We start from the raw sequence: 109,912 nt of genomic DNA, 5'->3' as shown, positions 1-109,912 counted from the left end.
CCACGACCCCTGAGCTTAAGGCCCCCATACACCGGCATATATAAACTGCCAACAGATGAAGTCGGCAGCTTTTTGCCCAGTGTATGGAGCCCTCCGACAGGCTTCCCTGATCGATATCTGGCCAAAAGTCAGGCAGATGTTGATCAGGTAAGGTTAAAAACCAGTCGGATCGAGGGCCGCATCAGTTTGCTCAACCGCGTATGCTCAACGGTGTGATCCGATATTTGGGTCATAGGGCTCACAATCGGATCAGCCCGATATCACCCACCTCAAGGTGGGCATATCGAGTCTGGATCATCTTTTTTGACAAGGTTGCCAATGAGCGGATCTCTGCATGTATGTCCACCTTTAGCTTTTCAACAGCAGCTCAGAGCTCACTGAGCATGTGCAGTGCCACTTGCTTGCAAGAGCTGGCCTAACAAGATCCAAGATGGCGGGCTGCTGGTTACAACTTTGAAGCCCTAAATCTTTAGTTATAGGACTGCTGAACTTATGGGCTGGTTCACTAAGGGGCAAGGTCGAATAGGAAATTCAAATTTTGTTGTATTTTTGATCAAAACACAAATTCAAATTGGGAATAATCCGAACTCGATTAGAATTCGAAAATCGAGATTTATCAAACCTTTACCCTGGGAATAATTCGAATTTGACTATTCGCCACCTAAAACCTGCTGAGTTCATGTACAAGTCAATGGCAGAGGTCCAATGACCCATTTGAAGATGTTACTAGCCTTCTTGACATTCAAGTTGTTTTTTTTGGAGAAAAAACTTGATTCGAGTTTAGTCTAATTTGAATCTCATTCGATTAAATTTTTCGAGTCGGTAAAATTCGTTCGAGTTTTAGACTTCACATTTTTTCTTAAATAACCTCCCAATCGAATTTTCGACTACACTGACGTATTCGGCGCAATCCGATGCGTTGTGAGAACACTCCTGCGACAAGTCGCATGCAACAAAAATAATGTAAGTTAATGCATCGTTGCATGGTGTTGCAGCGTTGATCCGACGCAACACGACTGTCGGATGCAGACGGTGCATGCTGCGTCTGCATCCAACAGTCGTGTTGCATTGGATCTACGCTGCGACAATGCATTCACTTATCTTTTTTTTGTGGCATGCGACTTGTCGCAGGTGTTATGTAGCAGCATGTCGGATCACGCCGAAAACGTCCATTCGAAAATTAGACCTTTGATAAATGGGCCTCCCCTTAGTATATAAAATACAGCATTTCTAGCCACATTCTGTGTTAGGCTTTAGCCCTCCTCTAAATCGGCAACATCTTCACAAATAACTCGATTCCATCATATCGTTTTTTGTTTTTTTTAACTGGAAAACAGGGAAATTATTGCACTTTTTCTTTTTCAGTTTTAGGAAGGAACCCGATTTCACAAAACCTTCTTCGTTTTTCATTGGCTAGCATTTCCCCACGTAGCGTGTGTCTGTTACAGTCCAGTTTTGTGCGCTTTACTACACAGTTTGGTTACAGGACGTCTGTGCATTGTAAACAAACAGCATGGAAAACTTTTTAAAAAACAAAAACAAAAAAGGTTTATATACCTGTGTTCAGATTGTAAGATCTAGTCCGGACTTGCTGTGTATATTGTAACGTTACATGAAAACAAAACAAAAAAAAGCCGAAGTCCTTTGTATTATAGTCATGCAGTCTTATGTATGATAAACAGTTGAAGAATTTCTGCTCAGACTATACTTTGCTTTTTTTTTTTTTTTTTTTTATCAAAATAGAAAGCTTGAAATTTTAAATTTTTCTGCAAAAAAAAAAAAAAATTCTATTTATTTTTGTTTTGTTTTTTCCTCTGAGATTTGTATGTGTAGTGAAATTCTCTATGGTGACTTTGGGGGAAGCATGAATCTGGAATGAAGTCTGGTTTCTACTGAGTTTACTTTGCTTTGTAAAGTTAGTCATAGTCGGAACTGATGTGATTTCACTACATTTGTTTTGTTTTTTAATTGATGATTAATGTGTTTCAGCTTAGAACAGAGATGGGCAGACCGTAACCCACCGGATATACAGGCCCCTGGGTGAGTATTCGGGACGTTGTAGTAAAGCAATATCCGGTTGGTTACAGGCTGAGCATCCCTGTCCTAGACTGCTGAGATCCTATAGTCATTTGTTATGATGCTGGCTACATCATAGGAAATTTGCCTTACAGAAAGTGAAAGGGATACTATTATCTTTTATTGCCCTACTTTACAACCTATCGCCGCAGTTTCTTAAATGAATGAGTCCTTGGCTATATTGGTGCCATAAAGCCTATCTAACAAGCTCTCAGGCGCCCTTTCTCTTCCTGTGACATCACAGGGGGCGGGTATCTGGAGGTAGTTCTCTCAAGCTGCTCCAATAGTTACAAAGGGGCCTATTTTAAAAGCTGCAGTATATAAAAACGACATCCATGAATATAATATGAATAAAGTACCCCCTCTTGTAAAATATAAGGATATTGTAAGTTACCGAGGCTTTCCATGACCATATAAAAATGTTTTTATGCGAGTCATGGAACTCCGAGGTGACTTCTAATATCCTCATATTTTGGCAACAGGGGGTACTTCATTTATTATAATACACAAGTTTCAGTGAGTCATGAAATTACATATCTAAGCCCCGATTCTAACCGATGACATCACTAAGCACCATTTATAAGGATATCGTTTACAGGATATTCATGACTGTATTATATATATTTATATATATATAGATATAGATATATATATAATACACAAAAGCCATGAATATCTTGTAAATTATATCCCTATAAACAGTGAGTTCTGATGTCACTCGTGGTTTTATATGGTCATGAAACTCCTCGGCAACTTAGAATATCCCTATATTTTACGAAAGGGGGTACTTTATTCACTATATAATACACAATCCTTATAAATGGTCAGTGCTGATGTCATCCGTTATAAACAGTGAGTAGTGATGTCATTTTTGTCACATAACTCACTAAAGCTTGTGTATTATAATAAATAAAGTAGCCAATGTTGCAAAATATGAGGATATTAGAAGTTACCTTTGAGTTCCATGACCTCTGCCTTCGTGTTTTTATATGGTCATGAAACTCCTCGGTAACTTATAATATCCTTATATTTTACAAGAGGGGGTACTTTATTCACTATATATATATATATATATTTTTTTTTTTAGGGATGCACTGAATACCCTTTTTTGGATTTGTCCGAACCCCCGAATCCTTCGTGAAAGATTTGGCCAAATACCAAATCAAATTGCATATGGAAATTAGAGGTTGGAAGTGGAAAACAAAATACTTCCTTGTTTTGTGACAAAAAGTTACAGGATTTCCCCCCGCCCCTAATTTGCATATGCAAATTTGGATTCGATTCAGCCAAATCCTGCTGAAAAAGGCCGAATCCTGAACCGAATGCTGGATTTGGTGCATCCCTAATATATGTATATATGTGTGTGTGTGTGTCAAAAATGTGTATTTTGAAGTGCATATACACACACATATATATATATATATGTTATTTAGACTCACTTTGCAGCTTTCTCTATATGGCTAAGGCAGGCCTCTGAATTATTCAAATTTTAATTATAGGCAGCCAATGGCTGAAATATTACGGCTAAGAAGTTAGAAAGGCGGGTAATAAATGAGCATAGTATCCCTCCAAAAGGGAGCATTTGTTCTGGTGGAACATGGGACGCTTGCAGAACAGAATGTGCCCTTATGTTTGTCACGCAAATCTAAAATATATTTATATGAAAATAATCGTAGATGTATATCTATTTTGCTCCTCTGAAAGGAAAAAAAAAAAGACTATATTTCTTAGTTCTTCATAGATGTTAAAAAATGAAAGCCAGCTTGACTTATACCATTATCGACTGGTGTTCTGAAATGATACTCCTCTGTCCTGGAAATAAACTCCTCCTATTGATTTCCCCTTGGCCGCAGCCCTCCGGGGTAGCCTGAAAAAATGACCCCCACGGCATTGGCCAGTTTTGACACCATGTTTTTTTAGCTGTCCGGAAGATTTAAAGGAGAACTAAAACTTAACAAAGAATTAGGCTAGAAATGCTGTACATTATGTTTTAGGTTTCTCTACCAGCCCAAGGCAACCACAGCCCTTTAGCAGTATAGATCTGTGTCTCCAAAGATGCCCCAGTAGCTCCCCATCTTCTTTTCAGATGATTCTGAGCAAATGCTCTGAGCTACTGTCACTTACTGAGCTTAGGGACCGACGCACAATATATAGACTATTGAATAATCAGCCCTGTAGCATCAGCTTCTATGATGGGTAATCCTCATTTTCTGGTGGATGATTTCCTAAGTTTCTTAACAGCAGCCCACTGAGCATGTGCACTGACACTCAAGAGAAGGCTTTACAAGATCCAAGATGAGGAGCTGCTGGAGACAACGTTGAAGGCCTGAATCATTCCTCTTATAGGACTGCTGAGCCTCTGGGATGGTACAGTAAGTTCAGGATATAAAATAGAGCATTTCTACCCAGACTTAAATTTAAATTAAATTTTTTTAAAGCTCCTGTGTGTTGTTACCCTTAGGAGGCAATAGTATGTATCTTCATTTGATACAATACAAATAAGCATGGGGGGTTCTGCCTGGTTATTAAAGTTTCTTAGGGCGAGACCCGGGCAAATCACTAGTTCTGACACTTATGGTCAAATAAACGAACCACTGTCTCTTTCTATTGATCGTCCCATTTGTTTAAACCCATCGCAGTACCGGTTCTGACCTCAACCAACCCTTTCCTTCCTTCCTTTCTTTCTTCTTCTCGCTCCCTCTCCAACTTAAAATGCCAGGAGTTCTGGACTCGCTGGTCTGGCGCCTCCGACCTACGTGTTATCGCCGATGTCCATACGAAGAAGTCGATTGTTTTTGGTGTCTATGAAAGTATCACAGCATAATTAACATTTGTAATCCCTTGAATGGAGCCAAATGGCAGTTATTTTGCCATTTGAAAAATGGCATATTTTTGTATTTTTATCTGTAGATTTAAAGGATTACGTTCACCACAAAATGTATTTTGTCATATTCCCTTTTAATCTGTATATAAATGCAGCTTAATAAATAAGTGTACAGTTCTTTTTCCTGAGCTGTGTTTTCTTCACTACTCCCTGACCTCTCCATAGAGCACATTGCGTGGATCGTACATCGATGTCATTTACAGAGGAAAGTGCCATCCTGAGAGATTTTGGGGGATAGTAATTGAGTTCAGTTTGGGGCAAATGAGATCCAGCTGCTTTTCATGGTTAAATTCAGCCTGAGGAAGAAATGAGCAAAACACATCAGTGTTGCGCTACTCTTCCGTATCCATCATGCTCTTTAAAGGGATCCTGTCATGGGAAAACAAGTTTTTTTTTCAAAATGCATCAGTTAATAGTACTACTCCAGCAGAATTGTGCACTGAAATCCATTTCTCATAATAGCAAACAGATTTTTTTTTATATTCAATTTTGAAATCTGACATGGGGCTAGACATTTTGTCAATTTCCCAACAGCCCTTGGTCATGTGACTTGTGCCTGCACTTTAGGAGAGAAATGCTTTCTGGCAGGCTGCTGTTTTTCCTTCTCAATGTAAATGAATGTGTCTCAGTGGGACATGGGTTTTTACTATTGAGTGCTGTTCTTAGATCTACCAGGCAGCTGTTATCTTGTGTTAGGGAGCTGCTATCTGGTTACCTTCCCATTGTTCTTTTGTTTGGCTGCTGGGGGGGAAAAGGGAGGGGGGTGATATCACTCCAACTTGCAGTACGGCAGTAAAGAGTGATTGAAGTTTTATCAGAGCACAAGTCACATGACTTGGGGCAGCTGGGAAATTGACAATATGTCTAGCCCCATATCAGATTTCAAAATTGAATATAAAAAAATCTGTTTGCTCTTTTGAGAAATGGATTTCAGTGCAGAATTATGCTGGAGCAGCACTATTAACTGATTCATTTTGAAAACAAAAATTTTTCCTATGACAGTATCCCTTTAAAGGTGAAGTTTCCCGTATATACCAACTACGTTATGTTTCTTTAATTTTATGTATTCATATGACTGGGAGCTGCTGTTCTGATTCCACCCACCAAGTGTATACAGAAACATAGAATCTATTTTTGTTTCAGGGCCTTGGATTCTAAGATCTACAGCACTTAAAGGGGCTGTTCACCTTTAATTTAACTTTAGTATGATGTAGAGGGGGATATTCTGAGACTATTTGCAATTGGTTTTTATTATTTGTGGTTTTTGAGTTATTTAGCTTTTTATTCAGCAACTATCCAGTTTGCAGTGTCAACAATCTGGTTACTAGGGTCCAGATTCCGCTAGCAACCATGCGTTGACTTGCAAAAGAGACTCGAATATGAATAGAAAGAAAGAGGAGTAATAAAAAGTAGCAAAAACAATACATTTGTAGCCTTAGGGCCTGGCCACACGGGCAGATTCGGGGAGATTAGTTGCCAGGCGCCAAATCTCCTCTTCTTCGTGGCGACTAATCTCCCCGATGTGCCTTCCGCTGACTACAATGTAAATCGCCTGGGGGCAGGCACACATAGAGATTCGTTTTCCGAAGTCGCCCGTAATTGCCTCACGAGGAAACTCTGGAAAACGAATCGCTCTGTTTGCCTGCCCCCAGCCGATTTACATTTTAGCCAGCGGAAGGCACATCGGGGAGATTAGTCGCCGCAAAGAAGAGGAGATTTATCGACTAATCTCCCCGAATATTTCTGTTTGGCCAGACCCTTACAGAGAATTTGTTTATTTTTAGATGGGGTCGCTGACCCCCATTTGAGAACTGGAAAGAGTTGGAAGAAGAAGGCAAATAATTAAAAAACAATAAAAAAAAGAAACATGAAGGCTTAGAATTGGTCATTCTATAACATATTAAAAGTTCACTTAAAGATGAACCACCCCCTTTAAAGGGTTAAAAGGAAACCATCCGTTGAGCAGAAAACGGCACCAAACTGTAGTTCATGTTTAAAAAATGTTCACTGCCAATTTTCTTCCTTCTCTTTTTCTTCTAGTTTCGGAGATAATCCTTGAGAGGTAAACTGGTAAGAGGGAGCCATTGGCTGTACATTTGGCACAAGCCAGTGATTGGCTCAGCTGATAAACATCACGCCTGCAAATGTTTTGTAGCAAGAAGTAAAAGTTTGGTTGAGAGCAAAACAATAACTATTTTAGTATTTCATATAGGGGGAACTGAACACCAAGAAATGAATGAAATGTTGCTCAGAATATATTTCTGACAATTTATATTCATTCTTTTTGTCCAGATTTGGGCAGTTTTTACACTGCTAACGTATTGAATTCCAATAAGCAGTGCCCATTGCTGTTCTGTTTGCTGACGAAAAAAAAGACATTACCAGACAGAGAAGCTCCCCCCGATGCTCAGTAATTGCATTTACCGATAGCTGGGTCAATGTCTAAACACAACAGCAGGGGGCGCTGTTGATTCAACCAGTAGTATCACTTTCATTCCCGCAGTTTCCTGAGATTTCTATAGAAGTGGATGAGTGAAAACAAACACGGGCCGGGCGTACCCTAAAAATAATGGGGGTGTGCAGCAGCGTCAAACGAATCTGGTGCGTGCGCCACTCTCGCTCCAAACTCCAGAAATGACGCCAGCCGGACTTGGAAAACTTCCAGTGGAATTTAATCGGTTTTACGGCAAAGTGCGAGCGCAATTGTGTCAAATTTAACACATTGGACACATTCGCGTCAGGTTCTATGCCAACTTACAACGACGGCAGAATTCTGGGGAAAAAAAAAAGCAATGCCAATTGAGATGAAAGCGTGGATGTAATTGGGCCCATTATGAGATTTTAGAAAGAATAAACCTACAAGATGAGCCTATGTGTATTATATAGTGAATAAAGTACCCCCTGTTGCAAAATATAAGGATATTATAAGTTACTGAGGAGTTTCATGACAAAGCCGAGTGCTTTTATACAGGTCATGGAACTCCGAGGTTACTTCTAATATTGTCCAACAAGGGCTACTTTATTTATTATAACACACAAGTTTTAGGGAGTCATGTGACCAAAATGACATCCCCACATACCGTTTATAACTGATGACATCACTGGACACTGTTTATAACTGATGACATCATTAGTCACTGTTTATAACTGATGACATCACTAGTCACTGTTTATAAGGATATAATTTACAAGATATTCATGGCTCTTGTGTATTATACTATATATTGCATCTTTCTAAAATGACTTAGCTAGGAAAAAAATGTACTAAATAGAGTAAAGGCAACCTGGGTTATGGTTCTGTGCTCTGGTCAAGGATACATACCTCCCAACCGTCCCGTTTTAGGCGGGACAGTCCCGATTTTGTCCCGCTGTCCCGGATAGTGGACTCAATGTCCCGCTCCCGCATCCGTGTCTCCTCCGATCTTTCTACTTGCTCCACCTCCATCACCCGAAGCCTTGCGGTATCCCCGCCCCGGCCAGCAGCCCTGTCCCCGAGCGGAACCGAAGCTTTCCGGAGGTTGCCGAGAGTCCGTCCTGCCGTGGAGCGCCATGTTGGATGCTCCGCTTTCTGAGTGAGGGAAAATCGCGCGATTGTGAGCAGCCCCCGAAGCGACAACGGCACCCGCCCCCCCTCCCCATGAGGATCGGGTGTTGAGGCTTGAGCCCCTGCCGCCTCCCCAGTGCCCCGGTGGGCCCCGCTCTGTCATGAGTCTCCCCCAGAAAGCGGCCCTCAGGCCGACCGGCACCAGAGCCCTAGTGCTTGGCCCTCCCCCCACAGACAGTGGCACCTCAGTGGGATGGAGGTTGGGGGCTGTAATTGGGTGAAAAATAAAAATGAACATGGTAAGTAAAATGAACATGGTAATTAGGGGGTGTGACCACAAAAATGGGCGTGGCCAAAAAAAATTTGCCGTGCTACGCACAGCACACCTTTTTTGATTTCCAAAATGTTGGGATGTATGAGGATATACAAGAGCTGCAAATCCATAATGAGCCTCCAGCACACTGAATGGGTATGGTTGCCACCTGGCTGGTAAAAATGATGGCTGATCCCAATGTTGTTCGTAGGGAAAAAAGATAAATATATAGGAAAGCCAGTATTCTTTTCGGGAAAAGGTGGCAACCCTATGTATGGCATAGAATCCATAAGCCTGGGTGTCTCTGTGATCATTATGCACAATCAGCATGAAACAAGACTCCTGACACACGGATTAATCCTCACGTGGAACAGAACTTTATCGTCTGTAACTGAAAGTTCTGGTACCAGAAAAGCTCAGCCTGTTTGGGGATGGAAAGAGGAGTTATAAAGCCAATTCTACAGGCCATTCCGCTATTATATATGACATTATATTTTGTTTTCAGCTGCCAGATTGCACTTTAAAATGCTGTGTTCCAGCAGTATGTTATAGAATTGCTTATCCAAGCAACTTTTCAATTGGTCTTCATTATTTCTTTTTTTTTTTTTTTTATAGTTTTTTTTCCCCAGACTTTTCTAGACTTTTTCCAGCTTTCAAATTGGGGGCCACTGACCCCATTTATAGACAAAAGCTCTGTTAGGGTAGGACTACATGGATATTTTCGGCGCAATCCGACGCGCTACATCAAAACGCAGGTGGCATTTCGATTTGCGACGGAAATAAGGTGAAATTATAAAAAAAATAAAAGTGAATGCATTGTTGGATGGTGTCGCGGTGCTGATCCGACGTGACACGACTGCCGGATGCAGATGCATCGTGCAGGGTCTGCATCTGACAGTTGTGCCATGTCGGATTAATGCTGCGACTTCATCCGACATTTCCATTACCTTATTTCTGTCACATGCGACTTGCCGCCGGCGTTTTTTTGCAGCGTGTCAGACACGTAGTCCTACCCTGAGGCTACATATTTATTGTTACTTTTTATCACTCCTCTTTCTATTCAAGCCCTTTTATATTCCAGTCTCTTATGTAAATAAAGGCATGGTCGCTAGGGTAATTTGGACCCTAGCAACCAGATGGCTGAAACTGCAAACTGGAGAGCTGCTGAATAAAAAGCTGAATAACTGAAAAACCACAAATAATAAAAAATGAAAACCAATTACAAATTGTCTCAGAATATCACTCTCTACATCATACTGACAGTTAACTCAAAGGTGAACAACCACTTTAAGTTTTGTTAAAGGGATACTGTCATGGAAAAAAAAAACATTTTCAAAATGAATCAGTTAATAGTGCTGCTCCAGCAGAATTCGCACTGAAATCCATTTCTCAAAAGAGCAAACAGATTTTTTTATATTCATTTTTGAAATCTGACATGGGGCTAGACATATTGTCAGTTTCCCAGCTGCCCCAAGTCATGTGACTTGTGCCTGTACCTAGAAAGGGAAACAGAAGGTGAAACTTGGAAACTGAGTATCGAGGACTAAAGGAAGAATTCATTTGTGTACCAATTTTACAAGAAGGTTGTTGGCTGACCAAACCATTCAGTGCAGCTACTGAGTGACCTCAAGCATTTACATGGAATTAATAAACATATGAGCAATGGTGTGTGGCTCTGTCTTTTAAACCAAAAAAAATCGTTAGATCTTAAATAAAGAGAAAAAGGAAATTATAAATGTTATGTCTCTCAGCAGGACAACCTCCGTCCAAGGGCTGCCAATTGATTTTTTTCAATAAAGAAGTGAGCCCCAATACTAGTATTATTATTTAAATAGCGCCAGCATATTTCGCAGCGCTGTAAAGTAAATGTGTTTATACAACTAAATCACATTAATTACACATTAAGAACATATGGAGTTATATACATCACAACCAATACCGGTACAAAAGGCGAGGAAGGCCCTGTGCAAAGGAGCTTACAATCTAAAGGGAAGGTAATAAGACACAAGGTAAAGCTAGCAAAGCAGTAGCCCAAGTATTATTAAGTTAAAAAACGTTATTAAGACATACATAAACCTATGGGCATTTAATCATAGGCCCATAGTGCCCATTTAGGCACGCAATGTGTTAGGCTTATGTATGTCCTAATAGTTTTTTTAACTTAATACTTGGGCTACTGCTTCACTAGTAGTGGGTCTCACCCCATTTTGAGTCCTGCATTTACATGACGTCCCTATAAAATGTGAATCCGCTGTCATACCTAAAGAGGGGAGGGACCTACCTGCAGCAGAGTGTTTCTTTTGGGTCCTAAGTGAGCAGCTGCACTGTGATGTCATACCTCCCAACTGTCTCGTTTTTTTGCAGGACAGTCCTGATTTTGACAGCTCAGCCCGCAGTCCCGGATGGTTAGTGAAATGTTCCGAGTTTCTCTTTGATCTCCTGCACTGAACAGCCAGGAAAAGATTCTAAAACTTTGTTTAAATGAGGCATTTTGGCAGAGAGACAAGATTATTCAGCACCTGCACTTGATACATTTGTAACAAATATGATAAGCAAAGAAACAATTGTATCTATTTAAGTTAAAAAGGTCTCTTGGGAGAACTGACACTTGCATCTTAAAGGGCAATTCACCTTCATTAGCAAAACTGCAATAACACATAAAACCTGACCCTAAAACCTCCAGAAATGTGTTTAAAAGTGCCATAACCTGCCAAATTTTGTACAATGGCCGTAGTATTTAGGGGGGGGGGTGTCCAGAAATTGGGCGTGGCCAAAGAAACATTTTGCTTGCCAGATGTTTTTGTGCCTATTTCCATTTTTGAAATGTTGGGCGGTATTATGATGTAGACTCTGCAGAACAATGTTTGGCACAACACCATCTTACACGGGACTGGGCCGCCCCCCCGTGCCAATATTTAGGGAAGTGGTGGGTTCCAGAGAGAGAAAGATGACAAGACAGAACTGATTTCTGGCAGTGCAGGACTGGGCTCTGTAGGACCCACTGAAGGTGGTCATTTCTCGCAACATTACCCTGAAATAGAACTATGGGGGATACATGGCATTATGAGACAAACTGACAGTTTTGAATGACAGGGTTGTTAGCCTCAGCTTTCACTGATTATACCTATGTCAGCACTAGAATTCCCCTGTACTGAGCACATATCTATCACTTTTCTCAAAGCCTACACAGCAGGGATTGTTTCCCAATAGGTTTAGGATGGGTCTACCAGATCCCTTTAAAAGGGGTGGTTCTCTTTTTAAGTTATAGAATGCCCTATTCCTAGCAACTTTGCAGTTGGTTGTCATTTTGTATCCTTTATAGTTTCTGAATTATTTGCTTTCCTCTCCTACCTCTTTTCAGCCTTCAAATGGGGGTCACTGACCCCCCCAGCAGCCAAAAACGATCGCTCTCCGAAGCTACAATTTTAATTTTATTGTTATATGTGTTACTTTTCTTTCTAAGCCGGCCCTCTCCTATTCGTATTCCTGTTTCTTATTCAAGCCACTGCCTGGTTGCTAGGGTAAATAAAACCTTAGCAACCTGATAGCTGCGGAAACACCAAACTGGAGAGCTGCTGAACAGAAGGCTATAGCTGAAAATGAAGACCAAATTGTCTCAGAATATCAATGTCACTATCATACTAAAAGTTCTTTTAAAGGGGAACAAAACCTTTAATTCCTTCTACAGCGGATTCCAGCCTTAATTTGACAGGATAAGAATGAAGGCTATACCAGGACAGCTATTCCTTTGTATTTAGCCTATTCTGTGTGAATACAGCAGTTCTTTATTAGGGGAAAAAATAAACATGATCCATTTTCTCTTTAAACCACCTCCATTGTCATCTCTATGCACAAACCACTTTCCCATATGTCAAAGCTCATTATTATAATGACAATGGTGTAATTCCATGAATCCTTTTGTGATGAAATAATTGAGCTCAGCCCGGCACTCGTGTGGCACAGGAACAAACAATGCTCCGGGTTATTCTTCTTGTTCCGACTCCTACACAAGTCATTGAGGTTCCCTGTAACATTATTTTAATCATTCCCGGTGTAAATCCTTAATCCACACAATGAATTACCATTTATTCCCTAATCCACTCACATTAATATTCTCAGTGTTATGAGCTCTGACTCCCCAGCGACCTGCTCTTTCTCTGCCTTTAACTCCCATTCCTTCTCAGCTCCATTTGTATTTTATTAATAGGACACTTACCTGATTTCTATTGTTCTACTTCCCAGCAACACGCGTCTTCGCTAAACTGGGTGAATAAGCAGCTCAGCAGTGCATCTAAATATAAAGCCTTCCCCACTGAGGCCTACACATCTCTGCTGTGTGACCTTTCCAGGCTATTCATAGACTCCATTCACTCTCCTTATATCATCTTAAAGCGAGGGAACTCTGTATATGGGGAATTGTCTACCTCCTGTTATACAGGGAGCTCTGAGTACCACTCATGTATTATAAGGGATAATGTACCCCCTACTGTAAATGATAAGGATATTAGAAGTCACTGAGGGGTTGTTCTGTGACCATATAAAGACACAAGGCTGCAGGCTGAGTTATACAGGGAACTCTGAGTATCACTCATGTATTATAAGGGATAATGTACCCCCTACTGTAAATGATAAGGATATTAGAAGTCACTGAGGGGTTCTGTGACCATATAAAGGCACAAGGCTGCAGGCGGAGTTATACAGGGAACTCTGAGTATCACTCATGTATCATAAGAGATAATGTACCCCCTACTGTAAATGATAAGGATAATAGAAGTCACTGATGGGTTCTGTGACCATATAAAGGTATAAGGCTGCAGGCTGAGTTATACAGGGAACTCTGAGTATCACTCATGTATTATAAGGGATAATGTACCCCCTACTGTAAATGATAAGGATATTAGAAGTCACTGAGGGGTTGTTCTGTGACCATATAAAGGCACAAGGCTGCAGGCTGAGTTATACAGGGAACTCTGAGTATCACTCATGTATTATAAGCTGGAGGAGTGGTTAGTAAATTGCAGTTAAGTAGGTACCTGGCGGCTCATGGGCTCAACAAGTCACACACTTACACACCATTCAGTTGTGTGTGCATATAAGGGCACAACGTTGGAACTATAGGTGCAGATCACACACAGTCAGGACTGGGCTCACGTTGCACCTCATGCACCAAAGTACATGCACTTGGCAAATCAGCCTGCTGGGCACAAGCACATTGTGTATGACATTCCCTTTTTGTGTGTGAAGTTCCATTATAATATTCCTCATGTTCCTTGCTCTGCTCATCTCATCCTGCTCATTAGCTGCTGTATCTAAACACCGGCTCTTCCCTTGATGTTTCGCTCCTCTCCCCGAGCTAAGTACATAAATACCAATCCCATCCTACAATTCATTTCCAGAAGGAGAGTGCGTTTTTTTTTTGTTCATCGCCTCCCAACAACAAATTAACTTTTATGTCCCCCTTTGGAAGATTAATCTCATGTAATTGTTGCATAAGAGCTGAGAGGTTTCAGGCTGTGGTACGGAGGAGAAGTGCTGTCACTTTGTGGTTGCTAAGCAACAGGAGGCATTCAGTTTGATGTTAACTGCCTGCACTCTATGTGCAGAGAGAGAGAGAGAGACGCTTGATATGGAAGCAGAAAGAAATAGGAATGAAGGAAGGGGCTATTTATGAAGACAACTATTTATAATGTGAGAATCTAAATTTGGATGTAGAACTGAACTAATTTAGCTGGAATTGTATCCACCTGTAGGACAGCACTGAGACTGGTGCCACAGATAATGCTGTCTTCTAGCTCTTCCCTTTCATTAGTGGCACTCATATAATACAGGTCGGGGGTTTTACAGAAACCTTTATTTTATTTGCACGCTTTTAGTTCTTGGCAGTTAAAAGGATGGGGTGGCAAGTGTGTTAAAGGGGTTGTTCCCCTTGAAATTAACTTAGTATGATATAGAGAGTAGTGATGGGTGAATTTCTCCCCGTTGAAAAAAATTCGCGAAAAATTGTGAAATTGAAAAGTGAACGAAAAAATCGTGGAATTCGAACGTATTCACTAAAAGATTTTCACTAAAAGATTGTGAAAGATTGTGAACTTCGAACTAGTTCACAAAAAAATCGTGAAATTCGAACATTTTCACTAAAAACCGTGACATGCGAACATTTTCACCAAAAAAAATCGTGACGTTCGAACATTTTCACTGAAAAATCATGAAAATCGGAAACTGATGCTGGCGAATTTTCAGTGCCGAATTTTCGCTGGAGATTCGCAAATGTATTCGCCAACGCCAGGCAAATTTATTTGCCCATCACTAATAGAGAGTGATACTTTGGGACAATTTGCAATTGGTTTTCATTTTTTATTATTTGTAGTTTTTCAGTTATTTAGCTTTTTATTCAACAGCTCTCCAGTTCTCAGTTCTGGTTGCTAGGGTTTCGTTTTGTAATTATCTGCCTTCTTCTTCTGACTCTTTCCAGCTTTCAAATGGGGGTCACTGACTCCATCTAAAAATGGTCTGTAAAGTTAGACATGTATTGTTATTGCTACTTTTTATGACTCATCTTTATATTCAGGCCTCTCTTATTCATATTCCAGTCTCTTATTCAAATCAGTGCATGGTTGCTAGGGGAATTTGGACCCTAGCAACCAGATTGCTGAAATTGGAAAAGCTGCTGAATAAAAAGCTACCGTAAATAAAACCACAAATAAAAACCAATTACAAATTGTCTCGGAATATCACTCTCTACATCATACTAAAAGTTAACTCAAAGGTGAACAACCCCTCTAGGCACGTTGTCTATAGAGGTTGGTAATTTTGGGGATAACTATGTCTCTGATTCTTATTTTGCTCACTTTTAGGTTCAACGTAGGAACCAAGGTGCCAGTCATTCCACAGCACATGCTTTCATTTTCATATCCTTCATTTTTCTGGAATCACTCATATAAATATATAAATAATACACATACAACAAATGATTCATTTTGATTTTTTTTTTTTTGTAATTGTATAACAACTTGCATAAACATTTTACATCTTTCATCAGTCCCGTTTTTTTTTTAAAATGTATTATTTAATGGTTGAGCTTTATGATGAGTTCCCATTTTATGTAACAAAAGAACACGAGAAACGACAGGCTTTAACCTAAAATATTCAGAAAACATGAATGTTGTACATTGAGCATTGTATCCAAATGTGAGGGGAGACATCGCGCCACAATGAGACGCAAAACCTTTGGCGAAATTGACGCAAATTCGCTTGATATTTCTCAAGCAGTTTGTTGTGGATCAAAGAAATGTGACACAAGACAGTTTTTATCTCATTTATAGAAAAATATAGATATTTTGGAAGGAAAAGGGGGTCAGTTCAAGTTTCAAGATCTTCTCTCGAGTGTTTTTGAAAATAACTACGGAAATGAAAACAGATACAGATCTGAGTCAATCCCTTCTATATAACATTGGAACAGAACTAATTGAAATTAAATAAACCTATTCCATCGAAGAAATGATTCCCTGTACAAAATCATTTGTACAGTGAACAATTCTAAAGGTTATTTCGGAGAGGAGTTCATATTATAGGGGTGTAAGGAGCCCTGACTCCTATATTAAACCCAGGGAATCTGTTATCTGCTACTGTACTTTTGGAGATTGAATGGAAGCCCCATGCCCCACGGCTGCCTAAATGCTTATTTATTGTGTATTAGGGTGATGGCAGGCAGCACTGTTTCTTTGACACTCTTAAAGGGCAAAAAAATAAAGGGCAAAAAAATACTTTCTTTAATGAAAAAGAACCCTATCTCCAATATACTTTAATTAAAAAATGTGTACTGTTTTTATAAGAAACCTGACGGTATGCAGTGAAATTCTCCCTTCATTTACTGCTGTGGATAGGAATTGTCAGACGGTCCCTAACTGCTCTGCAGGGAAACAATCATACTTATGAACAGCAGGGGGAGCCCCCGCCTTACTTCCCAGCCATGCAGAACTCAAGCAGCTTTGTTTGTTTCCCTGTAGAGCAGTTGGCGACTGTGTAGAGATTTGTATTGGATTTTATTTTTGCCTTTACATCCCCTTTACTGTTTCCAACTCCAGCTGCATGGACAAAGATCATGGAGCCAGGTTTAAACAGATAAACTGGGATTCTATTTGGAGGATTATTTTGCTGCAGCCATTGGTTCTGCAGAGTTGTTTGTATTAAACAATACAAAAACTATAAAATCCACATTAGATTACATGACAACACAGGACCCAGTGCAGTCTGTATATTCTGATTATTAATCAGTCTTGTTGTATCAGCTTCTGGCAGATATTATTTGACTTGTGCTGTTTTGATAATTTATGATGATCCCTAAGCAGCCCAGACCACACTGAGCATGTGCACAGTCTTGGTCTTGCAAAGATGTATAACAAAGTTACAAGATGGTGACCAACTTTGAAAGAATAAATCATTTGTTTGATTAGGCTTGTGGTGCAGTAAGTTCATGTTATGTTTAGTATACAAAATACAGCATTTCTAGCCTTATTCTAGTTTACTTCCCCTTTAATTGTCTCCAGTGCAGGAGACAAAATGTCCAAAAACATCATTCGATATTATAAAATTTGGAATAAAAAGGAAAATGGCAAACGTGTATTCTTGTTACTGATTGACAGACAAACGGAATTCAGCCCCTGAGACTGGGGCCTGTTTATAAAGCCACAAACTTCTCCTGATCCAACGCACGTTGAAGGTTTGCAAAAAGGATCAAAAGAATCTATTTTAGGAACAGTCAGATATAGGTAAGGAAATGTCATGGAGATCTCACGAGTGCCTAATAAAATTACTGGTGGACAGGAAAGGGGATTAAATGTTAGGAAATTAGAATAAATTTGGTAATGTCCGGTTATTTTTAGAACTTGATGGAAAAGATTTTCTCAGAAACAGGATAATTGTAACAGATTTTCCACATTTGGTGATTTGCAAATACATGGGACTCACAGATTTTGGAATATAAGAAGGGGAACAGGCAGGGAAATCACCGGTGTTTGTGATCGATGATCAGAAGGCCCTCATACATTTTGTATAGGAAGGAATTCATATCAGAAGGATCACCGCTTCCTGGATGATTATAAAAAAGTCCATGCTAAATATATCTTAGTAAGTAGAGCAGCCCCTATTATATTCTCATCTCATGTGCGGCTTTAAACTCTCACAGTTCTGTTTCCTCCCTTTTTCCTTTCTTTCCCCTCTGCTTTTATATTCTCCCTCCCTTTCTCCACTCATGAAATTCACAGTCATCCATTTTCTCCCTGTTAACTAGTGAAGGGCGAATTTGGGGCGAAAAATTTGTGAAATGGCGCAGGCGTCTCGTTTTTGACGCTGGTGTCTGGTTTTGACACCGACGTCTGTATTTTGTATGCTGGTGCCCATTTTTCATACGCTGGCGCACATTCGCAGGCGAAAATGCGCCGGCGTCCATTTTTTTGACGCCGGCGGCAAATCTCGGGAATTTGCCACAAATTTGCGCCTGCTGAATAAATACGCCCATCACTACTGTTCACCAGTGATCCCCAACCAGTAGCTCGCGAGCAACATGTTCCTCACCAACCCCTTGGATGTTACTCCCAGTGGCCTCAAATCAGGTGATTATTTTTGAATTCCAGGCTTGGAGGCAAGTTTTGGTTGTATAAAAACCAGAGGTACTGCCAAACAGAGTCTCCTGTAGTCTGCCAGTCCACATAGGGGCTACCAATTAGCCAATCACAGCCCTTCTTTGACATCCCCATGGACTTTTTCATGCTTGTGTTGCTCCCCAACTCCTTTTTACACTTAAATGTGGCTCACGAGTAAAAAGGATTGGGGACCCCTGCTCTTAACCTTCAGATCTCTCCCTGCCTCTTCTCCCCCATCATTAACTCATGTCCCTACAAATTCCTCAGCTCTTCACTTCCCCTTTTTAATTAACTCCCTGACTCCACATTCCATTTTCCTTTTTAACATTTCTCCCCCATAATCTTCTTATCTCCCCTTTATTGTTCTGTTATTTGCTCCTTTATAATGTTCTCCAATTTTATACCCTATTTCTTTCTCTTCCCATCTATCACCCCTTTGGTTTCCAACTTCAGACGAACCTTCTGCTCTTCCATCCCACCCCTTCCATTTTGCTTGAGCTTCTGCCCCTATTCTGCTCTCAGATTCTGTATGCCCAATGTATTCCATGGCTCACAGACTCTCTCCCTTTCACTCAGTAGGGGTGGTTCACCTTTAAATAAACTTTTAGTATGTTATAGTATGGCTAATTCTAAGCAACTTTTCAATTGGTCTTCATTATTTATTTTTTTATAGCTTTATAATGAATTGCCTTTTTCTTCTGCCTCTTTCCTGCTTTCAAATGGGGGTCACTGACCCCATCTAAAAAACAAATGCTTTTGAAGGCTACAAATGTATTTTTATTGCAACGTTTTATTACTCATCTTTCTATTCGGGCCTCTCCTATTCCTTGTCCAGTGTCTTACTCAAATAAATGCATGGTTGCTAGGGGAATTTGGACCCTAGCAACCAGATTCCTGAAATTAGAAACTGAAGAGCTGCTAAATAACTCAAAAACCACAAGTAATAAAAAATGAAACCCAATTACAAATTGTCTCAGAAGATCACTCTCTACATCATACTAAAAGTTAAATCAAAGGTGAACAATGCCTTTAAGGCATATAAAATGCAGACAGAATAAATTGACAGTTTATTGGGCAGTGTATGGCGCTTCTGCAATCGATATATCGGATCAAGGACCTCATAGATTCGTTCATGTGGCCCTTGATCTGTCCGCCCATATTTTTCTTGTTTTTATCTGATCGTTGGGCCCTATTGCCCATCAATGGATCAGCCCAATGTCTTCCCCCCTTAAGGTGTGCATATCTTATCAATTTTGCCAAAGGGGGATCTCCCTATGTATGACAAGCTTTTCCTTCTTTTCAAAGGTCACTACACATATATATATATCAATACCTGCTATACATCAGTGTTTCCATGAGATATTTAAGAATACACTCGTAGGATCAGCCATACTGTTTGAACTCATTGGAATATTTCCCCTTTTTTACTGTCCAAATATATGAATGAACCTGCCGTTAGCTGAGATACAATTAAATACGTAACAGTCCTCTTGGTTATAGAGTTCCAGCAATTCAAAACACAAATGGATTAGAACTATTTCAATAATAATAACATGCCATTGTACTAATTGCAGTATTTCTTCTTAGTCTGCATTATTATTTGCTGTCACATCGATTTTTATTGTTTAATGTGAAAATCAAATAAAATATTTTAAACAAAGAACTTAGAACTGACCAGGGAAAACGTCAAATGATTCTCTTCTCACAATAGTAATTTAAGGACAAGATGAACAGCAGGTGACTCTGTTTTTTTTGTTTGCAAATTCATTATATTCATTTTAAAACTGCTAATATCTCTAAAGCTAGAAAAAAAAATAATGAATGTAAATTGCTCAGTAGAAAAATTCGGCCAATTCTGACAATTGTTTGTTTTGGAGAGATTACATTTTTTTTCTGCCCCACCACAATTTGGGAAGCTCTGCCCTAAAGTGACAGTTTGATGACTTGTAATGAATACATGAGGGTATAATATACATTTATGTCCCATTATATAGTTAAAATATCAGGCTGTGCCTTCTTAATGTGTTTAGACATATGAGCTTTGGCATATTTGATATGGCATTTTTTTTTGATGGCACATAGATTTGGTAAAAAAAGGCTTAAGTTTGCCCACACCTAGTAACCCATAGCAACCAATCAGATGTTGTTTGGAACAGCTGACCAGTAAATGCCACCTGTTAATTGGTTGCTATGGGTTACAAGACAAGTATCAAACTTAAAGACCATTTATTACATTCCACCTTTAAGTCTATAGAGTCAGACAATGTGCCACCTCCTGCTCATGTGTAAATTAGAGGAGGAGCTGTGATAAGGAATTCTCTTGTGGTCCATGCTCGATGTGATAGGACAGTGATGTCCAACTGTTTCCATATAGTTGGCCAGTTATTCACTGGTATGGGACCTGTTATCCAGAATGCTTGGGACCTGGGGTTTTCCAGATAAGTGATATTTCTTTAATTTGGATTTCATACCTCAAGTCTACTAGGAAATTATTTAAACATGAAATAAACCTAGTAGGATTGGTTTTACTCCAACAAGGATGGATTTTAGTTGGGATCAGGTACAAGCTACTGTTTCATTGTTTCATTATTACAGAGAAAAAGGAAATCATTTTAAAAAGAAATTGGATTAGTTGGATAAAATGGAATTTATACGAGATGGCCTTCTCATAAATCGGAGCTTTCTGTATAACGGGTTTCTGGATAACAGATCCCATACCTGTACTTCATGTTTGGGACTCATTCTAATAAACATTGTCATATTAAAAGGTCAAAAGAGCTCCTAGGGCCACATCCAGTTGGACAGCCCTTTGATAGAGAATTTATAGAGAAACCTTACATATAAATACACTATAATTATTGCCTTCACTGTAGCAAATCGAGAAAGCCGACTAGGTTCTTAATAATCAGCTTGATTGGCTGAAGACTCTATCAAAGAGAGAGACAAGTGGGACACATCTTCTCTTGAAGGTTCTTTCAGTGTTATTTGGAATAGTAATAGGTTGGAGTTGGCCGGAACCACCAGAAGCCTCCAGATGGATGGATGACCTCAGAGATGAGTGGGTTGGGCACATGTATATTAGAGATGACAGTATGGTGGATTGGACGTGTAATTTTAGCAATATGGAATAAACTTGGATTTTAACTTAACCGTTTGGCTCCAGGAGTGCGTGCTCTTTTTTTTCAGATTGGGTCAGGTCTGAGTTGCAAAAGGGTGAGTTAGGGTCATGACATGTCAACAACTTGTCGCTTATGTATCACTAGGATGAGTTAATCTGGATCTATGAAAGTCTAAGGTTGTCTTATGGAACCTTCTGAATGTTCTCTCTAAGTGATAAAGTCTGAGTTATTGATTGACCAAGGGCCATGTCCTTAAATAGTACTGGAAGTGTTTCCCGCTCCTGGGCACCTACCACCGAGCACCCCCTTTGTCTCAAATAGATTAGGAATAAACAGAATATTGTGATCTCTGGGGCTTCACCCCACCAATCAAAAGACATGTCGTGACCATGGAACACTGATGCAACACTCATGGAAGTGATTTTGTCACTGCAAGTGGACTTCACATTGGCCTTGTGTTATGGAAACAGTGTCACAGTACGGCGGGTCTGATACCCTGATCTACGCCTCTCTCGCATCACTTTGTCTATGGCTTTTAATAGGAAGTCATTCATTGGGTAAAGAATGATCAGTAGCTGCCTGTCCGGTAGGGACCCGGATATGGTTACACCTATGGATAGAGTCTTGTTGAGCTTTAGGATACAGCAGTGCTTAAATATAAATTGTGCTTATGTGGAAGAGCACAGTGCGCATATCTTCATAGGATTTCATTGAGTGCCTTGTAAGACTTGACTAGTAGCAAATAGTAGGCTAGTAGTAGGCTTTGAGTTTCTGTAGATAATGTGGTTTCCACCAACGCATGGAAGCGGACTGTAACAGATCAATGTGAGTGGCAACTCTTTCAATAAACAATAAAATCCTATGGAATATTTCGAGGAACAGGAAACACCTTAAAGGGCACTTAAAACAACGGCCTTCCATTTCTGGGAGGTGCTTAGCCTAAGAAAACTTTTGTCCAGGGTTTTATTGGAAGCTCAGATCAGATTTTGGCGCTGTTCTGTTGCAGCCTTATGGGAAAAAAGAGCTATTGCCAGAAAGTGGTGAGTGATGGTACTGCAACTAATACAATAAAAGACAAACACCTCCCAGAAATAGCTGCCCCCCTAGTAACCTACAACTGTTAAAATAGGTGCTACAGCCCCTGCAAGACATTGACTACCATATGCTCACCAAGGAAGAACTATGTTTTGACTGGTGAAATTCAGCAATAATACCTCACAAAATAGATTTTCTAAAATAGGTGCCATTTCAGTAACTCATGGCAACCAGTCAGCTGGCAAATCAGAGGTAACTGCTGATTGGTTGCCATGGGTTGGTGCATGTTATTGAGGCTTATGGTACACAGATGAGTCCCATAGCAGTCTATGGGAATTTCATGAAATCTATTGTTTTTTTTGTAAAACTCAGAAGATTTTTATATTTTGCCCCCACATTCTTCAAGGGCAAAACAACTGCCACTTCTCCGTGAGCCATAAGCCCAAGTTGTGTATGTTTTCATTCAAAGGAAACAGAACATGTAGCATGTGTGGGGTTTTTTTTTGCATTATCTTAATCCTAGAATTCTGAAATAAACCTACGTTAGTTACACATCTATCTATCTACATTATTTAGAAGTTTCATTCACAGTTTCTTTGTACATGCTGGGCTTATTCACAAATGTAAGAGAAAAAGAAATTTCCCATAAGGCATATGTACAGTGTTCTGATGAACGTTGGCTTTGAGCCATCAGACCAGACACAGTCAACCCGAGGCCTTCAAAACATTGGTGAGCAACATTTGGAGAGCCACAGATTGACCAAGCCATTTACGTGACACCTCTGTGAGGTCTGAGGGAGCTCTATGAAGCCCAATGAGTTCAAAGCGATGTCTCTGTAGGCAATGTGCTTTATGAACTTGATATAGAAACAAGATCTGACTGACTCACTGCCTGAACTGTGTCGTCTACAAGCCAAAATGGAGAATTCATGCATACATCAGTCTGCCTTGTAGGGCAGTTGCCTTTCCTTATATGTTGGTGGCATTGCAGATTGGAATAGACTCCAATCCTCTGCCTCTAACTAACCCGGTCTCCACTGAGCGGCCATTTATACCACACATTGGTCAGCTCCGTAGCATCTCAGTGTACCGCCATGTTAGAACTTAGACTCACTCTCTACATTAGCTACATCCCCATTTCTTTCTGTCTGGGTTTCATGAGTCTTTCCGCTTTCTTCATTTATAATTTCCTCGTGCTGGTTCAGTTTGCTGGACACGGACCAGCTCAAGGGCATCTCCGTCCTGCTGACAAGTTCCGCAAAGTCTTTGGCGCTGCAGGACGGCGTGTTGGTCTCGTAGGTGTCGTGGAAACTGTTGTAGTCCACTTCATAAAAGCCATCCTCCAGAGTGAGAACTGGGGTGAATCTGTGGCCCCAGAGGATTTCCGAGGTGACGTAGGAGCTCCGAGCTTGGCAAGTCATACCTATAAACAGCAACAGAAAAAATATGTTTCAAACAAGAACCTCATAAATAATATACATAACAATGTTGGACTTCTACTCGTTTATTATAAGAACAGCAGATCTAAATCTACATGCAGTGGGAACTTCTATGGGGGTCACAATGGCCTGCTTAGTGTAACAGACACAATACTTATTACCAACAATGCAGCACCCCCCCACAATTTCATTTTAATTGTATGACATTTTCCTCTATCCAGCCCTTCTATTAACCTCCCAGCCAGAACCAGAGTCCATTTGAAGAAGAACATTCCCTTTAACCAGGGTTGCCAGGTCTTATATTCAAAACCAGCCAAAGTTGGCTACAAAACCAGCTCAAAACTAGCCAAGGGGCAAATAGGACAGATTCACCCATCACCAGGGGCATAACTACAGAGGGGGCCCAGGAGGTATAGAGACCCCATAATGCCATAATACATAAATAATTTCAATAAATATTGGTAAAACAGGTCAACCTCTAGACTTTTTGGTGGCCAGCAGATTTTTTTGTCGCAAAATTGTCTGAAATTGATGAAAGTTCCAGAAAACCCTAGAATTCTTAAGAATAACGGGAGACTGAGGTACAGAGCCCAAAATCTGATAACTCCCGACTTCTACACAAGTCAGTCCCATTGCATGCTGGGTATTGTAGTCTTAAACTTGGCTGTTGGCAAGTTATTAAACAAATACTACATTACCCAACATGCACTGGGAGACGCAGGCTTGGCATATTAGGGCAAGAAAAAACTTTGGTTGTTTTCCAATGTACAAACCAGCCAAAGACCCAAAACGTAGCCCAAATCAATACCTTGGCTAGTTTGTACTTTCAAAACCCGCGTGGGCTTTCAATTAGTAGCCTAATGTGGCTGGAAAAACGCCAACTGGGCAACCCTGCCTTTAACTCATGACCCAGGCACATGAGACCAGTCTGACTTCAAACAGCCAATAATCTGCTGTCAGGTTAAACAGGAGGATCTGCCAGTCTCTCCCCAGCTTTCTCTTAATGCCACACTTGGCAACAACAGGGCCCGAGTTACAAAATGCAATTAATTTGCAGAAAAACAAGGGCATATGCTGGCAAAATAGTTGGACGAGTTGAAGAAAGAAAGCTTGTTATGCTGCTAAAGACTTGACAAAATCTTCTCGGTGGCTTGTTGGGAGGTGTGGGTTTGGGCAGTGCAAAATATCAACACACACACAGTAACACACAGTAACACACACACAGATTAACACACACAGAGTAACACACAGAGTAACACACACAATAACACAGACACATTAACACACACACACACAGAGTAACACACACACAGAGTAACACACACACAGTAATACACACACACAGTAACACACACACAGTAACACACACACAGTAACACACACACACAGTAACACACACAGTAACACACACACAGTAACACACACACACAGTAACACACACACACAGTAACACACACACAGTAAAACACACACACAGTAACACACACACACAGTAACACACACACACAGTAACACACACACAGTAAAACACACACACAGTAACACACACACACAGTAACACACACACAGTAACACACACACAGTAACACACACAGCTTCTCCCCCTCCAACACAACTCACTACTGATCTTACAGAAACAAATGTCATTATCTGTAGAGAAGAAAAAACATCTTAAACCAATTAACATGAAAATGTTTCCTTTATCTGAATCAGCAAAAAATGTGAATATGGAGGGTTCTGCTCTCATAGAAAGATACTCTGAAGTGCGACTTACAGTTTCCTCCATTATCCCCACGGACATGGAACTACTGTGCCCCCAGCACCCCAGGAACCTTTGAAGTGAATGTTTGGAAACATTAAAGTCCAATAAGACCAGAATGGACAATGGCGAGTTTTATACAGAAGGGGTAGGAGGTGGGTCACCCATGGGTTCCCCTGGAACTCACCAAACTTGTTCACCACTCACACACAACACACTACATGTTACTCCTAGTTATGGTGGACATTAAATACAGGGCCCCCTTGCACCCTAACTAGGGTCGTACCAGTTCGGTATTTCACAGGGGTAAAACACCAAAGTCTGGGCCGCAATTAAAAATGTACAGTGGCCGCAGGTAAATCTATAATAATACCGTCTCATTCTGCCCACTTTAAGGTGGTCGTACATGGGTTATAAAAGCAGCTTATTGGCCTGTGTATGGGGCCCTCCGATGGCTTCCCTGACCAATATCTGGCTGAAAATAGGGCAAGTATTGATTAAACAGACTTAAAAATTCAGCCGGATAAAGGACCACATTGGTTCGTTCATGCCGGATTTGCTCAGACCACCTGCTTTCCCGTTCTGATCAGTGGACCCAAATTTGAGGGGGATTCAAGACCACTGGGGTTGCCACATCAGGGGCCCACACAAACCTGCCCATGGCCCCCAACCCCCCCCTCTGCCAACTTTAGGGCCCACCTTGCCCCCGAGCAGCCTGTACCTGCTTTTCTTCGGTTGGTCGGGGTGGGGAGAGAACATGGAGCTCAGCATTTCAGGCAGACGGGAGCGTATCTGGGCCGGTGGGGCCCACTGGGTTTTTTCCCAGACTATTCCGACCCTGGGAATATTAGGGAAACATCTGCTCATTTACAAGTGTCCAGCTTTAGCCCTGATCCATCTAAATCCCTACTCCATTATACCCCTTCTCTGCCTGATCTCCACAGCTTGCCCAACAACCGACCCAGTGGCTAAACTAAAGAGAGAGAAGACCTATGAGCAGTGGGGGGCCCGGGCCATGGGATCTGCTTCCTCTATAGTTGTTACAAAGCCGTCTCTTACCTTTCCCGTCTCAGGTGGGAGTGACGGACATGAGCATTCAGGCGGGCGAAGAGAGGTTGGGAAAGGAACAGATGCTTAACAATTTATATTAGAATCAAGGTCAGACTTCTTGTTGTTTTTATGCGCAACAATACAGAACCCTGCAGTTACTCAACCACTGAACTCAAAATTCTTCTTGCTTTCCCTTTATTGAACAAACCTGGGGCTGGATTAATTGCTTTCAACGTACAGAAGCCTCACTGAATAACAATGTTAGAGTTCTACTCGCTTATTATAAGAACAGCAGGATTAAAACCATCCCCAATGTGCTCTACTGGCACTTCTATGGGGGTGACAATGGCCCCTTTACACCTGCCTTAGTGCAGCATTTACAATCAATGTGTTTTACCAACAATGCAGCATCCCCCCCCCCCATGTCACTATCTATGATCAAATCTGGCCCCTCTGATAAATTATTGTTCCAAACAGGAGTCATAACCTTATATGTCTCTTCTTGATTTCAATTCTGTGAATTTATAGGGTACGAAGATCTCTTTTTTGTGACATCACAGGGAATATCAGCACAACTGTTGTGACAGTAAGGGGCAGATTTATCAAGATTCGAATTGAAAACTCTAATTTCTAAATTCGAATTTCGAGCTAATTTTAGGGGCAGATTTATCAAAGGTCGAGGTGAATTTTCGAATGAAAAAAAAATCGAATTTCGAGCTATTTTTGTGTACTTCGACTAGGAAAAATGCAAAAATGTGAGTATTGAAATTTATCATATACTGTCTCTTTAAAAATTCAACTTCGACCATTCGCCATCTAAACCTGCCGAATAGTTGTTTTAGCCTATGGGGGACCTCCTAGAACCCATTTGGAGTCATTTGGTGGACTTTTTAAAATACTTAGAATCGAATTAGATCGAATATGATCCCAATTCAATTCGACCGATTGATAGGAGTTTAAAAAACTCCCATCACCTCGAAATTGACCCTTGATAAATCTGCCCCTAAGTCATGTATCCATAAAATTTAATGGTGTCATGCCCCTATGCGTATTTCATACAGACTCTTATGGGGGTGCAGCAGTTATGAACGAGCAGGCACGAGATTTATTGTAGCAACAATATCTTCAAAGAGCCATAAATAAATATAAATAAATATAAAGATAAATAAATATAAATATTACCCTCATTTCATCCAGAGCCTAAAGGGTGAATTGTGTGGCTGAACCGTTTGTGAGCAGCAGGTGGCGCTCTTCCTATCACTTCTCTTGCAGGAGGGACGTGTGTTTGAAGTGCAACACTGAATGCTTGATTGAAATAGAAGTGGTTTTATCGCTCGCTAAGCACAATTTCCCGAGGCAGGAAAAGCGGCCAACAACTGTCATGAAAATTAGGGCAAAAATATGGGGAAAAAGGTTTTCATTAATCTAGGTTATATTATATATTATTTTATGCTATGGGAGCAAACCACTCTGTCTTTTTGTGTATATTATACATTGTGCCCTGGGATAGACTGAAAATGCTCATTTTGTTCATTCGCTTTGACCAGACAGCCTTAAAGGAGAACTAAACCCTAAAAATGAATGTGGCTAAAAATTGCATGTTTTATATAGTGAACTTATTGCACGAGGCTAAAGTTTGAGCTTGTCAATAGCAGCAATGATCCAGGACTTCAAACTTGTCACAGGGGGTCACCATCTTGGAAAGTGTCTGTGACACTCACATGCTCAGTGGGCTCTGATTGGCTGTTGAGAAGCTAAGCTTAGGGCTCGTCACTAATTATCCAGCAGAAAAGGAGCTTCCCCTGTAATATAAGCTGATGCTACAGGTTTGCTGATTATTAAATTCTGATGCTAATTGCACTGGTTTCTGTGCTGCCATGTAGTAATTATGTGTATTAATTACTAATCAGCCTTATATTGTGACATTTCTATTCTATGTGTACTGTATATTGTGAGTGGGTCCCTAAGCTCAGTAAGTGACAGCAGCACAGAGCATGTGCAGTGAATCAGCAGAAAAGAAGATGGGGAGCTACTGGGGCATCTTTGGAGACACAGATCTTTACTGCTAAAGGGCTGTGGTTGCCTTGGGCTGGTACAGAAGCACAAAACATAATGTACACTAGGAATCATTGTGGTGTATTTGGTATTTGCAGTATGGGGTGTATGTGCAATTGTGAGTGGCTGGTGGGGTGCCAGGCCAAGTGCTATTTGTCTTGGGTAACAATATTACTTGGACACTGGCCTTTCCCATGGCACCATCTTTCCTTACTATACAGGTATGGGATCCATGTTCCAGAAACCCATTATCCAAATAGCTCCAAATTATGGAAAGGCCATCTTCCATAGACTCCATTTCATCCAAATTAAACAAATTTTTAAAAATGATTTCCTTTTTCTCTGTAATAATAAAACAGTAGCTCTAGTCCTTATTGGAATAAAAACCAACCTATTGGGTTTATTTAATGTGTACATGATTTTCTAATAGATTTAAGGTATGAAGATCCAAATTATGGAAGGATACGTTATCCAGGAAACCCCAGGTCCGGAGCATTCTGGATAACAGGTCCCATACCTGTACCTTGTACTTGATCCAAACTAAGATATAATTAATAACCTGAGGCTGCTACAGGTGCTGGAATCAAAAACAGCCTATTGGGTTTATTTAATGTTTACATGATTTTCTAATAGATTTAAGATATGACGATCCAAATTACGGAAAGATCTGTTATCCAGGAAACCCCAGGTCTGGAGCATTCAGGATAACAGGTCCCATAATTGTCCCACAGTAACAGCCCCTCTCTTCACATTTTTAGTAGGCCAGGAGGTATGGCCAAATTGCCCCAAATTATACCCCATCAGCTTCAATGAAAATCGCTGCATTTGCTGCTTGTGCTGCTTGTGCCTTCCACTCGGCTTCAGAGCTCACGAGAAATTGTCCCTTTATCTGAAAGGCTCATTTGTGTTTAATCCAGTGTTGCCTGAAGATGCCTCTGCTTTGCTTTAACAATGTGACTAATAGTGATAAGGAAGCTTAGACGAGGCAGAGTAAACACAAACAAGGAACATTCATAAAATATATAAATAAACCTCTAATTTGAGGGATAATAACCTGGCGCTGCTACAGGTGCTGTAAAAGATGATATTTATATTAACTGGGGGGTAATAAAATAACCGCAGTATCCCTTTAATACAAAGGGGGACTCTAACACTGTGGACTATGAATACAATGAAGGATAATTAATGAACTTCTAGATACACTATTTCTTATGGCTTCCACAGAATTCGAATTCAGGTATGGGAACTGTTATCCAGAATGCTCGGGGCCTGGGGTTTTCCGTATAATGGATCTTTCCATAATCTGGATCTTCATACCCATAGGGGCATATTTATCAAGGGTCGAATTTCGAATTTGAAAAACTTTGAAATCCAAAAAGACCAACCGAAATTAAGTTGAAGTTTTTTTTTGGCCGAATAGGTCCATTTTCGATTGAATAGGTCCGTATTCGGCCGAATCGTACGAATCGAAGTAATATTGCATTTTCTAAAAAAAAAAAAAAGATTTTTCAAAATCCACTAATTGACTCCAAATAGGTTCTAGGAGGTCCCCCATAGGCTGAAACAGCTGCTCGGCAGGTTTTAGATGGCGAATGGACGAAGTAGAATTTTTTAAGAGACAGTACATGATACATTTCGATATTCGAATTTTCCCTAGTCGAGCTACACAAAAATTAGCTCGAAATTCGAATTTTTTTCATTCTAAAATTCACCTTGACCTTTTATAAATTTGCCCCTAAGTCTACTAGAAAATCATATAAAGATTAAATAAACCCAATAGTCTGGTTTTGCCTCCAATAAGGATTAATTATATCTTAGTTGGGATCAAGTACAAGCTACTGTTTTATTATTACACAGAAAAAGGAAATCATTAGTGAAGATTTGGATAAAATAGAATCTATGAGATATGGCCTTTCCATAATTCGGAGCTTTCGGGATAATAGTTTTTTTGTATAACAGATCCCATACCTGTATTGACTTTTGTGTGCATGCCTATTCCAGCCTGGGTTGTCCCTATTTAGTGGGGCAATTGGGCCCCGATAGAGTGGGTGTGGTTTGGAAGCAACTTGTATGACATCATTTATTTCAAAATGACATCAAAATGAATGTCCATTATTTCCAGCACTTTGTGCCGCTGCTCTGTCCATACACAGAGGTAACCGGGTTTCAGCACAGACTGGATGTCAGTAATTTAGGTTGAACAATAAGGCCCTGGGGCTCATCCCTCGCCCAACTCTCTATAAAGGATCCCCGACTCTGTGCCAAGTGATTATCACACACAAACGGCACAAAAAAATCCCAGCAGGAAAATAATAGAGAAAAGTTCTAAACAAACCTTCCATCTCTGCCTGCGAGTTCAGCTCCACTGATCCGATACAAAGGCCTGAGCTGTACAAAGGCAGAGAGACTGCTGAGTGTTACATGGGAAGGTGTAGGTGATTTGGAGCTGAACTAGAACTCTCAGCGGGGAGGGAAGGAATCCGCCCTCTAACCAGTGAGACAGATATGAAGTAACACAAGAACAGAATTGTACATACAGGGCCGATTAGGGCCATTCTGCTTCCCAAGTGGAACAGTCCAGCTGCACCCGCTTACACCTCATAACTTGTCCCAATCTCTGGACTTTCTTACACTAGAACAAGAATGGCAGGGCCCCATATGCCAATGTCCAATGTCCCGACACAACCAATTCCATCTGATCAGGTAAGGGGTTAAATCAGGCTGTGTACACCCAAGTAAAGAGCAGATCCCTTGTGCAGACCAGTGGGGTTGAGTTCTGCATCGGGTCACATACCCGCAGAATACCCGCAACGTAGTCGGGTTTTGGGCAGAAAGTCATGATTCCCTGATTGTGCGGGTAGTCTGAGGGTAACCTGTCTGGGTACCTGGCAGGACTGGTCCCTCCCCTGAGGTTGTGGCAAAAATTTTCTCCCTAACCATCGGAATAAGTTCTGACGTGACATCATTTTGTGTTCATAGTGACATCACTTCGGGTTCATAGTGACATCACTTCCAGTTTCGCTGGTCCTGTGTCGGAGGGTAAGTGAACTATTTGCATTCAGGTTAGGTAGCAAGTTCATACCTCCCAAAATTTTTGAAATAGGGACAAAAAAATTTGGTGTGCGTATCGCAGCAACAATTTTTTACCATGTCAATTTTTGTGGCCACACCCCCTAATTACCATGTTCATTTTACAAAATTTGGCAGCTGATGAAAGTTTGAACTAATTTCTGTGGTTTTCATGTGTTATTACAAGGGGAATTGCCCTTTTTAAGGAGAAGGAAAGGCTTGGTGCACGTGGGAGTGCCAAATGTTAGGCACCCCCAAGTGATCGTATTTACTTACCTGAAACCCCGGGCTGGTGCTCCTATCAGCAGAAAACTGCACCGGCCCAGGGTTATACCAGTGAGCACCACGGAGTGATCCTCTTCCGGCTTCTTCTTTCTTCAAATTTCCCGGGGCCAGGGTCGGACTGCTCACTGGAATAACCCCGGGCCGGTGCAGTTTTCTGCTGATAGGAGCACTGGCCCTGAGTTTCAGGTAAGTAAATACAATCACTTGGGGGTGCCTAACATTTGGCATCCCCAAGTGCTAAATGACTCTCTTTCTCCTTTAAGCTGCAAGTCATAGTTTCCCCAAGAGACCTGCTTATCTTAAATTGTTACGGTTGTTTTTTTGCTTATCTTAAATTGTTACAAATGTATCTAAGTGCACCTGACACATTTTCTGGGCTCTCTGCCAAAAGCCAATTAAGTTATAAACTTTGTATCTTTTTCTGGCTGTTCAGTGCAGGAGATCAAAGAGAAAATCGGGACATTTCAGAAACAATTTGGGACTGCGGATTGAGCTGCCAAATCGGGACTGTCCCGTTAATAAAAAGGACAGATGGGTGGTATGCAGGTGTAGGTAGGGCAGCATACTGGGTGGAGTGCACAGATTGCATTGAAGATCCAGATCAGGGACAGGTCTAATTAACTGGACCTGCTCAGGACTTTACTTTGGGGAGCAAACCACATCCACGGCCCAGCGTGCTCCTCACCATATGGTATTTGCTCAGGGTTGACCCCCAGTACACTGTGCACTTTCTAATCATAATTAAAATTCCAACTTTTTACCCCTAGTGAGGACCACATTGAGGACCCATGACCAAGCACCCTTAGGGTATGAAACGTGTAGGGTCCATGGAGATAAATATATAATAATAATAATAATAATAATAATAAATAAATAAATAAATAAATAAATAATAATAATCAATATTTTTTCTGGCCCTGCGGATTCCTGAGTGCCAGTTAGCCCTGTTTTCTTTCTATTTGCAATGCTGACGATCTGGCGCTGGACGGTGTAGAAAAGATCCTTTGGCCTGTAACTTGTTGCTGAACTACATCTCCTTTCATCCAATGGGAGCAGCCAATGCAAAGCAACTAATAACAGTAAAAAAGTGTATAGCTCTTCTTTGTCTGTTAGCATTTATACATAGGAGTGGGAGGTGCTATATTACTTGCTTGGGCTGAAGCGTTCAACATAGACATAAAAATATTATAAAGACAGTCCTAATTTACATAGCCAAAAATGTGAATATTGCAAAGGAACATGGGTGAGATAATCAGGCCGAATATGCCCGATGTTTAAAGAGCCAGAGAACTCTCTTCTAAGCCCTTATAAGCTAATTTTACACTGCCATTCAAGGCTCATTTTACGTACAGGATAACAGATACACTCTGTAGAATCTCATTGTATTTTATTACAGAGTGTATCTGTTATGTATTAAGTATCCTGTGCATTTTCTCCCTTTTTAGCTTGAATGGCTGCCCCCATGGCTATATAAACTATAGTAGTACTTATCTGTTATCTACTGTGTATCCTGTGCTTGAATGGCTGCCCCCATAGCTACACAGCAGCTTGTTTATATAAACTATAGTAGTACTTATCTGTTATCTACTGTGTATCCTGTGCTTGAATGGCTGCCCCATGGCTACACAGCAGCTTGTTTATATAAACTATAGTAGTACTTATCTGTTATCTACTGTGTATCCTGTGCTTGAATGGCTGCCCCCATGGCTATATAAACTATAGTAGTACTTATCTGTTATCTACTGTGTATCCTGTGCTTGAATGGCTGCCCCCACGGCTACACAGCAGCTTGTTTATATAAACTATAGTAGTACTTATCTGTTATCTACTGTGTGCCCTGTGCTTGAATGGCTGCCCCCATGGCTACACAGCAGCTTGTTTATATAAACTATAGTAGTACTTATCTGTTATCTACTGTGTATTACTGTGCTTTTATTATTACTGTTCCTTTAAAGTCACAGGCCATGAAAGCTCTGCCTAGACAACAAGCCGATTACCTGTAGCTTCGACCATCCCTTCCAGAATGACCACGATCTCGAAATCCTCTTTCGGCAGCTGAGCTTTGGAAATCTCCCAGAAGGGACTGTGCTGATTGATTTCATGGCTTATAATCAGCGGCGACACGAGAAACAGACGGTCGTCTCCGGTATCGTAGCCCACATTGATATCCGTCTGATTTAACGGTATAAACTCCCCTTCCTTGGTTTGCTTGGATTTGATGAGCTTGGCGCGTATAGATGCCTCCACGATGTGCGAGTTCCTTAGGTCTCCGACTCGGAACATCATGCACAGTCTCCCGTCCCGGATGGAGATGACGGCGTTGGTGGAGAAGACGAGTGTCTCCGCCCTCTTCTTCGGCTGGGATATTTTCACAAACATGCAGCCCACCATGAAAGCGTTCACAATCGACCCTACAACAGACTGGACCAGTAAAAGTATAATCCCTTCGGGACACTTGTCCGTGATGACCCTGTACCCGTACCCGATGGTGGTCTCAGTCTCGATGGAGAATAAAAAAGCAGAAACAAACCCATTGAGATTATCCACACAGGGGTTCCACTTTTTATCTCCTATATGCTCCAGGTCTCCCCGAATGTAAGCGATGAGCCACCATATGAACCCGAAGAAGAGCCAAGTCACCGTGTAAACCATGATGAATATCAACAGGTTCAACCTCCACTTGAGATCCACCAACGTGGTAAAAATGTCGCTGAGGTAGCGGTAGGTCTCTCGGACGTTGCCTTGGTGGACGTTGCACTTTCCGTCTTTGCGGACGTACCTCTGGATCTTCCGTTTGGAGCATTTCGACCTGACCGGGTCCTCGCGAGCCTGTTTGGGCAACTTGATCGGCTGCTGTATCGTGACGGGGCTCTCCACGTCCTGCTCCATCTGGTCTTGTTACGTTGGTGACACTGGTCATGTGAAACATAAAAAGATGTTTAGTAAATAGCAGGTCGCAATAATGGAAAATAATCATGAATAGCTCATTTTTTAAATTTCCTTTCCAACGCATAACCAGTAAATGCTGCCTGTTTATTGTTTGCTATGGGTTACTAGACCTGTAGCCACGTTTGCTTTGCTTTTTTAACATGACATTTCTAATGAAATGAAAATAAATCGTTGAAAAATGCAGTATTGCACCCAGGACCCAGATGGGCTGCACCAAACCTTTCACTAACACTAATGGTTTTAATGAGCGCACTGGTGCTTTAACATTGGCAAATGTGAGTTTTTGTGCTTATCTTAGTAAATAAGGCTTCCTCACACAACATTATTCGTGGTTTTCTAGGTTGGTCTTTAGGGGACTAAAAGGAACCCTAGGAAGGCTATTAGATTGTCCTGCAACCCTCATTCTGGGACAGGTTTTGGTTTGGGCACACAGCAACAAGTTTTGTCTCTCCAAGATCTAATGTGGCCCCGAGCAGGATCCCTAGGGAGCCTCGTGCACAATCTAGCTCAGTTGGTCTGTTTGAGGCCCATTAAAAATAAACATATTATTATAATTATTAATGAACTATATTTGCAGTGATATACAAAGGATATTGGTGCATACATCTGCAGACTGATGAAGGGGGCAAAGAGAACCCTGCCCACTGGAGAACACAGTCCAAAAGGAGAAGGGGGTATAGGAGCAAAGTGTAGGGGTGGGTGAGTTGGGGAAGTGAGACATGTGATACTTACGGGCAGATTTATTAAGGGTCTAATTGACAATTAGAATTTTCTAATTGTTTTTTATGGTCAAAACTGTCAAATTCGACTAGGGTGTTATCCAAAATCGATTTTCGAGATCTATCATACTCTGGCCCTTTAAGATTTAGAATTTGCCTATTCGCCACCTAAAACCTGTAGGAATTGCTGTTTGAGTCAATGGGAGAGGTCCAGGGATCAGTTTTTTGGAGAAAAAACTCGAATCGTGTTTGATCGAATTCAATTTGGATTTGATTCTAGTTTTCGGGTTGTTTAAATTCATCAGTTGGAAAACTTTGATTTTATTAATATATTTAGACTAGTTGAATGGGAGTTTTAAAAACCTCACGTGGATTTGAAATTCGACCGTTGACAAATGTGCCTCCCCGAGTTTCGCTAGAGCAGGTGGCAGTGGTTTATAGAGGAACATGGAGGAGCAGTGAGACAACTGAGCTAAACAAGGAGACGGTCTGGAACTTGTTGGGGAATTTCAGTGCAGCTCTTGTCAAGGCTTGAGTGTGCAAATGTGGAGAGGGATGTAGGGAATGGAAGAGAAGGAGTGGTTGGTGGGGTGTGTGAGGCTGGCAGCAGCAGCATTTATCATGGATGGAGAGATGTTGAGTGTTGAGGGTAAGGCCAATCAATGGAGAGGTCCAGGAGTCAATAGGTGACGTGAGGAGAGAGTGAATTAGAATTTTGATGGGCTCTTGTGTGATGAATGGCCGTATATGAAAAACATTCTGCACATAAATAGTGACTTTATTTGGTCATCGATTGGAAATGTAGAGAGTAGAATCAAGGATAACCCAAAGGCTTGGATAGAATGGCGGGATGTTATTGATGTTAGAGGGGGAAGGGAGCAGAGCATTTCTGACTTTAACATAGTAACTTAAGGGCAGTGGCCGACGGGGAGATTTGTTGCCTGAGATTATTCATGCGTCACTGCAAACAACAAATCTCCCTAAAATGTGTCTCCATTGAAAATAACTGAATTCACCAGCGTTAAAATAACATATCTCGAAGTCGCCTGATGTTGCCTCTGGAGGAAACTTTGGGGGACTTCATGATATGTTGATATGTATGAGAGAGAGAGAGAGAGAGAGAGAGGAGAGACAATGGTCTCTACAGGTACTTCAGGAGAAGGGAGGAGGAAACACAAGAGAGGGCAGAGAGTAGAGAAACTGGAGGAGGAGAGGGTGACCAATGATGTCTCTCATGGTCTCTTACAATCTGCTGGGAGATCAGGGAGTAATGAGAAGTAATTGTTTGAACTTGGCAGGTCATTGGCCAAGATGGAGCAGTTTTGGTGGAATGCTGTGGGCTGGTCATGATCAGAGATAAGCAGGTCCGTTGGTTATATGCCGGATGCCCAAGAATAATCCCTATGATTAAACAACGTCACTAATAATCGTCTTTAGTGATTGGCTCGTTAACATTGTATCATAGTCATTATAAAGGGAAAACATTCCAGTGACACAAAGAATGTATTGGTGGTGGCAGAGAAGCACATGAACCAGAGAGAAGGAAACACCGACCATCTCCTGCCCCTTTTCTACTGTCTCATTGTTATACACAATTATTGTATAGGAGAAATTGGTCTTCAAGGAGAATTAAAGCCTAAGTAGCTAGAAATGTTTTACATTATGTTTTGTGCTTCTGTACCAGCCCAAGGCAACCACAGCCCTTTAGCAGTAAAGATCTGTGTCTCCAAAGATGCCCCAGTAGCTCCCCATCTTCTTTTCTGCTGATTCACTGCACATGCTCTGTGCTGCTGTCACTTACTGAGCTTAGGGACCCACTCACAATATACAGTACACATAGAATAGAAATATCACAATATAAGGCTGATTAGTAATTAATACAGATAATTACTACATGGCAGCACAGAAACCAGTGCAATTAGCATCAGAATTTAATAATCAACAAACCTGTATATAAAATATGACATTTTTAGCCACATTCATTTTTTATGGTTAGTGAGTGAAAGGCTCCTACATGAGGGCCAGTTTGTTAAGCCGGGGGCCCCAGTGCAAAGTCCCATGTCAGTTATTATGTCCAATGCCCCAGAATAATAAATACTATAATAATAACAAGAGAGGAAGGCAGAGCAGATTGAGCTGTTAGTGACTATAAATGGGCCGGAGCTATAAATGCTTTGTGGTCTGTGCCACTCCAGGCCCGAGCCTCACACTTGTGTATTTAGGGAAGATTAAATTAGCTCAGCAGTTATCACCTCTATTCATTCTCATTGTACCCTGCTGCTCATTTCTGTCTGTGCCGCTAACTGCATCTGGCGCCTCTGTAACAGGCAGGTGATAATGGCTGTGGTGTTAACCCTTCAGCTGCCCTGCTGCACTTATTAGACTGTGCCTAAAATAACAGATTCGGGATACATTTCCCCCGGATCATTTGCTCTGTTTGTTGCCCTTAGATCTGCGCTGCCCAACTTTTCCACTCATTGGCCAGATTATATTATAGTGATGATGTCATACAGAGGAGTCTGTGGAACCCCCATATATGGGAAATAAATATACCTTGGTATAATAAAGTTTTTACTGGGCTCATTTGCACAGCGGATCTAATTCTAGCAGAGCTGAGACAATTCACTTGATGCAAGTCGGTGGGTGCTATTTATGCAATTCACTAGTGAACCTTGAAACTACCCCACTTCCTGGGTGCCAGTACTTGCAGGGGTCCCTAGCATCCATGGGCACATTTGCCCTCTACCAAGTGCATGTAGCACCTATGGATACAAATTAATGGCTCAATTTTGCATCCATTTTAGCACTTTGCACTTGCCCTTGCAATCATAACTGAGACTTATTATGCACCGGTTGCTCTTGGTTACTAGACCTGGAGGGATTTTTGCCCCTTGTATTACTATCAGGACCGCCATCAGAAATCGCAGGGCCCCATACGACAAAATTTCCTGGGCCCCCTGGGCTGCACCCACCGCAAGCCCCACCTACAGGTCCGCCCTCCCCACCCCACAGGTCCGCCCCCCACCACACAGTAAAAAAACAAAAAAAATATCGGTGGCTAGGGTTCCCCATAAAAAAACATTTGTGGCCAGGGCCCCCCCATTAAAAAATATCAGTGGCTAGGACCCCACATGAGAAAAAAAAATTGGTGGCCAAAATTGGTGGTCAGGCCCCCCCCACATTATGAGAAAATTGGTGGCCAGGGCCCCTTAAACGTCCATGCCTTCCCAAAGTCAGCAGCTCTCATAAAGATGGGGGGCCCGGCTAATCAAGTAAGTGTGGCGTGGCCGGGCCCCCCTTACCCTCGGGGCCCCCTACAACTCTCCCCCCTGTCCCCCCCCTGATGGCTGCCCTGATTACTATACTGCCTCCTATGTTTCCTTATGATTGGCTTATGCATATGGCATGCGGTACCGGTTAATTATAGTGAATTAACCCAAGTCAGAACTGATTAGTCATCTGTAATTTAGAATAATGAAAGCAGTGATTTGATTGGTCGCTATGTGTTACTGCACAAGCATAATCTGCCCTTTTAAGGTGGCCATAGACGTAGAGATCCGCTCGTTTGGTGATGTCGCCAAAAGAGCGGATCTCTCCCCAATATGCCTACACTGAAGAGGGCCCACGATCGGATCATAATGGATCCGATACGGGCGGGACCGATCAGATCGCGGGACCTCATACACGCATAGATATGCCCGCGATCCGACTGAATTTTTTTAACCTGCCCGATCGAGATCTGGCCAACTTTTGGAAAGATATCGATTGGGGAAGCCTGTCAGGTGGCCCCAGACATGGGCCAGTAAGATGCCGACTCGGTCTGTCGGCAGCTTTTATCGGCCTGTTTATGGGGGCCTTTACTTAAAGTGCCGGCACTTGAAAAAATGGAAACGTCTCTATGCATATTGCTGAATTCTAAATATTTCTATTGTTAGATTTCAATCAATACTGGGGCCCCATGTCCTTAACTCTGGCCCCCTGGCAATGAAAACAGCGAAACACCCCTAAAGTCGGGCAATTCTTCCAATGAAGGAATATTTAATGAGCTCAGACAAAGCTACTTTGACGGCAGAGACACACAAACCTTTGTGTTACAGTCACACACCTGCGCCATATGCTTTGTATCAACAATCGAGAGAATGAGCCCACCTCCGGGCAACTGCTGAAATATTTAATCCAACAGACGCTCCAGCACAGGCTGATCAATCATTTTCAGGGACAAATCCATTGTTCTTCCATTAAATATGTATTTTGTTACTATGCCAGATATCATTCTGAGTGCACAGAATATCCCTTTTCTCTCTATATATTGCTATATATATATATATATATATATATATATATTTTTATATATATATATATATATATATATATATATATATATATATATATATATATATATATATATATATATATATTTATGGATAGGCATTACCATACTGATTTCGGACAGTTCACTATACATTGAGCTCTATGCCCCAATACTGATCAAAACACATTCATTTGCCTTGTAATGGCATTTTATACAGTAAAATATAGTTATATATCGATATTAACCAGGGGTGTAACTACAGAAGCAGCAGATCCTGAGGCTGCTGGGGGGAAGGTAGGAGGTATAGGGGGTCCCATGAGGCCCTAATTAAGGACAACCTCTGGATATGTCGGAGACCCTAAATCTAATTTGCTGTGGGGCCCAGTAACATCTAGTTACACCACTGGTATCAACTATCTCTATTAAATATATTTATGTACTGGATCTCCATCCCTTTGTGATATATAACCCTTGTGTTGGAATGGACTGGAACTCACCTGCTAGGATGGTGTTTCCATGGGGTAAAAGTTTGGGAGTGCTAAGACCACCCTACCAGTTTTAATGGGGTTGTTCACTTTTGAGTTAACTTTTAGTATGACGTAGAGAGGGATATTCCAAGAAAATTTGCAGTTGGTTTTCATTTTTTATTACTCATGGTTTTTGAGTTATTTAGCTTTTTATTCAGCAGCTCTCCAGTTTTCAACTTCAGCAATCTGGTTGCTTAGGTCCAAATTACCCTAGCAACCATGCGTGATTTGAATAAGAGACTGGACTATGAATAGGAGAGGCCTGAATATGCCTGACGACGAGTAATAAGAAGTAGCAATAACAATAAATGTGTAGCCTTGCAGAGATTTTTTTTTTTTAGATGAAAGAGGCAAATAATTCAAAAACTATAAAAAAGAAGACCAATTGAAAAGTTGCTTAGAATTAGCCATTCTATAACATGCCAGAAATAAGCTTAAAGGTAAATGTCCCCTTTTAAAGTGAATCCCCATCATGTAGAGCAGGGGTGGGAGGTCCCAGTGAAAAGGAACTGGAAGGGAGAATAAGAATAAATATCTAACCTTTCTATTTAGGAGGCTGGATTAAATATAACATGTAACACCATTATACAAAAGAACTGTCCACTAATGATTCTGTCCTTATTACAATGTTATATTTACATTTTCAGTGGAATGAGGCTGTAGATCCCAGACACTGAGCATTGAAATCATTTAATGGTAATACCCAGGGGCAGCCATGCTTCTATTAAGTGTCCCGAGCTGATTCCCAAACTGCTCACAGAGCCTTTGGGGGTAACAATGAATCCCTGTGCCGACGTCACTGGCTCACAAAGAAACTCTATGAGTTGTGACTCCCGGGGACGCTCTGAATGAAGCTGAATGAAATAAAGTAAATGAATAAATGAATAAAGTTTCCCTGTCTCTCCCACTGCTGATATACTGGGGACATACCCTCAACTGTCACGTTTTTCGCGGGACAGTCACGATTTTGACAGCTCAGCCCGCAGTCCCGGATTATTACTGAAATGTCCCCACTTTCTCTTTGATCTCCTGCACTGAACAGCCAGAAAAAGATACAACGTTTCTAACTTAATCGACAGAGAGCCCAGAATATGGGGCAGATGCACTTAGATACTTTTGTAAAAAAAAGCAAAGAAACAATTGTAACTAATTAAGATAAGCAGGTCTCTTGGGGAAACTGTGACTTGCAGCTTAAGGGCAGAGACACATGCTGCTATTTCGGGCCCAGCGACTAAACTTTAGCCGATTTCAGCTTCGGAAAATGAAGCGTTCCGAGTGCAATCCTGCGATTTTCATTCTAGCCGGCGGGACGGCAGTTCTGGGAGATTAGTCGCCCGAAGAAGAATCGTTTTGTTGCTGGGCGACTAATCTCCCAAAAAAGCAGCGTTTGTCTCTGCCCCAAAGGGCAATTCACCTTCATTAGCAAAACTGTAATAACTGTAATAATAAAAACCACAGAAATGTGTTGAAACTTTCATACCCCGCCAAATTTCATGCAGCAAATCTTTTTATCCCTCTTTCTATTTCAGTTAACTTTTAGTATGTTATAGAATGGCCAATTCTAAGCAACTTTTCCATTGGTCTTCAGTATTTATTTATTTAATAGTTTTTACTTCTGACTCTTTCCAGGTTTCAAATGGGGGGGTCACTGACCCCATCTAAAATAACAAATGGTCTGTAAGGCTACAAATGTATTGTTTATTGCTACTTTTTATTACTCGTCTTACTATTCAGGCCTCTCCTATTTATATCCCAGTTTCTTATTCAAATTAATCCATGGTTGCTAGGGGAATTTGGACCCTAGCAACCAGATTGCTGAAATTTCAAACAGGAGAGCTGAATAAAAAGCTAAATCACTCAAAAACCACAAGTAATAAAAAATGAACTCCAATTGCAAATTGACTCAGAATATCATTGTCTACCTCATACTAAAAGTTAACTCAAAGGCGAACAACCCCTTTAAAACAGGATCAAATCCTTTAAAGTGACAGCGTGGAGTGAATAAATCCTGTTTCCGGTTTATTTTCTATTCTGCCTTTCCTTCACCTGAAATAGGAACATTCTATGGGTTTTGCTGGGATACTCGGCCCCACTAATATCCACTGAGATATATAAATAAACAGAGAGAGAGAGAAGGTGCTGTTATTTACAGTGAGGCGAGTGGGTGGGTTAGTGTATTCAGTGATAACAGGGTGCTAATGGGTTGCTGTACATGTTTCTCATGCCGCAGCCCATTCAGTGTTCCTCTTGCCTGGCCCTGCTCTAATCATCACTGTAAATATTGGTCTGTTAAGCTTGGCTGCTCATCTTGCACTTGCTGACATGTGAATTTACTATGAATGTATTCCTTGCTGACTTGCCAAATAAACTGCCATTGCAAATCACTGCAGTCGCAATCAATTCGCCGCTTTCACGGGAGAGGCCGGGGAGTTACATTTGACTCGGCTAATCCCAGTTTTATTGGTGAGGCAAGCAGGACCCAGGAACCAGATGGGAATAAGTGGAAAGAGATAAAATACAATTTTATAAGGTGTTAGATCCCTATTTAAAATGATGTAGGGTGGTAGAGTAAAATCAGCACCTTCTGCCTCCTGTAGCACATTTGCACTGTATCAGGTTGGTAGAGAGGGGTCTGATATACAGATACAGGACCTGTTTACTAGAATGCTCTGGACTTGGGGTTTTATAGATATGGGGTCTTTCTGTAATTTGGATCTCCATACCAAACAGGTGCAGAAAACAGCAACCAATCAGCAGGTCGCATTCACAATGTTCCCCCAGCACCATGCACTCATGTACATGCACACTTGTTATGACACCAGAGCACACAGAATCTGTTATGGGATCTGTTATCCAGAAAGATCAGAATTATGGCAAGGCCGTCTCCCATAGACTACGTTTTAAAAAAATAATTCCCATTTTTAAAAATGATTTCCTTTTTCTGTGTAATAATAAAACAAAATTTGTACTTGATCCCAACTAAGATATAATTAATCCTTATTGGAGGCAAAACCAGCCCACTGGGTTGAATTCATGTGTTCATGCATTTTTAGTAGACACAATAGTATTTTTTTTAAAGAATATTAAAGAATATTGAGTGCTGTGGCCCCAGTGGCGTAATTACCTATACAGCAGACCCAGCAGCAGGGTTGGCCTGGGCAACAAGGAGGGTCCAGACCGTGGGGTCTACTGTATCATAGTCCCCCTTCCCAACCGTCTTGTACCTTTAAAATAGCATTGCGGTCTGGGCCCGGGAGGTGTGGTACGAGCAGTTTGGGAGAGGGGCCCCTCAGTAGATTTTTTAGTGGGGGGGCCTGATGCTCCCAAGTTACACCACTGTGCACACCTGATGTAGGTGGCCATGCTGGGGCACAAGTATACAATACACATAATGAGTGAGTGCCCCATACACCATAAGAGAGCTCCCAGTGTGGGTGGTCATGTTGGGGCACACGCATGTACTGGGGTAATTGCTCATTATGAGAATACATTCCCTAAATCAGCAGAGCTCTCTGCACTCTGGAGATGCACTCTAGGTATCAGTAGGGTGCTGGAAGCTTTTGTGAGTTAGGGTCGGGTGCGGGTTGAGTTTTTCCTGACCCGAACATTACAGTAGAACCCCACTTTTATGTTTCTCAAGGGCCCGAACATAAAATTTGGGAAAACATAAAATCCGTGAAAGAAAATTAATGGAGCGTACAAGAATGGGACCACGAATAATCCGTGAATAATCCAGGAAAATGTACAATTGGGGTTTTACTGCAGTCAGTTACAAAAGTTGCTCTGGACACTAGTGATGTGCAGGTCATCCCGAACCCAACCGACCCCGGGTAAATCCAAGGGTCCCACGGGTATCGGGCGGGCCCACACTTCACTACTGCACACCACATCATTAGTACAGACACTTAAAGGAGAACTAAAGCCTAACTAAAGAAGTAGCTAGAAATTTTGTAACAACAATGTAACTAACATGAAAACAGAAAACACAATATAAGGCTGATTAGTAATTAAAACAGATAATTACTACATGGCAGCACAGAAACCAGTGCAATTAGCATCAGAATTTAATAATCAGCAAACCTGTAGCATCAGCTTATATTACAGCCAGGGAAGCTCATTTTCTGCTGGATAATTAGTGACGAGCCCTAAGCTTAGCTTCTCAACAGCCAATCAGAGCCCACTGAGCATGTGAGTGTCACAGACACTTTCCAAGATGGTGACCCCCTGTGACAAGTTTGAAGTCCTGGATCATTGCTGCTATTGACAAGCTCAAACTTTATCCTCGTGCAATAAGTTCACTATATAAAATATGCCATTTTTAGCCACATTCATTTTTTAGGGTTTAGTTCTCCTTTAAAGGGGTGATGCACCTTTGCGATAACTTTTAGTATGACGTAGAGAGCGATGTTCTGAGACAATGTGCAATTGTTTTTTGTTTTTTATTATTTAAGGTTTTTGAATTATTTAGCTTTTTATTCGACATAAAATTTGCATTTTAAGCAATCTAGTTGCTAGGGTGCAAATTCCCCTAGCAACCATGCATTGATTTGAATAAAACACTAGAATATGAATAGGAGAAAGGCTCAATAGAAAGATGGGGAATACCAAGTCACAATAACAATACATTTGTAGCCTTACAGAGCATTTGTTTTTTAGACGGGGTCAGCGACGCCCACTTGAAAGCTGCAAAGAGTCAGAAGAAAAAGGCAAATAACTATAAAATTATAAGAAAATAAATAATGAAAACCAATTGAACAGTTGTTTATAATTGGCCATTCTATAATATACTAAAAATGACCTTAAAGGTGAACCACCCCTGGTTTAATAAAGGATATACAGTAACTACAACAATGTAAGGCAGACAAGTTGGGAACCCCATTGACAAAGGACTTGGTGTCCGAAATATTGGGGTTTTCTCCCACACACCAACTTGTTTGCCTTACAAGCCTAAAGGGCTGTTGTTTTTGTTGGGACACCGTGTTTGATATGTACTAAATGATAAGTTTTAATGACTTTGTAATTATACATTGCTGTAATTATATGCTTTAATAAACCATTTATTTGCATACCTTAAACGTCTGTACTAATGATGCCGTGTGCAGAGTAACTTTTGTAGCTTGGCGTATTTTATTTTTTTTTACTCTATTTGGGTGAGCGCCTTGACTCTTGTGCCCTTTGCTAAATTTGTATAAAGGGAGAGCCCTCCATTAATTGCCGTTTTCTACTGCAGTCAGTTCTCAAAGGAGGCAGCAGGAGGTATAGGGGCAAATTCACTAAACGACGAAGCACCTAACGCTAGTGTGAATGCGCCAGCATAGCACATTTTCGTTAATTCGCCGATTCACTAACGGACACTGGCGTAAATTCCCTAGTGTTATTTCGCACCCTTACGCCTGGCGAATTTGCGCAACGGATGTAACTACGCAAATTCACTGATGCGCAAATTATTCTGAACGCTACCTTTTACGCCAGACTTCATTCACCACCTCAGACCAGGCGAAGTGCAATAGAGTAGATAGGGATTGCTTCAAAAAAAGTAACAAATTTTTCTAAGTCCCAAAAAACGCTGGCGTTTTTTTCATTTTTTATGGGTGATAGGCTGAAAAAGATCGAAATTTTTTTTGGGGCTACCCTCCTTCCCCCCTACATTTCCTAACTCATGGCAACTTAACTATACAGTGGGCACATGTGTAGGGCAAAATAAAAATTTTATTTGCTGTTTTGAAGGTTTCCCAGGCTTGTGTAGTGCTGCTACATATACCTCCATTGTAACTTCAATTTGGCGCCGTATGCAAATTAAGCATCGCTAGTGTAACTTCGCTTTGCTTGGCGAATTAACGCTAGCGCAACTTCACAACCTTACGCTTCCTCTGAGCGCAACTTCGGATTTTAGTGAATTTGCGTAGCGCTGGCGAAAATACGCCTGGCGAAGTGCGGCGAAGCAGACGCTGGTGCAACAACGAATCTTAGTGAATGTCCCACATAGTTTGCTATGCATTATGGGAATATCATTACCTGGAGAGCTGCCGGCTGGATTGTAAGTAACACATGGGAGTTGTAGTTCATGATTGCAACAGATATAGGTCATGAACTCAACATGCCAGGGATACTCAGTAGAGAGTGTACAGGCAGAATTCTAGTTATATGCAGTAGAGACACGTGGCTGATCTTTGGAGCGAAACCTATTTCCCTCGAACGGGTGCCACCTGTGCATTTCGGGCAAAGCCTGCGAATCGAGGCGTTGCCGTGGTTACCAACGTACACTAAGGAGCACAATCTGTCTCAAACTAATGTGAGCTTTGCCTAGGGAAGGGCCACAGGGCCCCATCTGCTAATTAATATGGGGGAGAGAAGCTTGTGAACTGGAACCAATAACATCCCACTGACTCCTGAGAATGAGAACAAATGTGCCACAAGAGAAGCAGCCCCCCCCCTCTCTCTCTATATATATATATACACTATATATATATACACATATGTACATCTGTCTGTATTCTGCATTATTCTAATCTGGAACAGACACAATAGGGCTCATTTATTTACACCTGGTGACTTTGCACCCATAACCCATAGCAACCAATCAAACAATCACTTTTTATAATTTTATCTACAACTGGCTGTATAAAGCTCATCACTGATTGGTTGAACGAGGTTAGAGGTGAACAATTTGGCAATAGTGTCAGTGAAGTGGTCTGTCACCTTCTCCAGTGCAGTGTTCCATGGGTGATGATCCAGCCCTGCTTCAAAGATATAAGGATATGAGATGTCTCCTTGGAGCTCAGTTACTTATATAGAATTATCAGTATTCAGCCTTATTCTTTATGAATTCTAATATCCTTATCATTTACAGTAGGGAGTACATTATCCCTTATAATACATGAGTGATACTCAGAGTTCCCTGTATAACTCAGCCTGCAGCCTTGTGCCTTTATATGGTCACAGAACCCCTCAGTGACTTCTAATATCCTTATCATTTACAGTAGGGGGTACATTAACCCTTATAATACATGAGTGATACTCAGAGTTCCCTGTATAACTCAGCCTGCAGCCTTGTGTCTTTATATGGTCACAGAACAACCCCTCAGTGACTTCTAATATCCTTATCATTTACAGTAGGGGGTACATTATCCCTTATAATACATGAGTGATACTCAGAGTTCCCTGTATAACTCAGCCTGCAGCCTTGTGCCTTTATATGGTCACAGAACAACCCCTCAGTGACTTCTAATATCCTTATCATTTACAGTAGGGGGTACATTATCATTATGTACAGCGCACACACAAGCATATATGCAATTATTTCATTCCTATGTGGCATGCCTGGGTATTGATATACTCATTATATAACATGATTTAGGAATCCATGCATTTCACCAGCATAGGCGTCCCAGTTGTTGCACACAGACAGTCTCAGGGTTATTGGCAGCTGTCAGGAGAGTGCTGGGCTGCAGCAGTTATTTTCTGATCCCGTGTGACAGTGGGTAATGACTTGATGCATTTTTGCTAACCTCACATTGCGCTGCTCAGGGTTGTGGCTTAATCTTGTTTTCGGAGAAAGCGTTTGTTGGGAAGGAGCTGACATTTGGTTAAATAGATGGTGACAATGAATGAAAGTGCATTATATGCGCCACTGGGATGAAAAAGGGAAGGGGCCGCTGGGAGTGACAGGGAACTGGAGGAGGGAAGAGTGCAGGACAAGTGGGAAAGAGACAGCCTATAATACATGGGGACAGCTGCATATCAAAAGGGCAGTTTCAAAAAAACTAACATCCTATAATATTGTGTTTCATTGTCATGTCATTTTCTGTTCCATTTCACCTGCTTTATGGCCAAAAGTACCGGGCACCTGCCTGTCCAACATCTCATTCCCAGATTTTGGGCATGGATATTGGGGATCAGGCCTGGCTTTCAGTTGGGGTTCCAGTTCATCTCACAGGGGTTCAGCTTGGTTGAGTCCAAGGCTCTGTGCAGACCAGTCATGTTCTTTCACTACAACCTCCAGTGTTGACTGGTGTGTCCTGGGCCCACCGGGAGTGCGACTGTCTGGACCCTAAATGGGAACTGACTCCCGGCACCCAACCTTGCACCGCACCCTGCCATCCTGCGCATGTAGGGGGGCAGCACCTCCTCTGTTATTGGGTTTTGTCAGGGAAGAGGAAAGGAGGTGGGCTGGACAGGAGGTGGTTTGGGTGGGGGACTGGATCTGGGTCAGTGGGGCCCGCCAACACTGCCCACCTCATCAAACCCAATCTGTATGGTCCTGGCTTTATGTATAGGGATTTGAAACAGGAAAGAAGAGGCCCAGACTCGCTCCCCATGCTGCCTAAAACTGTACGCTCCTCCATCTCCGCCCCAATTTATAACTGAAAACTAGATACTCACTGGTGGGAGGGGGGTTGCGACTGGGGTGGGGGCCCGTGGAGGTGGTGGAGGGGGGGTCAGGGACCAGGGGTGTGCTTGAAGGCCCTGATGCAGCAGCCCCGGTGGATTCGGACCCCCCAGTCAGACGCTGGTAAATAGGTAAAGTTTGAGGGATGGGGTGAGAAATGCTGTGTTATCAGATTGCCAAGTGGCTACTGTACCTACTCACATTATTACATTGCCTAGAAAAATTGTCATTTTAAGTCATTTCTTACCGCAGACAATTTAGACCAGGGGTGCCCATACTTGACTTATGTGAGGTCTACTTTTAGTGACGATGTCCCATTATGATCTACATCTATAAAATATTACTTAAAAATTGATTTATGAGAAAATGTCTTATGTAACCATAACATAATGAAACTCCGAATGAAAAAGAATAAAACAGGAGGGAGATTTAGACAAGCTGTTTATTTGCAGTGTCTTGAGATCTACTGATCACCAGTTAAAGGTCTAGTGATAGATCCCGATCTACCTTTTGGGCACCCCTGGTTTAGACCCACCCCACAAATGCCTGAAATTGCTCCGTGTGACACTGCCCCAAATGAAAGGATTATGTGATGAACTGCCTTCTCCTCCACTCACCATTGCTCTATAAAGTGCTTTCAGTTTCACTGTTCATCTCTGTTTAGCACACAGATTCTCAACCTATGAGAAGGAACCCAAATACATATCCTTAGTAACTACAAATAGGAGCAGGATTTGTTCTGAACCATTTGGTATCCATTCTGGAGCACAAAGATATTGGCCGATGTGCAGAGTACAAAAATAAATGGCTCTTTCACTCATTTATTACAGGGGGGTCATCATACATGAGCCCCTTTACCTTTTTGAAATAATTCACAATACAGAACTAAGGGGAGAGCCTCCGAGGAGGAATAATAAGCAGAAACAAGGGAGCGGAGGCAGTTGAACAGAGTAAGAAGCTGTCTCTGCTTATAAACCTCAGGCCAGTCATCGACCCAGAGACGCTACAGGGACCGTGGGAAACGCGTATTACATGCCACTCACTGTCATCCCTCCTCTCTCATATATTTTAGCTCCAAATCCCTTTTCCCCAGACACATCAGAAAATGACAGAGATAAAGAAGGAACATCTCTGCCCGTATTATTATTATACAATCTGTGAGCCTCAAGGGCTGAAGATCACAATCAGGTGTGTTACCTTAGTAAATGCCAAACGCGTTCCATCAAGTGGCAGTAATGAAATATACACATTCCCCTTTTATATACCGAGCAGTAAAGGCTACGCCATCAAGCGTTATACTCGTGTGTACGTGTATCTATGTGCAGTACTCAGGCTTGCAATCGAAACTGCTATGTGGTTGCTAAGGATAAATCATACCACCCAACTGGTCCCGTTTTTCACGGGATAATCCCGATATTGACAGCTCAACTCACAGTCCCAGATCGGTACTGTAATGTCCCGACTTTCTCTTTGATCTTCTGCACTGAACAGCCAGAAAATGATGTTTCTAAATAATAACTAAATAAATAATACTAAGAGGCAGAGAGCCCAGAATGTGTGGCAGGTGCACTGAGATACTTTTGTAACAATTTAAGATAAGCAAAGAAACAATTTTAACTATATAAGATAAGCAGGTCTCTTGGGGAAACTGTGACTTGCAGCTTAAAAAGCAATTCCCCTTCATCAGCAAAACTGTAATAACACATCAAAACCTGACCCTAAAAACCACAGAAATGTGTTCAAATTTTCCATGTAAAATGAACATGCCAATTAGGGGGTGTGGCCATAAAATGGGAGTGGCAAACATTTCTCTTCTCTTTCTATTACCAAAATATTGGTTAGTATGATAAATGACCTAAGCAACAAGGCAGGAATTCAGACTGCACTATGAGGCTGTGACTAGAAAGACAAACAAAAATAGCTGTAAGCACTCAATCTGTTTTTTTTTGGGTTGCCCTGGCAACCAGATAGCCTTCTCAGCTGCAGACCAAAAAACAGGCAGACTAGGAAGATATTTACTATAAATAGACATAGGGGTTGAAACGGGTTTATTGTGCAGTCATTGTCACCCAAGGGACCCTTACTTGCCTCAAGGAATATTCTACCCAAGGGTGTATCTACAGGTAAATGGGTTCCAGAATGTTTTCCAGTCCACAGTGGTATGTATTAAATTCTACCCACCTACATACCAATTAAGAACCAATCAGAAGCGCCCAATAATAAAATTTATTGCACCCCGGCAACCTTCATAACTGAAATATGCTCTTACATCTATGGCTGTCCAGCAATAGGGAATCCTGGCCGGGTTCCCAACAAGTTTCGTTGGATCGGCGGGAAGCTGCATACAAGAAAAGAAGGACGCCATTCCAATATATGAGATGCCATCTGTTGCCATTCAGGTCACTGGAAACCATGGAATGGATTCTTTATCTCTGACATGAAAGGACACACCTGGACTAGGAGGTGGGAGAGAAGATGAAGGGTTCACCTTACTATTTCTAGTTTGGTTTTAGCAAAATGTATTTTTTTTAATGGAAGTAAAAAGGTACATGTGAGATATTCAGGACTCTGGAGATGATCATCTGCAAGCTTGAAATTGTGGACCCAAGCTCAAACTTGTAGACCCAAGCTTGAACTTGTATACCCAAGCTTGAACTTTTAGACCCAAGCTTGAACTTGTAGACCCAAGCTTGAACTTTTAGACCCAAGCTTGAACTTGTAGACCCAAGCTTGAACTTTTAGATCCAAGCTTGAGCTTGTAGACCCCTGGAGCGTACAAAACGCGTTAGGTGGATTGTCATGGGGTCAGTAGGTAAAACTTTTTAACATGCTAATTGAATAAATATGGATTTTTATGGACTTTGAGTCATGGGATATAATTTCGGCTAGCAGTAAATGTTGGTTTGGAGGCTCAAGGGCCCACCATAGGACCTGACCTTCACCAACCACCACACTGATAACAACTTCTCCTCCCTCTGCCACCATTGTCGACCTTGCCCTCTTGCCCACCACCTGAAATCCCCTGGGGCCAGGACCCACCACAATTTCTCCCATTGGGACAGACACTGGATGTTGGGGATCAGGCCTGGCTGACATCAATGTTCCAACTCATTCATTGGATACAATTGTTCTCTATGAGCACATCTGCACTTTATCATGTTCTTTATCATGTTCTTACTACTATCATATCACAATGATACACCCATCATGTCTGACGTTTAGCATTATTTACTTAACATATTACATCTGCTGAGTGTGCACTTACTTGTCCTGTCCCTGCATTGGGCTGTCCTGTCTTGCAGGAGTTGCATATTTTTGCACTTGCACTTTTAGTCTGTTGTCCGGTACATCTATGTTGTGTAGCACCAGGGTCCTAGAGAAACGTTGTTTCGTTTCACTGTGTACTGTACAAACGTATATGGATGGAATGACAATAAACTCATTCTTGACTCTTGAATTGGGTTGAGGTCAGGGTCCCACAGGTGATAGGTTGTTTGCATTAAAAATAATGGCAGAGAGAGGAACATCCCAGCAGAGACTACACGAGCCTAGAGAAGTATGGGGGACGTTACTGTCTTGGTTTTAGGGTAGTAGGTAGCGACTGTGTTACTCTGTACTGAGATTATTTTCCCAAGGATCCATTCTGACACATTCGGTTCTTAGGATCTCGACACCTTCAGCCCTATTCCCATCATGATTCCCCCAGTCTCCAGCTAATAACCTGACATCTTCTTACCTTGTACTAGTTCTGCCGCCCGGATGTAAAAGTGCCCTTATTAGATATGACAGTCGGCTGCCAGATGTTAATGACTGATGGATCCAATTTATCTACCGCTGACACGTTTAGATAACAATTACAACATGGCTGCTTAATTAATTGCAGCACCACAGCCGTTACACCTTGGTAGCAATAATGGAGATTTCTATACAAACGGGTTGAAAGGAAAAAAAACCAAAAAGACTGGAGGTGCCACAATTTAAAGGAGAACTACGACTTGAGAAGGAGGCTAGAGAGAGGAAGAGTTTATCTTATTTTATCTTTTTTTATATCATTTTATTTCCCTTGATGAATTTTGTTATTGTCATTATTTGAGGTTTTGTTAGCAATTTATTGTTGTGTAATAATTCTTTTCTTATTATGAAGTTGACAAATGTTATGCTGAGCTATCGCTTTGCTGCTTTTTGTTCCTTTTGTTTAGTCAAAATGGCAATAAAAACAATTGGAAAAGAAAAGAGAAGGAGGCTAGACCTTGGCATCATCTACAAGAGCAAGTGCAGCTGGCATGTTTTTTTACCCACAATGCATAACTTAACCCCAAAATTCTAGCATAAGAGGTAAATCTCTTCTTGTTCGGGTCAGCGACCCAAGCAACCAGAACAACCAGATGGATTTGTACACGTGTGGATTATCCAGTTATCCAGAATCCTCGGGATCTGGGGCTTTCCAGATAACGTATTTTTCTATTATTTAGATCTTCACACCTACTAGAAAATCTTTTAAACATTAAGGGGCAGATTTACATAGGGTCGAAAATCGAGGGTAAATTAACCCTCGATATTTGACTGTCGAAGGTAAAGCCTTCGACTTCGAATATCGAAGTTGAAGGATTTACCGCAATTAGTGAGATTGAACGAAAAATTGTTCGATTGAACGATTAAATCCTTCGAATCGAACGATTCGAAGGATTTTAATCCATCGATCGAACAATTTTTCTTAGACTAAAGAAAGCTAAGAAAGCCTATGGGGACATTCCCCATAGGCTAACATTGCACCTCGGTAGGTTTTAGGTGGCGAAGTATGGGGTCGAAGTTTTTTTTAAAGAGACAGTACTTCCATTATCAAATGGTCGAATAGTTGAACGATTTTTACTTCGAATCGTTCGATTCGAAGTAGTAGCCGAAGGTCGAAGTAGCCAATTCGATGGTCGAAGTAGCCAAAAAAAAAACATTAGAAACTCAAAGTTTTTTTTATTCTATTCCTTCACTCGAGCTAAGTAAATGGGCCCCTAAATAAACCCAAATAGTCTGGTTTTGCCTCCAATAAGGATTAATTATATCTTAGTTGGGATCAAGTACAAGCTACTGTTTTATTATTACAGAGACATTTTTTAAAATTTGGATTATTTGGATAAAATGGAGTTTATGGAAGACAGCCTTTCTGTAATCCGGAGCTTTATGGATAACGGGTTTACAGATAATGGATCCCAAACCTGTATTATTATTGTTAGTGCCTGTGGTCTCAGTTAAAGCCATTGATAGACATCACTGGCAGATTTGGGGCATTTTCCTCCAGCTGAGAAGACACCCCGCTTGCCATCAGCCTTAGAAGAATTTGATATAAAAGCCTCATTAATTCCCCAGCTTTAAGTAAATCACATGACAAGGTTTAATGTCTCAGCCCTTTGTTCTTTCTATTCCAGTTGGGAAAACACATGAAGGGAAATGTTTTTTCTTCCTAAATGGCAGGGCACGGGGGGCACCGCTATTCAGATGCAAATGTGCCCGGTGACCGAAATGGAAATTCATGTAGATGATATGAAAGAGAGAGAAATACTCCTGATCCAGCAGCGACGGAGCCCTGGCTGAGAAATTGAGAACCGTGGCTTTAAATGACTCAGGTTCAGGCTGTTCCTGCTGGCGGCTGCTCTGTACATAAAGCTGACACTCCAGCAACGACATGAAATTGCTATTAAACATTCCCGTTCTCAGCCCCCGAATATTAATAGACTGGCAAAATAAATCATATATTGGAAGTGATAAGGACACGGCAAAACCTAGTACAGCGTTTAGGGGCAAATTTATCAAAAGCTGAAATTAGACTTCAACACAGCTCTCCAAAGGGGAACTCCACGGCTCACTTTTCACTTGTATAGGATTTTTAAGGGCATATTTATCAAAGGGTGAAAAAAAGTTAAAGTGTCAACCCCCCACCCCCAAGTTTCTTCACTGCTCTACAAATTACAGGCGTATTTATCAAAGGGTGATAAAATATCCTATAGCGAGTGGATGGAGGATCGTGAAATATTCCTCTGGTGAACTGTGGTGAGCTCTCTTTTCACTATTATATGAATATACCCCAAAAAGTACCTGAGTGACCCCCATTTGAAAGCTGGAAAGAGTCAGAAGAAGAAAGCAAATAATTAAAAAACTAGGTAAGATAAAAAAAGAAGGCCAATTGAAAAGTTGCTTAGAATTAGCCATTCTATAACATATCAAAAGTTACCTTGAAGGTGAACCATCCTTTAAGAATTCTTAGTGCCTCTGTTTTATAGCAGCTTAGAAGCAGAAGGAGGGCCAATAACACCAAAAAACAAATATAATTGAGCTGAAATAGGGCACCTGGTTACAAATTAGCAGAATGCAATGATTTTAATTCATAGACTAGACTAATATACACAGGCAGGGCCGCCATCAGGGGGGACAAGTGTCCCGGGCATGAAGGGGGGCCCCCTTGCCAGCGCCGAAGATCTGCGGGCAGCCGAACAGTGGAAAAGCCAAACAGGGGGTGGGGCCCAGGGGGTGGGTGGGGCCTATGGGTGGGTGGGGGTGGGTGGGGGTGGGGGTGGGTGGGGGGGGTGGGGCCCAGGGGCCCAGGGATTTCTAATGGCGGCCCTTTACACAGATATGGGACATTTTATACAGAGTGCTCGGGACCTGGGACTTTCCGGATAACAGATCTTTCCATAATTTGGATCTTCATACCTTAAGTCTACTAGAAAACCATGTAAACATTAAATAAACCCAATAGGCTGGTTTTGCTTCCAATAAGGATTAATTATATTTTAGTTGGGATCAAGTACAAGCTACTGTTTCATTATTATTTGGATTCATTTTTATAACTATGGGAGACGGCTTTTCCGTAATTCGGAGCTTCCTGGATAACGGGTTTCCGGATATACTTGTATAAAACAAATTCTGTATGTGATTGAGATTTCCTTTAGGATACAAAGGAGAGGTTTGTGTCTATTTCTCTAGGTTACACTCGGGGGATTAGTGGAATTCTCTCGACTGTCAGAGATTCCCTCTGTATTTTCCACTGTCATTAACCCCCCATGGGGCCTTTGCATCTTTACTATTTTCCCCTTCGTTTCCCATTGCTTTCTATGTATAGACTGGGAGCCTGAACGCTGGGGGGGGCAACGAGGAAACCCTTTACTTTCTGTCGGGAACACCAGAGTCTCCATGGCAACGGACCTCTCAAACAACAATCACCGGGGGCCCCTGATACATAATCCGCCCGACAGGCAGAGATGGCAGTTGTAAGACAAATGTCACTTTTACACCCATTCGCCTTCCAAAAATCTCCCAAACGCCTTCTCACCCCACATTTGTGATTGGGGGTTCCTTAGCGTTTAAATTCTGCTGTAGCCGCTGCGAATTCCCCCAGAAATATTCTTCTATATCATGTTTCTATAGTAACCGATTTAATTTTCCCCTTGTTGTAATATTTCAAAAATTCCAAAGGCAGATTTCGCTGCTTCCCGTCTGTATATTGTTTTATAGGGGTCAAGTCGATTATAAATCTACAATTCCATTTAAAAAAAACCAAAAAACTCACAAATCCCTCACATTTAAAAAGTTATAAATGTTTATGTCTGTGATCATTTGAGCAGGTGGAGGGTGTCAGGAGATATGTAACTACAGGCTTTGCTGCTGGATTTGGCAGTTGGCTTGTGAAATTTTAAATTGTGAATATTGTAATGTTCTGATTGGCTATTGCTCCAACACTGTAACCATTTGAACGTTCTGATTGGGTGCTGGCCGTTTCCATCACTGCTCGTCTAAAACTTGGTTGTGCACAGTCGAACAATTTATAGAACATCCAGCCTTTACCCTTTAGAGGGATGCTGGGAGTCACAGTTCAGCGCTGGGTGTTTATATATATATGTATAAAAAATATAATATCTGTTTACACAGTATAACATGTCCAGTTGCATCGATATGTCCCCCCATAAGGCCCCTATAATGCTGTGGGCCCAGGGCCAAATATCCTTTCCCCTAAAATCTGACCCTGTTTCTTATTAAGACATGTTGATAATTAACGTTTTTCCCTTAATTTGGCTTCTGTGCTTGTCTATCAGACTCAGCTTCAGTCTATTCGGGGGAACTGGTAGCGCTGCACAGACCATAATACCCCAGTGCATCATTCTCCCTCATCCAGTTCCATAACTTTCATTTCAAAAGGTAAAACACGCCAAGGGTCAAGGAACCCACTGGGCTTCAAAGACACCCAAGTTCCACATAGATGTCCAACTACTCCTGCAAAATATTCCCAGCATTCCTAGTAAGTCAGTTGTTGTTGGGGGGGGGGTAAAGCTGTACCTCCTTATAATAAAGGCTGAGAGACTTATTATCTGCAGGATAGTGATTATTATACTTAATTTAGATATCTGACATGGGGGCTAGACATATTGTCAGTTTCCCAGCTGCCCCCAGTCATGTGACTTATGCTCTGATAAACTTCAGCCACTCTTTACTGCTGTACTGCAAGTTGGAGTAATATCACTCCCTCCCTTTCCCCCCCAGCAATACTTTATATGTTTTTCTGCGGTAACAAGCTGCTGTGACTTGCACATTTCAATGGTGTGCCTTTGCCATCTTTACTTTGTCTGTATTTGTGCAACAAAGCTCCACCAGAGTTGATCCACTAAGACCTGTCACAGTATAAAGAACACATTTAGTGCCGTAGCTCTACAGGGGTTGGACTTGGGAAGACCTGGCCTATGACACATGTATGAGTCTGTGTGTTTTAATAAAAACCTTCATGGGTCTTTCAAACCACTCATGACAAGATCCAATCATTTGGTGCCAGATTAGTATCTGCTCAGTTTTGTCCAACTTTGACTTCAATAAACTGATCAGAGATGGGCAGAGACTTCTCCGCAGAGGACTGTGTCCTTTGTCTGGCATGGAGCTGTCCTCATGGGATATTTCATCTTTCCTAACTGCTCACTGAACGACCACCAATGAGTTATTGGTGGAGGTGGCCGTTGTTTCGGCACCACGAATGAATCCAATGGCCAAATAAAAGGAGAACTAAACCCTAAAAAAGAATATGGCTAAAAATGACATATTTTATATTGTGAACTTATTGCACGAGGCTAAAGTCTCAGCTTGTCAATAGCAGCAATGATCCAGGACTTCAAACTTGTCACAGGGGGTCACCATCTTGGAAAGTGTCTGTGACACTCACATGCTCAGTGGGCTCTGATTGGCTGTTGAGAAGCTAAGCTTAGGGCTCGTCACTAATTATCCAGCAGAAAATGAGCTTCCCCTGTAATATAAGCTGATGCTACAGGTTTGCTGATTATTAAATTCTGATGCTGATGAGGTTTCTGTGCTGCCATATAGCAATTATCTGTATTACTAGGGATGCACCAAATCCAGGATTCAGTTCAGGATTCGGCCAGGTTTCAGTCTTTTTCAGCAGGATTCGGCCGAATCCTTCTGCATGGCCAAACTGAATCGGAATACTAATTTGCATATGCAAATTAGGGGTGGGGAGGAAAATCGCATGATTTTTTATCACAAAACAAGGAAGTAAAAGATTTTTCCCCTTCCCATCCCTAATTTGCATATGCAAATTAGGATTCGGTTTGGTATGCGCTTCGATTCGGGGGTTCAGCCGTATCCAAAATAATGGCTTCGGTGCATCCCTATTAATGACTCATCAGCCTTATATTGTGACATTTCTATTCTATGTGTACTGTATATTGTGAGTGGGTCCCTAAGCTCAGTAAGTGACAGCAGCACAGAGCATGTGCAGTGAATCAGCAGAAAAGAAGATGGGGAGCTACTGGGGCATCTTTGGAGACACAGATCTTTACTGCTAAAGGGCTGTGGTTGCCTTGGGCTGGTACAGAAGCACAAAACATCATGTACAACATTTTTAGCTCAATTCTTTATTTAGGCTTTAGTTCTGCTTTAAAGGAGTTGTTCGCCTTTAGTTAACTGTTAGTATGATGTAGAGAGTAATATTCTGAGACAATTTGCAGTTGGTTTCCATTTTTTAATATCTGTGGTTTTTTCAGCTTTTTATTCAGCAGCTCTCCAGTTTGCAATTTCAGTAATCTGGTTGCTAGGGTCCAAATTAACCTAGCAGCTACACATTGATTTGAATAAGAGCCTGGAATATGAATAGGAGAGAGTCTGAATAGAAAGACTAATAAAAAGTAGCAATAACAATACATTTGCTGCCTTACAGAGCATTTGTTTTTAGATGGGGGTCAGTGACCCCCTATTTGAAAGCTGGGAAGAGTCAGAGGATGAAGGCAAATACATAAAAAAATATAATAAATAAATAATGAAGTTGCTTAGAATTAGCCATTCTATAACATATTAAAAGTTAACTTAAACGTGAAACCACCTCATTAAGGTTTGAGGAACCATCAAAGACATGGTCGGGAATCAGAACACAACCCTATACTTTTGTCTCATGGCTGCTCCGAGGCCATCTTTTCTAGAATAATCAGGACTCTAGAGGCTCAAATCGCACATTTTGCACAAGGTCTTGTAACCCATAGCAACCAATCAGAAAGTAGCATTTACTATTACTAGAACTGGTCCAAATGGTCCATTTTTTTTTTATTATAACCTGCCTCCCCCATACAGGTGAAATAGTAGATAACTGGCCCACGGCACGGAGAATCTTGGCTATCGCTGTCCATTTCCCCATGCATCGCCATCACTACAGCAACTTCTGACTTTATCTGATTCTAATTGCCCCAATCAATGAGATCCATTGATGTCTTTTTATCATCCGTTGGACACGTGTGCTCACAATCCAAGGTCGCTGATGAATGACATTCCCCATTTCAGCTCTGGGCTAGAGTTTCTGAAATCTTTGATGATTGATTTCAAGAAGTCTCTGCATTGATGGGGGGGGGGGCATAATAAAACCGGGACAGAATATTAGAGTTGCCTGTGACCTATTGCACTGCTGGGTCTACGGTTAAATCGAATCACGTTCCAACCGCAGAGCCAAGTTTGTCCCGTTGGTTGTATTCGCTGTGAATGATTGTGCAGAAGAGTTATTGTGGCGTCGACTAAAGGTTCCTATTGTTCCCCAGGTAACGAGAACACACAGATTATGGACGGGCTGCCTCTGGATCCACAGAACAAATAATCACAGCAGAGAGCTCCAGAGGGGGCAATAAAATCTGTTGCACGGGCAGGCAGGCAAGAAGTGAAAAAAATCCAAGCTCAACAGATAGTCCAAAGGCATGTTTAATATTCCTACCTCATTCCTAATTAGCAGCATCTTCTAGCGCTTAATGTATTAATCCATTACATAAGATTACTCCTATTGCTAGCGGCAGGTAATTAATTTGTTAATGCAAATTTGTGTTTATATTGTTAATGTGCGTCCACTTTCTTTGCAAAAGTGCAACAGGGGAGCCCCCTTACTGTCCAGATGTCCTACCCTGTTCCATTGTCCGCAACCACAGAAGCTTGCGCTCCATTCTAGAGCTTTCCGGGTGAATACAGCGCTGCCTGCATTTGACTACACTGTATGCACAAGGTTAAAGTGCAGGGGTGGAACTACAGAGGAAGCAGAGCTGCAGGGGGACCCAGGAGGTATAGGGGCCCCATGAGACCCTAATTCATATACAATTTCAATAAGTATTTGTAAAACAGGTTAACCTTTAGACATTTTGGGGGCCTGAAAAATAAGTTGCTGTGGGGCCCAGTAATATCTAGTTACGCCACTGTTAAAGTGTAGCCCCAAACAGTAAAATCGTAGGTTGCGGCACTCTGGCCCTTTAATTCTAAAACAATTGAAAGAGCCCCATGCATAGTAAATACAGTAATTAAATTAATTATAAACATTAAAGGGTGGTTCACCTTTAAGTTACCTTTTAGTATATTATAGAATGGCCAATTCTAAGCAACTTTCCAACTGGTGTTCATTTTTTCTTTATCATAGTTTTTGAATTATTTGCCTTCTTCTTCTGACTCTTTCCAGCTTTCAAATGGGGGGTCACTGACCCCATCTAAAAACAAATGCTCTGTAAGGCTACAAATGTATTGTTATTGCTACTTTTTATTACTCATCTTTCTATTCATATCCCAGACCCTTATTCAAATTGATGCATGGTTGCTAGGGTCATTTGGGACCCTAGCAACTGGAATTGCAAACTGGAGAGCTGCTGAATAAAAAGCTAAATAACTCAAAAACCACAAATAATAAAAAACGAAAACCAATTGCAAATTGTCTCAGAATATCTCTCTCTATATCATACTAAAAGCTTACTTACAGATGAACAACCCCTTTAATATGGGTGCTGTAGCTTCTATAGTCCCTGAGCGAACCTGATGACATGTTATAGTTCAACATACACATAGGGGCAGATTTACTAAGCTCGAGTGAATGTTCGAATTTCAAAAACGTTGAATTTCAAAAACGTTGAATTTCAAAGTAATTTTTTGGGTACTTCGACCATCAAATAGGCTATATTCGACCATTCGACTTCGATTCGATTGATTCGAAGAAAAAAACGTTCGACTATTCGACCATTCGATAATCGAAGAACTGTCTCTGTCTTGACCGATTTTTATTCAATTGCAGGATTGCTAAATTTGACGAAAAAACGTTGAATTCGAAGTTTTTTAATTCGATGGTCGATTCGATGGAGTTTTTTGTGCTTCGAAATTCGACCCTTAGTAAATCTGCCCCCAAGTGTCGGTGCAACATGTGTCTGTAAGCATTACGGAGGGAAGCTGTATCTTCACAACTCATAAAATACTTTTTCTCCAAGTCAGTAAATCCCCAGAGCCCCGGGGAGAGAGTGAGGCGGTAGGAGCTGTAGGAAGGAGAAAAACAAAACATTATTCCCTGGGCTGCCGGCTGCTTCCTGACTCACAGCCAAACTGAAAAATGTAAGTCTCTCATCATAGATTTTTAGAATTCCCCCATATGAAAGCAAATGCAGCAGAGAACAGGATGAAGGCCTTCAGCAAACGGGATGAACAGCAGTTGAAAAATCATTTTATGAAATCTCTGCAATTTCCCTTACAGGAGTGATCTGTTACAGCCATTAAAGTGGACCTGTCACCCAGACACAAAAATCTGTATAATAAAAGGTCCTTTTAAAATTAAACATGAAATCCAATTTCTATTTTTTATTTAAGCATTCATAGCTGTTGTAAGCTCATTTAAAAATCTCAGCTGTCAATCAAATATTGTCTGCCCCTCCTCTATGCCCAAGGCATAGAGGCGGGGCAGACAATTACTTTCACTTTCAATTCAGCACTTCTTAGATGTCACTGCTCCTCACACATTCCCCCAGTTCTCTTTACCATATAACTGTGTAGCCAGGGCATGGGGTTGGACATCAGGTCCCCCATTCTGGTGCACAAACAAGATTCTGAGATGATACAAGGCTTGTCTTAATAACAGTGTCCACAAAATGGCTGCTGCCTGTTTGCTATAATTTTAAAATCCCAGACTGAAGGAAACAAGATTCAAATAATTTATATGGCGAAATTAAAGTTAATTTTCCTTGACTAATGCGATAAAATAGGATTTTGAATAATTTTTTTGGGTGACGGGTCCCCTTTAAGCAAACTGAAAAAGCCTTACTTTTAGGCTGGAAGGTTTTGTAAATACCTCTTCTAGGAGGCAAGATTTAGGGTAGGGTTACTGCCTCCCATTTCCCTACAGAAATAGGGATTGGAAGCACTAGATAGGTACCTAATATATAAGGACAGAGACAAGAGGAAAGTGTTGGAAGGGTTACTGTCTGCTCTCTCTCATTTCCCTACAGAAATAGGGATTGGTAGCACTAGATAGGTACCTAATATATAGAGACAAGAGGAAAGTGTTGGAAGGGTTACTGTCTGCTCTCATTTCCCTACAGAAATAGGGATTGGTAGCACTAGATAGGTACCTAATATATAGAGATTTTTTTATTTAAAAGATCACTTTACAATAATTAATTCAATTCAATCAATTCATAAACAATTCAAAAATCATACAATAAAACAAAAATAACCAAAAATCCCACAAACCCACCCATACACCCTCCAGCCCGCAGAGTCCATCCCTCTGTCCATTGGCAACTTTTCCATCAAACACACCAAATCAAAGGCCAGTTTGAAAAGTCTTGGATTGTCCATATGGCCTTCCTTCCCCCACCACCAACCCAAATGAGCATTCCAGAAAAGTCTTTCCTGGACCAAACTTCTCACCCAACAAAAACATAATACTTTCATATTCATATTCTGAATCCAGGCTACAGAAAGCTGCACCTCCAGCCTATAGAAAAAGAGAGGAGCCCAGGGAGCCATATACATGCAATAGGTACATACCTTGAGATGAGGGCATGTTCATGAAGATGAAAGAGTAAGGTTCACCCCTCGCCATAGGTTCTGATTTGATGTTGACCTCTTTATCTCAATTCCCTTCAGAAAACTCAACTGAGCCAGAGCTGCCTTCACTATATTATCTGGGGTACCACCCAACTGGCCAAAAGATCTCCTGCACCTATGCTGCCAGATCTGGTACCGTGTGCATGCAAGTATGATGTAAATTGTCTCACGGTCCAGTGGGTGGTGTACAGCGGGAACCCCATAGGCTGAGTCTGCATAGTTCAGACTGTTCAGGAGTGGGATATTAAGAGCTGCTGCCATCTGACTATAGACATCTCTAGTCACTGGGCAACTGACAAGAAAGTGCTCTTGGGTCTCCACCTCCCCACACCCCCAGGGACAATCTTTGCTGCCAATGGTAAGATAAGTCAAGTTGCCTCGGACATAGAGTTTCCCTTGGAGTGAAAGCCAACAGTTGTCAAAAAACTTAGGGGGGAGTCTCTTGCCATTAAGAAAGTGAAGGCTTTTCTGAAGGATGTCACCCACACAGTCTCTCAGAGCAAGAGGAGCAGCAAAATAGTCCCTGATCACCCTGTGATACAACTGCCTTCGGGAAGATGTGGCCAGCTCACCCACCCTGACATCCCACCTCTTCAGAATCCTCAGAGCGAGAACTAGGTATGATGGGAGGGATCCCTGTACTATCCCGAAATCTCTTCATTCTACCGCCTTGAAACCATGTTCCTACAAAAGGTGATACCCAGTTTCTGATACAGACTTCCCACAGGGAATCATTTCCTTGGGCCAAGCCCCAAAGTTAAACTTCAGGAAAAGTGACCCAAAGAAAGCCACTGGGCACAACATGCCCAAACCACCCTCCTTCCGCTGCAGGTACGTTATCCCCCTTTTGACTGGGTTCAGCCTGTGTCCCCAGAGCAACTGGAAAAACAGACTGTGGACCCTGGCGTAGAGAGATTCTGGCAATGGATACACGTACGCTACAAACAAAAACAGAGGGACCAGATAGGCCTTGATGAGCTTCACCCTTTCTCTGTAGGCCAGCCTCCATCCCTTCCATCGCTGGACCTTTGCTGTTCCGACATCCAGTTTTGTATCCCAATTTAGCCTGCAATTGTCTTCCCTCCCAAACTTTATCCCCAGGATCTTTATGTGGGATGGGGCAGTTGAAAATTCAGGGAGCTGGAAGTCAGGCTCACCATTCAACGTCCAAAAAGCCTCCGACTTGTCACGGTTAATCATTGACCCAGAGGCCTCAGAGTAACTTTCGATGGTTTCGTTAAGCAGCCTCCTGTCCTTCGGACTGGATACCACAACTGTCACATCGTCCGCGTAGGCGAGGGATGTCAATGTCTGGCATCTGGGGACCGATATACCCCTCAAGCCACAGCTCTCCAGACCGCGCAGGAATGGGTCTATGGCAAATACGTACAAGAGTGGGCTCAAGGGGCAACCCTGTCGCACTCCAGACTCCACATTGAAATCATCTCCCCTCCAACCATTGACAAGTGGGAAGCTTACGGCCCCTTCATACAAAACTGCCAGCCATTGGATAAATTTGCCCGGGATGCCGTACTTTGACAAAGTAGACCACAGGTACTGATGATTCACCCGGTCAAAAGCCTTGGCCTGGTCCAAAGAGACAATGTAGCAGCCCTTGCTCTGAGCTTTGCATACTTCTAAGGTCTCCCTGATAGTAAGAAGAGCCCCAAAGATGCTCCGCCCTTTCACCGTGCCGAATTGAAAGCCTGACAATAACGTGCCTGAGAACTGAATAAGTCTATCAAAAGTACCCTTGCGAGAATCTTCCTATCGTTATTGAGAAGGGCAATAGGCCTCCAGTTCTCAATATGCTCTGGGTCCTTACCTTTTGAAAGCAGGATCAAAGAAGAAACCCTCATGGAGGGGGGCAAGATGCCCTCCACCAGGCTGTCTCTAAAGACCTCCACGAGGACCGGGGCCAACTCCTCTTTGAAAATCTTATAAAACTCGGCTGTTAAGCCGTCTGGGCCTGGAGCCTTCTTTTTATGAAGGCTGTCAATAGCTGCTCTTACCTCGGCCTCCGTTATTTCTGCTTCCAAAGGGGAAAAGTCCAAATTAGATGTATCAGGCCCTGGGTTCGCCTCCAAGTAGTCAGTCAGCCAGTCCCCATCCAAAGCCTTGTTCCGGAAAAGGTCGGCATAGTAAGACCTCACAACACCCAGGATGCCCTCCCTAGTAGTTTGCAACTTACCCTGGGTGTCCTTGAGGCCTGTTACTAACTTCCTGGCCACAGATTCTCGGTAATTCTGAAAAGGGTCCGGCGAGTGAAAACTCCCGTAATCCCTCTCCAGAACCAAAGATCTGTACCGGCTGTACTGATGCCGCCTGATCTCGGCCTTCAGCTGGTTCAACTTTGGCCCATCCACCCCGTCCGAAATACAGGCCTCCAACTTCTTTCGTAGGGACAGGTATCTTTTGTATTTCTCTCCCTCCCTACGTACAGATAGCTTTCTGAAGAGATTTCGGAACGACTCTTTGGCATCCTCCCACCACAATGACACAGAGTCATAAAAGTCAACCCTATCAATCTCGCTCTGAAGACGCATCCTGAAGGAACGCTGAGCTGACTGCCCTGCCAGGGAATCTGCATTAAGCCTCCAAAGGCCTCTACCTCTGGCTGGGATAGAAGAAGCCCCCCATAAGAAAGAGACTGTAAAGTGGTCAGAGTATTCAACAGCCTGCTCACGTACATCGGTAAAGGTCTCCCCTCCCCTAACAAAGGCCATGTCTAGACGACTAGATCGCCCTGCATTGTGGTAAGTATGCCGCCCGATACGGCCATCCTTGGTAGCAACATCAACCAGGCCTGCCTGCTGGATAATATTATTAAGGAAATATCCTTCTGCCCTGTTGACTCTAGCACTTGTCCTATCTTGTGGCCTTAAAACCTGGTTAAAATCGCCAGCAAGAACCACTGGGAGAGAGGTGTGGAGGTACTGCCTCATGTCAGACAGCAGCGTATTCCTTTCCTGTGCATTGTGGGGCCCATAGATATTAATGAGGCGTATCCTCCTACCCCCAGCTGTGACATCAAGGAGCAGACACCTGCCTACCTGGATCTCAATAAGACGGTGAATGACAACATTTAATGCAGCTCTGAACAGCACCCCAACACCACCGCATGGCTCAGCCGCTATTGACCAGACAGAAGGCCCATGACACCATTCAGAAGTCGCCTTCCGAATGTCAGCCCTGGTGGTCAATCGAGTCTCCTGAAGGAAAAAAATGTCTCCATCTGATGATGAGAGACTAGAGAAGGCCAGAAATCTAGCCCTGGGCGAGCGGATGCTACAGACATTAGAGGTGTAAATCCTAACTGGTACCGTAGCCATGTTGGTTTTTTAATTTGGCTTTTTTTCCTTCTCTTTCATCTTCACATACCCCCTCTCCAAACCTCTTGATCTGGACCCCTGCTGGTATAGGGTCCTCATCCCCAAGAGGGACCATCTCGTCCTCTGTGGTTGGATCTATCTCAGGCTGAGAGATAACCATATCTGGCGATGCCAGGACATGTTGAACCTCTTCTAAAGAGGCCATAGTGGGTCCAACCACTTCTGACAAGGCTTCACTACACACCACATCATCTGATATGGTCCCACCACCCATAGGTGTTGACTGACTAATGGGAGATGAATGCTGCACTGACTGTTGTAGAGAAAGTTCTTTATCTATTCTCTGAAACTCGGTCTCCATTTTAGACCCCCAAGAATCATCATCATCATTATCCAAATCATCGCCTTCGCTTTGCAGCTGGGCATATCGATTGGATGTTTGTGGGCTGAAAGACATGATTCCAGGGGACTTCTTTCCTTTACCTGAGGTCTTAACAAACTGCCAACCCCCTTCCTCAGGGCTTTGGGTGTCTCTCTGCTCACTGTCTGATTTACCCTTTTTCTTCTTCTTCTTTTTTTGGGTGAATGTTCCTGCAAGGTGGGTGCAGGGCTCAGGCTGGATTCCTGAGATTGCTGGGGTGTTACTGCCCTTGATGTAGCTGGTTGCTGTTTGGGATCAGGGGCTTTTGGGGGAATTACAGCCTTTGACGGGCCTTTTTTAGCCAATGATGGGCCTGCCTGTGGTCTCTGAACATCATGTTCCTGATCATTAGAGCTCCCTTCCTGACTTTGTGCCTTCTTGCCCTTACTGCTCTGATCTTTCCCGGGGTCTCTCTGCTGGGCCTGAATGGCCTTTGCAGCCTCCTGTCTGTGGTTTATCTCCACCCTTTCCTGCTGCTCTATCTCCTGAACTGCATCAATCAGTAGCTGATCTTCCTCCTGCTCCAACACATCTTCCCTCTGGGTGTTGTTATTGTGCCAGGCTTTAGGGCACAGGCGGTGGGCATGACCTATATTACCACAGAGGTTGCACATAATGATCTTACACACCTTTTTTGTGTGGCCTATCTTCCCACAGTAAGTGCACCTCTCCACCAGACAGGAGCTAGCGAGATGATTCAGGGAACCACATTTGAAGCACTTTCTCGGTTGGCCAAAATAGAAACAAACGCACTTCTCTTTGCCAATGAAAAAGGTTGTGGGCAGATGTTGGGGGATGTTATCAACTATCTTTAGTTTTACCTCTGTTTTCCACCCCCCTGTCCACACATCATCTTCATATATACGGGCCAGTGGGGAGAGGACAGTGCACTGGCGCTGCAGCCACAACGCCACATCATTAACTGGCACCCCTTCATTTTTGACAATGATAGTGACAGTTTTTGTCTCAGGTCTGGAGACTGGAACGGCATCAACATTTTTCCATTCTGGCTGATTTCTAAGGGTGTCAAAAAGGCGCCAAAATGCATCCAGTCCCTGTGGTATTTTAAAGCTGACATCCCATTCTGTAGAGGACTGGACAATGCAGGCCTCCATTTCACGGGCCTTAAACTTGGCAGACCTTTCCAGCAGTGTCTTAATAATGTAGGTTCTACTAGGAGCCTCCTCTTTCTTCCCTTCCCACACCAGTTTAACGCAGTTTTGCCTACGGAAAGCCTGACCCCCAAAAGAAGGACCTGCACCTGCAGGGAAAAACCGCCTGCGCTCCCAGAAATTGCCTGATGTGCCGGCATCTGCCCCAGAAGTTGAGGCCTGTTCACCAGGTTGCTGAGCCCTACCATTCTGTCCCTGCTGTCTTTGTCTCTCTGCCTGGGCCCTACCATCTCTCCCTCCATCACTTACAGATGGCTTTGGGTTTTATTGCCATCATTACCCGCCACCAGCACCGCTTGTGTACCCACCACCACTGACTCTCCGTGAGCACTCGCTCCCACAAGCACAGCATCAGCCGCACCATCATTCATGCCAACAGCATCTCCATGCACCACCCCAGACATGCCACTCGCAGCTGAATGGTTGGACGATACTTCCATTGGGGCAACTGGATCTTCCTGCGACACCTGGGCTTGGGCTTGAGGTGACTTGGTTGGTTGGGCGGCAGGTGACAAAGGAGGGAAATCTTCCTGAATGATGTTAAATTCTTCCCTTTGCTGTTTCTTCTTCTCTTGTTCTGTCACCTCCTGCACATCAAATGCCAGTTCCTGCCAGTGGATCCCGTCCTTCTTCTTGCTCTTTGTTGGTGCTTTCTTGGCTGGAGCTTGTGGCTTCTTGAAATCCCCCTCTGTATCAGAAGAGGCAGAGTAGCTGGTGGTGCTGAGCTTGCGGCTGCGGTATGGCACCTCCTCCCTGAGAGATTTCTGCAGCTTCTCAAACCGCTCCCTGTTTTCAAAAGTCTCTCTCCAGGGCCCTGCTTTGCTCAACAGTTTCTCTATGGAGACCTCGGTTTCAAAGAGTTCCCCTTTAAGTGTAATGAGGTCCAGTTCCAGTCTGCCTTTATTTCTCTTATAAGCAGCTCCGATCAGCTTCTGCTGCGCAACAATTTCTGCCTCTTTTTTTCCTTTCTGCTTATAGGCCTCAGACAGCTGCTGCAGGATAGGAGCAATATCCTTATGACTGGGTAGCTGGGGGTTTACATCAGTGGGTTCACCCATTCTCCTTTGTGAAGTTGGTTCATATGTTGCACTTAAATCACTGGAGTCCTGGGATTTCTGCTCCCCCTCTGAATCCTCAGCCTCATTGTCTGTATCAGGCATCACATTGCCAGCAGCAACAGCTGAGCTTCCCTGATTCCCTCTAGTGGCTGCAGTCAGTTGGGCAGGTAAAGGGTTAAGCTGAGAGTTGGGTTCAGGTGTCTCGTTACCTGCAGGATCCTGAGCAGTGGATTCCCCGGCCTGTGAAACCTCAGCAGCAGCAGCCCCAGATCTGACAGTTTGGGACAAAATAACAACTTCTCCCTTTCCAGCTGGACTTTTCCCTGCAGCACAGTCTTCAAGGGGTGTTTCTGGCACCACATATTCATCACCCCCAGTCTGACTTATTTGGCTGCCAGAAGAGATGTTTACAGGGGATGATGGGAGTTGTAGTTCATGCACAGACACGCCTCCACCCTGTGGTTCCCCATGACATGTGCCTTTAGCATCCAGTCTGGCTTCAGCCCTCACTGTAACACCAGAAGGTGAAGCCCCCAGAGATGCAGAGCGCTGGTGTTTTCTGCTTTTGGGAAGAGGGGATTTAGTACTCACCGCACCAGAACGTAAGGTACGAGTTTCCTCCTCAGCTGCTCCCGGGGTAAGTTCAGCCACTTTCTTTTGCCTCTGGGTGTTTCTTCCACTCCTTCTGGTTTCTGATGGCTCAGACTTTCTGCCTCCAGAAGTCTTTTTGTCTGCAGTTTGTTTGGCAGGGGCCTGGGCCTCCATCTCACCTGCCTCCACTTCCACTGCAACACAATGGCCTCCACTCAGCTGTGCAGGTCTCCCCACACCTTCTCCAACTGATCCAAACTCCAATGACTTGGAGTCAGAACCACAATCCAAACTTTCCTCCAGGCTGGGCCCAAAAGCCTGAGCCTGGAGTACTGAAGCTGGCTCCACAGAGCCTCCTGGTCTTGGGCTAGTGCTGGTCATGCAGAGAGATCAAATTACAGACCTGCTCTCTCTCATTTCCCTACAGAAATAGGGATTGGTAGCACTAGATAGGTACCTAATATATAGAGACAAGAGGAAAGTGTTGGAAGGGTTACTATCTGCTCTCTCTCATTTCCCTACAGAAATAGGGATTGGTAGCACTAGATAGGTACCTAATATATAGGGACAGGGACAAGCAGTGTCGGACTGGCCCGGCGGGATACCGGGAAAAAACCCGGTGGGCCCCGACCCTCGTGGGCCCCCGCCGGGCCAGAACCTTTTTTTGGAAATTTTTTTTTTATTTTCGGCGATGCGCAGCGCCGAGTGGCGTTGTTGCGCATGTGCGCCGAACTGAGTTGTTGCGCATGCGCGCTAAACGCCGTTGTTGCGCATGCGCGTCAAACGCCGTTGTTGCGCATGCGCGCCGAACGGCTGGCCCAACGGGTTTTAGTAGGGGGGCGGGGGGCCCCTGGACAGCAGTCCCGGTGGGCCCCGGGCCCCCCAGTCCGACCCTGGGGACAAGAGGAAAGTGTTGGAAGGTTACTGTCTGATCTGCTCTCATTTCCCTACAGAAATAGGGATTGGTAGCACTAGATAGGTACCTAATATATAGAGACAAGAGGAAAGTGTTGGAAGGTTACTGTCTGCTCTCTCTCATTTCCCTACAGAAATAGGGATTGGTAGCACTAGATAGGTACCTAATATATAGGGACAAAGTGTTGGAAGGGTTACTGTCTGCTCTCTCTCATTTCCCTACAGAAATAAGGATTGGCAGCACTAGGTAACTAATATATAATGATAGAGGCAAGGAAAAGTGTTGGAAGGTTTACACTGCTAATTATCTTTTTGTAGCAATACCATTGTATTCTTAAACGGATCTTCTAGGGAGGCCTTTGTTAAGCACCTGCTCTTCTTTTGTTGCCCCACATAATATGGCTAATCACTCGAAGGGTATTTGTTCAGAAGATGGATTTCAGCCCTATCTCCGATCGACTCCAATTTCAAATTGATTTTCTCCACTCGCCTTATTGATCTGAGCACCACAAAGGGCCTTGCTATGAACAATGTAGTAACCCCCTCCCAATCAGCAACGGCACATCTCCATACTGGGGCACAAAACAGCAGTAACATGGGCAATGCTCTCCTGTATGAATGCTGCTGAGAGTAAGGTACTGGGGGCGAGTACCAGTAAACTGGTAGATTCATACTTTTTCAAAAAAATGATAAACAGGTCTCAGCGCATGGCGGCTCTTATGGAAATGCAAATACCCCGTCATTCCGATAAAAGTGCCATAGTTACAGCCAACTTCCCCTACAATCCAACCCCAAACCTCACCAATTAGATGGAAGCTCTACCCCTGTTCAGGCTGTGCCAACTGGCACTTAGGCTGCTACGTTTCTGAAATGTTTCCCCTGGAAACACAGAACAAGAACCGGGAACATCTTGGCCCCATTTGCCTCACCCCGTCCATTCTGCCCAGGCACCCTGCAATGCTCCACTGCTTTGGATGGATATCAGAGGACCAATTGGGTGCACATTGATTATCTACGGAGCAAACCATGTGAACTTTAAAATATAAAACGCACTTCTACTTAGGGAAGCTGCGGGACCCCCTCACAGTGGCAGGATCTGCTCCCTCTATTGTTCCACCCAGTTCCGGACTGGGACTCCAGGGGCCCACTCAAAAACATTCGAACAGGGGTCCACCAAAAAGCCTTAGACCATCGGCCCACTCTCAGTACTATTATTCTTCACTCAACCTTTATTCTCCTTGTCTCTTTTCTTTATATACTACAATCTATTATTTCATTTATTTAGCCTCTTTTTTCTCATAGAAATAGGGAATGGCCATGAAATAGGCCAAATGTTTAGCAGCATGAGGGACCACTGAAACCTGGGCCCACCGGGAGTTTTCCTGTTATCCCTGTGGGCCATTCCGACACTGGTTCCACCCCTGGCTGCTGCTGCTGTGACAAGTCTGGGAGCCAGTGGGTTAACAAACACACACTATTAGAGCTCATGTATTGCGGCAAGAACATTACAGCTCCCATCGGTGGCATGCTCAAGGCACAGTCATAGTGAAAGCACTATAAATATCCTGCATGAGATATATTGTATATTCCGGCAGAAACAGGAAAATAATCAAAAAATGAAAAGTCTTTTCCCTGGTGCTTCCTTGCCGACATGCTGCTCCCCTGGAACCATTAAACAAGTGTCTATTAACACATCGCTTATTCTATTAGACAATCTGATTAGCGCTCTTCATCAGTTTCCCCAGCGCTTTTATACGATGGGTGATTAAATTAGGCTTCCATCTTGTTAGGGCATGTCTCTGCATCACTCATATATCAGACACGGCTTGGATTGTCTAGGGTGAGATTGGGCGGCAATATTATATATTACTCAGGGATGAGTTGCTGCCACTCCATTCCCTGCCATAATATTCATCAAGGTGCATTGTATTCCCTTTGTAGAGGTGACACATGGCATTGGTGCTTTTCATCTTTTTGACTCATTCGGAGAGATGTGCCATCTATTGTTCCCCGCCACCGGGGTGTGTATCATATCTGATGCATGATATTTGTGTACCTGACACATTCCTGCCTTGCAAATAATTAGCATTTCTCTGAACAAAAGGAGCGCGTCCTACTCCTTTGTACCTCACGCTGATATGATGGGTTACGGTGACAATGTTGATGCGACTTCTATATTGTCAGAATTAGACTGGAGGCTCAATTCATAAAAGCCTCAATCCCAGAAGGAAAAAGATACCCTATCATCTTTCAGTTATTTCCCTTTATACGGAACTTGCAGGCTATACCTATAGTTATACCCATTAGACTGGTCCAACTTAATTTCTGGCACAATCCAATAGTTCTGTCCTTATCTAAAACACTTGCTTGTTCCACTGCTGCCTGGGTTGGTCAGTGATGGATTTCGATATGATACATAAATCAGTCAAGGCCTCAATTCAAGACAGTGGAGGATCCATCATGCGTGCTTTGCATCAGATTCTAAAGGACCAAAGTGCCATAGCCATAGGTTTTACATTTTACAACCATACAAACATACGCGTTTCGTGCTTAGCTGAAAGGGATCCTGTCATTGGAAAACATGTTTTTTTCAAAACACAACAGTTAATAGTGCTACTCCAGCAGAATTCTGCACTGAAATCCATTTTTCAAAAGAGCAAACAGGTTTTTTTATATTCAATTTTGAAATCTGACATGGGGCTAGACATATTGTCAATTTCCCAGCTGCCCCCAGTCATGTGACTTGTGCCTGCACTTAAGGAGAGAAATGCTTTCTGGCAGGCTGCTGTTTTTCCTTCTCAATGTAACTGAATGTGTCTCAGTGGGACATGGGTTTTTAGATCTACCAGGCAGCTGTTATCTTGTGTTAGGGAGCTGCTATCTGGTTACCTTCCCATTGTTCTTTTGTTTGGCTGCTGGGGGGAAAAAGGGAGGGGATGATATTACTCTAACTTGCAGTAAAGAGTGATTGAAGTTTATCAGAGCACAAGTCACATGACTTGGGGAAGCTGGGAAATTGACAATATGTCTAGCCCCATGTCAGATTTTATAATTGAATATAAAAAAATCTGTTTGCTCTTTTGAGAAATGGATTTCAGTGCAGAATTCTGCTGGAGCAGCACAGATTCATTTTGAAAAAATTTTTTTTCCCATGACAGTATCCCTTGAACTCTCTAACTTATTTTTTGGTGACCTTCATGGTCACCAAAAAATACAGCAAGTTAAAAATAAAAAGTTTGTTTGAACAGTATCTCTTTTGCCTTATGTGTTTCGTGCTCCGAGAGCATAGTGCCATAGCCATGAATTTTACATTTTGCAACCATGAAGGTCACCAAAAAATAAGTTAGAGGGTTTGGAGGACACGGAGAGTATAAGGCAATGGAGACTTTGTTCAAATCAAGCTTTTTGCTTTTAACTTATTTTTTGGTGACATTCATGGTTTTTGAAATTCCATTTTAATCAACCCACCCCCCCAATTTCTCCAAAGCCATAGATTTTACATTTTACAACCATGAAAGTCACCAAAAAATAAGAGAGCACAAAACTCATAAGGCAATAGATACTGTCTGTTGTTTGTGGTTTTTGAGGGTCTGATTTACATTTTACAACCATAAAGATCACCAAAAAATAAGTTAGAGAGTTCAGAGAGTACTAAACGCATAAGGCAATAGAGATGTTGTAAAACTTTTTGTTTTTAACTCATTTATTGGTGACCTTTGTGGTTTTTTGAGTGTCTGAATGCCCATTTTAATTGTCCCTCCCCCAAACCATAGTGCCATAGCCATATACATTTTACAAACGTGAAGCTCACCAAAAAATAAGTTAGAGAGTTCAGAGAGCATGAAACGCGTAAGATAATAGAGATGTCATTCAAACAAAGCTTTTTTTTTTTTTAACTTATGTTTTGGTGACCTTCATGGTTTTTGAGTGCCCCCAAGCCTTCTTGGTGGAAGACCCAGCCATATTCAGCACCACTAGTTAGGGTTGCCCAGCTAGTATAGGTTGGCTGGATACACCAATGGTTGCTCCTATGATTTAACTTTCCTCATTCCCTAATGGCATGCAAATATGCCGGCATAGAGATGGTCTGGGAGACAAAATACTCAGTGGAGCCAAACTTCCAAGGTTATAGGACTTGGCCCGCATTCAGGCAACACGGAGAAATCAAACATATGGTCTGCTTCTCGCTCTGGCTCGTCGTGATTTAGCTTTAGAATGCACAAGCACACATTGTGCTTGTTTATGTTTCTCAATACATTGCATTTTTGTTGTTGTTTTTGCTAAAATGATCCATTTAATATCAAACACAGAGGTAGAAAACATCAGTGTTTTATCTTGGATTCTACTTGCAGCATAGAACATTTTTGTTCCTACATATAAAATACTTGCAAGAAAATATTGAAAGCAAACTGCAGTGCCACTTTCATACATAATGCCCCAGAACACAAGGACCATGGGTCTAGTCTCTATGTACAGTAGATCCTAGGAGCAAGGGCTGTAGGGCTCTGGTCAATACAAACATCTTCATGCAAAAGGTCAACTGAATATCTACTGCCTCTTGGCTGCAAGCAATGGCTGCTTATCATCTCCTTGGATGTTGTCCTCAAAGGCCTCAAAGCTGGTGCTCATTTTATATCCATGGCTTGAACGCAAGCATTGGATGCATATAGAAGCAGACTGGCAATGCACATGGGACAAGCAGCCATATCCCTTATTTATCATCCCCTAAGAACTTTATATATACTGGTCTTTCTACAATAGGTTGGAGACCTTTGCTCTAAAGAGCCAGTGATCTTGGCCAAGGTAAAAGCATGCAAAGCTGGATGTGCACAGAAAGAGTTACTACTTTGGGTAAGCTTATCAACTGAGTAGATCTTTGCTTAAGTTGGCTTTCAACTGGTGGGTCAAGTCAGGCAAACATCTGCTTGTTTGGTGGCCCTTGTGCCAATACTCTCTGTAGACCAGAAATTCTTGGCCAATGGAATTTTCCACCCAGTCTTGTTAATGTCTCAATTAGCCCTAATTGTTTTGGGTTCATACAGGATCCAACAGGGTTTTAATTTGGTTAGGACTTCAGAGTTGTCCTGGGCACCTTTAGAAACATGTCGGTTTCCTGCTGTTCATTTGAAAGTATCAGAGAAAAGTTAAACTGACTCTGCAGTTCTTGACTCAAGCAGTCCATTACAATTAGTCTGTCAGCCTCTCTCTGAGCCCGGACCTCGCACCGCAAGCTCTACAAAGCTGTGCTACACTTTTTTTTGATAAATAGAGCTCAGCAACTTTATTTTTTTCCCTCTTCCTCATTGATTATCCTTCTACAGAAACAAATCTGTCACTGTTCAGCTCTTCTTTGACAGCAGGTGACTTCCCTGGAGGACAAATTGATGAACACTCGCCCCTATTCTTCACTACACAAAGGCTTCAAGCAAACTAGGCATGGAAGGGTAAAACCGATTCAGTAATGGAGACTTTGGGAAAAAAAAAACAAGCTGATCTCATAGGTTAGAGTCTGAAGAAAAGTCTATTAAATCTGATTCAGATACTCCTGCTCTGCAGTGATAGGGAGTTCATGGCGGATGAAATAATGCCCAGTATTGCCCAGGGATGCTAAATATATATATATTATAGAAGAATGTATATTATAGAAGAATGGAGTAACCTTTAGCAATAGGGTAACTATATATAAAATTAAACCTTAAATTAAACGAAGACCTGTTTCTATGAGACTCACCATCTTTACAGTCTACTGAATTAATATCCTGCTGCTGCTGGGAACCTACAGGGAGAGTGATATTTTCTGTTTATTTCATCACAAAATACACATGCCTAGCCTATTCATTTAGAGAAAGATGCGGGTACAAATAAAAGTGTTCCCATCATATCATTATGCATTAACCTATACAAGATCTGAGAAGATCTTACTCATCTTACATGTTAAAGTAATATATATATATATATATATATAGTGAATAAAGTACCCCCTTTTGTAAAATATAGGGATATTATAAGTTACCGAGGAGTTTCATGACCATATAAAAACACGAGGCCGAAGGCCGAGTGTTTTTATACAGGTCATGGAACTCCGAGGTAAGTTCTAATATCCTCATATTTTACAACTGGGGCTACTTTATTTATTATAATACACAAATTTCAATGAGTCATGTGACAGAAATGACATCAGAACTCACCGTTTATAACTGATGACATCAGAACTCACCGTTTATAAGGATATAATTTACAGGATATTCATGGCTTTTGTGTATTATATATATATATACAACTTCCAGACGAGTATCCGCACTCCAAGGTCAATCCTAATAGAAGCAGGGGTGCACATTAAATCTTGTATACACCAATAGTTTCCAGACCAGCACTCCCTTTTATGTAAAACATAAATTGTTTATTGTTGCATCATTATCCAACGTTTCGGTTTCATCCTTGAAAAAGGTCCCAACAGGGACCGAAACGTTGGATAATGATGCAACAATAAAAGATTATTTGTTTTACATAAAAGGGAGTGCTGGTCTGGAAACTATTGGTATATATATATATAAAATTTGCCTTGGGGGAAGTCTTTATAGGCTATTCCTATGTATGACTTAATCAGAATACATTGTTTTGGCCAATCAAACTGGCAGTTGGTAACCTCGGCTTGGCGCGCGGTTCTGTTGGTTTACAGACGACAGTGAGTCAGAAATCTGCAGACACAAACAAAACCTTGTGGAAATTCACATAAGCAACAACACAACCCATCATGAATAATGATAAGGGAAAAAAATATATGCATAACAATGACAATAGTTATCACGTCCAAATTAAGTCCTCCGTATGTCAGAATTTTAGCAAGAATAAATAGCAGGTTGGTAGTACCGATGGTATAATCAGTTACTGAGGAACATAGCCCTGAATGTCATTGTTTATATAAAGCATGGTCAGGTCAGAGTGCCGTAGACAACAACTGTCTATACGACACTAACTGGCCTACATGAAGGAGGTATGGATAAAGCCCTTCAAAATGTGGAAAGTTGCAACCAAGGCTTTCTGCAAACAACAACCTTTTGTGAAGTTTCAGATTCGACTTGGATCTGTTAGGCTACAATTATGAGGTTGCCAGGCCAAAAACAGACCAACTTCCTCCCCCACAAATACACAAAATGGTACCACCCTGAGCCTGGAACTATCAAGCATCCTGTCAATGCATTGACACTGGGGCCAAGAAACTTAAGGAGTCAATTTGGATTTATGGGTGATGGTGGATTGAGTAGGAAGCACGCATACTCTCTCTTGCACTGGGACCTTATAACTTCTTGCTCCATCAATATAATGTACATATACAGCAGTTCAAGACCATCTTGGAGGTCACCCTTGGTCAGCCCCCTTCCTGTTATCTCAAAACAAGGATGTAGATATAGGAAAACATTCCACTATTCATCACTTTCCCAAGAATATCTAGGAAAGCAAATACATTTTTACCCCATATCTCACCCTTTTTGACCTTCAAGCTGGTCTCTGAGGTGTATCTAGGAGAACATATAATCTTACTTCCTAAATCACACCTTAAATTGCCTTCAGGCTCATCTAGCCAGGCCTAGCCAAAGCCACTCCATTTGGGAGCCTGTTTCATTTGGTCCAATAAAATTCATACTGCACAGTATTTAGCACCACTGCAGTACCATAAATTGTTCAGTAGTAAGTGACTTATGCTAAGAAGAATGTGCTGGGTACTTGACATTGCTCCCTTACATGCCAATGGACTCAACAGCAGCCATGTGGAACTTCTACACCCACATAACAAGGTCATCATGAGTTCCTGGCTGACCAAGCATTGCCTAAATGGATTCTCTTCATGCTCCTTTATTATTTCGATGAAGCAGAGTCATCAGAACGCAAATTATTTCCTGATATGGAGGGTTTTTTTTTTGGTTTTTTAACTTCCAGCCCAAAACCGGTTTTTATATAAAGCTGATATTTAATATATGGTTATAAATATTTTCCATTTCATTAGAGATGGTTAAAATGATACATTTGTGTTTTTGTGTGTATTAAACTACAGTACTACCTTTACTTCTACAGTTTTCTACTACTGCCAGGACCCAGGAGCAGTTTAATGTTTTTCATTTGGCAGCTAATGTCATGACTACTTATACTCTCAAATGCTGGCCAAGAATAGTGGTTGGCGAGGAGCAGCTCAAATGCCAGTTAAGGTCACATTTATCTGCTACCTCTCCTAGATACTACTGAAAGTCTCGCTTGAAAACCAGCTAGGTTGAGATTTGAGGTGATTGCTTATTTGATGTCCTAGATATTTTTGGAAATATGGCAGAATGGACGATGTAAAAATGTTTTCATATATTTGAACCTGGTAATGAGCTAAGGGTGCCCTGGGCAAGGCTGGACCTCAAAGTGAGTGCTTGAAGAAGAAGAGTCTAAAAACAAGGGCTCTAATGTGTGAGCATGGGACTCTCTGCTCAAAATCATTTGATTGCTACCTGAGGAAGACGAGGAGAAACATTTGAGGCTGCTGTATTCACATTTCTGCCCTTCATGTTATCTGTGTTGGACAAAAATGATTAGGAGATCCTCACTAGTTGATTCCACAGATGTAGTGTGTTTCACAGATAAATGGATAAGGAGTATAATGTTTTGCACAGACAGATGTATTAGGAGCCTAGTGCATTTTGACATTTATTCCATCCTAGATTAGGGATTCATACGAGGTCAGTTCCAATAAATGTCACCATTGTCAGAGCTGGAGAAATGTACTTTGTAGAAGAAACAATAAACTGTCTGGCACCTGCCTAGGGAGTCACAGGACAAAACAACCAATTAATGATGCTCTCCTACAACCAGCCTTTGACTAGCTGGGTTTGGGAAACACACCTTTTTATAACCCTTGGATTCCTGCATCCCTAGTATCTCTAGAGCTGATATTCTCTTCATTCTGCCATCATTATTTATGTGCTAAACCCATGGGCTCATTCTGTCCACTCCCATACCATCATTAACATTAGAAAATCTTAATTAATAATAATTTCTTATCCTTCACCATATCTTCTCCAATGTTAGTCTTGGAATAGAGAATGTGACACTGGAAAGCTTTGACCATGTTTCTTCAAATATTAATTTTATCCAAATGTTTCAGCATATTATTAATGTATGTTTGCATTTTTTTCTAGCCTGAAATGTCAAATTGTTTGGTTACTGGAGACGTCAATCCCAGTTTCCAGAAAGCATAATAATTTGACTTTGAATCACATATGTTTCAGTTCAGGCCCCTTCTGTTCATACTGCAGAATGGCATGGAAACCATTGTAGGGTTACTGAGGTAATTGGAACCTTAACAAAATTTCAAACAGGAGAGACTAGCTCAGTGGTTCCAAAACTGTGGAACTGGAGCAGTGGCAGCCTGAAGGCCAGTTAAGTTTAAAGCCGTTTAGATAAACCAGCCTGAAGGTCAGTTAGAGTGAGATTTGGGGTGAATAATCATTTGCTGCACTAAGTATTCTTGGAACTATGATCAAACAACTTGTACGCAGATATTTTCATTTAGTTAAGAGTTAAGAGGAGGTGTAGATTCGTTGGTACATTTTCTTAGCCTACATCAAGACATGACATATCACAACATTTTCCCAAGCCAATTAAACTGTGTGCTAATGAAACATGTACCAAGCCTCACTATGGAGATTTGTTTTATATTGAATTGACAGTTTTATGATAATACCTGACATGTCAGATCTTGCCCCTGAAATAAGAACTTCTGAAGCATCTCCCACCTTGCCCGATAAAGCTCAAGGGAAAATACCGTCATTTCACCAAGCAGACAAACACAAAATCAAACACATCTAATGCCATTTAAACAATAAAATAACCTTAGTAAACATGATGCAAATTAACAGAGACTCCTCTAAACAAAAACGAAGAAGGTGGAAGAATCTGTTTGGTTTGGTACCTGATAGTTGTTTATCTAAAGGGACTGATGGCCTCCAAGCTAAAATATTCTGAGAAACTGATCTCAAATCACTCCAGAAGGTTTTTTAAGATGTCATTTTCTCAGGATTCGTATTTGGGTTTGGTGGGGGTTTTAAACAGTTGATCATTATTAAGGACCAAGAAAAGCTTCCCTTATACAAAGTTTTAGTGACAATGTCTACACACAATGACTCTTGGGTGACTCTTAAGTCTATGCTCTTGGGTTCTTCGAGCCACAATTGCTCATTAGAGAGCCTCACTATCCTTTGCTCTGACATCACCAAGGTTTTACCCACCCTCTATGTATGTAAGAAAACTCTTACTTGTGTTCCTTGTCTCATGAGTTCTTGCTGTTGCACACTTGTATTGTTGCCTCGTTGATGGTTCCAGCATGTGACTTGGAGCATGTGTCCGACTGATCTTTCCATCGCACATATGCCCACGCTTTAATGTGGGGTCTGTCCTGGTGTTATTCCTATCCTACATGATTATCCCTATATCATGATCTTTAGCAAGTGGAACTGTCCTTGAAGTAGGGCAATCCTCTACAGATTGATCTTCTGTTTGTGACCTGGCTTGTACCTAACTTTCCACCCGTGCTGCCTACACAGACACTGAACTCCATCCTTCCTCTTTGGCTGTTGGGTCCAAGGCAAAGATTGTGCCTCACTTTTTAGACAATTCTTTTTTAGACGATAGGGGAGTCACTACTCTTAGTACTCCAACACTTCTACCCTTAATCTATCTATCTATCTATCTATCTATCTATCTATCTATCTATCTATCTATCTATCTATCATCTATCTATCTATCTATCTATCTATTTATCCCTATCTATCTATATATCATCAATATATCATCTATCTATCTATCTATCTATCTATCTATCTATCTATCTATCTATCTATCTTATTCAACTTTTATTTTGATTAAAATATTATATTTTTCTTGCACGAAAATAGTACTAAGCAGCAGTACATACAGCAACAGCAAGGTCTCCCTTATCTGCATTCTCCTGCCAAAGACAAGAGACATTAGGAAATCTATGGAGACAGTCTGCTCTGAGGTATTGTTGCATCGGCTGTGGTTCCAATACACGTGGGTTTATTTCTTAGGATTACAAAGTGCACGCTGTAGATGAGATTTTGTTATGCATTGTGCTTCTGCAAATCAAGTGAGCAGCTTCAAGAGGAGCTGGAACATCATCCTTTATTTATGGCTGTTTAGCAGTGAAGAGTCATTAACTTGGTATGGCTGTGTAATGTAAAACACCTGAGGACCAGACTGTCCCACTGCCAAGCTGAATTGCCTTTATTGTTAGGGAGACAGTTCTGTTGTGCAACAGGTCCCAAAAAGCCATTGTTCTAGCTAAATTGTTTATTTATGATGAGCTGATTTATCACGTTTACAGAAATGCGAAGCCACATGAATGATGATTCACAGACCCGACACAAAACATTCCCCTGCTCCCCCATCTTCCCAACAAATCCAATGCCTGAACCTCATTATCTGCTCACATGAGATCTGCTTCTTCTCCTATACATATTTGGGAAATGTAGAACAGCAAAAGGTAGTTGGCCATTGCCCTGTTCAGCAGCCTAAGTCTGGTTTCAGGCTTCCTGGTGCAGCAGATGCATAGTGAAAGCTAATCTTGTGACTTCCAGTGCCCATGCCCCTGTCATCATCACTAGAATGGAACATGGGCACCAGAAATGACATGGCCCTATAATGGCAATTTCCATCCTCTTGTATGGCTCTGTATTTCATGAAGTGGTTTTGGCAAGTGAGCAGATCTCAGGTAGGCATATGATGCAGTTTGGCAGGGGGTATGTGGTGTTCTCATTCTTCTTTTTCTAGGAATCTTAGGAATCTTAAAAGTTCTTCTTTTACCTGGTATCCCTTAAAACCTCAGAGCTTAAAAGCATAGTCAGGACTAAAGTGTGGAAGAGGTGGTGCACATATTATCCTTCTTAGCCAATTTCTAAATAAGAATTCAATAAAGCAGTCCACATAGCAGTCAGTGGCTACTAGGATTCGTGGAATTGTCTTGTACAACTGCAGAATGGAATATGACATCCATATATATATGACCTCTCTAAATGGCAACCACATAGGACACCATTTGAGTCTATGGACTAATTCATAAGAACAACGCTGAGACCCTTATATGTTGGTGCAGGTGACAAACAGACCACCAATCCTGCGTACAGGGAACTCTGTGATAATGTCTGGGCCTCGCTCATTTATCTTCCTCATCTGTGCTTTTCATCCCACTCGGAGCAGTAATGAGGTCTGGCACGGCCTTGATTGATGGGGAACGATGGGAAGTTCAGCCTCCCTGACACCGATAATTCATTTCATTAGATGGAAGTGCAGCTTGGCTCTCTGTGCTGTTCAGCTATTATTTTTTACACATGCTCTGTGTCAGCCAGTAATGGGAAGAGGTTGGTTTTCCTCATATAACTTGGAACAAGCAAAGTGAAGCCTCTGTGTGGCAGCTGCTAGGGCAGGGGTCCCCAAACTTTTTTACCCATGAGCCACATTCACATGTAAAAAGAGTTGGGGAGCAACACAAATATAGGGTGTCAAATATAGGATATAATTGGCTATATGGTAGCCCCTATGTAGACTGGCAGTCTACAGGAGGCTCTGTAAACCAGGTTTTTATAAAACAAAAACTTGCCTTTAAGGCCATTGGGAGCAACATCCAAGAGGTTGGGGAGCAGCATGTTGCTCATGAGCTACTGGTTGGGGACTACTGTGCTAGGGGTTTGCTGGGGTTGGAACGTCCCAGAAAACATGTATTATTGTATAGGACTGGAACAAGGGGGCTCTTTTGAAAACACTACAGAGGAATGAGATTAAGCAATAGGCATTGGCAAAATTCCAGTGTCACCTCAGAAGAAGGTGTTCAAATGTAATTAGTGTGTGATTCTTTGGAAACAGGTCCCTTGCTGTGGGAACCGTGGAATTATCACCATGTTCAGGGTGGCACACAGTTCAGGGTCACATGGTGCTTGATGCAATCCATGCAGGTTCCTCTAATAAATATTGCTAAAATGTGTAAATTAACAATATTCAGGCACTTGCAAGTGTGTTCATGAATGACCCTTATGGGGTGCAAAATTAATGGATCACTTGGACCTTGGATCACATGTAGCAGTCAGAGTTGTAAGCTGGGCTCTGTACCTTTATCTGAATAGATAATGTGGCACAAAGCACAGAGCGTAGAATTATCAGGTGCAAATGATTCCTGTAGCCTTCATGTAATTTAGTTGGGATGCCCATCTGCTACTCTCCTCCGCATAAAGATCTAGGAGAAACTTTTTGTGCCCCATTGTAGGAGCCTTTACTGATCAGATCTAAACTCACTGTACTGGACTCTGACATCCCCTCCTCCCCTGTTAAAAAACGTAAGAGGCAGTGGCACCTTACTGTGTCTATGGGCCCTGGAATCAGCCGATTTGGTTTAATTATATAAAATGAGTTGTATCTCTATAATGAGCTCTATCTATATAATGTGTCCCTCCCTCCCTCTCAGGGTTACCCTAGTCTCAAGTAAAACAATTGGAGAGTCAGGGCTGTTTCAGTCCAAACGACACGAAAGCCAATGGAAATGAATATTCTCCCAGGGATCAATGCTGATTGAATTCTGCTGCGGGAAACGCAAGAACAAATACAGCTAAAAGCTCAATTATAAACAATAACCCAGAGCCAATAAAAGCCTTTGGGATTATTCCAGAGAGCTGCTGGCAGATTAGTACTGAGGTAGGTACGTGTGGAATGGTCCCTCCTGGATCGCTCTGCAGTTTCCAATGAAAGTTCTATTGACTAGCGCAGCTAAGCCAGGGGTCATGGGTGACATAGAAGGGCAACTCCGGCAGCCAACTGGGACTTCCCAGGGTGTAAGGGTCAGGTCAAAGCTATAATGAAGAGAAAGCTGGAGAAATGAACAGCTTAAAGAGAGCCAGAAATAAAATGTTCATCTCCATTAACGGGGCTCTACACTGTTACATAGTTACAAATAAAATCGGGTTGAAAAAAGACCAAAATCCATCAAGTTCAACCCCTCCAAATGAATCCCAGCATCCATCCATACACACACATTTACACTGACCCCTCCATACACTCACATATACTATATATACCAATATCTATACTGATTGTAGATTTTAGTATCACAATAGCCTTTGATATTATGCTTGTCCAAGAAATCATCCAAGCCATTCTTAAAAGCATTAACAGAATTAGCATCACAACATCACCCGGCAGTGCATTCCCCAACCTCACTGTCCTGAATGTGAAGAACCACCTACTCTGCTTCAACTGAAAGTTCTTTTCCTCTAGTCTAAAGGGGTGGCCTCTGGTGTGATGATCCTCTTTAACTGAAAAAGTTCCCCTGCTCTTTGTCTATAATGTCCTTTAATGTACTTGTAAAGAGTAATCACTTCTTAAGCAGTTCAATCATCCTTCCTTTACCACCATCCTTGATGTGAGAACATCCAGAGATACAGGGAGAGGTTTCCCTGAAGGTCAGAGGGAGGAACCTTCATCTCCAACCCAACTCTGATAAACTGCCAAGATATGACACAAGTTGTTGCTGAGATTCCCAGTGTCAGTTCTGCACCAGGAGACATACAGGACTGTCATCCCACTGTTCATTGCCCAGGTGAGCAGTTATTCCTCAAGGGAAAGGTCCTTCTGTGGAGCTAGTACTAACTATATGTTGATACAATATGTTTTCATTATTATTAACTAGTGGGACACAACCAAAATGCATACCATGGCCCCATTCAGTGGTGTAACAGATTTCATAGTTCCACCCTCTACTACAGAAGAAGGTTCCTAAATTTGCCAGATTGCCATAGCTTAAGGTCCAAATGTAACTATAAGGATAATAGAAGGGGATCCAAAGTTTGATTCCCTCTAAAGTAAAGGAAGTCTTGGATCCTGTGCTCTGTGGGACAGACCAAGTGCCCTTGGGATCTTATGACTAGTTCCTCTTAGGTTATAGACAGAAATGGGAGGGAGCACTTTACTCTTCCAGTTTGGTCTCCACTTAGTATCACGGGTGGAGAGAAAGGTCCCAGTATCAAGTTTGGAGGCCAGTAACCTTATAGAAGTCTGGACACCATGAGTGGGATAAAGGAGGTGGATAGCAATTATTGTCTTTGACCACTTACAGGAGTTGTGAGTTAGACAGGCCATCTTAAGAAGGGCAGTATTAAGCTCCACTGAGTAGTTGTAGTGTGAAATTAGTACTGCAAGATGTCACCAGCCCTAAGTTTAGAGACCACACACTGGAAAGGCACTTGCAGGGGGCTAGTTTTATCCCAGAGAAGCTTTGACTTGATTATGCCTTCACAATTTCTATCTCCTAAGAGTTTTGGTGCCTAAACCTTTGTAAACTACATGACCATTGCTAAACCTCTGATGCTCCTACTACCTCACCATTTGTTGTACTAAGGACCTATCTTTGCAACTGTTCAAAAAATCACCTTATGTTTAAGAACCTTTCATCCGCAACTTTTCAAAAGCCCAGCTGAGAGAGCAGGTCACAATGTAATAGTGTTCTACTGGTTGGCGGCTATTGAACCCCCTTCTACTCTATCATTGGCATTGGCGCCCTCAAATTGCTTCCATTCTCTTTCATGTTTCCAAACTAATTTCAATAAAACCCGGTGTATTTAGGTAAAGTTCCATGTTATGTTACAAACAATGTGCGCACTTTCATAATCCCCGACAACGTAAGAGAAACATCGGTCGTCATTATTGTCTATTGAACCATTTACCCATTAATCTGTGTTAACTTCCCACCAAATCGCTCTTTATTTACTGATGGTTTGGGCTTTCAGAATAGCTCAGTGAGATGCTTCCTACACACACAGCCGCAGAGAGCTATAGGGATGTATTTATAGCAGGGCGGTGAATATAATCCTGACAGATCAGATGTAGCTCTGCTGCTGCTGCTCAAATGAATCAGAACATTCAGTACCGAGGTTTTAATTGTTTTCAAATTGGGAATTTCGAAAAGACTTTCTGGGACAAACAAACTGTACATCTGCTCCCTTTCCAACATACAGTTACAGTATATATAGTCAATGGAGTACACAAATATACACACGCGCACAGTTAGGGGTGAAAACCAGGAAAGCGGTAGGTGGGACTATTTTAGGGTCTGTGATTTGGCTTCTCTTGTGTTAACCTTAAAGGGATTCTGTCATGGAAAAAAAAAATTTCAAAATGAATCAGTTAATAGTGCTGCTCCAGCAGAATTCTGCACTGAAATCCATTTCTCAAAAGAGCAAACAGATTTTTTTATATTCAATTTTAAAATCTGACAGGGGGCTAGACATTTTGTCAATTTCCCAGCTGCCCCTGGTCATGTGACTTGTGCCTGCACTTTAGGAGAGAAATGCTTTCTGGCAGGCTGCTGTTTCTCCTTCTCAATGTAACTGAATGTGTCTCAGTGAGACATGGGATTTTACTATTGAGTGTTGTTCTTAGATCTACCAGGCAGCTGTTTTCTTGTGTTAGGGAGCTGTTATCTGGTTACCTTCCCATTGTTCTTTTGTTTGGCTGCTGGGGGGGGGGAAAGGGGAGGGGGTTGATATCACTCCAACTTGCAGTAAAAAGTGATTGAAGTTTATCAGAGCACAAGTCACATGACTTGGGGCAGCTGGGAAATTGACAAAATGTCTAGCCCCATGTCAGATTTCAAAATTGAATATAAAAAAATCTGTTTGCTCTTTTGAGAAATGGATTTCAGTGCAGAATTCTGCTGGAGCAGCACTATTAACTGATTCATTTTGAAAAAATAGTATCCCTTTAAGTCTATAGTAGGCAGCCATACTGTCCCTTTCCAGCAACTTTTGAGCATTTTCTGTTGGATTAAGCGCTGATCCTTTCATGAGTTACTGTCACAAATGAAACACGAGGGGTCATTTACAATTCAAGATGCAGTGTGGAAAGTACAAAAAAAAAGGCAGCACTGAGTCATTGTTTTACTATTCACCAACATCGGTCTGGGGGTCCGTGGCCCCTACACCCCCTGGTCTCCCACCCCAGCTGCAACTCCCCTCCACCAGCCTCCAATCTCCTGTGCACCTCGTTTTTTCTTCTTGACGTGAAACGATCAGAGACAGCAGGGGAGGTCAGGGTGTGGGTCTGGTTGGTGGGGAGCGCTTCTGGGTTCACCAGGTTTTTTTTCCTGGAGTCTGCAATGCAGTTTTGGGCTCCAGTTCTTAAGAAGGATATAATTGAGATGGAAAGATTGCAGAGACATGCAGCTAAACTGGTTGAGAATTAAACTATGAGGACAGATTATGAAGTACTATTAAAAGCCCCTTAATGCTTTTAATATGGATGTATTCTTTCATATGCAAAATATCCAGGGCTACAGTTGTATGTGTGTATACATGTATATATACCTATATTTATATATATATATATTTTTTTTTATTCCCTCAAGTGCCATAGGTTGATACTTGGGGTTGATCCTTGATGGACAGTTGCCTCTCTCCTTCCCAAATGAACTAGCAATTACCCATTCATTACAGAATTCACAAATAAAGAATTTAAATTACAGAAGATAAATAAAACATTCATGAATTAAACAGATAGACTTGGCAACAGGGGGAGGCAGTCTCTGTGATTTGGAAGATCATGTTCAGGGATAGGATTGCCACCTGTCTGTTTTTTACCTTGACAGCCTGGTTTTTGGGTTGTCTGGATCAAAACTGTCTGGTTTTTAAAATTAAGAAACCTGGGCAGGATTTCCTTAGATTGACACAACGATCTGCAACCAATAGCAAATTGCACAGGCTTAACTATAGAGGAAGCAGACTCTGTGGCTGCAGGGGGCCCGGTAGGTATATGGGACCCTAATTCATATACCATTTAAATAAAACTTTGTAAAACAGGTCAATCTCTATCCTGAAAAATAATTTGCTATGGGGCCTAATAATATCTAGTTACACCACTGGCAGATCGCCAAATCATCGCCCATCCATCCGACGTCACACACCCCCTGACATCACAAATATACCCTGGTGACATCAACGCCCTCCTCCCCCGCTCAGTTTTTCTCAAGCCGAAAAGTGGAAACCCTAGTCAGGGAGGTATGTGGTTGCTACCATGGTGCAAGAGGCAGCAATGTTCTAAAATGCTATCTTATACCAAGGCCTCTTTTATAAATATACCCCCATGTTGGAGCTTCTGACTGCTCACCAACTATCTCATGCTGCTACAGGGATTACATGTAGGATCGAACCCTCCTCTAACCAATCCTCATTTGTTGGGTTCCTTCTCCCTGACTTCATTAGCGCTTAGTCTTCACCAGAACCTTCTCATGGCAGGCCCTGGGCACAAGTCTATTATTCTCTTTAAAATGATCCATGAAAAAACTGTTGACTCACCCCCTCCCTTTAATAAACTTTAGGGGACTCATCTGACCAGTGACGTAACTATAGAGGAAGCAGATGCCATGAAGTGGGGGGCATGGGGCCAAGGTTGAGGGGTCCGCTTCCTCTGAAGTTCTAAAGTGCCTTTGGACAGGAACTCTGGGGAGGGAGGATTCAGGAAACCACCAGAACGGACTGATGGGGGGGGGGCAGAAGAGGAGGAAGTAAACTGGCAGTGGGTGGGGAGTAGGCGGCCAGGGGGTGATTAGGGATTGCCATACAGATTTCTTTGTAGGGGGTCTGGCTTCCACCAGTTACACCACTGCATCTGACGTAGCTGTATGCATGGGAGTCTACCCACCCATGGAGCATGAGATCAGCTGGTGGAACTACACTGGCTCTTCACCCTCTCATACAACTTAGCCACCCTCTTCTCTTAAGGGGCACTAACAATGTATAATATGGATGGGTACTTACTAATCCCTATACCACCAAATGACACATCCAAATTAATGTGTAAGTGGGAACAGCCTATTTTTGGGACAGACAGACATTTGTAATGGGCAATTTCTAAAAGTCAAATAAAGACAGTTAAATGAGCATATTGTATAACAGCGCACAAACGGGGGAGGGGTGTATGATACAATGGCACGAGCACAAATGGCAAACATTGATTCTATCTGCATGTTGCAGATCTGCCATATGTCAGGTGCAGCTCTTCCATCTGATTCTTCTGGCTGGGTTGTTATGGAACCCTGTGTATGCTGGAAGCCATGTCTTCCAAATTGGAGTAAGGTACAACACAGCCACAACTGCACTATACGTGGGTAGGAAAAGCAGTTTCATAGGAACCAGTTTGGAAACAATTACTGAGTATTTACTATGTAAGAGCTGCTACTTATGACTCTGTTGTTGCAGCTGCAATTTCTGTGCCCCCCCCTTATTTCTCGAAAATGATGCATTTATGGCATGCATGCCGAGTTATTACTGCCCTAGCGATTTTATGATTCCCGTGCCATGCAGCAATAATTGGTTTTGGCCTGACCGAGGAAAGTGCTAGGCGAATCCTCTCTATGTATCACAGTATTATTGTACTGCTTTACAATTGCTTCAGATGGAATACAGTTAAATTCCATTCTGTTAAAGGCACTCAACAATACACTGTATCTCTGAGATGGAAAAATCTTCAGCAATGTCGAAGGCAGCCTAAATCTCACTGGCTAATGGTCCGCAAAGAATGCCGGCTTATTGCCTAATGAGCTTCTTACATCGGATGGGAACACAAACAGGAATAAAGAGAAAAACAATGACAAAGCCTAACTCTTTGTCTAAATGTCAGGGCTGTTTTGGGAGTTCTTAGAGAGGGTCTATTGCCTGGATACCAGAACCTCATATTGTCCTAAATAACCCTTATGATAATGAATACACATATCATCTAGACTCCTCTAGCTAATCCTCATTTATTGGGTTTCTTCTCCCTGATTTCCTCTGTTGTCTCCTCTTAGTGGTGTGGTTGTGGGTCGATTATTGAGCAACCAACATCTTTCTTTCTCAAAAATTCCACTTTTTTCAAGTGAGGCACATTTCTCTACCTATAACTGGCTCAATAGAGAGGCACTCAATGAGGTTAGTTCATCAGCAGATAGGAGAACATCACATCAAGCAAAAACCCTATGGCCTCCCCAGCTGATATCTGATTTGGGCTTAGCCAGGGTTTAACTGAGATGGGTGGAGACTGAATTGGGTCCATGTTAAATATTTTCCTCTAATAAGTATGAAAATGTCCATCTCCTCCCTATGATCCAATAATTGGACTAGATTTCAATTGGGCCCATCAACAGGTTGACCCAATAAGGGATACTTCCACACTTGAGGGGATCTTCCATTGTACGGGCAGCTTTAGGGAATCAGTATAGTAGTTTTAAATATACACACGTTCTGTACACAGAGGAAAATCTTCTGAACATACAATAAGTTCAGCCCCCACACTAAATGAACTGAAGATAAACTTTATTTCCAAAGCTTTATTTCCCCTATAACAGAGCACTATGAGTTTCAGCCTTAGCATTGCAATTAAAAGAGAAAACCAACATTGCAGAGTAGATATTAGCATGCGCTCGGGCTCTCGCTGGTACCATAATGATCCCTGAATCACGGAGACAGATGAACACAGGAATCTCAACGCCAATACCATTACACAGCACAGCAATAATGGATGTTCCACTGCAGCAGAGACGGACTTGTTTCACGGAGCTTTATTATGCACCAACGAGAGAAATGTTCACCATATAAATGTGCATATATTTATATCTGCGAATATTCCCCTGCTAAGTACAAGTAGGGGGGCTGATGTACGATATGATACAAAACAGAAGGATTCTTGGGAAGGAAAACCAGTGTAACTCAGTTAGGCTAAAGCATATGCAGGATGGCTGGTGATCAGAACCCCAACTAAAGACCGATGTTGCCCTTATTGGGGTTCATCAGTGAAGTGCATGGTTTTCTAATTCACTCATGATAGATTCAGAAAGTGGATCCAAAAGTAAAGGATTCCGCCCAAGGAATCCCCCTCCTATTGTGAACCTCTAGTGCTTCATACACTTATAACACAATAAGGGGGAGATTTGGGAACCAAGTTTTTAGGCCCTTAAAAAAGCCTGAAAGTTGACCCATGGACTTGCATAACTCATGTTTCCCATGCCTCACCTCATTTCCCATTTGAAGCTCCAACCTTTGACCAAAGCCCACTTCAGCTATAGAGTATGGATGTTAGAAAATATCAGTGTATCCGTCATTCAATCATAGTTTCAAGAATATCTAGGGAAGAAAATATATTTAACCCAAATCTCGACCTAACTGACCTTCAAGGTGCATCTAACAGAGAAAATGGCCATTCTCTCCAAGGGGGAAAATTCGCTAAAGCGCAAAGCAGCTAACACTAGCACAAATTCGCTGATTTACTAACGGGTCCTGGTGTAAATTTGCTAGTGAAGTGGACCTACTTTAGCACTACACCCTTATTCCAGGCGAAACTGCGCTATGGCGAAGGGACGTAACTACATTTATTCACTAACTTGCGCATTTTACTGAACGTTACCTCTTGCCCAAGACTTACCTTCACCACCTCAGACCAGGCGAAGTGCAATAGAGTAAATAGGGCTTGCTTCAGAAAAAGTTGTCATTTTTTCTAAGTCCCAAAAAACGCTGGCGTCTTTTACTTTTTTAAGGGTGATAGGGTGAAAAAGATCGTACATTTTTTTGGGGGTACCCTCCTTCCCCCCCTACATTTCCTAACATATGGCACCTAAACTATACAGTGGGCACATGTATAGGGAAATATAACAACTCTATTTTATTTTATGAAGCTTTCGCAGGCTTGTGTAGTGTAATGTATTTGCTGCTTCATATACGTCCATTGTACTTTAACTTGGCGTCGTATGCAAATTAGTCATCGCTAGCGTAACTTCGCTTTGCTTGATGAATTAACGCTAGCGCAAATTCGCTACCTTTCACCTCCCTGAGCACAACTTCGGATTGTAGTGAATTAGCTGCGCCCTAACGAAACTTCGCCTGGCATAGTGCGGCAAAGCCAACGCTGGCGCAACTTCGAAGGTAAGTAAATTTGCCCCCAAGTCTCATCCTTCAGCCTGAGCTTCCCTGCAACCCCACCAAGATCCCCCTAAGTGCCAGTTCCACTGTTTGCGAATTACAGCTCTGTAACATATAGTTAAAGGCTGCTCATAAAGTGTAGCTAGAATCCTCAATCGCACACATATTTCACATAGGAGCCACGCAGGCGGCTAAATGCTGTCAACTCCTCATTTTCCTGATCCATTTACCTCTTTGTGTTCCTATAAAGGTTCTTATTCTCATCCGAGAGTTTGAGCACTCCTCTCTGGAGAATCTTCTCTTTTTGTCACCAGAATAATAGAGCACAGCCCCGAGGGCATTTTATTTTTTTGTTTAGCGATGTTAAAGTCGAAGGGGGTTGTAGGAGCAGGGAGTAAAGCAGGCATAGAATAGAGTTCTGTATAAATACCTCTAGCAAGAAGTGCCTGGGCTGATAAATGAGAGGAAATTTGATGGAAAGCACCATAATGTATGAGCCCAATAAATATGGCAGCTATGAGATATGTCACAATTTCACAATTTTTCTATATTTTCTTATTTTCAATTCTGAGTCTGTAAAAAAAAAACACTATTATAGGGGAACACCACATAAAAAAAACACTATAGACCTCACTTACGACTGCAACCATGGGTGCATTGGGCATTGCCCAAATGGATGCCATTCATGTTGCCCCCTGTGCTAAATTGTGCATGATAGAGCTGGAGCTACCGCCACCTACAACCTTGGGGGTAATTCTAGGGTTCACCCAGTAGCCAAAATCAATAGGTACAGCAGACTTGCACCTACAGAATCACATCCAGCCAATATGATGGCATCCTAACTTCCCATTATACATACATTACACATTTTCAGTGGTTTTTAAGGGGTGGTTTACCTTTACATTAACATTTAGTAGGTTATTGAATGACCAGTTCTATGCAACTTTGCAATTGGTCTTCATTTTTTAATTTTCATAGTTTTTGAATTATTTGCCTTCTTCAGACTCTTTCCAGCTTTCAAATGGAGGGGGGGTCACCGACCCCATCTAAAAAGCAAATGATCTGTAAGGCTACAAATGTATTGTTATTGTTACTTTTTATTACTCGTCTTTCTATTCAGGCCTCTCCTATTCATGCTCCAGTCTCTTATTCAAATCAATGCATGGTTGCTAGGGGAATTTGGACCCTTTCAGCAAACCTGAAAGCTGCTGAAAAGCTAAATAACTCAAAAAACACAAATAATAAAAAATGAAAACCAATTGCAAATTGTCTCTCGACCTCATACTGTTTAAATGTCCATCATGGAACTCTACATTACAGAAAGACTCCTGATCCAGAAAACTCCAGGTCTCAAGGATTTTGGATAATAGATCCTATACCTGTATATAGATAGATAATCTCATTGTCTGATGCATTAAGATGGCAGTGATTGTCGGGACCCTAGTAACCAGATGGCTGAAAGTGCAAACAGTAGAGCTGCTGAATAAAAGGCTAAATAACTAAAAAACCAATTGAAAATTGTCTCCGAGTATTGCCGCTGTTTTCCAAATACATAAAACAGTCACAGTAAGCTGCCAAGTAATGATTCGCTCATTATTGATCTTGTCTAGAAAAGATATGGCAGAAATATTCTCATCAGACCGTCATATTTCCAAACAAGGAGACAGGGTTTAGCACCTTCCGATCGTTTCTGCTTCAACGAGATGTAGATGAAGACTAACAGCTCGACCCAAACTGCCAATTTTCTGCTTTCTGCTTAAAATGATTGATTCTATGAACCCTCCATGGAATTGCTACTAGGAAGTTCACGTTTCAGTCTGCAAATCAGGTTTGGAATCTTTTGTGACGCGTTGGGTACTGGACTAAATCCCAAAATAATGGGTTTGCTCTATCACATAAGGTACTAACACAGGCGCTCCATTGACAGTTGCAGTTACCAATAGCAACCAATTAACAATGCCTTTTCATCAAATGCTCTAATACCTTAATTTGGGAATATTTAAATCTCCTTTTCAGCCATTGAAGTGCTCAGGTATCTGACCGGGTATCTATATAGAGATAAACGCTTGGCCTATTTATTTATACACAGAGCAAAGGAAAGAAATAGCAAAGAGTTCACACTATGTGTTAAACAGTTTGGCCTTGTTTCTGGAATGCGAGTAAATCTGCCGGAAGTAATGCCCCCGTGCTATTTCATTAGCTAATTGCCTTTTATGGCTGATGTGTTCCTTGCTGGCTACCCATAACCCACTTCCCAGCTGCGGCTGACATTCTATACAGTTGTATTGTTTGTTTGTTACACGGCCTGTACGGATTATTAAACATGTTTAGATGAAGCTATAGGAAACTGCCAAAATGATTACAGGCTAATTAATAAGAGATTAGAGGTTGGTGACTATGAGCTTCTGGGAACTAGGTGGTAAACCTTAAAAACCTTCGGGAAAACAATGCTAACCTTAAAGGGGTTGTTCACCTTTGAATTAACTTTTAGTATGATGTAGAGAGTGATATTCTGAGACAATTTGTAATTGGTTTTCATTTTTTATCATTTGGGGTTTTTGAGTTATTTAGCTTTTTATTCAGCAGCTCACTGATCGCTAGGGTCCATATTTCCTTACAACCATGCATTGATTTGAATACGAAAGTGGAATATGAATAGGAGAGGACCTGAATAGAAAGATGAAAAATATATATCACCCATGTATTATAAAGGATAATCTACCCCTACTGTAAATGATAAGGATATTAGAAGTCACTGAGGGGTTATGTAACCATATAAAGACACAAGGCTGCAGGCTGAGTTATACAGGGAACTCTGAGTATCACTTATGTATTATAAGGGATAATGTACCCCCTACTGTAAATGATAAGGATATTAGAAGTCACTGAGGGGTTGTTCTGTGACCATATAAAGGCACAAGGCTGCAGGGTGAGTTATACAGGGAACTCTGAGTATCACTCATGTATTATAAGGGATAATGTACCCCCTACTGTAAATGATAAGGATATCAGAAGTCACTGAGGGGTTCTGTGACCATATAAAGGCACAAGGCTGCAGGCTGAGTTATACAGGGAACTTTGAGTATCACTCATGTATTATAAGGGATAATGTACCCCCTACTGTAAATGATAAGGATATTAGAAGTCACTGAGGGGTTCTGTGACCATATAAAGGCACAAGGCTGCAGGCTGAGTTATACAGGGAACTCTGAGTATCACTCATGTATTATAAGGGATAATGTACCCCCTACTGTAAATGATAAGGATATTAGAAGTCACTGAGGGGTTCTGTGACCATATAAAGGCACAAGGCTGCAGGCTGAGTTATACAGGGAACTCTGAGTATCACTCATGTATTATAAGGGATAATGTACCCCCTACTGTAAATGATAAGGATATTAGAAGTCACTGAGGGGTTCTGTGACCATATAAAGGCACAAGGCTGCAGGCTGTTGGACTTGACTATGTTAGTTTTCATTGGCACTATAACCAAGGAATACCCACATTGGATGTCATTGCTGAGTAGTGAAGTGGAGTAAGTGCTGACATTCCTACTCATATTGTCCCTGCTATTTCCTGCTCATCGGTTGCAGTAATGGCTTTATCCCAGCACTGAGCTGTTTAGATGAATAATGATATCATTGCTCTTCAGTGGCATTGCTATTATCACAATCTGTTTGCTGCAGGCAAATAACGCTTAAACCTTTGTTGCTCGACGTCTAGGGAAACAGAATGTTCACAAACAACTGAAAGGAGCCCTCAACTAAATGGCCAAGCCCCCCAGCAGAGGCCAAGGACAGTTTATCTTATTGTGTAACTGAGGCCTGTGTGTAAAATGGGGTTACAATGGGGTTACAAGGCCTGAACGTCCCATCTTGGACTGTGGAACAGAGGATCCTATCTTGCACCCCAATGTCCCAGCATGCCTTCTGTCCTCTGCTACAAATGCTTTGTATAAAACAATTTTATTATATATTAGGTCTAAATTGTTAAAAGGCCACTAAACATTCTTTTCTTATCTCAATGCTGATTCCACCATTATTACCTTTCCTTTGACCCCTCAACCCCCTTAAAAGAAGCCATGGAAGATGTTTTAGTGTTACTGGGTATGGCCAGTGGGTAAACAGGAGAAAATCAAGCAAAATGTCAGGAGCAGCTGCTTCTATTTGCTGATAATAATACAGATATTTTGTTCTAAAGAACACCCTGCAAGAACATATTAAAGTCTTTCCCCCTAATCCTTTCTTTATTTGCCTGCACTTATCATCATCGCTGTATATTACCTAAACTGAGAACCTTTGTGAATGTACATAAATACAGTCATTAATTGCACAGTCGTAGGTAAATGATGTTTACTAAAACATGACAGTTACATGCTCTGCACTGGGAATGCACCCCCTCAGGATATTCCTGCTGCAAGAGTGAGCCCTTGGGAAAAGCTGTTGGAATGCACACGGCATCTACATGTTTATTGCATGACAAGTGCCCGTGTGTGTGTTTTACAGTCTGAACTTTAAACACTGTGGGGAAATGTTGCTGCATTATCCTGCACCTTCTTACGGTTCAGTAAATAATTCATTGTGTAGAGAAGGAGCGCGGGGATTGTAAGCTTCAGCTTCTCTGCAGTGCAACATTAACACTGAGCAGCCCCAGCTTTAATGATGCCATTTATCAAAGTTTCTGATTCTGCCGAGGGCCCTGATTTCCTTCAAGAGTAATTAATAAAGAACGCCTAACACTATCATTATACAGTCATTCCTGCTATGTCCTGGGAGTTGAGACCATCACTGCAAGTCTGTAGGGAATGCAGGTAAGGGTGGTGGTCCTGACCTCTATAGAACACCATAGAAAGGTATGGGGATGACAGATTGAGGCCCTTCAGTTGGTGTTAAGGTACAACTCCCAGCACCTGTTAACAGCTGCAGACTTCAAAAAGAACTTTATATCAAACGCAGGACTTTGGAAAGTTTTTTTTTATTTCCCATAGACCACTTTGTCCATCGGCTGAGATCAAGGGGATCAATTACAAATCAGGGCCACAAGATCAAGGATATGGGGGATCAGCCACCTTTTGAGGTCATAGGCCTTGTTTATATAGGTTAGGCACAAGTTCTAGGCATGGCAATGGGTGCAAAATGTAGCCCTTTAGAGCCCTATTAACAATTGCCTACCCATACTGCAGTCAAGGTGCACTCTTCCGAGTTCCTGCTGCTCCTTGCACCCACAGATGCACTTCAATATCAAGCTGGTAAGGTGAGGCATGTGGATGAACTATTCAGTATTGGAGTAACCCCCTATACGGAAAACCTCATATTCATGGGTGGGCCTAGACCGTGGGGTCTGCTGTATTGTAGTACCCCTACCAAACCCCCATGTTACCTTTTACACAGTGGTGCAGTATGAGCCAGGAGTGGGGGCAGTGGAGGAGGACCCCTCAGAAGATTTTGCGGGGGGGCCCAGTGCGCCCAAGTTATGCTACTGCTAAACACATGATCTTACTCTTCACTATTGGCTATTCAGAATCAATTGCAGGGGTCTACTGGGAAAAAGTGCACTGAACACTGTAGAGACGTAATATAAAACTACTGGTGACAAACTTTTAAAACAAATAATATTGTTTAGGTTATAAACAACCAGTAAACCCCCGATTCTCTAAAGAATCGTTAATGAAAGAATGGTAACAACAGTGAGGCAGCAAAATGCGATGGGTGCTGATTCACTCGGCATCCCCAGGCAGCAACTGGCGACGCTAATTTGTGGGGATGTAGAGTGAATCTGTGCCTATTGCTTGTTATTACCTATCTGCTATTAGAATTCTTAAATTTTGAGTTTATTGGTAGTAAAGTGTTACTGAAAAATTTCTTTATAAACAACATTTTTTGTGAAAATGTTCTCCTGTCCTTGAATGAGTTCTCCCTGGTGAGCTGTACTTAAAATCTTGACTTTAACATCAGATGAACGCTGCACTCTTGAAAATGCAACATAAAGTTGACCATGACCAAACACAGGCTCAGATAGGTAAATGCCGACTTTATCCAATGTTTGTCCTTGTGATTTGTTGATTGTCATGGCAAATGCAGCCTTAATGGGGAATTGTCGTCGTTTAAGTTTAAAAGGTAATTCCTGGTCAGAACTGGTAAGGTCAATTCTGGGAATCAAAACAGTATCACCGCTATGGGATCCTGTAAGCACTTCTGCCTTGATAACATTTTGTCTCATGCTCTTCACAACCAACCGTGTACCGTTACATAAACCTTGCTTAGTGTTAGGGTAGGGGCACACGGCGCGATTTCGCCGCGATTCTGCGCTGGGCGAGTTGTCGCTGCGTTTTTTAAGCCGAAATAGCTTTGCTAACTTTGGCGCTGGCGTCAATGCAAATCGCGGCGAAATCGCTGCGCTAATTCACACGCGGCGATTCTTTTTCTACTGTCGCCCGGAAACGCTCAGCGAGGCAACTTCGGACGACAATAGAAAACGAATCGCCGCGTGTGAATTAGCGCAGCGATTTCGCCGCGATTTGCATTGACGCCAGCGCCAAAGTTAGCAAAGCTATTTCGGCTTAAAAAACGCAGCGACAACTCGCTTAGCGCAGAATCGCGGCGAAATCGCGCCGTGTGCCCCTACCCTTAAGGTTTCTTAACAGCATGACTATTGTTCCTACTTTGAGTATAAGATTGTGTTGTGGTAATCCAGCATTGTTGATAGTGTTTAAATATTCTAATGGGAAGTTAAGTTTCTCACTTTCGTCTTCAGAATCAATACAGTCAGTACTCAGAAAGACACAGCTTTGTCCAGGAAGTAATGCAATCACTTGGTTGTTTATCATGTCAACATCAATATTTTTTGGAGATAATATAGCCCGTTTTGCTAAAAATGGCCACCCACGCAGGTACGCAACCGGTTCCCCTCCTAGAGTGACGCTAGCGCCGCCATTAGACAAACTTGCAAAGGAGTAGCAAGATGGCCGACGCTTATACAGACTTTAGTGGGCGGATGACAAACTCGCAGAGGAGTAGCAAGATGGCCGACGCTTATACAGACTTTAGTGGGCGGATTTGGCAGTGGGCGGATGACAAAGTCGCAGAGGAGTAGCAAGATGGCCGACGCTTATACAGACTTTCGTGCAGGTACGCAACCGGTTCCCCTCCTAGAGTGACGCTAGCGCCGCCATTAGACAAACTTGCAAAGGAGTAGCAAGATGGCCGATGCTTATACAGACTTTAGTGGGCGGATGACAAACTCGCAGAGGAGTAGCAAGATGGCCGACGCTTATACAGACTTTAGTGGGCGGATTTGGCAGTGGGCGGATGACAAAGTCGCAGAGGAGTAGCAAGATGGCCGACGCTTATACAGACTTTCGTGCAGGTACGCAACCGGTTCCCCTAGTGTGACGGTGAGCGCATCTGCCTCCCTAGATCCTAACCTTCCAGCGGTCGCCGCCTGAGTGAGCAGGAAAGAAGAGGCGGCGGGAGGCAGAAGGAGACGGTGAGCGCATCTGCCTCCCTAGATCCTAACCTTCCAGCGCATCTGCCTCCCCGATCCTAACCTGTTCTGATCCTAACCTTCCAGCACATCTGCTAATCGAAGGCCGCATCTATGTCTTTCGGCTGAAGTTGCGCGCGCATCTCATAGATCCTAACCGAAGTTGCGTGCGCATCTGCCTCCCCTCCACTCGGGACATAGATAGGCCTTCGGTTAGTATATAGGATACTCAGCATCCCATACCCAAAATGGCCAAGCTCAGCAACACAGAAGCCCAACACAAGGCCAAAAGCAACAAAACATGGTCTTTAGATCCATCCTGACAGCAAGATCGATCTGGAATGCTACAACACTGTTGCCTGGAGCTCTGCCAATCTGCTCAGCAAGTAGAGCACACAGCACTGGGAACCTTAGCTTTTACAAATTAGCCTGATGTTTTCTTAGGTAGAGATTTTATGTGGGCACAGCCAAAGCGAATTTGAGAAATCTGCCCTGTCTCTGTGACCAAAATATTAATACCACAAAACCCTGCAGGCTATTGTCCTCAATCTAAAACTACAGCATATACTGTATCTTCTACAACTGAATATGTACATTTCGCTCTAGCTTGTTAACCCTCTGCATGTTGCTGGTATTATCCAACTGGATTTACAGATTTTTTCTTTTTGATCACTTTCCACAGCATCATACGTATAAGCTACTGTGTATAAGTCTATAATTTAGCCCATGACAAGAGATATTCATTTTCCTGCAAGGCACCTTGTAAGTGTGGTTAACATGCAGCAATTTGTCAATGTTTAATAGCATTTTCATGGCCCTATTAGAGAGATTTTGCTTGGAGTGTAGCTTTACAATCTTAGAGCTGTATTGCAGTGCTAGAACAAGGGGTGTATAGGCTTCAGTCTGGGATCTGTCCAGGGTGCTGAACCAGTGGATAAAGAGGAGTCAAGCCGTGAATTGTACTGGTGCTGAACCGATGTGTATATAGGCTTCAAGCCATGAGCTGTCCAGAGTGCTGAACTAATGGATATACAGAATTCAAGCTGTGATCTGTAGAAGTTACTGAAAAAAGGCAAGTATAAGGGGTCATTTACGAACCCCAGGGGTTTGAAGTCGCCCCTTAGTGCTCACTTACAGTGCACAGTGTTCTTTTGTGCTGAATCAAAAATCTGGTGTTTGGTGTAGAGAGCAGTGTTAGAGTTGCAGCTCAGCCCTGTCCTTACCACTTGCAAAGGACAGGGTCCCAAATGTGGCCGGTCCCTCCCTACCTTGCACCTATGAACAATGTGGAAAGTAGAGGGCGGTAGGGGGGCAGAATGTGAACTTTAACCATGCACACTGTGCGGGGCATTGTAAAGGAGCCATGCAGGATCTAAAACATCATTTGTCCAAAGTGTTGAACTAATGGACATATAGGCCTACGATCATGGTCTGTCCAGGCTGCTGAACCAAGGGATTAACGTCATGATCTCTCCAGGGTGCTGAACCAATGGATTAAAGGCATGATCTGTCCAGGGTTCTGAACCAATGGAAATATAGGGCTAAGGTCATGATCTGTCCAGGGTGCTGAACCAAGGGAATAAAGTAATGATCTCTCCAGGGTGCTGAACCAATGGATTACCGGCATGATCTGTCCAGGGTTCTGAACCAATGGAAATATAGGCCTAAGGTCATGATCTGTCCAGGGTGCTGAACCAAGGTAATAAAGTCATGATCTGTCCAGGGTGCTGAACCAAGGTAATAAAGTAATGATCTCTCCAGGGTGCTGAACCAATGGATTAAAGGCATGATCTGTCCAGGGTTCTGAACCAATGGAAATATAGGCATAATTCATGATCTGTCCAGGGTTCTGAACCAATGGAAATATAGGCATAATTCATGATCTGTCCAGGGTGCTGAACCAAGGGAATAAAGTCATGATCTGTCCAGGATGCTGAACCAATGGTTTAAAGTCATGATCTGTCCAGGGTGCTGAACCAATGAGTATATAGATTCAAGCTGTGAACTGTCAAATGTGCTAAACAAATAGGTAAAATGGTTCCAACCTCTGTCTGTGTTTGCTTCTGTCCAGGGCGCTCAAATATGTCACGCTAGTGACTAAAACTACATAGGTCTCTTTCACTTATATTGATGCAGTGAGCATAGTGCAGTTCATCATGGCACCCACAATGCTGGCATCAAATCTGACATCACTTCACTGTACCTGGCTCTTCATGATGTGACTGGCAAAACTGCATCCGACTCATCAACATAGATGCCACTGTATGTGGAGTTTCCTTGAATATTTTTAAAGTCTGTCTGGCATTATTTGCAATTTTCGGGTGTGAGTGATGTCTGCAACTGTGCCGCAGGGTTTGATGCAGGGCATTGAGGGAATCCTGGAGCTTCTGCCTGGTCAAGAGGTGACAGTAGCTGCAGGGTTTGCACAGTTCTGCACGTCAAAAGGCGCAAGCGCATTCAATTCGGAATGGAAGGCGGTTGGGACTGATTGCAGTAAAGCACAACTATACGGAAGTATGCAGAGCACATTTGAACCTTTAATAAAAAAGTGCCTTTCATTATAGTGAAAAGTGCAAGTTGCCCACTGCATCTGGGATGTAACTGAGCCCCTTATATATTTTTAACGATGTCCATGTCTAATACACAACGTCTCATGGATAGCAAAAATAAAATAAATTGTCAGGGCTTTAAAAGTTTTTTGCATGGGCAAGTTGCTATTTTTATTGCGAATGAACTAATTAGCACTTAAATTTTAAGCCTTTATTTTTAACAACAGATTCCCCCCTGGAGTCACCATGGCGACACAGAGATGGGTATTACTTAATTATCACCTTCTCACAGCAGATGTGGCTTTTTGTTCTATCCTTTGAACTGCCTAATAATCAGCGTCGTTCCCTAATCAATGGAGGGGGGAAGGAAGAAGCCTGAAAAAAAAATGGATGCAGTTGGTCGAAAAAACGCAGTTGCCTTTGTATTGAATAGAAACTTTAAGGCTCTGCAATGCGTGCGGCTAAAGTCATCACTCGAGGTTTGTAGTGATGCCCCTTCCTCAACAGCATAGTTGTGGGAACAGCACCGAGCAACCCTCCCACAAGTTACATAATCCAACGTCGGCTGCCAGCAGACTATTGCAACCCGAGCTGTGAATCTCCAAGCCCAAATACAAAAATACACCATATCACAACATCATTATTTTTTTTAAAGCACATTATTGAAACAGTTTTGGGGATAGGGCGGCTGTATAATATCTCAGAGACAATCTGGATGTGTCTACAGATCAACAGTTAATGCCTGGTCTATTCAGATAAGCATAGGGGCTTTCATCAGATCAATAGAAACAAATGGCAATATAACTGAAGTCCCTGGTTATGTGCGTACGTCTGACACTGGGGCCTCCAGACCCCTTTGCACCCTGAAAACCAAGGAGTGTGAGAGTTGTAGTTTAGCAGTATCTATAAGACTGCATACTACACACACACACATATATCTATTATGTTCATATATTAAACACAAACAAGTGTTGAATAACACCAACAGAATTCCCACTTATGGACCCCTCTTCTGCCCAGCAGTAGATTTAAAATATATACATTTCTAGTCCAATTAATGACATACCGTGCTGCTGAATCCCCATTGCCTTGAGTACAGACCTAAAGCAGACCAGCACAATTTGATCTTTAGACCCAAAGTAAAGTATTAGTGACAGGCTGGGAGTCTTTACCTTATTTTGATGCCCTGGATCAGCCTCTCATGACGTTCTGTTGCTTTGGTGGGTAATTAGCCAGAGACCAGTTGCTCAGTAGGGTGATTGCTCAGGAGTGAAAGAGTTAAGATCAGAAGCTTGGGGCCCTCAGTGGGCTCCGATCCTCCCGCACACACATCACTGCTGCTGCTCCAGCTCCAACATTTCTCTCCCTCTCTCAAAACATTCATATATTTCTAAGCAGATGATAATTATCCAAGTACAACCAACTGTGTTGCTCTGACAAAGTCAGGGTGGGGGTGGGGGTGTTTAAACTGCCACGAGGGGAAATAAAAACGGTCAAGGAAAGAGGGAAAGTGATGAGAGCCAGGCAGGTGCAACGTCGTGAAATCCGCAGATTGAATGAATAGCACTCAATTGCACAGGAGCTGCATCTTCTTGCTGCTCAGCCTGGGAAGCAAGGGAAATAAAGCCTGGCACTTACTCTGCCACCTACTGACGAAGGATGGGATTGCAGGGGTTGAGAATCGCCTTTATAAATCCAGTAGCTGATCCATCAATCCATATGTATAGTGTTTATATGAGCATATTCTCATAACGGAACATGTTTCCATGACTTTCAATTAGCTAAGAATAAATATAAAGCTTACCCAACCCACAGCTGCAGGGGTCTGATAGTAAGATAACTGGGAAGATCACTGCGCCTAAAGGAAACCCCAGTTAAAGAGTTAAGTAATAAAGGGATAAAAAAAAAAGAGATGAAATGTAATTGTAAGCATCTTTCAGACATACATAAATGAAATGCTGTCAATTTATTTAAAGGTATTTGCTATTGAAAGCTGCATCTGACTGTCCCCTTATATTGCCCGCACTGGTGGTCTGACTTTTGAATCAATGTAGCAGAAGCAAGCGGGTTAACAGACCGGTAAAGAAGCAATCAAGGCATTGTGGGTCTTGGCTGGAGAAGAGCTGACTTTTTTTGAGTCAAAACCATGAGGGCAAATACTGAATTCAAGTGCAGATGCATTTTCAGCTAAAATTACCGTTATATTTGGATTTACTTGCCCTTTAAAGGAACAGTAAAACTTTTGAGTCACCATCTTTTTCTGAAAATGTATGGTGCAACAAATATATACACCTATATCTTATATCATAATGTACACACATATATATATCTATATATATATATCTATATATATATATATATCTATCTATATATCTATATATATACACCCCAGTCGTGAGTTGATACTTACTTTTAAGGTTGGAGGAAAAGAAAATGGAGCACCACAGCACCGGGCGTCTTTAAAAACTTGTATCTTTATCGGCATTAAAACACATGTGGCATAATTAGCCTGGCGCGTTTCGCCCGTGTTTTTTGACATGTTCTGATACACTTCAGTGATATCACCCCCCTCCCTTCCCTCCCAGCCCATCAGCAGCCAATCAGCAGCCCATCAGCAGCCTGTCACCAGAACAATGGGCAGCTAACGACATAGCAGCTACCTGACACCTCTGCTGAAGGATTTGTTTGCTTACCCCAACCTAGGTCATGCCCCTAGCCCCACCTAGTGATAGACATGAGAATAGCACCAAGCAGTAAAAACCCTGCTTTTTTCTGTGTGGGTGCTATTCTCATGTCTACCAATAGGTGGGGCTAGGGGCATGACCTAGGTTGTAGTAAAATGCATAGGGGAGAAACAATAGCTTTCTCAAAGCAGTTTCATCCTTTGCAAAACTCAGAATCAGGCGCAATGTACTGAGGTGGCGCCGCCACACCAATATTACAGCTAAATAAAAAATACATTTGTTGGTACAAGAATAACATTTTAAATGGTACTGTTGCAATGTAAACAGTGTGATTTAGAAATAAAAAACCATGACAGAATTACTTTAAGTTAACTTGTATTATGTTATTGAATGGCCGATTCAAAGGAATTTTTCAGTTGGTCTTCATTTTTGATTTTGTAAAGTTTCTTCTTCTGACTCTCTCCAGCTTTAAAATGGGGCCCTAGAATAAATTTGCTGTGGGGCCCAGTAACATCTAGTTACACCACTGCTAGTTTGTCTTCGATATGTGAAAACATCACAGTGCGTTGTAAACTATACGGTGGAACAGTCCATTACACAACTTTTACCAGAGCCCATGCCTGGATTAAGCGACTCACGATCAATTCAGAGTATGGCAGCCAATCACATGCCTCCGTGTAGCCTGATTGGTTCACTTACTTATGCAACTTGTCGACTGTCTTTGCCGTTCCTTGAATTTACACTAGAAAAACACTTATTATATTGGGTCACAACACTTATTATATTGGGTCACAACACTTATTATATTGGGTCACAAATCATAAGATACATAGTCAATATAATTATATTGATAGCGGTTGTATGTGATTTATGATTTAGGCTTTGAGAACAGATAAGATCCAATTGCCTATCCCCGTCTGCCCAGCTCTGCTTTGATTTAAATGCTCAGCGTTCATTAATCATTGACTTTATTTCATGCCTGTCCCATATTAAGCACGGCTATAAACCTCACCAGCGTGCTGCCATGAATCTTCCAACTATAACCCCCTACTATAAAGGGTTAAAGCCCAATGAAATGGGATTCTGCAGAGGCCACAAAGAGTCAGAACTTTCTGCTGTTCTTTTGAAGATTTATCAACAAGAATTAGGATTCCATGGCCGAGTAGGGCAGCCATGGTGCTCTATGGGCCCCCCAGAATTTCCTTTGTGGAAAGCTTCTTGGGGAACATCTTATCTGTAGCGATACAGATATACAGCATAACATATAACACTGATATCTACAGCATGATGTTCTCTTGCCCCTCGTATAAAGAACAGCGGAGAATTCTTGCAACTTGTAATACGCAGGCAAGTTTAGCCAAGAAAATCACCTTTGGCCCTAAGAGGGGCCCAGTCCACAGGCTGTACCCCAGTTCTCCAATGCCTACAATATATATATATATTATAATTGTTATCACCCCGTTCCATGTGCAGATTAACGTCCCTCTGTGTTTGATGTTGGCAGTGAACGTTACAAGTTACAGTACTTGTAGCACTGCATGATATTGGTGCATGCTGGGAATTGTGCAGCACCGAGTATCTCTGACCTACTTAGGCAGCCAGTGCTGTGCTTAACCTATTAAGGAAATACGTGGTTCCCTTGGTTGGAAAGGTTCATTGCTATGGCAACCAGTGGGTTAAAGATAGAATTTGAAGAATGCTAATTAGAGTGGGGGGTATTAAAATACCAGTTACAAGTGAATAATCGACTCTTAACTAACACTGCAATTCCACTCGGTGTGAGCATTTGAGGGGTTAATATAAGGGGTTCAGACAAGGTAATGAAAGATTGGAGTAACTTTTATTACTGCCCATGGGAAGACACTTGCTGGTCCAATGGGAAATTAGCCTGAGCATATTCACCTTTCCAAATGGGCATTTAGCTCTTGTTTTGCCAGTGAACGATTTGCAATGGTCGGGGACTTGCACGAAGGAAACGCAATTATAATTTTAAAACCAAAAAAAAAGGGGACAGATATCACACATCAGAAAATAATCTTATATGTTGAGTTAATGAAATTAGTATTAATTCCACATAGAAATTTAATCTGGCGCCGCCCAACGTAGCATTAGGAATATAAAAAAATGTGACAAATTGCCGGATCTTGCTCCTGTTTGGAGGTTTTTAGATGATAATTTCCATGATATATACAGAAATTGTTCAGCCGGCAGTGACGCAGTAAAATCAAAAGAATTACAAATGACACTTACATTTATATATAATAAAAGTTTGCCCAGGGGCAGTAACCCATAGCAACCAATAAGATGTTTGCTTTTAGACAGGTGACTAGTAAATTCTACCTTCTGATTGGTTAGCTATGGGTTATGGCTAGGGTTGACAGCTTTTAAAATAATCTTTACTGGCAGGTGGAGGGGGCGGGGTTAAAAGGGCGTGTGGTAGCAATAAAGGGGGCGGGGCGCGACACACCATTGGCTGGCTGGGTCGTGATGTCAAAGGGGGCGGAGCCAAAACGCGCAAATTTGGCGAGAAGCCCAGGAAAAAAGGTATGTTTGGAGCAGGCTCGGGGCAGGCCACTGGATTTTTTTAGGTGTATTACAAATTTACCGGCAGCTACATTGCTGGTAAATTTGTAATACCGGTCCCGGCCTTGGCTGGTGTTTTACCGGCTAGGCCGGGTGGCAACACTAGGTATGGCTCCTGGGCAAACTTAGTGTATTTTATTACATAACCCCCTAAATCATCTAAAGTCTCATTTATGGCGCAGTTTGTCTATACATACCCCTAGAGAAAGCTGGTGCCGCACCCAACATTTATTCTGGTTATAGAACTCCAGGTGAATCTATGGAGTAGGGTAGCACTGAATCCAGGATTTAGCTTTTCATTCAGCCAGGATTCGGGCTTTTCCAACAGGATTCAGATGGATCAAAGTGCAGAACCAAATCCAAATGCTTTAAATCAGGTGACTGTCACAAGGAAATTACAAATGTAAACCTTCCTCACCCTAATTTGCACAATTATTGTTCAGATTCAGTACAGGATTTGGCCAAAATTCTTGGCTTGATTGTCTTTTTCCTGTGCCACCCCCCTAAACTGCCAACTGCTCTTCCTGCTATTCATGAAAAGAACACAGAGAACTGGTGCCAATGATGCCTGGGGTATCTGTAGAAATAAATCAAATCAACTAAACTTGCTGTGTTTTTTCCTTGAAGACGTTTCCCCAATCATCCAATTGGCTTTCTTAATTCAGAATTTATTATTAACACGTATTTATTTAGCGCGAATATATTTGATATATTTGATAACTAGTTATTTTGAATTGAGAAAGCCAGTTGGGTGACTGGTAATTCTTCAAGGAAACAAATACAGTAAGTCCAGTTGATTTCACTTATTTCTACAGATATGCCATGACTCAATCACTAGCACACACTCACTCAATTACCAGCACACACTCACTCAATCACTAGCAAACTCTCACTCAATCACTAGCACACACTCACTCAATCACTAGCAAACTCTCACTCAATCACTAGCTCACACTCACTCAATCACTAGCACACACTCACCCAATCACTAGCACACACTCACTAAATTACCAGCACACACTCACTCAATCACTAGCTCACACTCACTCAATAACTAGCTCACACTCACTCAATCACAGGAAACACACTAACTAGCTCACACTCACTCAATCACTAGCACACACTCACTCAATCACTAGCACACACTCACTCAATCACTAGCACACACTCACTCAATCACTAGCACACACTCACTCAATCACTAGCAAACTCTCACTCAATCACTAGCTCACACTCACTCAATCACTAGCACACACTCACCCAATCACTAGCACACACTCACTCAATTACCAGCACACACTCACTCAATCACTAGCACACACTGACTCAATAACTAGCACACACTTACTCAATCACTAGCACACACTCACTCAATTACCAGCACACACTAACTAGCACACACTCACTCAATCACTAGCACACACTCACTCAATCACAGGAAACACACTAACTAGCTCACACTCACTCAATCACTAGCACACACTCACTCAATCACTAGCACACACTCACTCAATCACTAGCACACACTCACTAGCACACACTCACTCAATCACTAGCTCACACTCACTCACTCACTAGCTCACACTCACTCATTCACTAGCTCACACTCA

At 42.1% G+C, this 109,912-nt stretch overlaps 1 protein-coding gene across 1 annotated transcript; it reads right to left on the bottom strand.

The window, feature by feature from the left end:
- Nucleotides 1-23,505: 23,505 nt before the first annotated feature.
- Nucleotides 23,506-104,674, bottom strand: LOC108707858 (G protein-activated inward rectifier potassium channel 2). Its single transcript, XM_018245894.2, has 3 exons — nt 104,208-104,674; nt 34,267-35,181; nt 23,506-24,035 (listed from the first exon to the last, which is right to left on the bottom strand). The coding sequence occupies exons 2-3, from the start codon at nt 35,156-35,158 to the stop codon at nt 23,710-23,712; spliced, it is 1,218 nt and encodes a 405-aa protein (XP_018101383.1). The 5' UTR covers nt 35,159-35,181; nt 104,208-104,674; the 3' UTR covers nt 23,506-23,709.
- Nucleotides 104,675-109,912: the final 5,238 nt, after the last annotated feature.

This window comes from Xenopus laevis, chromosome 2L (genome assembly GCF_017654675.1).
Source record: "Xenopus laevis strain J_2021 chromosome 2L, Xenopus_laevis_v10.1, whole genome shotgun sequence".
NCBI lineage: Eukaryota > Metazoa > Chordata > Amphibia > Anura > Pipidae > Xenopus > Xenopus laevis.
Note: the sequence above shows the minus strand (reverse complement) of the source record. Positions and strands in the feature narration are given on the sequence as shown.

Coding starts and splice junctions, on each gene's coding strand:
- LOC108707858 (XM_018245894.2), bottom strand. CDS start 35,158: ATGGAGCAGGACGTGGAGAGCCCCGTCACGATACAGCAGCCGATCAAG. Junction 24,036..34,266: donor AGGGATGGTCGAAGCTACAG/GTAATCGGCTTG, acceptor TGCTGTTTATAG/GTATGACTTGCCAAGCTCGG.